The sequence below is a fragment of the Biomphalaria glabrata genome, chromosome 14 (assembly GCF_947242115.1).
Source record: "Biomphalaria glabrata chromosome 14, xgBioGlab47.1, whole genome shotgun sequence".
Lineage (NCBI taxonomy): Eukaryota > Metazoa > Mollusca > Gastropoda > Planorbidae > Biomphalaria > Biomphalaria glabrata.
Window position 1 is genome coordinate 22,459,613 of NC_074724.1, and position 144,179 is coordinate 22,603,791.

General features: G+C 35.5%; 4 protein-coding genes and 2 non-coding genes across 26 annotated transcripts; 2 read left to right on the plus strand and 4 right to left on the minus strand.

Annotated features, from left to right (window-relative positions):
- Positions 1–6,343: 6,343 nt before the first annotated feature.
- On the minus strand, positions 6,344–25,899 carry LOC106061975 (sodium-coupled monocarboxylate transporter 1-like). Its single transcript, XM_056011386.1, has 15 exons — positions 25,339–25,899; positions 25,031–25,099; positions 23,786–23,837; positions 23,230–23,378; positions 19,456–19,529; positions 18,751–18,891; positions 18,331–18,460; positions 16,186–16,274; positions 15,353–15,465; positions 14,228–14,298; positions 13,700–13,786; positions 11,842–12,032; positions 9,452–9,552; positions 8,801–8,901; positions 6,344–6,639 (listed from the first exon to the last, which is right to left on the minus strand). The coding sequence occupies exons 1-15, from the start codon at positions 25,681–25,683 to the stop codon at positions 6,559–6,561; spliced, it is 1,794 nt and encodes a 597-aa protein (XP_055867361.1). The 5' UTR covers positions 25,684–25,899; the 3' UTR covers positions 6,344–6,558.
- Positions 25,900–29,028: 3,129 nt separating this feature from the next.
- On the minus strand, positions 29,029–51,514 carry LOC106061973 (intraflagellar transport protein 46 homolog). 7 transcript variants are annotated; one of them, XM_013220217.2, is made up of 15 exons: positions 51,457–51,503; positions 48,412–48,453; positions 42,382–42,402; positions 37,272–37,377; positions 36,069–36,110; positions 34,574–34,740; positions 33,946–34,055; positions 33,450–33,524; positions 32,492–32,585; positions 31,969–32,103; positions 31,535–31,647; positions 31,041–31,107; positions 30,803–30,863; positions 30,238–30,341; positions 29,029–29,382 (listed from the first exon to the last, which is right to left on the minus strand). In XM_013220217.2, exons 1-15 carry the CDS (start codon positions 51,478–51,480, stop codon positions 29,305–29,307), a joined length of 1,239 nt encoding a protein of 412 aa, XP_013075671.1. In that variant the 5' UTR covers positions 51,481–51,503; the 3' UTR covers positions 29,029–29,304. The 7 variants fall into 7 exon arrangements, with proteins under 7 accessions (XP_013075671.1, XP_013075672.1, XP_013075673.1 ...); XM_013220218.2 differs by lacking the exon at positions 42,382–42,402; XM_013220219.2 differs by lacking the exon at positions 36,069–36,110.
- LOC106061972 (protein Aster-B-like) lies at positions 41,161–91,353 on the plus strand. 15 transcript variants are annotated; one of them, XM_056009405.1, is made up of 21 exons: positions 41,161–41,500; positions 44,414–44,497; positions 46,206–46,601; positions 56,755–56,853; positions 60,648–60,904; positions 63,659–63,813; positions 67,917–67,982; positions 73,397–73,481; positions 74,864–74,967; positions 75,272–75,448; positions 76,246–76,392; positions 76,910–77,099; positions 78,400–78,543; positions 79,030–79,154; positions 79,519–79,711; positions 80,418–80,471; positions 80,680–80,865; positions 81,943–82,009; positions 83,879–83,992; positions 84,133–84,253; positions 84,716–91,353. In XM_056009405.1, the coding sequence occupies exons 3-21, from the start codon at positions 46,492–46,494 to the stop codon at positions 84,776–84,778; spliced, it is 2,457 nt and encodes an 818-aa protein (XP_055865380.1). In that variant the 5' UTR covers positions 41,161–41,500; positions 44,414–44,497; positions 46,206–46,491; the 3' UTR covers positions 84,779–91,353. The 15 variants fall into 15 exon arrangements, with proteins under 15 accessions (XP_055865380.1, XP_013075670.2, XP_055865381.1 ...); XM_013220216.2 differs by having other exon boundaries at positions 56,758–56,853; XM_056009406.1 differs by lacking the exon at positions 41,161–41,500 and having other exon boundaries at positions 43,977–44,497.
- A 1,194-nt stretch (positions 91,354–92,547) lies between these two features.
- Positions 92,548–100,643, minus strand: LOC106073064 (uncharacterized). The gene is made up of 9 exons (XM_056011310.1): positions 100,516–100,643; positions 99,093–99,163; positions 98,772–98,894; positions 96,976–97,138; positions 96,372–96,468; positions 96,080–96,241; positions 95,496–95,677; positions 94,184–94,387; positions 92,548–92,843 (listed from the first exon to the last, which is right to left on the minus strand). Exons 2-9 carry the CDS (start codon positions 99,151–99,153, stop codon positions 92,771–92,773), a joined length of 1,065 nt encoding a protein of 354 aa, XP_055867285.1. The 5' UTR covers positions 99,154–99,163; positions 100,516–100,643; the 3' UTR covers positions 92,548–92,770.
- Positions 100,644–114,079: 13,436 nt separating this feature from the next.
- On the minus strand, positions 114,080–114,163 carry Trnal-cag (transfer RNA leucine (anticodon CAG)). Its single transcript has one exon. It is a non-coding gene; the product is annotated as a tRNA-Leu (tRNA).
- A 787-nt stretch (positions 114,164–114,950) lies between these two features.
- On the plus strand, positions 114,951–115,034 carry Trnal-cag (transfer RNA leucine (anticodon CAG)). Its single transcript has one exon. It is a non-coding gene; the product is annotated as a tRNA-Leu (tRNA).
- Positions 115,035–144,179: the final 29,145 nt, after the last annotated feature.

The following is a 144,179-nucleotide window of genomic DNA, read 5'->3' on the forward strand; positions in this document are numbered from 1 at the left end:
TTGTATTTCACTTTGCTTTTCATCTGTCGTTCGTTGAGTAATGTCTCTGCATTTTCAGCTACCGATGGTTTCAATAGTTTGTGATCAGTTGGAATAATTCCCCGAGTCTTCTACTCGTCAGCAGTTGTGATGGTGAATACGGCAGTCCGCTTATCGGAGTATTTGTATACTCGAGCATAACGAGATATGGATCTTTCCCACTTTTGTATGCTCTGAATCCTTTTGCTTGCGCAGAAAACATAAACAACCAACAATGACATAATACCATATAATATTAGCACAGAATCTTCTTCATGCAGTGGAAAATTAAGAATTTTTTGCCTATCTTGAATTCTGGTCAAAGCTCCTGCGCCCAATTAATATAGTTCGGAAGAAGCTACAAAAGTCTGGACTGCATATACGGGAAGCTGCTAAAGAAATGAGTACCCTTTCATGCTTTCTGCAAAATGATGAGAAACTGACAAAAACCCAATCCATCGAAAAAGCAAAAGAAGGTAGTGAATACTATGGATTCCCTGTAATCAAAACAACCAGAAGAAAGAAAAGACTTGATGGGGAGTTGAGTTCTGATGTAGGACTGTCAATAGAACTGCAATTCAAACGTTGCGACAGAAGTGCTGGACAGATTTCATATGGAGATGAAGGGCAGATTTCAAAGGCTGGAAAGAAAATGGATACCTTTGGGTTTCTTCTTGAACCAAGACACCTGTTAGATGAAGACCCGCTTATGACAAACTGTGCTACTTTTCCTGTTTGTATGATGAAATAAATGGCAAATCGCTTTTTCAATGATGTCATTGATGCACGAGCACTTTTCATCAACAAACCAGTAATACAATCACCAATAGACATATTGAGGAAACAGGCTTCATATGGTAATTACGTGTGCTCAAACTTTGCAACCTCCTCCGAATACTGCTAACTCAGGCCACTTCCATTACGTCATGTGAGAGATCATTCTCAAAGCTCAAGTTCATCAAAAGCTATCTTATCTTATCTTATATAATACAGACGTTACTTCAAAAAAGAAGATGATTACGTCCTACGCGTCATGCATTTAGTCATGCATATTAACCAATGACTTAAATTCTGCCAAGTCACTGGTTTTCCTGGCTAGCTCAGGCAACCCATTCCATGCTCTAATAGCACTAGGGAAGAAGGAGTATTTGTACAAATTTGTCCTAGCATATGGGACGAGGAATGTGCCTTTATCTTTGTGTCTTTCAGAGTATTTTATTAAATTTTGTTTTTGTATTTGAAGATTATGGTTCAGTGTTTTATGTATGATTGCTACTTTACTTTTGAGCCTTCTGTCCTGAAGGCTTTCTAAATTTAGTGATTTTACTAAAGGTGTTACTCTAGTCAAATGTGAATATTCGTTTGTTATGAATCTCACTGCTCTATTTTGTGTCTGTTCCAGTTTCTTAATGTTTTCTTGAGTTGAGGGGTCCCAAACGGAGGATGCATATTCTATTATTGGCCTAACCAAGGTTAAGTAACATTTTAGTTTTATGTTCTTATTTGATTTATAGAAATTTCTTTTAATAAATCCTAATGCTTTGTTTGATTTTTTTGTAGTTTCATCAATATGTGGATTCCATGATAGTTTTTCATTTATTATAACACCTAGGTATTTTGCGTTTTAGTCTGTGATACTGGTTTGCCATGAATAAGATAAGTGGAATTAATTTGTTTTAGTTTTTTTGTTACTCTTAACAACTGACATTTTTCTGGGTGGAAAGACATGCTCCAATTTGATTCCCATTTCTGTAATTCATCTAATTCTCTTTGTAAAATATCTGTGTCTTGTGTTGTTTTTATTGTTCTATATATTATGCAATCGTCTGCAAATAATCTGACTTTTGTTCCTGAACTAATGCAATTTAGTAAATCATTTATGTAAATTAAAAATAGTAGTGGACCCAAGACTGTACCTTGAGGTACACCTGAGTTTACTGTTATCGGTGTTGATTTAGAGCCATTTATTATTACAGTTTGTTCTTTCCCTATCAGAAAGTCTTTAATCCACTGATGCAGTGGACCATTAATGCCGAAATATTTTAATTTTTTAAGCAAACTATGGTGGTGAACTTTGTCAAAAGCCTTAGAAAAATCTAGTAAGATAGCATCTATTTGTTCACTATTATCTAAACCTTTTGAAAAATCATCAATTAGTCCTATTAGTTGTGTTTCACATGATCTATATTTCCTAAAGCCATGTTGGTATGGTGTGAGGACATTATGTTTGTCTAAGTGGTTTATGATGTCGCTACATATTATGTGTTCTAGGATTTTACATGTGATGCTGGTAAGTGATACTGGTCTGTAGTTCCCTGGGTCAGATTTTTCTCCTTTTTTAAATAGGGGGGTGACATTAGCTTCTTTCCAGTCCTTTGGTACTCTGCCCTGGTTAAGTGAAGCCTGAAAGAGTATTTTGAACACTGGGGCTAGCTCATTACTTAGTTCTTTGAGTAATCTAGCTGGAATACCATCAGGTCCAGAAGCTTTATTTGGTTTGGTGTTGGCTAATAGTTTTTGAATTCCATTTTCTTGTACTACTATATCTTCTATGTTGTCTACTTGGTTCAAATTCAGTAATATGTCTTTGTCTCCTGGGGCTGAGAATGCTGATGCAAAGTATTTGTTTAGAATGTTTGCTTTAGTTTCATTATCATTATGTATTATGTTATGTTCATCTTTTAATGGCGCTACGCCTGTTGTTTCCATTTTCTTAGACTTAATGTATGACCATAGGTTTTTGTTGTTATCTTTAGATATTACATTGTTTATGTATTCACTCTGCAGCTGTCTGCTTACTTTTTGGGTTAAGTGTTTAATTTTTATATACTTTTTGTAAACTCTTTCTGCATTAGTTTCTTTAAATTTTCTATAGAGGTTTTCCTTCTGTTTACAAAGCTTCTTTAGTCTATTATTAAACCAGCATTTATTTATTTTGTTTGATGTGTATTTAGTTGGTATATGATTTTCTATTATGCTTTTAAGATGGTTTTTAATGAAATTCCAGAGGTCATCGACTGGTTGGTTAATGTCTTTTTCTAATAAGAATGTTTGTTGAAAGTTTAGTGCAGCTTGGTGTAGTTGTGTTAGGTTACATTTATTCCAGAGTAAGATTTTTCTTTTGGGTTTTGTATTGGCTACTGCTTTTATCTGACTGTGTATTTTTATGATCTCATGGTCTGATAGACCAGGGATAATTTCATAATCAACTACTAATCCAGGTCTGTTGGTTAAGAAAAGATCTAATGTGTTGTTTAATCTAGTTGGCTTTTTAATGATTTGATCTAAACTTAGGTTGTGTAAAGTTTCTATGAAAAGCTCATTTATGTCCTTAAGGTTTTGGTGTTTATCTATGGTTAGTGTTTTCCAATTTATATCAGGTAGGTTGAAATCACCCATAATCCAAAAAACTGCATTTTTATTTGTCTCTTTAAGTGTAGTAATCTGATTACATAGTTCCTGCATGTATTCTAAACTAGAATTTGGTGGTCTGTAAATGCTGCCTATTATTAGGGATGTTGAGGTGGTATTAATTTTACAAAATGTTGATTCTACATTTTTTGAGTTAGGTAAGGTAATTTCTTCTGCTATAAGAGTGTTTTTTATTGCTAAAAGAACTCCTCCATGATTATCAGCCCTATCTTTTCTAAAAATTTCATAATTACTATTGAAAATTTCTGCATTATAAATTTCAGGATGCAGCCAAGTTTCTGTTCCTGCAATTATGTCTGGTTTCTCACATTCTAATAAAATTTCTAAGTCTGCTGTTTTGTTCCTAATGCTTTGAAAATTTATAACTAAGGTTTTAAGGTATTTTGGTATTACTTCTTTAGTAGGTTTGTTTAGTGAGGCTGTTGTATTAATTTTAGTAGATTTAGGTTTAACAGGAGTGGATCTGGCTAGTGGTTGGTGAGTTTGGTTCGGGATGGTGTTTAGGATGTTGTATGGGTTAGAAGTGTCCGCATCAAAGGAATCAAACAGTCCTGATGTAAACTGAGGTAACCCACACGGTACACAGTGCCATGATGCGTCTTTGTTGCCTAAGGCATAATACACAGGTGTATTCATATGGAGACATGATGCATGGTACCATTCATCTCAGGAGCACAATGACACAAGAAAGGCTTATCATGGCTTTAATGTCAGTGAAGTCACAAATACTAGAAAGTATCGATGTAGTTGATGTTATAGATGTCTTTGCTGCACAGAATGCACGACGTGAAGCGATATCAATTTAGATTTGTCACTTGTGCATTATTTAACTTATAAACAAAGGTATTATTCATTAAAAGAGTCTTGATTACTTTTTGTTAAGTTTACTGATATACTGAACCAATTTGATTTGGGGCTTATATATTTTTGCGTACATTATCCCATGTCATATGTCGAATGTCAAAATGCAAGGGGCCCCCAAAGAGGTCAATCCCCCCCGGGCCCCCAAATCCCTAGTTACGAACATTTCACTTGAATCCGATCATGGGAAGTAGGTGTAAAAGAATCCACCCAGACTACCAGACAAACAGAGTGAGTTACATAATATTTATAAAGAAAAAAAAAAGTTGTTTGTTATAAATATTTTTTTATGAAAGGTAACAAATTGTTAAATTCAAAAACTAATTTTGACCCTACGTCACAGCGCGATGTTTGGGGAATTCCCAATGACAGCATCTGCTAGGTCAATGTGTTCGTTGAGCACAGATTTTTTTTTGTTGTTTACTCAGAATGTGAGGGAGGGATGGGGGTAGGGAAAAGAAGCTATGGTTTTACAATCAGATTGGGATTTGTAATGCTCGAGAAGGTGGGGTACCGGAGGATGGAGGGAATTATTTCTAGCTTTTCCCTATGTTTAAAACACACAAGAAAGAGGAGGGGAAAAAAACGCATTCTATATTTAAGATTACAGGTAAAATCGGAGCTGTCAGAAACAGCAGATTTTAACATGTTTGGGGATCCCCCCCCCCTTTTTTCGAAAGGAAATCAGTTAAATGTATGAAGCGACTGGACATAAACTCTAAATATTGTAATGAACTGCAGGATAGTTGGCCCGAGAGTCAAAAGTACAAAGCAGTACCTACATTTCTATTAATATGTCAAAAGTTTAAATTGATTTCAATTTATCTGTTATGGAATGTCGCAAATGTTATATTTAAAATAAAATAATGGGTCAAACATATATGACTATGCACCAAACAGCTTTTATTACAAAGACAAGGCGTGTTAATAGAAATAGAAATGAAACATATCATTATAACTGCGCACTACAGACGTAACTGCAATGGCTTGCACATGTTTTTAATTTGTCTTGACCTTTGCGTGTGCGTTGACTACGTCATGCCAACCAGACGTCTGTCTACGGGTATATCTTCAGAGGTAGAGATGAACTACTCCCTCCCCCTTTTATCTGTTTAGTCCATCACATTGAGTTCATAGATTGACAGGTGACCCCATTAAGTCAGTTCATGCCAGCGTGTTGACACGGGGGGGGGGGAGACTGGGTTTGTTTACTTGGTAGTAAATTGTAATCAGGGGGCTGGACTTCAAGCCACAACTCTACACAGGTAGCCGTCACGCTGACCAGAGGTAGGGATGAACAACTCCCATCCCCTTTTGTTTGTTCATTCCATAACATTGAGCTCATAGTTCCTAGCCCAGTAAAGTCAACCATTAACTGATGATGTTGTAGGTAAAAGTACAAGGCTCAGAGTTGTCTATGTTAGCTTCAAGGAACTGACACTGACCATGGGCCATGGCTGTTAGGGGGAGAGCTAAACACCCCACACTCCTTATTTTAATTGTTTATGTTGATAACAAGGAAGATGTTTCTTGCATGCGTTCTTGCACAATCAAATAAAACAAAGATGTGCACGTGTGTGTATGTATTTTCGCCTTCTATTAAAACATTTAGAAAGAAAGCTACTTTCATATTTTAATTCGATTATTATATAAACGGAAAACTTTAAAATCACATCAAAGAAGTTGACCCAAACCACAGCATTTCCGTTTAGCAACCATATAAAAAAGGTGCAGTTGTAAGAAACACTTGACCTGTGTAACTAGTTTACGGGTATAATAGATCTACATACTTGACTGACCATGCAAAGTGCTTTTTTTTTTTGCCTGACCACCCAACACAATGGACCTCATTCACCAATCGTAAACAAACAACATTTTGCCACGTGGTTCTCTATATCTTCTATACAAATTATGCAATCCATAAAGGCTATCACGTGATACGTAATTTTCATTTTTTTTTTCAACTTTAAACACAATGTAAGAATTTTTAAAATGTACATTAAAAATGACAAATGAATAACAAACCAAGATGTATGAATGTTATTGTTTCATTAGGTTTAAAAAAAAACTTAATTTATACATTCATGCACGTGAGTGTTTGATATATATATATATATATGTATATTTATTTATTTATTTAATAAGTTGTTTCTTGCATTCTGTTTTGTTTTTTTCACTTCATATGTTTTGTATCCTGAACATCTTGATACAATGGGTTAATATAGTGATTAGTAAAGTCTGCCATCACTACAGCTTCGTGGATCCTTTGACTTGAAAACTTTCTTTTATATCTTTGATTGTGTTTCCATTCAGAGTGGAGCTCTCTTCCTGAAAGAGACATGAAAATGTATCTAATAAGAAAAATTAAATCTTGCTTAAGGTTGCATAAGACACACACTCAGTTAGTTATTACAGATAGCACTGATATATGCTAAGGAACTCCTCCTGAGATAAAGTATGAATACTGGCATTACCTACTGGCTATGCCCGTTGATTTGTTCACGTGCTTGCTATTAATAATTTTGGCTTGACCAACCTTTTTTTTTCTGGACATCCAATAAACTCCCATGAACTCATGTACATGTTACATTGAATTGGATCGGCCATCTTTATAACTTCCCTTCACAAAAACACATACTTTCGACCAGTGGCGTATCTAGTGATTAGGGGGACCTGAGAGGGAAGGCTTGACCTTTTAAGGGGCCCCTGCATTTTGACTTTCGACATCATTACATGAGATAATGTACTTAATAAATATATAAATCTAAATTCGAACGGGTACAGTATATCATTAAATTAAAAAAAAAACAAACACTTTTTAAATGAATAATGTTGTTGTTTATTCGGGAAATAATACACAAGTGACAAATTTCAATTCATATCGTGCTGTCATGTATTTTTGAGGTTTGAGCACACATCATAACCATATCAAGCCAGCTTCCTCAATATGTGAATTAGTGATTGTAGTACTAGTTTGTGCATTAATGGCATCATTGAACAAACGATTTGCCTGTAGCTAATCATACAAACAGGAAATAGTAACACAGTTTCTCATCAGCGTGGCATCATCCATAGACTCCCAGAGCAGTTCTATTGATATTCCTACATCAGAAATCAACTCTTCATCAAGTCTTTTTTCTTCTGGTTGTTTTGATTACAGGAAATCCATCGCATTTACTGCATTCTTTTTGCTTTTCCAATGGATTCGGTGATCAGTTTCGTCCGTTTCTCCTTGCTGAAAGCATGAAATATCTTTTCAGAAGCTTCCCGTATATGAAGTTTAAACTTTTGTTGTTTCTTCTGAACTACATTGATTGGGCGAAGGAGATTTGACCAGAACTCCAGCTAAACAAAAAATTCATAATATTCCTATACATGAAGAAGATTCTGTGCACTGCTTCTAATATTCCTTCTTTCAGTTGCTGATTCAGAAAGTTTCTCCAGCAACTTGATGATTTTGTCAAGAAGCAACGAAACTGCCGACACTTCTTCTCTTGAGGACCACTTTGTACGACTCGCCTTCTTTAGACTCCCGGCTCCAGCTTCTTTCAGTTTTGCACATTTCTGGAAAACAATTTGAACAATCGTAGTGACTTTACTAAATGAAAGTGACAATCGCTGGATCTATCTCAGCAGAATGAAGGGCTGCCAGATTGAGAGAGTGATTATCACAGTTCAGAAATGTTGCCTTTGAATTTATGTCTAAGAGACGTTTCTGCAGGCCAGACAGACGGACACTCATTGTGGCTGCGTTAGCATAGGTTTGACACGTGTCCAGTTTAATTTCTTTAAGAGTTTTCAGAACAAGTTCTTCATAATGTTGTGTCTGACTTTACAGTTTCAAAGTAACTAAGAAATGACTCTTTTATTTCGAAATTCTCGACATCCTAGTAACGAACTTCGGGATATTTGTAACAATTAACAACTTAAATTATACTGAAATAAACCCTTTATATCAAATTACTCCCTGAGAGTGACGCCGCACGGAGAGAGTTAATCTGATTGGAATACATGTATCAGTGTCATTAACTTATATAACAACGTGAATTGCAAGATTACAAGGCAGTGGCGTAAAATGTAATATTTAATGTAAAAAAACATTCGGACTCTCATTTGGGAAACCCTCAAGTGGGGGCCCGGGGGACTTTCGAATTTGGACCCCCCCTCCCTACCCTTGCTACGACACTGCTTTTGCTCGTGAATTTCATTATTATATTTCGATTTTGTAATTTGCTCTCTTCTGAATGTACAATCGTAATATTTATTAATACTAATTAAGCTCTATGTTGCATTGTGTGTTGTTCAAGTATGCTTCTGTGATGAGGACATCGTCTCACCAGTTTAAAAATTGCCTAGAGTGGTTGAAAGCAATGTAAATAAATATTTTTAAAATGTTCTATTGCTGCTTACAAAATTCATATTATAAATGTATATATTGATTCAACACGAACTCAATTACTTCCCCTTATCAGTCACGAAGTATCAGTACCTTGTGTGATAGAGTCATCGAGTCTTTGGCCTGTGAACAAAGGGACCTAACTTTCCTGAAGATTTCAAGCTGTAGGGATGGATCAACGTCTTTAGTTGGACCTTGAAGTGACAAAAAAAAAATGTTTTCTTAATTTGATGTAACAAAGATGACAGTACAATAAATAATCAAAGGACTATTTTGTTCTTGGAAGTTCGCCCAGCTTCTTCTTTGGATGATGCCAAACTGAGGCCTGGACTATAACGTGGTCGGTGGAAGACCAAAGTTGTACGGTAGTAGCTCACATTTAAAAACCTTTTCACTTCATCTAAATATTAAATGTCGGAAACGGTTTCTTTGCTTTTAATTTGCTTCACTTTAAACAAAATATTTTACATTGTTAGTGCTCTCGAATAAACGTTTTTAATATATATATATATATATATATATATATATATATATATATATATATATATATATATATATATATATATATTTGTTTATTTATTTCTATGTATTTTTTATTGCATTATAAAAAGAATATTGATAATATACAAATCTTCTGAAAGTACATTATTTTAAATGTATTTGAAAAGAAGATAAACTTTGAAGCGAGGACACAATGGCAAAGAAAATATCGAGAAACACTGTTATAAACCTTTCACATCTAACCTGTTATCCAACTGACAATAAGTCCGACAATGACACATGACACGATGCCAAGTGCAGAGAACCAGAGATATGACAGTCCGTAGAAGTTGTCTATGCCCTCCCTGAAACAGACCAGGATGACGTCAATAAAGAGTTATCTCTTTGAAACTCTCAAAAAGGTGAGCTCCGTGTAATTAAAGACTATTAGAAGCCCTACGCCAATTTAGAAGTAGTAAAATTATTTGATTGATAATTAATAAGAATCTAGAAATGATGTTTTGGGGTAGTCACCGGGAAGTCTATTTCTGCCTGGAAAAAGGATCATCTCTAGAGACGTACAATGCCACAGAGAGATGCACACTACCGCAATCAAGTTGGGAACTAAAGGTGCAAGATAAAAAAAAAAAAGGTTTTGTATTTTACATTGCTAAATTAATTTTTGCCAGTCAGTTTTGAAAGAAAACATTCCAACCGTGCCTTCGGTAGAATGATACTAAGATGTCAAATAGCCAGCTGATTCCAAGAAAAATCAACATCGTATATTTGTATCCCCCCCCCCTGTATTTATTATTGCGTTGTACTTTCCAGGGAAAAATGAAGCAAGAAAGAAAGGGTCAAATCAAATAAAAAAACCGAAACTCACAAATTAATTCTTAAATGTGCATCTTTTATGCTCTCCATTCACTCTCTCTCTTACTCTCTTTACCTCTCCCCTATTCCCCCCCTCTCTCTCTGAAGATGAACAGCTCCAAATAATAATAACAACAAAACAACAACCGCTCCCCTCCCTTCTTACTCTCATGTAGCTATAACTTGTCAATGTTACAAAACACACATCTAACCAATGAACGTATGCTCTACGTAGGCACTAAGTTGCTAGCGTTACAGTCATCAAGGCTTCCATTGTCTTACCTCCCCTCCCCCCCCCCCCTTTTTTTTCAGTCCTTCACATTTTCGATGGATGTATTCCGGGTATTAATTGTGAGAACACCGGAACTAGTCATTAGTACAGTATGGTTATTATTTCTAGCATTTAATAAAAGGCTAATGAGAATCAGTTGCACTTCAGACGGTGTATGTTAAATATTTCTCTGTTTATGTTGATGGAGTCACACACACACACACAGGGACAGGGACAGAGAGAGAGAGAGAGAGAGAGAGAGCAATTTAGTTTAAGTATGAAGCACTTAGTATTTCCATTGTTTTTGTTTCAACACTATTTAACCACAAGTTGAATGAGTATAACTTTTACATTACGTCGTTTAAATTCCTAAATTTTAAAAGTCCCTCTGTCGTGTTTAGATCTCAAGAACTGTAATCTCTTTCTAAAAATCTTAGTTCACTATTCATCTCATCATTTAAAAAAAAATTAGTAAAACGACTACTTGCGGTCTTTAAAAAAGTGCAGAACATTATGAAATGATAAATCAATAGTTCAAACAAGTTTTTAAACTCGGCTGCTCTTGCTTGGCACGAACTGTTGCTATAGAAACTATGTGATGATGTAAATCTGACTTTAAAATCTTCTTCAAAGCGTTAACATCATTTCGTAGATCAAATCTATTTGATCCTTCTATAATATCTGTTAACGATGATACCAGACTCTTTTTGGTGAAATCGATTTCACTGTTGTGAATACAGTTGGCATTGGGTTAGTGATTGACGCAACGTGTGAGTAGGTGTAGTAGCAGGGGCCGCCTACGAGTTTGCGTGTAAAACAAACGTTCTTTTCCTATTTTAGTTTTCTAAACACAACTCCAGGTCTCATAGATGTATGTCAAATGTGTGTGTGCGTCAGAAAGGCCACCTGTTAACCGTATCGCTTGGGTTAATTCTGCAAAGCTTCTAATTACGAAACTATTCAAAACATACTAGCCAGTGTATTATGGTATACATCCGTGCTACTGTGAATAAAATTGAATAAATATAAGTATTTGTTATTGTTTATGTTTTCTCCTATCGTTTGAATGCGTATAAACATTGATCAATTATTGATCAGCACATCCATTTCTAAGCGCTGTCAATTTTAGGTGTGTTAAAGATAAACAGATTGATTCAAATAGACCTAACCAAGGTTTGGTGGACCGGTCTTTTGGGGAAGGCATGTGGATCTTTTGATTGGTCTATAGGAACACACTTTAAGTATACGTTTATCAACATACCTAACCAAAACCTGTTCAATTGTAGGGAACGTGGGTAAAAAAAATTGTTCTATGAAGATGAATGAAGTAGCCTATAATACATTTTAAAAAAAGAAGAGGTGTGAGTGTGTGGGGGGGGGAGGAGAGTTTGAGCTTTTAGCTCCGCGGAAGGACTATTTATTATAACTTTAGATTTACGTTTACAAAAATTTGATGAGTGAGGGTCACAAAATGACAGAATCGAGAAATTCTGATTGCTGTGACACTTACAGTGTGTCCACACTGGTCCGAGTATAGTTAAGGTAGTCTTCGGTATGGTAGAAGTAAAAAGTTTCATTAGTGCTGATATTACAACCAGCCATAGTTACTGGGAGCCTGTTGGTGACTGGTTTAGACAGGTAGGCGCCAACGCTAAGCCACAGGGAGAACGTAAGTCCAAGCGCCCCGCCAACCAAAGCACCCTGAAAATGTGTGAATAAAAAAAAGTGAGTAGAAAAAAATATTTAAAAAAAAAGAGTATTTTATTTTTAAAAATGTAGATTCCGCAGATGAGAAAGGGAAATTTACTGTAGTGAGAAAGTGAAATCAACTGAACAAAACTGTATGTGTTCTAAAGAGAAAGTGGATACTCCTTCAAAAAAAAAAAAAGGAAGTAGTTGTCACCTAAGAGGAAATGAATGTAATGTTGTGAGAAAGTGGATGTCAATAAAAAGACTAAGCAAAATATAAAAATTCTTTAAAAAAAAAGGCTTATCTTACAACTATATCTCAATAATGTAGATTACCCTTTTGATATAAAAGTAATAATTAATTATCAATAATTAATTGACTAATTGGTTATTTTTACAAATGTATTCTTGTTCTGTTACACTTAATCCTCCAACGCCGTTCGGAGAATAAGGCGGCAAGCTGTCTCCACAAACCTCATGCAACGCTCTGTCACAACCTCACCAAGTGGTCGACTCCCAGTTCGGCATAGGATTTCTTTGTTTGAGACCCGATCTATATAACTGACTCCTAAAATCCATCTCAGCCATTTTTGTTGAGCCACATTTAGACTTCTCTGCAAATTTTTGACAGATGACTTCCATGTCTCACATACATATATTGCTGTTCAGATGACAATTGTGTTGAGAACGTGTATTTTTGTCTCGAGTCCAAAGGCTTGGCTAGTCCAAATAAGCTGCAGCCTTTGGAAAATGCTCCCTGCCTTTCTTATTCGGCACGCTACATCATGCTAGGCATATCCATCGTTTGTTATGATGCTGTCAAGGTATGTGAACTTGTCCAACTCTTCTTTGACTCGTCAAGTCTGACGGGGGCATCTTTGCCTTGTATCTCACTCGCAAAATTTTGGTCTTATCCAAGTTTATACAGAGGCGAAATATTGGTGCTTCTCTATCTAGGCTCTCCGTCATTTCTTGTATGTCTTTATTTGTAACCCTGAGTAGTGCAACATCACCAGCAAAGTCAAAGCCTGTCATTTGGTTTTGTTCACGCCATGGAATACCAAAGGCAGTCTGGTTCATTGCTCACCTCATTATGTAGTCGATGGCTAGGAGGAAAAGGAAGGGAGATAAGATGCACCCCTGTCTCACACTTGTCTCGATGCTAAAATACTCGGTTGTTCCTTCTTCTGTTTTAATGCAGCAACTAGACTGACTGTATAGGTGTCTTAGGATCTGGATGAATTTGTCTGGGATGCCGTATTCTCTAACTATTTTCCATAGTGATTCTCGGTGGACACTATCAAACGCTTTCTTAAAGTCTACGAAACTGATCATTAGCCGTTGTTGGTACTTTAGACTTTGTTCTATGATATTTAGTTGAACGAAGATCTGCTCTGCACATGATCTGCCTCTTCGAAAACCTGCTTGCTCTTATCTGAGCCTCTCCCCTACAGACTGTTAAAGCCATCTCAACAGAACATGTTTTGTTAGATACAATAAATAATTGTTTAAAAAATTCAACTTGATTCGAAAATGAGTGCGGGCGAAACATCTAAACAATCATCTAAAGGGATCAAACTCTACATATATAGTCATGTCTGTGAATAGTATCTGTAATTCTGCGAATACAAAAAAAATCTATTTGAGTTTTCTTGCTATTGTTTCAACAGAAGACTTACGATGGAGTTGGTACTTGAGAAACATGAACCAAGAATGAAGAGACCAACCAAAGGAGCACCAGCAGCACCGTTAAGAGTTAGAGATATCTGTCACGTAGAAAATGATGGCAATTATTACTAGCATGAAGTAGATCTTTATATGTAGTACATTAGGAATATGTTTATTATCCTTATGGATTATACAGACTATTATGATGATGATTATTATTGTTATAGTTAATCGTTGACTATATAATCAGCCTTATAGACAGGCTAACTATGAAAGACTAACTTTATTTGGTTTTTAAGTTGTTGTTTTTTTATTGCCTATCACCGCATAACCTATAGATTGTACGCATTGTAGGCGCTTTAGACACTAAATCGCACAATTTTAATTTTCTGCAACTGTAAGGTCAATTTGTTGGTCATTCTATATCTTACACTGACCACTCGGCCTTTGTTTTTAACAGAGGTTCTTTTCACAAAGGTCGTTTCAAACCTAGCCTAAAAAATAACCCTAGTAAAAACATTCTCCAAATAGTAACTTGCCTGTAAAACAGTGCCTCCTAATTCTTGGACCAAAAAGGCAACACCGATTCCAATAGCACCGTAAACGACAGCTGTGAAGTGCAAGCCAATTTGTTAATCAGTCAATCAACCAACCAATTAATCTATTTATTGATGTATATTTTATTTGTCTTTTTTCCCCTTCAATATATATAACATAAAATAGTTTCTCAAACTTTTACCAGTGCCTGATCAAAACGTGTCCAAAAATGGTTAAAGTAAAAAAGGGGGGAGGGGCTGACTGATATTGAAGTGGTTATTGCAATCACATCAGAGAAATGCATTATCCTGGCATCTAGTGGTCACACTTAAGTTTAATAAAGACGAACGCAGCACAGGTCACTGTGTGAGGGACATTGGACGTACCCACAGCGCAAGGCCGTTTTAATGGGTTTGATCGGCACAATAATTTGTTAAGTAAGACTTCTTGACGCAGACTTTCTTTTTTTGACACAAAGTCAACATTACGCTGTATGAGAGTCGGGAGTGTAGCCCGATGAGAAGGTACGCTTTAGTAGAGATGCCTTGACACGTCGTCTTCGAAAAACATTTGAATCGATAATGTCGCAAACCTCTCTTGTTAAACTGGTTAACATTTTAAAAGGTCCTACCTAGAATATGAAACGACGTCTCATAATTAAAATATTTTCATTTTTACACAATGTTAATTATCATTATATAAGCGATTTATTTCATTTCGTCAATATTCAAGCAAGAATTTATAACTACAATGAAAATTAATTTTTCTTCTCATGACCAATGTAAGTATGTATGTGTATAAATATAAATATATTTCCTACAGTCTCAACTTCATAATTAACATCCTTAACGTTTAACTAAGGAACGCAACACAAAACTTTTATATCTAAACATTAACATTTTTATATAAACTTTATATCTAAACATTAACATTTTTACATTGACACATTTTCATTCTTTCTTTTAGGGAGGGCTTGGAAAAAACAATTAGCTACAATAAATTTAATAAACTTGCAGAAGTTTAAATCCAACGTGTGGTTCTTGTTTCTTGCCTGTAGTAGTACGTGCTAAATAAACACGTATACAGATCTAACCGTAGACATAAATGTGCAATTAGTTGGCAATTACCTAAACATTTGGTAATGAGTGTAGCCCTGGCGTCTGTTGTGGACTTCATGTGAGGTTTCATAAAGTCTTCCCACGTGACTGCGGATAATGAATTCAGCATGGATGAGACAGAACTGAGAGAAGTAGACACGCAGGTTTAAAATACAAAGTCAGCTGGGGACTTCTCTGAGATAATACAAGAGATACACTTATAAGACATTGAACTTGGACACACATTGAACTGGGACACACATTGAACTGGGACACACATTGAACTGGGACACACATTGAACTGGGACACACATTTAACTGGGACACACATTCAACTGGGACACACATTCAACTGGGATACACATTGAACTGGGACACACATTGAACTGGGACACACATTGAACAGTACACATGATATTCTCAATGTAAGCGATTTGATACCTTCATTTTTGCAAGGGATGAGAAGGTGGGTAAAGAAAACAAGATGTAGGGACAATCTAATTGACGCATGCGCAAGATGTTATGAATGGGCGGACATGACGAAAACCCAGAAGATGAACGGAATTCAACCCAGTTAGACCAATCTTGACGAAAATTCCCAATGTATTTTGTGTAGTACAACATGATCATACGAAAAGTCTATTTTTTTTATTTGATAAACTTCTATCGAGCTCATGGCTAAAAGTAAAAATAAGAATAACAAGGTTGTAAAGAGAGTTCAAGTTATAACACAAACTCAGATGCTTCTGCAAAGTACAACATCTTAATTTCTTTATATCTTTAGTAGGCCTACTTGCGCAGCTTTCATAGATCTGTATTGTAAATTGTGTATAACCTCATATAAGTATTAGACCTTAACAAACCTTAAAGCTCCACTGAACAGACTGGAGACAAAGAGACCTGGAATTCCCGGAGCATTTCCAAGAATTTCCATAACATAATAAGGTAATAGCTGAAACAAGAAAAAAAAACGAGATAACAAAGAGAGTTTATTTTTTTACACGAACTCAGAGGTTTAGGTAAAAATGCACCCTTAGGCCACTGGTAAGCAATTCAGTGGAACTTACAGAGCATCAGAACATTGAAATGTCTAAAATATCATGATGTTTGATTTTCAATAACTTTTTAGTTTACGAGATTTAAACTGAACCGACGGACGGACGGACGGACAGACAGACCACACAAACTAATAGCGACCATTCCCCTTTCGGAAGCCGCTAAAAATTGATACCTATCTGGACACAGTAGTTGCTATAAAACATTTAAGTTATAGCTAGGTATCAATTAAAAAAATTATAGCGCAACGGTTTTGGCGCATTATTTTTTAATCACCTTGTATATTTAAGTTGCATTCTTCAAATCTTCCCTGACCCCACTGTCAGGGCGCTCCCCGAAATGCCCAGCTGGCCAAGAGAAGATGAAGCAAAAAACAATGATCTTATTGATGAAAAACAAAACCTACAGATAGATGTATTTAAGAAAATACTTTTACTTTTATTAGAAATGTTATAAAGAGCTGTTCTTAAACCAAAGAAAGACTCAAGGCGCTATGAGAAGATAGCAAACTTAAATACGAGAATTAAACTGGCAAAGCAATCTGAATAATTTATAAACAAGTATGTCTTCCTGTTCTTCATGAATGGAGTGATGTATCTTGTTTGTCCAAGCTCAATGAGCCGTGCGCTCCCTGTAATAAAAGGGCAGCCAACAGTAAAGTTTGGAAACAAAATGTAAACAGAATGAAACGCAGTATTGTACATAACTTCAAGTTTTTATTTCATGCTTTACAAGCTTTACAAGCTTTGTTGGGAAAACGCGCCACGTCTAGAAGAGACGCAAAGAACTTAGGGGAAAGTAAGGAGTAATTGGTACAGTGATGAATAACATAGTGTGGTCAGAATGAAGTTTCAATTATAAAGGTAGTCTATATGTTTCTATATGTTTGGTTCCATTGGCTGGTAAGTATTAAAATGTCTAGCTGAGATGGTATGAATGTATGGAAATGATGTAAGTGGTCACTCATTACGATTTCATTGAAAAAAATGTTCCAATTGTTATTTGTGAACTTAATGTTGAGTGTACTGTCATTTCGAAACCTTATTTTAAGGGGAGAAAACCCATGAATTTTCTAGGAAAGACTTGTATCATGGAAATCCCTTCCCCTTTTTTTTTCCTTATAAACTTGTAATGTTGTGGTCTAGTAGTTTTTGTAAGAGTGTTGACTTGTACAAAGTGAAGTGTGTAATGCACTCAGCGAGGCCAACGGTCAGAGTGTAATGACTAGTTAGTTCAATTAACATGGACAACTTCCCTCCCTTGGACTCTTCTACCACTGACTAGTTGTACCAATGACTAGTTGTACCACTGACTAGATGCACTCATCTGCTCAGCTTGTACTCATATACTTCATTACATTATGAAATCGAGACTTACTAGATTGGAATATTAATTACAGCGGAGTACCGAAGTTGCCGAGCGCAAGGAGCAGCAAGGCCTATAATCCCCACTATTTGCATAACTTTTATTTAATGTAAATATAGTGTAGATTGACAGTAGTGCGGAGTATAATGGAGTGTTATATTTCCCATTCGTGCTCAGGAGACGTCTGAAGAGGATGCCTCACATGCCCACCCCTCGCTACGCTATCGGTCAATTATTCCTTGCATAAGTCTTTTTTTTTTAATAGCTTTTTGAGTCACTGTAAAATTGATAAGAACTGAGAACCACACGAACCAAAATAACGTTTAAAACAAGAGTATCTTTAGTTTTTATGGCAATAAATAGTTGAAAGTATTATTTGCTCTTTATAGCGCACACAGATCTAGCTACTCTTCTTGTTCTTACTACACCAATTGATTTTAAAATAAATAGTAATAATAGCAACAAAAAAAAAACAACAAGTGAAAGATACCTGTGATAAATATATAATTTAAAATTGAATTACAACATTTTTTAAAAAAGGATATATAAAATGGTATGTTTTTTTCTGTCCTAGACCGAGTTCTCACCTGATTTGGGTTTCCAATCTTCTTCTGTTTCAGAGGATCACAATTAGCAAAGTGGGCAAAGAGCACCAGGCCAGTCAGTGAGCAGAGGCTGATCATTATAAACATTCCAGGGACATTAAGTAGCAGGGCTCTGAGGAAAGGTAAAGATATTAGGGCTAAACCAATGAGTTTTTAAACTGGGCTGGAATTATATATGGTGCAAGTATACGGGATTGATAAAGAACATTTTGAATGTAATATCTGTGGACTTTTTTCTCTTTTAGTACTGTACAATCAAATAAAAAAGAACAAAAAAATGTAAACAAACAAGTAACTTTGTAAAAACGTTCAGATGGATATTTTGATATTAATAGGAGATTTCCATCGATAAGAGTTAGTCCATTCTAAAGAGTTAGTGCCACATAATTTTTAGTGATTTACATTTTAGCGTCTCTGAGTGACCTGGCCGATGAAAACCTCTGCACCATCTGCTGGTCCACTGTGTACGGGGGTAGCCAGATGAAGAAAATACCGATGAGCAGCGCCCAGAACGTGTGTCTGACTCTGGGGTCAAAATCAAAACTGAAAAAAAAAAAAATTATTTTACAGCTTAGAAAAAAATAGACCAAATTAAATTAAAAAAAAAAATAATACCTACTAAAATAGTGACTAAAGTATAAACGGCTATTACTAATATTCAGTAATAATAAAAATGAAATAAAATCGTTATTTCCCCTGAGGCCCAGAATTTTACCACTAGACTTTCTTCTCTCCCTTACTTTTCACATTCTCGGGTCAAGTTAAAATGCTGCACAATTATTTTCCTAGTTGAAGAATATATATGTGGGGATAAACATTGCAGTATTGAGAGATATAGCAGTAATTGTGTGGGGCTTTCCTTAATATTAGCATAGTTTTTCTTTACGTATTTTTGATTGGCTCATTACGATCACTGTTCTCTTTTTGGTGCAAGGATGAGAGGTGTGAGAAACTATCGGGAAAAGAAGTGCCGACCTCTTCCAGTTTATACTTACATTGATTAACATTGTTTAACATAGTCTAAGCTAATCGCCAATCAGTAAATTTTGTCATTAGTGTTTGGATAACAACCTTGTGTGTGAAGGAAAAAGAAAAAAATTGGCATACTTAAAGAATTCGATCCTCATTCCTTGGTAGTTGATGTTCCAAACTGATTCACCTCCTCCAGAGACCATAAAACCCTGTGAATACACGTTGGACATTTAAAACCAAACGTTTAAACGCAATAGATTTATCGACCTGCATCAGGTAGATGTTAACATCAAACAAGATTACAACCATGCTGGTTCAAACCACAAGGAATAGCTTCAAATCTTGTTTTGAAAACATTGCTTGAATTTTTGCTTTGTTTTAAGAGGACATTTTTTAGCGGCCCCCGTAAGGGGAAAAAGCCGCTATTAGGTTTGTGCAAAATGTCCGTCTGTCCGTCTGTCCGTCTGTCACACTCAGATCTCGAAAACTAGAAGAGATATGAAAAATATTATTTCATCATTAAATGCGGCTTGAAAAGTTTAGGTGCAACGGCTACTTTTGGTTTTCTAAAAGCAAACCGTTTAATTTATAAAATTAATTATGCAAGCGATTTTTTCATAAAAATACACCAATTCTAAAACAATTACGTAAATGTAAGGGAGGCAATGTTACAATATGCTAACAAAGATGTACAATTTTTGTGTATTTTCAGTATCACTAAGTCAAATATATTTTTAAAATGTACAGGAAATGTTTACAACAAATATAAATAATAGTTAAAGATGTTTTTTCTGGTCAACTAGCTGCTAAAATTAAAAGAAAACATTTCTGTTTGTTTATAAAGGCTAATAATGCATTTTTTATGTACATATCACGCACATTTTTTTAATGGACTTTTTATGCAGCGATTTTCGTGCAGTAGCGTAACATTGCTACATGACCAGGTGCTTAACCAATTCCTTAAACTTTAAAAAAAAAACAGATTTTATTTATTTTTTGTTTAGTGCCGGCATCCGAATAAAAGAAGATTATTTTTGTGCGTTTTGTCTGTTGGTCGGTCTGTCCGTCACGATTAGATTAAAAAAACTAGAACTCTAAAAGCTATTGAAAATCTGATTTACACTTTAATGTTCCTCCCGTAACATCTCAATAGTTTTAAGTATCTAAAAATTGATTGTTCCGGAATTTTTTGTGCAAAACTAATCAACCCCAACAAATGTTTGTTTGCTCTTCTAATTTATATTACATTCAATTTCCATGCTTAAACGTTGCAAAAACACATTATCAATAATATGTTGTTCCGTTTTTTATGTTAATAGCATATTAATGCTAAATCAAAATCTCTATACTGACTTATATTTCATTAATTGTAAAAATGTTCCGGATATTGTTTTATAAAACATGAATTATGCCTAATGATTGTTTGAAATCGCATAATTTACTAATATTACACTTATATTATTTGACAATGCGTCACTATAATTTGGTTATCAATATCAAATTGTTCCGTATTTTCATCTTTAAACAAATTTTAAAAATATCGACAATATGTTGTTCAGGGCTTTAAAAAAAAGTAATTTACTAGAATTGATCACTGAAAATTACTTTTTAGACATTTAATTTTCTTGCTAAAACATAACATATAAGTTTTGTAATCGATAAAGAAAGTTCCGGATTTTGTTTCTTACAAATCGTCGCCAGAAATTTCCGAATTTATTTAAAAATCTACTAACGCCAAATAATTGTTTGAACTCCCTCTTCTAATTAATAAACAAATAATCTTCTCATTTACGAAATAATGTTTTTACGGATTTTTATGAAAAATATTTTAACTCACTACTCTCTTACAGTACATTTAACTTTCTACCTAAAACATTAAAAAATCTAATTATCGTTAATATTATGTTCCGAATCCAAACACCAAAGTAAGGTATGAAAATCTCTCCACATGGCTGTAGTACATCTAATTTTTATACGAGACCATCCAAAAAATTTAATTAACGGTATTTCATTTATCTGAAACTCTCTTTTTCTTTTACTATTTATACAAACATCCGGAACAATCTATTATATAAACTTTTCAATTGTGTTCATACCTAAAAATTATTGCGATGTTTTGAAACGTAGAATAAAGGTTAATCAATTTTTAATAACTTTTAGTAGTTGTTTTTTTTTATATCAAGATGACGGACAGACCGACTGACAGACAAAACGCAAAAACAATGCGGCTTTGATCCTTTTTAAATAGATTCTATTAGAACTCAGTGCACCAATGTCTATGAACCCTCGTTAAATATCTCGTGTAAATAAAGACATTTTTTTTATGGTACCGGTACTAGCCTATTGTGAGGTAATGGAATTTTTTTTCTTTGACGTCATATGAATGGACTCTTTAAATGTAATGTTAAAAGAACGCACTCGGTGCAAAAATGTCTATGAACACTCGAAAAATTGCTTGTATTAATGAAAACATATTTTAGTCTAACTAAGTCGTGTGACGTAGTATTTTTTTTCCTTTGACGTCATATGGAATGAATTCTTTAAAATAAATGCTAAAAGAACGCACTCGGTGCACCAATGTCTATGAACACTCGATAAATGGCTCGTAATGATGAAGGTGATTTTTATTCTAGCTAGGCCGTGTGACGTAGTGTTTTTTTTTCCTTTGACGTCATATGGAATGAATTCTTTAAAAGAAATGCTAAAAGAACGCACTCGGTGCACCAATGTCTATGAACACTCGATAAATGGCTCGTATCGATGAAGGCGATTTTTAGTCTAGCTAGGCCGTGTGACGTAGTGTTTTTTTTTCCTCTGACGTTATATGGAATTAATTCTTCAAATGAAATGAAAAAAGAACTCGGTATAGTAATGTTTATTAAGCCTCGTTATGTGACTCGCGTTTAAAAAAGGAATGATATCTTGATTTAGATCTAATCAAGATTTTTAAAACTAGATCTAGATTTTTATTACAGTATATCTAGATCTGGATTTATTTTCTAATTAAAATTATTTTAGAGTCTATATCTAGAATTTCTAGATCTAGTTTAGACTAAAATAGACTAGATTAAGATGTAGAATTTCAATTTCTAAACTTAAAGTGTAAAAAAAAGTGTAGATTTTCATTTCCAAACGTTTTGATCAATATTGTAATGTTTTAATATACTAAAACTAATCTACTATTTTTTATTTAATTTAAATTTACGGCAAATGAATCTTTGAAACATTATTACTTTTGACCATCGGATGGCTGCCTGGTCGTGCGGTTTGCGCGCTGGACTGTCGTTCAGATTTATGGATGGTCCAGAGTTCAAACCCTGCCCGCTCCCATCCCCCGTCGTCCTGCGGGAGGTTTGGACTAGGAAGTAATTATCTTTAACTCTGAAGGAACATCCGAAACATGTAAAACATTTTACATCAAAATTAAATCACCTCTTGAATATTATTTGCGAATATGCAGATCCGACAGGGATCCGACTTCGACGGGGGCCGCCTCTGAGTTTGTGTAACACAAACTCTCGTTGTAATCTTGTTTCAAATGCATTATTACAAAAAGCATTGCAAACAAATTTAGAGATAGAGACATATTTTATTATCGACCCTAGACTGCTAGCGATGAGCATGAGAACAAACAGATGTTGAAAATTGAGATGTTGCTTCGAACACGAGATCAACGCCCTACTCGTACCCATGTGTTAACTAGACGTACGCGCAAGTAAAATACAAACTCTAATAAATCTTTGAATGCTCTGATTAATTCAGAATCGTTCCAGACTAAACCGGCACTTGTAAAGATTTGGGAAGAATGAAATGCCAGAAATGCCCATCAAATTCACAACCAATATTAATGTTTGAACTAATTTTAGACTAATTTAGTCCCCGGTCATTTGTGTGAAATATTTTTTTTACCTTGATTAGAACAGCCATCATGCCAGCCAGCATGACCAGAGTCTGGAACACATCAGTCCAGATGACAGCCTTTAGTCCACCAATACTGGTGTAAAAAGTGCAGAGAACTCCTACGATGACAATCACAGCCCATGTTGGGAACTCGGTCACTGGGGAAGTGAAACTTGATCATCAGTGGCGGACGTAGCAAGTTCTGGGCAAGTAGCGTAACAAGACCCCGCATATTTGTATAAAGGGATGACTGTGACAAAAAAGCTTCCTATCCCGCCTTTTCCCTCGGGAGTCTGGGGCGTTTGTCCAACTCGTTACTTCAAAAGGCCGCCTCTAATAAAAACATATGGCAGGGTGGGGTAGAGATTACTGCAATACGAACTACACAATTACGTCATTTCAAATGACCTTGTTGAATGAGATCCTTTAAATCAACATGTTTTTAGTTTGCAATATGATTAGAAGATTATTGGCTTAGTGTAGATTAAGAGCTGATAGATAGGACTAGTCAGTAGATTAAGTAAAAGGTCTATAACTCCCTACAAACCTTAAACTAAATTCTAACCTGCACTTAGAGCTGTTGATGGGCCATACAGCACTATACCCATACCTATTGTCTGAAAAGAAAAGTACAAAAAATAGCAGATCTTCAAATATTTGTTTGATAAATTTTCATAAATCTAAAATATTTTCAAAGCATCCAGAGAGTATGTCTACTGGAAGAAGTCTACAAATCTATATATCTATCTTAACCCTAGCCCCAAAAGGGGAATAGCCGCTATTAGTTTTGTGTGGTATATCCGTCCTGTTTAGATCTCAAAAACTGGAAAAAATATTGAAAATCCGATAAAAGATATTTTAACTCTTTCAAAGTTCTGATGCAAAGGCTACATTTTGCTTTTCTGAAAGCAAAAACTTTTTATGTAAGAATTAATTCTGCAAGCAGTTTTTTCATAAATGTACACAATTTTTCTACTTCTCACTATTAATAATAAAAAACGGGGGAGACTAATAAGTGAGGTGGACGTTGGTACACTTGAAATTCATTTATGCGATAAAAAATATTATAGACAAAACTATTACTAAATTAAGTGTTTTCTGTCATACCAGCTACTTACATTTTAAATAAAATGTTTACTTTTGTTTTTAAAGAGAATATATTTACATCGAATAAAATACAAACAATAATTAATAAACAGAGTTTTATGTTATTCAAGTAAAGTGCAATGATCTAGATAAATAATTTTTACATTCGCACATTCAGAGTTTTCTCTGGAACATTTTGCCTATTTTCTGAGAGAGGCTAACTCACGTGCTGGCCTATTAGTAACATAATCCAGTAGTTCCAGTTCAAGCCTAGCGGAACACTAGTGTTAGGCGGAACGCATCTTAGGAAACAATGATCTAGACATATAGTGAAATTAAAGAATGAATCATAAAGAAAAGTTTTTTTTTTCATTTTAGCCTTGAATGAAATGTTGACCTTTCACAAAACAATGAAATCAATTAGATAAAACTTGTATAGTAGGCCTACTTCTAGAATATAGTATAATACACCTACTTGAATGATGCTTCTATAATAGGCTTACTTCTATAATACATGTTGTGCTCATCGTTTAGTAGGAGGCCTAGACCGTGTCTAGACGTATTATTTTAGCGATAGTTGACAAAATCAAACGTTTAGTACTGCAAAGTGTACGAGTTCATAAATAAAATATAAATCTACATAGGCTTAGGTCGTTATGTAAAAATTGAAAGAGAGAGAGAGAGAGAGAGAAATATAGGGGGGGGGGGAAGGAGTGCATCTTACCGCTCTGAGAAGAAATATGAAAGCTCCAAACAATCTGACTAACTTTGAGTGGAACCTCAGCTCTAAATACTAGAAACATAAATACAAAGATGTATATTATTGATATCAATGTTTTGCACCGTAAAAAGGAGGAAAAACATCTCAACTTCAAGCATTAAACATTGTAACTTTCAATAATTTTTATATTTTTTTTTTCGTAAGTCATTTCGTCATTGCAAGAAATCAATAAAACTTAATGTGCATCTACTTTAAGAGACATGTAAAGTAAGTATAAAGATTATTCTACAGTCGAATTTAAGTTTATTTACCTCAAAGACACTAACTACTTTAATACGAAAAAACATTGGCCCAAACAACAGCGCTCCTGCCAACGGCGCAAAAACGGCGCCAAACGCGGATATCCAATACATCGTTCCAAACTGGTAAATTTCTGCTGGAGTTCCGAGCAAAGTTGATGCTGAGAAAAACGAGGCCAGGACCGATAAGGAAATGGGCAGAAACCTCATGCTGTTGTCAGCCATAAGAAACTGTTTTGTACTCTGTTGCCTCCTGTCTTTGATGGCATAAAATATTCCAATAACGGCTGAGATGGCCAAAGTGGCAATAAATACAATATAGTCTGCAACGGAGAATGTCTTCTTGTCCTCAGACATCTTGTCAACTTTCTTCGAAACCAAAAATTGTAAGCAATAACAAAATGTACACGTTTTAATCACGATAAGAAGATGTTAAACTTGCGAACTCCATGTCAATGAAAAGAGCTTCCATTGTAAAAGCACACTGAAAAGTGAAAGAATGTCAGCTAATCAGCTAGATCTATCTCGCGTGATGTCCTATAGATAGAAGACAAAGACTATTACGAAAAGAAAAGAATGAATGATAAGAAACAGAAATGGGCCAGAAACGTGTCCATTACGTTATCAAACGTTTATGTCATTGTGTAGAGATGTGAAGTTTCACTACCAGTTAGAACTGATAACAAACCGATGTTGTTTTTACAAATCTTATATTAACTCACTCCGTCTGTCTGTCTATCTGTCTGTCTGGGTGGATCCTTTACATGTTTTTTTTCTCCCACTTCCTGTTCTGAATAATTATTCATCGTCGAAAACAATACACAAGTCCATAAAAAAATGAACCCATTAGTTTTAATCAATTAATGGTAATTAATTAATTAACTATTTTTGTGGGAAAACGAGAAATAAAGCTTGCAATATTGAGAGCTTATGCAGTCATTGTGCGGTGCTTTCATTTATATAAGTTTTGTTTTAGAAAAACATTTTTTTTTTATTGTTACACTTAGTGTTGATGTGATCTTACCCTAAACTCTAAACGTCCTTAAGTCAAAACCAATAATAATAAATAATAATAATAAACCAAAAAACAAAATCTCATAAAAACATAAACACCTACAATAACAAAAACACTACTTTTCGATATGTTAAAAAAAGTTATAGTCATTAGTTTCGAGTCTAAAATTTTAGGAAGATAGTAGCATTTTTTTCGCAGCTGCTACTTTGACTTAGCCTACCATTTACGCCACATCTGACGCAGATGTTCTTCGGGAAGTTAGCGGAAGTTTTTTTTTTTCCTTGTGACCGAAGCTTTGTTTGAATACCAACGTAGGCCTATGTGTCGCTGATTTGCTCTTTTTATAGTCTGTAGTTGCGAGCTAATACTACACCCTCTCTCTATTTCCTTTGCCTGGCATCAGCGCCCCCTTCCGATTTCCCGCGCTTTTATACCAGCGTAGCTCATTTCTTTTCTGGCTCGAAAGAGAACAACATCTGTCTGATACGTTAACTTAAGCCTATTTTGTGTTGTTTGTCTTTTTTCTTGTTGTTTGTTTTGTAGCTGATGAAGGGCTCGCGGTTCGATTGCACTTTGTTTTACTTGGTCCAACAGGGTCACCTATACGTATGTTGTTTTTTTTTTTGTATATTTCTATACAGTCGTTCACCCATGCAGCAGTAAATCTTTGTTTTGGAGTCTTTTAGTTTCACTTTAGTTTAGTTTAAGTATCCTCGTCAACAATGGCCTTACGGATTTTGAGCAAATAGAAAAGTTTAGCTTTTTTGTCAAGGCCGTTACGTCTAACATGGCGTCGGATCATGGGCTCCAGCTGTGAAGGTTGTCTTGACCTATCTCTGAGGAGAAAGCTTGCGTTCTATGCGCCGAACAGTGCGGGAGAGAACTCTTTTTTTACAACCAAAACTGTTAAGTTGGACAAATATCAGGTCTAGGGGAGCGTCGTAACTTCTTCCAGAGTAGTTTAGGACGATGATTTTGGGCGTTTTTCTGCATTTCTGAGCTTCAGAAACGTTATTATGGCGTCTACGACGCATCGCTTTTTCTCACGGTAGGAATTGGGATAGCAAGTCAAATAAAATTAAATTAAGAAGGGTTGGGACATGCTGATACTGAAGTGTGAGAGACATTCGAGCTTGGAATGATCTTGAGATCCTCGTATTCAGCAAGTCGTTTTATAGCGGGACAGTTCAGTTCACGCAAAAGACGCCAATAGAACCAAGGTACTTTACTCCAGAAATATTTTTTTTACTTCTGTCGATAGGTGGCAAACTCTAGATTACTTTGGGGAATACGCATTGAAATGTTTTCTCCAATAGAACTTTTGGAATCGACTAAGTTACTAATTAACTAACGTATTTCATGAAACAAAAAAGTTGTGTTTTACAAATAAAATCTCGTCACTTCATTGAAGTTCTTAAACATTGGTAAAAATATCATATATCGTTTTTACTTGATGAACAGACTACTCAAATATGGTGTTGCAAAAAAAAAAACAACAAAAAAACAACCCACTTTTTCCTTAAAAAGCCATCGCCCCTCCCTTTTTGTAATCATGTGACGTTTTTTTTTCATTGCGCCAAAATTAATATAGATAGTATATGCACTGATCGTGCATAAGCATGTTTGACTATTTAACTACAGTCACTTGTTTTTTAAAATGGTCTATCTATAATGTATTTTGTCACCCAGTGTTGCCCTCACCCTCCCACCCCAGTGACGCCACTGTAACACGGTGAGAGATTCAAACGCATATCCGAGACCATGCAAGGAAAAAAAACAGGTGAATTTTAGATCTTAGTGCGATTTAATTTTTATATGTAAACTAACTTCAACACTATAAAAAGAGAAGAATAAAACAACCTTCTAAAACTGTACGTCTAGCCCCCAAGTGGGTTTAACTGTGGCTTAGAATCGAGGTATGTCGGGTATGATGGAGAACCGCTGTGCGACATTTATGTTGACCAACTTTCAATGTGTCATCAAGATAAGGACTTAGATCTAGATCTATATAAATGGCTTGATTCTAATGCATTGAACGCGTGCAAGGTCTAGAGTATTAATGCACACAAATATTTAGGGCATCGCGTTTTACGTGGAAAAGATCAGAGGGCATTGTACGTTAATTTGGCTTTCATTTCCGGTATTTAAGATACCGTAATAAATAATTAGATCTACCTGTATACGTATAAAACAATAATTGTTCAACGTATTGAAATCTAGGCATTTTTTCATATAGAATATACATCTAGGCCTAATATTTAGTTTACCAGATATCTTTTTAACCATCTTCTTGTTTTTTTTTTTAAATAGGCCCAAAAGCCCAGTAAACTTATAAACTTAATGAGTCCAAGAAGTATATCAGTAATTAAATGCATAGTCAGGTGTAGTTTGTCTCTCTTAGGAATGGTCTACTTTTGCACCTTGCTAAACTAGTCAGTACAGAAACTGAGCTCCTTATTAAGAACATGTAGTGACATGGTAAAGCATTTGACTTCATTAAAATCTTAGAGTAAAATATGTGAATATACTGAGACCCTAGTGACCTACATTTTTTGGCAATGTTGAGGCAATTGAAGTGAAGTTAAAAGCCTTTGTGTCGAACTTTTTCCTTTTGTTTCACAAGAAAGTTACTTATCAAGTGTTTACAATCACTAATAATGAACCAAATGAATACAAACAACATAGGCCTAATTTAAACAAGATTTATTTCAAATAAAAAAATAAAATAACTGGATGAAATGGAAAAAAAAAATTGCTTCCAAAATAAAACAAAAATAAGACATGCATCAATTTCCTTCAAGGCAGTTCATAAAAAAAAATAATAATTAGTAACAAAAACATTAAGACAGCCAGAATGATTGGCTGTACATGTGTGGACGGAAATGTTGAGAGATTGATAACATCAACAGGTTTTCAGAAGGACAGAAGTACATGAGCACAGATACACTTGAATGTATTTCTATTCACAAGACAAATCTGTCAGCACCATCATCTTTCAAAGCATTGTCAAGTTTGTTCTCTTCTGCCAGTGCTTGGAAATGCTGAGTGGGGACAAATACAAATAAAAAAATACTTTAAAAAAAAACAAAGCTTATGTTAAGTGTATCAATTTCTAATAAGCCTTAGACGATAAATGGGACTAATTCTGTTTATACCATCACTACTTCAGTTAAGTACTATTTCTTTCCCTTGTTTGAGATTGGTTAATTTTGTTATTTATTTTTATTGATTCTTGTGTTGTCAGGTAAAAGAAATAATTGTGCAAAATTTCAGCTTGATCCGAGATCGGTTGTTAGAGAAATAATGTGTTCACACATTTGGCCAGACGGACAGACAGACAGAGTGAGTTGATATAAGTTTTGAAAAAAAAAAAGAGTGAATGGCAGAGTTTGTCAACAAAATACCAACTGCAAAAAACAAGCAACATACAAATGAAGATTATATTAAGTTGGTTTGTGTAAGAACAGAGCTGAAACAATTGGTAGTGAGGAAACATTTCAATGCAAAAGGCTAGGGTTAGAATACATATAAATATCACTTTGTATCTTTTGATAACAACAGTTAGAAAGTTAAAGTTAGAATTGAAAAGTCAAAATAAGTATTTTTACTTTGACAGTCTGAAGTATGAAATTTTGGGTTCCAAGTCTGGGATGGGATTGGGGAGTGAAGGCACTATTTGAATAATGAAAATAATTAAGTAGGGGAAACGTTTTAATTAAAAAAAAAATAAACTCTTGATTAGTAGCTTTCAAAGTCACCATGGAATACTGGAAAATTTCACAGAATAATTTCTTGAACAATGATTTACACCTAAAAATTTTGGGTCCCTATAAAATGATATGCATCAGATTTAAACAAAACGTAGACAAAATACTCAGTTTAAAAGTGAAACTTACTTGAGAGTTTTTAAACTCAGAATACAAAGTGAATAAAACATGTAGAGCCTGTATCCTTTCATTGTGATGAGGGGAGTTCTTGTAGATGGGAATGTCTAGTATAGCTGGAGAGGGCACAGAGATTGTGAGTTACATGGCACATTTATTGTTGGTTTAGTTTTTCTAGTTTCAATATTCATTAAAATACCCCCCCCCCCCCCAAAAAAAAATAAAAAAAATATTTAGACATAACAAATCAAATGCAGATAAAACTTCATATATCCATTTACATTTCTATTAACTACATATTTAATTGTATAGCCATTAAAAAAATAAAATAAAAAAACAAAAACAAGCATCTATGTCTCATAAGCTGAAGTTTTTTCAAATTAAATTTTTTCTCGTCAAATTTGGATTAGTCAGAGAATGTTGTAACTAATATGTTCATTATCCAGTTGGGTATCATCATGCATGAGTCAGTGAACTAAATAACACACAGCAAGAGACAGACTTGACCCCTTCTGAATAGCAGTTCAACTCAAATAATGATGGTGCAATTATATTTTATAAGGAACTTTCAACTTACAGGCAATGATATCAACATACTCTCCAAGATCACAGTCTAACTCAGCAGTTGGTAGGTTCACCTGTGCCAGAACATTGAAAAACATTGTGACTCAAAAAGACAAATTTGGATCTATTGCAAACAAATATATAGATAATATATTTCCTAAATAAATTCCCCAAAAAATACAAAAAACAACAACACACAAACACAAAAAAATACATTAAAATATAGAAGATAACTTTTGAGAAAGACTTACTTCTTTAAGTAACTGTTCAAATGCAGGTGGCCATTCTTGCATGAGTGTATCTATGTCTGGCATATTTCTAAACAAAGAAATACAAGTCAAAGCTTTTATTCACTTATGAAGCTATTAAACAGAATTTGTTACAAAGACTAGATTCACAAGTTGATGCTAAGTAATATAACTTCTAACATGCATGTTCACAGTTGTAGATTAGGAAATGGCCATTATTAGTTAAGTAAGCATTGAATTTTATTTGGACAGATAAGTCATTATAAATGGAAAACAATGCAAAGGAAAAAAAAAAGAAAGTGATTTAACCATTAAAAATGCTGATATATATTTGGAAATATTTTTTTTTTACAAGCTTAGTCGAATAAGTTATTAACTTCAAAGTTACTATTAAATTGTGTCCTTATAAATAACTTAAAAAAAATAACTACATCTAAATTATAGAAACCTAAATTTCAGAAATAATGAAGATATATTGGATAAAAAAAAAGTATTACTTGCTGTAGTGAACATTTGCTGGAGGTTTAGATCTATGAAGTTCTCTGATGTTCTGTATCCAACTTTCAATGTGTTTAGGATTTTTCTCTGCATTGTCTAAACTTTTCACAACCTTAAAATAAAATGGTGAGCATAGTTTAGTTAAAAAAACATAAACAATTCAGAAGTATAGTGAAAGTATTTTTAAAGCATTAAAAGACAATCAGTTTAAAAAAGATTTATAAACTAAAACCTGAAAACAAAAAAAAAATAATTTTCTCATCTATGCTGAGGATTTGTTATATTTTATGAAACAACAAAATAGCCTATAAATAAAAAAAAATTATCATCATACAGAGTTCAATATTTAAAAATTAAGTCTAAGGTAATATGTTCACACTAAAAACATTTATTAAAGTTTGTTTAGATCAAGTGTAGAAAAAAAACAACTGACCAACTGTTTTGCTGTGGTTTGTTTAGAAATGGCTCTCAGCTGTAGGTCCAAGACTGTGGGGTCACTTTGTTTGGCACAAGGTTCATCTAGCACTGTCAGGCCCAGTGTGTCTGGTTTCTTGTCTGGTCTGGGGATCTAGCACCAGAGAAACACTTCATAAGAACATCTAAAAGATTTGCATCTTTAAAAATAAAACAAAAACAAACAAAGCTAAACTGGTAGGTAAAAACAAGTAGTAATATTTGTTTCAATTAGTACTATGTGACTGAGTATCATAGCAGTAGTTCTCAAACTGAGCCATGTAGTTCTCTCAGGATCACTGCAATTCTATTTTTTTATTGATGACTCTATTAGGCCCACCAGCACTGCCAAATATTTAGATCCTATCACTTTAAACTGAAAACTATTTAGTGTATTAAAGGTCTAAAAAGAGATTGAAAGTGAAAAAAAAACAACAACAGAAAGTGACCTACAATAAAAAAAAAAAGCTATAAAAGCAAAATAGTGAATAAATTCCTCCAACCTTTATGAAAGCATCAATGTCTCCTACAGCTGGGATGTAGTCAGGTATGAACGGCTTCAGCTTGTGGTCCAGCTCTATAGCTTGAGGTGTGTACCTAGTGCATCAAAAGTTTAATTCAAATTTAAGTTTTCATCAATGATGCAGACATATTGGATACATGAAGGCACAGGACCAAATTTTTATGAGAGAAAATGTTGAACTTAATATATTGAAATAATGGAAAGTCCTGACAAGGGCATGAACAGTGGACCGTCAAATTTAACAACACTGCATAGCAGGAACACATGTGGAGTGCTGCCTTCAACTATGCAGCATCCTGAATTGTTTCAGCACTTAGCTTCATATTTGTATTTTCATTCAAGACATCTGTTTTATTGAACAACTTTCCTTCATTATTTGGTAGACAATCTTTAAGACAACTTTCCTAAAAGATAAGAGTTCATTTTCTATCAGCCGTACCCTTTTTTTTGCCCAAGAAAATAAAAGACTATTGCATTAAAAACCCAAAGAAAGACAAAAAAAATCGATTTAATTAAGGATGAGGAATGAGCAAAGGTACATATGTTCAAATCCTTAGCTTCATTGAAGAACACCCCCACCCCCTCCCAAAGCAAGCTCAGACAAGTGCAGAGAGGGGATTTTCATGAAACCAAGATAAAAATTGTGTCAACTAAATGAAACTCATTGGCTGAACAATAAGTACATAACAGAAGATTAAGATACTTGACAAAAATAAATAAATTGTGCAGGTTCAAACCTATTAAAATGTTATGTCTATTCTATATCTTTTGTTAATTTCTATATTTTGGCTAGTATTAAAGTAAAAGGCTTTATGCTAGGATGGTAAATGAGTGGTAGAGTTCCCTGCTATGGTCCTATGAATCTGTCCAATGCATCTTCTCAATGAACACAATGCTCACATTTTGTAATGTAAAAATGTTGAGATATTTGACTCTACCTTGTAATGTATTGGAACAGCTCTTTGATCTCAGCAGATACTGAAAGATTCTCATAGTCGGTCGGGTCATAAGCTCTGGAATAAAAAAAATATTAAAAAATTAGACATAAAAGAAATGTTAATAAAAATTTAAAAAAAGAGCAAAAATGTTATAATTTCAAACAAAGTTTAAACTAGCAAAAATTTACCCGTCTTATCAGTAGTTTAAAAAGTTATATGTCAACAAATTTTCAAAAGCAAAAAATCTTCAAGTTATACAATTTTGATTGCGCAAATGAAAATATTTAATTTATTAACCATTATATAAGTCATCATATAATTACCTTTTATACACAATGTAATTGCCATGTAGTCATTATAACCAGATAACCAATACATTACATTAAAATAAATATTTAGAAAAAGAAAACATGAAGTATTAAATTTTTTAATAAAAAGCATGTGTGAATCAAAATTGAGAGTTTTGCTATAATTAAAACAAAAATGAAACCCCTACCCTTCAATGTGTGGTCTATCTTCATCATCATCATCATCATCATCTTCATCCTCTTCATCATCCTCACTGTCATCCTCATCATCAGAGTGAAACTGTTGCCCCTGTTTTGACTACAGCCAGAAGAGAAAACAAAATGTAGATTAAGAAAAATGTTTTTTAAAACTTATTTCAATTTTTGATAACCTTAATCTAAATACTTTAAAAAAAATAAGCAAGAATCAATATTAAAAAAAAACAACTCTTTTTAAATCCATATGTGTATCATGGCTTACCCAAATGAAGCTCTCTTTGTTGTCTTTGTAACTACATTTTACAGGGAGAATTGTATGTATTATATAGTTGAAAAACAGCATCTTTATTGATATCATTATTCCCAAACATTGTATCAGAAGCTACTAGAACTTTGATACTTCCACCATGACTCCACAAGTCAATCAATAATACTTGCTACTAGAAATGACTAGTTCAATAAGCTTGAAAAGTCCTATGTAACTATCCTTTAAACTCAAATTAGATTGAACTTGTTTCAAGCAATAATACAAGGACTTTTTTTCTTTCAGTCCTTGTTCTAAAAATGTTTTAAACAACATAAATAAATAAATATTAAAGGAAATGAGTCTGGTATTACCTGTGGTGCTCCAGAAGATAGCTTTGCCCCAGATGGTCTTGGTGGAGGCTGCTGGGACTTCACAGCTTTTGGAGGCTTTGTAGTTTCTTCATACAGATCATCTGATTGATCAGATGGATCGCCATGGGAACCAGGAGGTGTGGTGCCTTTTCCCCTTTCATCTTTGCCTGGTCACAATCAGATCATAATGTGAGACCAATGAGTAAGACTGACAGACAGACTGAGATCAAACTTCTAAAATGCAAATTACAATAGAAAACTCATGGTCATTGTACACTAAAATCATAGTACAACTAAATGCTAGGCTAGAAGGCGACAAGGAAGAGTTAAGTTTTCTTGAAACTCAGTGCTACATGTAATGTGGGGAGAGAGAGAGAGAGAGGTAGACAAAAAAGGATCTAGATAAATGATATCCAGCATTGATACTATTTGAGATGACAGAAAAGATTGGGTTCTAGTACTAAAGACAGATTCACATCCAAACTACAGCAGAGGACAAAGACAAATCCTATGAGAATAAGAAAAAAACATTCACAGAGGAACCTAAAGGTGCTACACATTTGAATGGAACGTTCATGTCAAAAAAAAAATTCAAAGTATTTATAAAATTAATGCTTACACTACAATTGCTGTTAAAATATTGCCTTATTGAAAACTTATTTGAAGTTTATGTAACAACTAAGACTACTGGTGCATAATCTAAGTCTAAAAATAAAAAAAAAACAACTAAAAAGAATTATTGTGAAAATAGAAAGAAAGAAGTATTGTGAGGAAAATAGAAAATAAATAGCACTCAAGGTAACATCCCATCTAAAGGTTTTAATGCATAAGTAACAAGGCTACACTAATATCAGAATGGTAATTAAAATGCAGAGTTTTAATTTTTTCTACTAATTATTATTGCGTAAAATGGCTAGTAATTACAGAGCAATTTATTTGCATTAATCAGGGACTTTGTCTTACAGTAAGAGCTTTGCAAAAAATGCATCTATAGATTTGATAACAATCACGTATAATACACACAACACTCAGGGTTTAGCTTTGTAACAAAGAACTTGGATTTTTTACCTATCCTATCCACTTGTAATAATTTTAAAAAGCCAACTCTCTCTCTGTGAGAGCGTGTCTAGATAATCTACACATTTTTACTGGCTAAGCTTAATTAAACAATTAAATAATAATACATGCTGCCTACGTCTTCTTAAAAACAATTAAAATATTGCACACATATTGGGTTATCAGTTTCTCTGACCAAATTAAACTTGCAAAAACCTATTTCAAAATATATATTTGAGTATTAAGAAACACCTAGATAAAAATAAAATTATAAACTTGTGCAAAACATGGAAAAGAAATACTAAACTCAAAGTCATAATGAACACAAGAGGTGTGGCTTTTAGGTTGACACAATAAAGAAATACATGCCAGAGAACAGGCAACTAAAGGGAGACAGGTATGGGGTAAACTATAAAAACAAGGGGAGACTAGAAATCACCTTTGACTCCTTTCTTCACTTCCTGGTTCTCTCTAGATTTGACTGGAAAAGAACAGATTAAAGAAATAGAATGAATAAGACCACTTTTTGTGTTTTGACAGCATAAAATGGGGAGACCACTAAGAGAACTGTAAAACAGCAAAACCAAAAAAAAAAGTTATTTCCCCTGTAGAGGATGCACTAGTAACTAAATGTTATTAATAAACCAGGAAAAATTCATTCAATGTATTTATACCATCTAGGTCATCACCTTTTCCCTCTCTGTATGACATATAATATACTATTTCATTTATTTTTTTATGAAAATAAGATTTGTTTTATGTTTACCTTTTAGGGTGGGTGAATATGTACTTTTATATGTACTTTTGTAAAAAAAATGACACTTGTGGATAGTTTTGATCCTTTTTCAATTTTCTATGGATGTCACTGTGAGTTTTGGCAACATGATCATATGTATTTGAAATAGAACTTCATTATAGCACAAATGGAAAGTAAATATTTGACTCAGTAAAGAATTATTTCACAAAATTCACATTAGAGACTTTTATTTGTAACTGCAATGTTCAACCAAACAAAGCCCTAGGAAGTCATAATACAATTCTAATCAGTACGCAATAGTAATGCAGCTTGGAAAAAAAAGGTACCCCACCCACAAGAACATGTTCAGTTCTCTACTCAGCTTTTTTTTGTCTGCCCTTGCACTGGTCTACAACAAAATCACACCTCAATGTAAAACTTGCGGAGCAGCAATAATTGCTAATAATTCCAGTTAAGTCCATGATATAGTGCAAACATTTTTCTAGAACAAATTAGAAGAAAACAGACAAAATTGTCCAAACTAAATAAGTAACATCACAAATGCACATAAATATTATTGAAGTGACATTTTAAAGACATCATAGCAAATAATTCAGTGTAACAAAAGAAATAAGTTTCCATTCCAAACAATGCATGAGACGTATGACAGACATATAGTCTTACTATTTGGTGTTTAAATTCCTGCCTTTTATCACAATCTACAAACCACAGAAAGTTGGGTCTCCTAAAAAGAATGTCTAACACACACACACACACTATGCTAGTTCTGTCAATTATTTTGGCAATATGGTCTTCTTAGGTTTTCTTTTTTTTGTTCTTCTCTAGAGTTAGAAATGCAGACATTAAAAATGGTCTTAATGTTCAAGAGCTATCAAGGAAGCTTACCTCCTGGGTGTGGCATTCTAGGTGTTGGAGAATATGTGCTGGCTATTTCCTCCGAGTCTGGCACCTCTAGAGACTCATCGTATGGCTGGTTCTGGTGCAGACGAGCCTGTAGGAAAGAAACAGGAGAATCACAATGCAGCTTATTACATTCATAAATCTCTACGAAATTCATAAAAAAGAAACTTGGACCAAGGAATGATTTGCAGGAAACATTGTAAGAAAAAAAACAGTACACAATTGTAGAACCATACTAGAAAATATTCTAGAATTGTAAAAACGTTGAAGATTGCACTCACTTAATGACTGACATTTAATGTCATGCTGTTGTTGTATCGACACGTTTTTTGCTAACAATGAACATTGAAGATGTCAGGGGGGGGGATTCTCATCTAAGTAGTTTTGATTAGGTGTTGATTATGAAAGATTAATAAATCCTTTTTTCTTGATTTGATGCTCCTTTCGTGTTCGCAAAGAGAGGAAAGAGAATGAAAGAAAGAAAAGGTAAGATAGAAAAAGAAAGAGACGGACACAGAGAGAGGGAAAGAGAGAGACAGAGAGAGAGAGAGAGAGAGTCAATATACATACCATTCAATTGTTTTTTTGTTCCACAGTCACTCTATAAAGATAAACAAACTAGACAAAACCACTATTTTAAACTTGCTGTAAGAGAGTTCTTGTGATCCAAAACGTGAACTAATTGACTTCTGCATGTCTCGTAACACACGTTGATCGATTGAGGAAGAAATACAACCAAAAGTCAGACCTGACAAAAGTGTGTGTGTGTTGAAATGTGACTTGTTTTCATTTATTGATGCAGCCTGGGTCATTTGGAGGAGGGGTGAACCGGGGCGCTGTTGTGATTGAAACCAGTGTTTGCTTTAATTCACTTACACACACACACACATTCAATTTAGCAGTCATAATTTTTCTCGCAAGACTATATGGTGGATGGGCTTAACTTATGTGTTTAGCAAGGGTATGTGGGGTATCGTGTGTGTTTAGCATGGGTATGTGCGGTATCGTGTGTGTTTAGCAAGGGCATGTGGGGTATCGTGTGTGTTTAGCATGCGTATGTGGGGTATCGTGTGTTTAGCAAGGGTATGTGGGGTAAGGTGTGTGTTTAGCAAGAGTATGTGGGGTATCGTGTGCGCTTAGCATGGGTAAGTGGGGTAACGCATATTTAGCAAGGGTATGTGGGGTATTGTGTGTGTTTAGCAAGTTTTTTGGTATAACTTATGAGATCATTAAGGGTAAATGGTGCATTATGTGTATGTGTGTTTGTCGCAGGACGCTCTAAAATTGACAATGTAGGCCTACTTTGACTTAACAGCTTATGGATTCACGAGCCATTGACTAATACATGAAATGTCAAGTCAATAGCGACTGTAGAGCTTATCTTTTTAAAACTTGATTTTTTTTTAAATGCCAGCGCTGTTGTATGTTAACAAAGGAAATCCAGTTATCTTGACCAAGACTTTCTTTAGTTCTACAAACAGGGCAAGTCTATGCGCTACACGTCAGTGCAAAGTGTTCTTTGATCTCTTAACAGTCACCAGCGGTCAAATGGTGGAGAATCAATTAAGAAGGGTACGATTATCAGGTGTGTTGGTAAAACATCTAACTGTGGATTGTGTTGAGAACACATTGGCTTTGGTTGTTGCCGAACGTAAAGTCTATAGGGGACGAAATAAACTCCTACGTAACAAAATCAATGCATTGTTATGTCAGGCGGACAGCCTCAATTTATACTTTTTACTATTTATACTCCCTAACACCACGTGTCGCCCTTGGTTGTACCACGTGACAACAGTACCAGACAAGGTCATTAAACGTTGGGTATATTAGGTAAGCGATGGCGCGCTCAGCACATCGTCTTTGTATTGAAGTATTGCGACAACAGATGGCGCTGGCTCATTTGCATCCATCAGAGTGAGTGCACTGCTCACACTAGTCAGAGGCTCGACTATATCTAGTCGTGTCATTCAAATCCAAGGTCACACTATAGTGTAAATAGGGATATAGATCTGTTACTGAGGGCACATTTGTACTGGCGGCTAAGGAAGGCGTGGGATATAGTGTTAATTGTTAACCCTCCCCTTCCCCTCCCAATTACAATCTATTCACTCAGGTTAATGAGAAAAGATGAGGAATTTTAATGCCTACATATAAGAACTAAACATTATTAGGTCTAACAGTAGAAGAAAGATTTACGAAATCATCAGTTGTGCGTGCTCTTCAAAATAGTTGAGTAGGGAAAGTACAGCTGTACGTGTCAAATACGTTCTTGTCAATTAATTCTATTTTATTTCATAGTTTAAAAAAAGTCATTTGTTATAGGATTAGTCCAACAAATGTCTATTTTTTAATTTGATGAAGCAATCATCTACTTTATCTCAAACACTCATGTACATGTGGAGCCGGGTTCAAGAATAGGATGGTGGGGCCCTACCCTACATTGTTTAAAACGAAATATTTAACTCTCAAGTAGTATCAAGTAGGCATCAGTACATTTTTGTAAAAAGTCATTCTTTTGTTGGAACTACCTTTAGGAAGCAATGGAGCAATTACATTCACTTCACTTCTTCGACTTGCTTACTTAGACTTAGGTCCTCCGGCGCAGTTTGGCGCAGACATCAGTGTCAAGCAGACATCAGTGTCAAGCAGACATCGGTCTCAATGATAATCACCGCGTTTTATTGCTTTTTTTTAAATATCTAGATCTGCATGTTAAATATATAATAACAATTAGTAAATTATATAAGAATTGGATTGAGTTAAAGTGTCATTGTGGGCCCCTATTTCATCATGTCCTCGTCACAAGGTAGAGATGGCCAATTTATTCACGACATGGGTTCTGTTCACATTTTAGATTCATTTGTCATTTGAACTTTCGTGTTTCTATCCGTTCTGTTCTCCCAACGCGTACATTGTCTTTGTCAACAGCGTTCTAGAACTAACATCATCCTTTGTATTACTATGTGATATCTGTCTGACCTAACATTTCCTATACACAGAGCCTTACGTCGACTTGGTCATTCTATCCAATGAACATTCAAAGAGCAATCCTTCCAGAAACAAGTGGAATTCACATTATGTAAGCGATTACTTCTCTTTTCTGATAAAACCATTACACTTGATAGGCCTATGGTTAGACCAGGGCCGGCTTTATGCCAATGCAACCTATGCGGCTGCAGTGGGCCCCGCACTTTCATAGGCCCCGCGTTAATTCTAGATGTATATTTTTTAAATAAAATAAACACTGATATATAATAACAGGGTTTCCGCGTTCTCCTGATTTTTCAGGACCTCCTTGAAATCACCTGAAATTGCGAAATATACGAAAAAGTCCTGGAAATATGAAATTATTAAAATCTCCTGAAAAATGGACAAAATTGTCATTTAGGAGTGTCAATCCCACGCGATAAAAAAAAAGCATTGTCCGCTTTCTTTAAATAAAAATTTGTTGCAATTTCTAACACAAAATCTTAATTTTGACATTATGCTTATCCCCGCCAAGACTGAGCCCCGCGCAATCCGTATTGCATAGGGCCCCGCAATAGTTAGAACCGGCCCTAGTGAACCGCCAACATCCACACAGCTGGCAAACAATGAACCAGGACAATGACAATGTGCACGAAGAACTTAACTACCACTCGCACTGTTATGATCTTACATACACACACACACACTGTTGTAACCTTACATACACATACCCACACTATTGTAACCTTACATACACATACCCACACACGCGCACGTGCGCACATATACGGCTATAAGGAATGAGTAACAATAAAGAGATCTATAATGTCTCCATAAATGATCCCTTCTCCCCTACCACCCAAACCCTTTTTTTTTTTGCACTAGACTGGACATCAGCAGGGTAGCCTATATGTCAGATCAATTATTCAGTGTACTAGATCCATTTCACAAACTCATCGGCTAATAGTTGGCACACAACGAGTTAAGCTCCTATAATGGTGACTTGAGCAGGAAACATGAATACAACACGCTCCAATTGACAGCTATTTTCACCTACTTAACAAAGGAACATCACAGTCTGTTAGATCTCATTCAAGTGCTTTGCAAGTCAACGCGGCCTAAGTGTACTAGTAGGCCTATCAACTGGACCGCTGTATATTTGACCAAACTATATCAAAAGGGGAAGTGCACACCTAATTAGCAACTATTAGTTTTGTGGATGTTAGATTCAGTATTTGTAGGATAATGTAAGTAGTCCATTTTTTATTTGTCACTTTATAATGACGTATTATTTAAGAATTTAGCTTTGTCTAATTGAAAACAGCACAACTTGAAAATAATGAAACAGCAATTAAAATGCATAAATATTTAACAAGCTATCAACTCCCAAATTTAATTTCAGATAGAAAAAAAAAATTCTGTAAAATCAATTTCCGTGAACACACAAAAAAAGTAATAATAATACAAGGAGGCTATCCACATATGAAGCCCAATAAATATCGCCGTATCAGTAACCTTGTATATCATCGATTGCCTCCCTTTGAAAGACGACCATGAATAGCGGATATGATCCATCGTTAGGTCCAACTTCCCACTCTCGCGAAGAAAAAAGAAACTGTATAAAGATGTAGATAGATTATAGATCAACATAAGATACTAAATGAACGAGAGTGACTAATGCATGGTAGATGCTTTATGTTGGATAGATCCAACATACTTCTGCTGCTCAATGTTGTTCTATAGTTCAACAGAACTCTGATAAGCCAACTCATAAAACTGCTGTTAATAGCGACTAACAGAAAAAAAGTGAAAGTAAACATTCAAAAGATTTTAAGTAGATAGGAACTACACAATAAACTTGACATTGTTCTCAAGTTTAACCAGACTACAAGTACGAGTATTTCTAAGTAGAATCCTTTTTATACAAGAACAGTTCAAATAAAGCGGGAATAGTTAGAAAGAGACAAGCAGGAGAACCTGTTTTTTTTTGGGGGGTCTTGTTTTGAAATATCGCCATGTTTAAAAAAAAACAAGTTTGTCCAACGTTTTAATCGCACTGTGATGAGCTCATGTATGTATAGCCTCGTTTTAGAACGTCCAAAGAGAATCATGGGATACTTGCACTAACTTGAAGCTCTTCGAAACACGTCTGCAAAATAAGAACAGAACTGAGTCATTCGTGTGAGCAGGGTAGACAATGTTCGTCCATGAATACTAACTGTAGGCCTCATAATCATATGAAAAACAGATCTATAGTTTATAGATCTAGGTCTTTACATTTTTCGAGCCAAATTATACCTGCTTCACAGAAATGTCCCGATCTTTAAAAAAAAAAACAAACATCAAATAAGAGCCTTTTAAAAAACTTGCCACTCGGAAGTAAACGATGTGGGCAACTGATAAAATAACAAATGAACGAAAATAACATCAGGTTCCGTAAACATAGATCTTTATTCTGTCTCTTAAAACAAAATGTGCCACAAAGTTTGGTGCCCACAATGAACTACGGTACATATAGATCTACATGCTTCCGTAAAAAATTTGGAGGAAGTTCCAGTTTCCGTGGTCCTAAAACCCCGTGGGGAAGAAGCCCTTTCAGTATTGGCTTACCACCAGAACAAACAACTATATCTAGTGTCTATGTTTAGCGAGTATCGTTACTATACTAAGTTCTCCTTTAAAACAATAACACAGTGTCTTTGCAGTCCCTCACCTTTTGCTGTTTATTAGCTTACAAGATAAATATCCGTTTTTAAATTTGTAAATACTTGGTTTAGTCCAGCTGTTCTCAACTTTTTTTGCTCCTCGACCCCCTTTACATTTTTTTTTACCAAAGGGGTTGTGACCCACGGGTTGAGAACCCTTGGTTTAATCGGTAATTGGGAATTTTTAAAACCTATCTGTCAACTGAATTCAGCTGAAAGTTCTTTGACATTTAATTTGACTATCATTCTATCTACTTGTTATTAATCTATCCTACTATCTTTCTATCCACTTGTCATTCTATCCTACTATCTTTCTATCCACTTGTCAATCTATCCTACTATCTTTTTTATCCACTTGTCAATCTATCCTACTATCTTTCTATCTACTTGTCAATCTATCCTACTATCTTTTTTATCCACTTGTCAATCTATCCTACTATCTTTTTATCCACTTGTCAATCTATCCTACTATCTTTTTTATCCACTTGTCAATCTATCCTACTATCTTTCTATCTACTTGTCAATCTATCCTACTATCTTTTTTATCCACTTGTCAATCTATCCTACTATCTTTCTATCCACTTGTCAATCTATCCTACTATCTTTTTTATCCACTTGTCAATCTATCCTACTATCTTTCTATCTACTTGTCAGTCTATCCTACTATCTTTTTTATCCACTTGTCAATCTATCCTACTATCTTTCTATCCACTTGTCAATCTATCCTACTATCTTTCTATCCACTTGTCAATCTATCCTACTATCTTTCTATCCACTTGTCAATCTATCCTACTATCTTTTTATCCACTTGTTGTTGTTATCCTACTATCTTTTTATCCACTTGTTGTTGTCTATCCTACTATCTTTTTATCCACTTGTTGTTGTCTATCCTACTATCTTTTTATCCACTTGTTGTTGTCTATCCTACTATCTTTCTATCTACTTGTCAATCTATCATATCTTCTCTCACTTTTTGTCAATCTATCCTACTATCATTCTATCCAACTGTCCGTCATTCTGTCAAGCTGTCTGCCTTTATCTAAGTGTGTCTTATTCTGTCAAGTTGTCTATCTGCATTTTCTCCAGCCGTGTCTTTCTATCCGGCTATGTGTCTTGGCAAAGTGTGTGCAGTACAACCACTGTATTTCCTGCCCTGCCTAGACAACAAGTTCTAGTTTCTCAACTTGAAAACAATGACTACCAAACTTAAATATAGCAAACGCACAAGATCCAGTCCACTCTATTGCGCTTGTTTTATGTTATTTATTGCTGGACGACTAGCTGTCAGTGGAGTCAAGAAGGTACAACCGGGTAAGTCAACATTGGGTCAAGATAGCACAAGCCCCACTCCTTACAACACGCTGTTTTCATATTCAGGGAATAAAACGACTTTTGGTTTCACCGGCTTTCGATGTTGTTCCGAGATTCAGAAGTCATGTTTTCCCCTCTTTCCAGCATGGCACGTTTCTGATGTGACATATTCGCTGCACGGTTGTGAGAGCCTGTTTTGTTGTGTCCGACTTAGCATCCAGGGTCAAGGTAAGGTTAATAAATATTAGTCAGTGGGGGAACAAGTTAACACAGGAAGACATGATGTAACCCTATTACGTTAATAGTAGTGCGAATGGAAAAGTGGAAGTTTTTTTTAAATTTTTTTTTAGGTTCATCTACAAATGTTTACATTTTTTTTATTTACCATTACACTTATTAATACGTAGCCTACTAGTATCTCTCTTTTTTTTTTTGTAGAAGTTTTATCCCTTTTCTTTATATAGAAATATTGATCATTGTCTCTATATGTTTCTCCTTATATAAAATCTGTGATTCGAGTTGGTGGGCCATATTAGTCAACAGAAGACCACACGTTAGCATCTTTACATTAGGTTACATTATTTACAGTCCTTTTTGTCAACACTTGATCAGTATATAAGAAAAAATTATCCGCGATGGTGGCGCCTCTGTGTGACTCGATCATGGAACAAGATAGGCAGAAAATTGTCAAATAACAGGGGGAAAAAAAAGGAAACTTTTTAAACCAAGACAATCAACTAATAGGGAACTGAAGTATGCTCAGTCAACTATAAGGGTACAGGAAAATGTTCAGTCAGCTCTTCCGTTTGTGTATTGATGTTAGTCACAGTTCAAACATTAATAAACAACAAGGAAATATGTATTTATTGCGGCAATTTACTGTAACAGAGTTTTAACTTCCTTGGGTTTCTAAACATTAAAATCAAAGGATTAGTAATAAAACGAGGGCAGAATGCTTATATACAGACATACAACATAGGCCTTACTTAAACTCGTATATACAGACATACAACATAGGCCCACCTTAAAATCTTATAAACAGACATACAACACAGATCTTACGACCCGCGGCGTAGCATACGCCGCTATTTAGTGAGAAGATTACTTGCTCTCTCTACCCCCCCCCTTCTTTTTTTTTCTTAGCCGCGCTCTTCATCACCGCGAAAGTTAGGTGGGGTAACTCTAGTCCGACTTACAGAAATAAAAGAGTTATCTTTCCATGACTTTTTCCTCGAGGGTTGGAGAGTCGGCGCGCGTGCATGGTGTCCCGCATGGTTGGACGACGAAGAGAATTATATATATAAATATAGCTACTTAAGTTTGTGCCAAGTATGAAATAACCACCTGAACGTGCACGTTGTACACTGACTGAGAACATTTGGCTCACAACAGATACACATTACACATTAAATCTTTTGAACTGCCAAGTCCAGATGAATCTCCAAATCACGTTTTATCGACTCTGTTACTAAATGGTATATAAACAATATCTTTTAGTTTGTTCAAAGGTAACATGTCGCAAAAAATAAAGGCGCTTTAAAGACTGGGGGAGGGGGGGGGGCTCTGACAGTAGTGAAACAAAAAAAAAAACAATAATGGTCATGTGACGAAAAAACGAAGAACGTGATGACACTAACAATAAAGACATTATAAACTCATTCGAAATACCGAAAGCGTTTGAATTCAGTAGGTTTCATTGCAGAGTAGATCAAGTTTCTTATCCGGTCTCACCCTCGCATATAGCCTCGTAACCTTTTTATGGTGGTGGCGGGGAGGAACGTGGCGTCCTCTTTTTTCAAGAAAAGGTAGGGCTACAATCACCGCCATCTGAACGCTTGATTGGTCTGACATCCGCTTATGTCACTGGCATGTTTGTAAGTTTAATTTGTGTATAACGAGATTATCATTTGATGAGCTTTCCTCATTCTGTCTGCAGGCAGCCATGTCAGAAAGGTGCCCGCATTGACCGAGCAACATCCAAACATTTGGCAGTGTACAACTATCTCTCACGTTATGAGCCTACCACAGACAGAAGCAAACAAACACAACAGATTGATGTAAGGCAATCTTGAAATACCCAAAGGATAGGCCTGCACACTTGATTTACTCAAACAGAAAGGAATAGGAGAGTGCGTCACAGAAGCACTCATTCACCTCACCCTTACACAAGAGGCAGGATTTACAGAGTGAAACGTTGTTGTTTTTTTTTTGGTCACCATGCAATGACCTCTGTGGTGGTTGAAGTGAATGACCACAACAATGGGCGGCAGAAATCGTCCAGAACTGTATCGCGGAAGATGATTGCTCAGATTTTCGGATACGATAGTTTCAGGTAAAAACTGGGAATTTCCGCTACTGTTTCATGCTTCCGTATTGTTTCTGTTCGTTATGGGTTAAACTTAATAAGATCTAGAGAATCTAGCATTTTTTATTTCTTGCTCTTAAATTTCATGTCATTGTTTTGTTTTCCTAACAGACTAGATGTAAAACCCATTTTTTTTTTAACTTTTTATTTTTTTTATTAGTTTGTTGTTTTAGTTAGTTAAGTCTGTTGTCATGTACTTATTATAAATGACATTGCATTTGTCATGCGCGTGTCTCACTACATCATCAAGCATAAACGAGAGATGCGGGGCCATCGAGCACATCGGAACTATCGACTATTATCCATTTAACGTCATGGCCCGAGGGCTTAGGTAGATCTCATGTGAAATACTATCATCGCATTGTCCCGCGTTGACATTTCAATAGGTTAATATTGCTTCCGTCAATAATTTGCTTTTCTTCATTGAATTTTTGGGAAGACAAAGCGAGGAAACGCTGGCAAGAAAAATCAAAAGCAATCTGCAATACATATTTGTAAACTGAGACCTAGCTGAGGGCCGCATGGGTTCTCATTAGCGTTGACATGGGGTCTACAAAGTAAGATGCATACGTCATGCTTACAACTTTACTAACAACTTAAAATCTAAGTTTTGGTCTCTTTGATACATGTATGTAAGAAAATAAATTGAGAAACAAACTCTTTGGGATGAGGCAAACAAAAAGTTTGAACACAATTTGTAAAAACAGAATTACAGGAGATAAAACAAAAAAATGTTGATGTTCCTATGTAATTAAAGATGAATACATTTTTAAAGGGAAGCGATGGCTTCCGAACCTGGGGTTCTGGGTTCGAATCTCGATGAAGAGTGGGATTTTGAATTTCAGGATTTTTAGGGCCCCCCTGAGTCCACCCAACTCTAATGGGTCTCTGACTTTTGTTGGGGAAAGTAAAGGGGGTTGGTCATTGTGCTAGCCACATGACACCCTGCTCATTTAACCGTTGGCCATAGAAACAGATGACTTTAACATCATCTGCCCCATAGATGAAAGGGAAACTACATTTTAAAAAATTCACAAAGCTTAAAAAAAAAGATAATGTCACACCTTAATATGGAATTAAAACAAGATCATGCCTTATGTATTTAAAAATAAGGTCACACACCTTATGTAATTAAAAATAAGGTCACACCTGATATAATTTAAAATAAGGTCACACCTTATGTAATTTAAAATAAGGTCACACCTGATATAATTTAAAATAAGGTCACACCTTATGTAATTAAAGATAAGGTCACACTTGATATAATTTAAAATAAGGTCACACCTGATATAATTTAAAATAAGGTCACACACCTGATGTAATTAGAAAATAAGAAGGCATCAGAAAAGTTACTTTAGGCTTTACAACAGGATCGACAAATTGTATTCAATATTAAACTGATAGGAGACTGGGATATAAACCAATAGGAAATTATTTTGTTGAAAGAATGAGTTAAAACTAGGGATCTGAACCTAACCCATTTCTTAGGTAGCACATATTACAATAGATGACATTCAGCACCATTACAGACACACTTTTGAAAAGAATTAATTTAAAGATTATTGAAATTAAAAAGGTTTAAATGTGAAAGTGTAAATTGATAAAAAGAGTAGTGAATACTTTCAAATGAGAAGTATGTTCAATGGATAACAAAAGATGAGGGAGGCGGCTTTATTGTCTGACATAACAAACAGTTAGTGAAAAATAATCTTGATCATTTAAAAACATGAATCTCAAACAGTTTGAAGAAAAGAACTCAAAGTAACACTGCACTTACTCTGACAATATCAAGTGCAGTTTCAGTTCCAGAAACTTTACCCTGTACGCAACAATCAAGTGTTACCTAATTACAAAACTGTCAAAAAATTCTACAATTATAACTAAATTATTACATCTCCGAGGGGCGCAGTGGCTGAGTAGTTAAGTACTTGGCTTCCGAACCTGGGGTCCTGGGTTCGAAACTTTGTGAAGACAAGGCATTTAAAATTTTGGGATTTTTAGGGTGCCCCCAACATACCACATATCACCCTGCTCGTAAACTGTTGACCTTAATATCATCCGCCCTATAGATCACAAGGTCTGAAAGGGGAACTTTACTATTTTTATTTTATCTCCACCAGGGCCAGTACTTACATCTTCTAATAAACAACAGCCATTATTACCATGACTTATATATATATATATATATATATATATATATATCAAAAGATCAGATCTAGCTAATTAGAGCCAATGGTATCTTACCCCAATGAGTATAGATTTGATATTTTGGATTTTTTGGTACATCTGCACAATTTAAGCCATACAATTTTTATTCAGCATAAACATGATATATGTAACATATAATAATAGCAGCACTAAAGTACAAAGGTTTTTAAGAGAAGAAGGTGAAGAAAATTTAGTGAAACATAGATAAGTTCAGAGGAGGTTTTGAACCATGGACCTCCATACTGACCCAATCACTTTGCAGTGACCAAGATACCAGTCTAATTTCTGACTTCACTTGGTCCACAAAAAAGAACCTTTCAAGTAAGCAGTGTTGTTTGGACCTTCATAAATTGTACCATAATGCTGCTATTATATGTGGCATGCTGTGTTCATTCATTATATGTTTATTCACTGAAACCTTCAAGCTCTATTTAATTTTTATTCTGTTAACAAACACTCAAATCTGAGATTTTAAAAAAATCTGGAAGACTTCTAAGGTTTAATAAATATTAAAATACATAATTTTGTAACAGTGATTAAATTGTAATTATTATAGACTATTAGATTAAAAGATGAAGTTATCAAATAACTAATTAAAGATCTTGTATATTGATAGGTGAGAAGATCAGCTAATTTTTTTATCTATCTCTTTAATTTGCATCAGTATTAAATTATTTTGTACCTAATTTACAGCAAATTAATTATTTTTAAATCTAGCCTATATTTTTTTAGAATTACACTAGATCTGGCAGTAGATCTTCATTCTAATTATCTAGATCTAGTAGAAGAGCTACATTCTTATAACTAGATCTACATCAGTGTAAAATCAAGTATAATGACCAAAGATCAACTTCTAACTCTTGAATATGTGCTTTTATCTTTAATTAAAATTAGGTGTATACACTGAAGCAAACAGAAAGTGCTAATTTTGTATTCTGTTGTCATCCATTGCCTTTCAAAAACACTTTGGGTCAAATTAGCTTTATAAATTTTATTTTTGTATATTTAACCACTGGGGTTTTGATCATAAAAGGTGCTTAATTGTCACAAGAGAATTAGTGATTGGTGAATGAATCAGTCATTCAGGGCCCATTGGGTATATATAAAGATTAGTTGAGTTTCAAATTATCTATATTTCCTAAATTAATAAAGCCATGTTTGTACATAGTAAGAACATTATGTTTATCTTAGAAGTGATTTATAATGTTGCAACATATTATTTGGTCTAGTATTTAACATGTGATGCTGATCAGTAATACTGGAATGTAGTTTCCTGGATCAGATTTTTCATTTTATATGGGGGAGTGATGTTAACTTTCTAATCTCTCGGTACTGTACCCTGATAAAGGAAAGGTATTTTGAACACTCATGGCTTAGTTCTTTGAACAATCTAGTACCATCAGGTCCAGATGCTTTATTTGGTTTTATATTAGCTTTACTAATAGTTTTTTATCGCATTTTCTTGTACATCTTCAACCTATTATTTTTTTATTTGGTTTCAATTAAGCAAGATGTCTTTGTCTTCTAGGCAGAGATGCTGATGCAATTTTCATTATCACTATGTGTTAAATTATCTTCACCTTTTAATAGAGCTACATTTGTTGTTTACATTTTTTAAAGATACGACTATACATTTTTATTGTTATCCTTAGATATTAATTTATTTATGTATTCACTATGCAGCTGTCTGATAACTTTTTGGTTCTATTAGGTGTTTAATTTTAAGGTAATTTTTCTGCCTTGGTAGCTTTAAATTTTATAAATAGGTTCTCTTTCTGTTTGAGTAATCAGTTGGCATTAAACTTTCTATTATGTTTTAATTTTTAAGATTGCTTTTTTAGTTTTTATTTACTATATGGAGAGCTCCCTGATTTGGAAACCACTGCGCAGTTCATCTCATGTATTGGTCTAGTCATATGAACACTCCAACATAACAATGAGAACGATGAAGAAGAAGAAGAAGTTTTTATTTAATACAATTCCAGAGGTCATCAACTAGTTGGTTAAAGTTAATGATTATTGAAAGTTTAATTTTAATGCAGCTTGGTGTAATGGCTAGGTTAGATTTACTGATTTAGTCCAGAGTATGATTTTTTGTTGTTTTATATCAGATAGTTCAGGCATAATGTCATAATTTACCAATATTAAAATCTAATTATCTATATTCTATCCATACTAAATACTTATAAGTTAATAAGCATTATAATTATACTTATAGTAAAGTATACTAGATCTAGATACTAGTAAGTAGTCTAGAATTATATATAAGAATTAAATAGTCTAGAGTCTAAAGTTAGAGTCTAGAGTCGGACACTCTAGACTAGACACTAGACCTAAGAGTAGACTAAGACCACTGAATAAGACAGACTTATCTTAAGTCAAGACGACTTAACTTAAGACACTTAAGTCTAAAAAGAGTCTAAGTTAAGTCGACGTCTAAAATTATCTAGAAAAGACTAGATCATACTACATTCTTAATACACTATTATTCATTTAATATACATACACACTACATGTAGACCTAGAATGTACTTGCTTCTATAATTTATAACATTTTTACAACCCTATGTAAAAAGGGAAAATGGGGGGAAAAAGTGAAATAGTCAGTACTTACATCAGTTGAATCATCGTCGTCCATTTTTGTTTTCCTTAACACCAGGAATTTACTGTGCCAGACTTTTTGAACTAGCAGGTTTAGGGGATACTCGAGTTTTTTTTTTTTATCAATGCCTTAAACTAAAGAAAGCCCTAAATCATTACATATAGTCTAATCAAAAATAAATTCAAATTTATATTAAAAGAATGAATTAGTTTTATTAATAACAAAAATATTTATTAATTCAATTTTAATCACTCTTAATTTTAACTTCCATTTTTAATCCTAAAAACATTTCTGGCATAGCTAGTGGAAGTTTATTTTCGTACTTTTATTTGTTATTGTTGTCAAAGAATATGGGGTTGCTGAATAGTGAACGGTTCATTGAAAATTACTAATTAGCTAATAGATCTAGATCTAGAAAATAGATCTAGAGATATATTTGATTATTAGATTAGATCAAGAAGTCCAATTCTGATGTCTTTTGTTTGTTTTCTTTCGTAGAGTGGTCGAAGTTATATTTAATCTAGATCTCGAGTCTACTGTGACTGTCTTAGTGATTAGTGGAGTATCACTGAGTATACTAAATCAAATCTAGTATAGGCTAGACAGTCAAGAGTCTAGTACAGTCTAGTAATATTAAATTATTATTATAAAAATCTAGATTTATCATTTTAATTAATGATTTACCAATCTTTATCTTAAATCTTAGATTAAGCTACTTATGTTGACTGCTGTGCATGTTCATCGTAGACTGATGATACTGATCTAGATGATATACTCTCTATCACTATGACTTATTAATGACTAGAGATTCTATATAAGTATATATACTGTATTACTATAATCTATATTAGTATAATAATTAATAGGCCTAATATTATATAGATCTAAGAATATACTAATATAGGTCTAGAGTAATTTTTGTCTAGGGAACACCCCCTATTTTCTGACGAACACCCAACAATCTTTGTTAGAATGAGCCTCTATTTTGTTAGTTACAACGAAACTAGTCTTGAAATTGTTTTTATTTATATTCCATTTCTTTATAGTTCAGACACATTTAGTTTCGTTTACTCTGAAAAACAAGGGTTTTACACAGGTTTAAAGAGCACTGGTAGGACAATGCCATTTTATTTTCTAGGATAGAAGAAGGGTAGGTGCAGGCTGAAGGAGATTTTTTTTAGAAAATTTAAGTATCAGCTAAACATGAACTATCTAAAATGCTTGTAAATAGGCCTAAAAACACACACGTCATAGTCTTTGCGTAAATATGGGGTGTTCTATAATATTTCTTTGTCACAATCAATGACACTAACGAACGGTCTTTATCACTATCAATGACACTAACGAACGCTATTTTAATGTTGAAAATGCATATCAAAGGGATATAACTCAAGGCCGGGAAATGGTGATTTCTTTGATTTATTTTGTATAGGTCTAACATTTTCTTACTTAATTTTGCTTTTGTATTAGATGTGTGATGTGAATGAGTAAAAAGAAAGGGAATATCGCTAAACATAGTGCTAATGAGGAGTAGAGTTGGGTATAGTGTGAATGAAAAAAATAATGTTTTCATGAGTGGCACAATCCTGCTCTCTCTCTTTCTCTCTCTTTTTTCACTCCTTGTCGCTCTAATTATTGATTGACCAGCCTAGGTAGGTACCTAGCATGCTATTATCATCAACACAGTACGGTACCAGAAAAAAAAAGTAGCTGGAGGGACAATTATTGATCAAGCAGGTACCAAATAAGGTCACATTCACTGAGTGGAGTGAGCGGCCTAGATGCGCAGGGTCGCGCAGTTATTTTTTTTTTTTTGTGGGGTCAACTAGATCTAGCCTTATACACTGCCTCTTGTCCATAAAGGCTTCTGATCACATGACCATAACATGGGTCATATTCACATGCAAAGTTCACACCTGGACTGTCCCTTGTCCATTGATACAGCACGCTAAACTGTATTATTGGCCTATGTCACATGTCAGCTGATCATACACAGTTTACCCTATCGTGTTGCCAGTAGGGTTACAACAATATGTTACAGATGTTACTTCAAAAAAGAAGATAATTTCCTGCACATTTCATGACAGTGTACTAGACTATATAATATATTAAGTATAATATATAGCTAGGCGAAAAAACCCGGAAGTAAAAAACGATTGATAATTTAGAGATGTTTTGATGTGCCCTATGGAATGTTCAGTTTTTTAAAGAAATTTCTTAAAAAAACTTAAAACCAAATCAGGCCCTGTAAGGCCTAATATTCTGCATATATTCAAATAGTTTTTGTGTACTAAAAATATATGCGCATGAGTTTAAAAGCACGTTTAAAAAAAATTGTTTCAGACTATTTTGATCACAATTTTTTTTATATTTTGTTATTTTCTGCCATCACAACGCCGCCATTTTGTCCACACCACTCTGACATTTCTTGTAGCTCAGGACCTAATAATTTATTTATTTCATCAATATTTACATTCTAAACAAGTAAAGTTCATAAATATAAATGAAATCAGCTTTGTGAGCTAGAAATTTACTACTAATACTAGATCTACTATTAAATTTCTTATTTAATAAGTAGATCTTTCATCTACAAAACTCAAGTTTGAACTTTTGACCTGGGGGTGTGTTTTGCCCAGTCAATCCCATCTTAGCCAATGACAAGCTCTCCTCTCACTTGTTCCATTGTGCTCAATGTTAGGTCAAAATGCCACAACAAAAAAATCATAACTTTCTAACTGTTAAACATACAGTCATAATTTATACATCATTGAAAAGTTTAAATAAAGTATTTTAATGAAGTACTAACTAAAAAAATTTTTTTATGATTATGGCCTCCTTCAGTCGCAAAGCGACTATAAATCATCTCATTGAAATGAGACAAATGCCTTGGCATTAGCTGTGGTAGGAACTATGTCGCCCACACATTATTTCCCCCCTCTCCACGTAGCTGATGTATCCAAAAAACGGCAGTGCTGATACAGTTTGGGGTCAGCGGCGTCGCAGGTTTTCCCAGGGTGTAACTGCCTTAGGGTCGCCAAACCCTGATTTTTCCTCAGGAGTTGACTCCCGAAGCCTTTCCCATGATTGGGTATAGCTGCACGGCAACAGAGGTTTGAATTCAGAGTTTTCCTTCTCCTAGGTGGATAGCCAGCCATGGCTAATGAGCCCCTCCTGCACGAAGCTTACTGGCTTAGGCGCCAGTTACTCGCATTTGCCCTTTCTCCTGTTAGTGAGAACAGTTCCGCTGGACTCAATATCTGAGCCACACGTGAAGGCCAGGAGTTGGACTGGTTGTCAGAGGCTATTTTAGACGCTTGCCATTAGGAAGCATTTTATAGGTAGTGGAGTGCTTACATCCATTACCACTTATATATAATCTTTTTCTAAACTACTTGTGTAACTTCAAAATGTATTAACTATATGGCCTCCTACACCCGCAAAGCAACTATCTCATGGAAAGGAAATGAATGCCTGGGCATTAGCTGTGGTTGGAACAATGTCGCCTACATATCAGTTCCCCTCTCTCCATGCAGCTGATGTATCCAAAGGAACGGCAAGTGCTGATATAGTTTGGGGTCAACAGTGTTGCTGGCTCTGCCAGTTTGTAGCACTGAGTGCTGCAAACTACCTAAGGGTCGCTGACTTCAGATTTTTTCTCAGGGTTGACTCCCAAAGCCTTTCGCATGGCAGCAGAGGTTTGAATTCAGAGTTTTCCTTCTCATAGGTGGGTAGCCAGCAATTACTAATTAATGAGTCCCTACAGTCCGAAGCTTACTGGTTTAGGCACCAGCGACTCACCTTCTTCCAGTTTCGCTGGACTCAACAAGAGTTGGACTGGTCGTCAGAGGCTTTTTCAGACGCATCAATGCCAATAGGAAGCATTTTATATGTAGTGGAGTGCTTATTTCCATTACCACAAATAATCATAAATGTATCTTTAAAAAAAAGGAATTTTTGAACATTCCTTCAGAAATGAAGATTGTTACATCCTAGTCCAAACAGAAGATGGAAGTGGGCAGGATTCAAACTTGGGGCCATTATGAGGATTGCTGGAAGTGCATATCACATAACAAGGCAGCCATCTGATTTGAAAAATAAATGAATTTAATCATTACTTTTTAGATAAGATAGATCATTTTTATTGGTCCAATCAAATGGTAATTCAGTTTCACTACTATCGACCTTCTCAGCATAACTTCTGTTCAATAACAAAATAGATGCAAATACAAACATCATTCATACATGAAACACATACACACTAACACTAACGACCAGCGCTTTATGAATTAGACTTCTATGTGCTTCTCAATGCTGACAAATGACCCTGTAACACTCTGACCAAAAGTGGGATAAAGGAGTTTTTAATTCTTTCTGTTTTAGTCCTAATGGAAAGGAGATGACCTTTTTGTTCAGATCTGTTTTAACAGTGGTTTAATGGGTGCAGGTTGTCTTTAAGAATCATGAGTTTTTTGGGAAAGGCATCTTTCAAGAAAAAGCTCTTCTAGAGATGGTAGCTGTGTTTGAGTGATAAACCATGCTTTTTTAAACAATTACTAAGTGCCAACATAGCAACTTTGTGAAAAATGTATCTTGCATTCTACTAATAAATCTGAGGCTGTATTAAACATTTGAATGCCTTTTAAGAGACTCATTTAGATTCTTCAGTAAGAAAAAATACCACACATAATGAATATGACTGATGGAGATATCAGTTCTGTGAATATTGCCCGAAATGAACTAAATTTTTCCTTTGAGGGTGATACAAATTGTAATGTTATAAATTTCAAACCCAATAAAGACACATTGGAGATGCAGCGTGTTTCTCTTACTGTGGATCAAGTTGAGTACAAGCGTTTCAGTGGTGTGACACTAAGGGAAACTAAACAAAAACAAACAGATGCTGTTTCCTTTGATGTAAAAATGTCACCTAATTTAAGTGTTTATCATCGGTAAGTCTAACAAAGATAAACTTCTTCTTCTTTTTTTTTTTTTTTTTTTTTTTTTTTTTTTTTTGGGTTTGTTACAACAATTGAGGCTTTTTTTTCCCCATATATATAGGCCTACCTAAAATTATACTCGTATATAATGAGTCACAGAATTTTAAAACTAGACTTTAAATTTTCATATTTCTGACATTCGGGGGTTGTATAATCAGAGAATATGTGTAGGATCTGTTCTTTTATGATAAACTAATCTGTTAATGAAAGATGCAGCACTTGGTAGAGCAAAGCTTTTGTTTTATTTTGCTTTTACTAAGGAAATTAAATAAAATTAAAAAAAAATATTTTGTGTCATTTTTTCTCATTTTAGCAGACGATCAAAGGACCTTAATTCTAGCCAAGAATCTTTGTCCTCTCCAGGATTGCAGAGACCATCTTCTAGAGCTAGTTCTACTGATCTGCGAGAAAGGTAATTAAAATTAGACAGTGTCTGTATTGTTCACTTACATTAAAATCATCAGAAAGATTAGATTATTAAATAACATCCCCTTTATAACGATAAGTCAATTGCGCTACATCTAAAAATATGCCCAACAAGTTGGAACTTTCAAACAAAACACAACATTTAATTGACCAAATCCTTAATTAGTTCATGATCAACTTGATTAAATCTGATGAAACACTTCACACTCTCCTAGCCTTCTTGCGAACTCTATAAGTCTGAATATCATCCACATTATCCATTCTCTATACTCTTCATTGCAGAGGTAAATTGTCAATTAAAAAATCCTAAAAATGAAGTCTTGTTTTTTTTTGTTTTTGCTTTTTCGTAAAAAGGAAATATTCAAAGACAGAATGTATGACTAATGTAGCTTACTTTCTATTTTGAGTACAGACTTGGATCTTTGTTAATATTATATTGACCTACCAGGTCAAAACTAAAGCTATTTAGGCATAAAAAAATCGGTTGCAAGTTGAAATTAACCTCATTTTTGTTAGTAGCTTACAAGCTAGAACCTTAAACTAAAAGCATCATTTACAAGTCTATTTTTAAGCTGTGAAATTTTAATAAAAAGCAACAAATATCCATCCTGAATCAAATTAGTCCAAAATAGTTATAAAAAAAAATAACTTTTTGAAATGGAGAATGGGAAATATTTATTTGGAAGCCAGTTAAACTAAGAAAAATGATTTAGGATCTAGGAACTGTAATTAAGCAGTGATATTTTGGATTTTGCAATTTTAGAAAAAATGTTTAGGAGTAATTTAAGTACTACAAGACTAAAAGCTAAATATTTGAAAATAGACTTACTATTCTGAGAGGTTATTATTATTATATTTTTTATTAACATTAAGTCAGAACAGTGAGAACTTTAACAATAATTATTCCTTAGAGATTTAACTTAACATGATTTTTAAAAAAATATGAAGAAACAAGATAATAAAGGAACAGTTTCACTTTTTAATTAGGTTACTTAGAAATTATCTCGAGTCAGTAATGTTAAAACACCATATTACAATTTTAGAGACAATTATCTTTCTTTCTTTGTAGAGAGATTTTCTTAAATCATAACATTTGTGAAGATATATAGCACTGGTCTTCAACCTTTTTTGGCCTACGGCCTCCTTTTCGTATTTTTTTCCTTTAAAAATCCGCCAACGCCTCCCTGTAAGAAAAACACGTATAAAGAAGTGTGAGAAATCAAATTGGAACAAAATGTCTTTTATTTAAACATTTTTATGCTATCAATAACATTTATCCCCATGGGAGATGACTGCATGCCAAAGACGATTTTCTTTGGCGAGCTTAGAGGAGGACAGCGTTACAGAGGTGCCCCCCTTAAGAGCACAAAATTCGGGAAAATATGCAGGTCACAACTGGGTTTGCATAGTTATGTGAAACACTGCACTCAGCCTTATTCTTCGGAATCGAAGACATTGCCATTATTATCATTATACAAAAGCTATGTCAAATAACTTGCAGTGATTGCATACAAAAATTAATCGCATTGTCATGACTTTCTTTCAGGTGCTAAGAATATTTCCTTTTTAAATTACTGAATATTAGACGTTTTTTAGGTTTAATTGTAAATTTAGTTCTATTTTTAATATAAACATTATTATTGCTGAATTATTGCTGAATTCAGTACAAAATGAAATTAAGCTAATTGGAACCTTGTGCCTCCTGAAGTCTGACAATATTAAACATTTTGAGCTTTAAATTAGCCAAAGCAAGGCTAAATCTAGGTTAACCACGTATGTTGATGGAAAAGCTAATTAGTAATTCCATTTTCGAACACAGTTTTGAAATTTTACCGAAACATTTAAGTGCACCCATATCTCTGTTGTGCCTCCTATGTTAACATTCTTTTTACTGAGGAATAATTTTGTAAATCTATTTTTTCCTGCAACTCCATTTGAACATCAGTAACAAATGTTTAATAACTGTCATTTACATTTAATTTGTTTTATTTATTTACATCCTAGAAGCGAATCGTCATTTCTTCATAGAGCATTGTTAGGTGAATTACATAGATATTGATGTCCTTAAATAGTAATTTATTTGTCAACAAACAAGTTATGTGAGATTGTAAAACCCTGTAAAATAGATTTAATATCTCGATAAAAGAGAATGAAATAATCAATAAAAGTCAGTTTATTTCCTTGCATTCGGAACTTGGTTTCATTCATTTGTGTTAGATGCCTACTATCTAAAACAATTTTTTTAGCCTACTTAAGTTATCGCCAGCCGTTGAATCTTCCTGTTTCTCAAAAAAATTAATTAAAAAATCCAAAATTGTGTTTAAGAGCTTAGCAAAACGAGCAATAACAAATTCCTTTCGAAATCCAGCAAACCTCAGTTTACAATAAAAGTTTAACATGTTGCTTATCATTTGTTTCACAAAGAAAGATTAGCTTATTTTCGGCATTGGCTTGTATTTTATTTACAATTTTTATAATTAGATTCAAATAGAAATGAAATTGCAGGCTAAAATTGCCTATGTATCATAACTCACAAGGTGAATAGGGGATAGATATGTTTTTTATACTATAATACTTATGAAGCTATTGTAGTGTCCAACCACTGATGGTTACCATATATGTCGTCATAAGCTACATAACTAGACAATTTCCTTTTGAAATTAATATGTCATCATCAACCAAAAAAAAAAGTCTTTTTGTGTCACTGATAAGTTTCCAAAAATTTTTATTTTAGTTTTTATCAATTTTCAAACAATATCATAAGACTAAGAGGCCACTAAAACATATCCTGCTTTGCTGTTGTTTTTTTTTTTTAAATATTTTTTGAATAGTAAATTTTTCATAATTGTTGATGAATATTCTAACATTATTTTTGGATATTGCTATATGTTCGTAAAGCCGACATGGTTTCATAACCACATCTGCGAATGCCATCATTCAATGTAGAACATTGGAATACTTTTTATCTAGTGGCAATTCACTAAAACTTTGGAAAAATACTCCTTTACATACCATCGAATTTTCGTAACAACATTTTGTCAATGTTTTTTTGTTTAAAAAAAGGTTAAATTATTCTATTTGAATGTTAGCTTTAACGTTGTTGTTTTTTAAATTAACATTTACATATCAATACATTAACATATGTAGATAAAATTAACTACAATCTAAAAGGCTTATTACCTAGTTTGTTTATATAATCATAAACGTTTACGCGTGCAAGCTCTAAGGACACTAGATACCCTCCGATTACATAATTTAAAAATAGAAAATGGGATTCCTGAACTCAATTTTTAACATTGTTTCTGTTCTTAAATTAGAAGCAAGCTAACCATAATTTGTTTACATTTAGTTTGCCTGCTTTAATTTTGAAGAAATTTTTTATGTGTTTTGTGACATGCACCTTTAGTTTCTTCTTTCCACCTGTATGCCCAGCGCCCCCTTACCCCCAATTTCACGAAAATGCCCCCCAGAGGGGGCGATAGCGCCCCTGTTGAAGACCACTGATATATAGGTTTCAGTTGTGGTCCTTTTTGCATTATTTACATTAGGGAAGTGTTTGCTGGGTTGTTGGAGGGCTTGACTTCTAAACACATGATTAAGATTTAGTTTCTTAGCATATTTATGAAATTTTATTCCATATTTTAACAGGTGGGAAGTAAAGCAGTTGTTTACTGTGCTGAGCATTGGACTGTGGAAAATTAGTACTTAGGATCATTTGATGTACATATATGTCTATTCAGTTTTCAAATGAACAATATGTGTTTTTTTTTTCCTTACCAGTGATGAAGGAGCAAAAGAAGGGGGATCTCCTATACATAACTCAGCCAATTGCAGCCGCAGTGCTTCTCCTGATAAGCCGCATAACACTTATGAATCTCCACCAAGAATCAACACTATTTCAGAGGGCATGGATCGCAGCTTTACAGAAAATGGGAATGCCTTAGAGAGAAGACCTGGCTCAGCACAGGATCTGTATGAGATGAACAGCAGCAACAGGAGCTCATATTCTTTTGAGAGATCTCTGGATAATATACTGGGTAAGTTAGAACATCATTGTATGTTTAGCTCATCGACAGCCTCAGCTGGTCAGCCTTTGACACTTGTGACCATAGGCTAGAGATAAAGACAGTGAAGTATTGACATCACCAGCTGGAAGTAATTGCTGGGATGAAGAACACAGCAGATAAATTTAAAAAAAAACAAACATAAATTATACACATCAGCAAGTGTCGTTTATAACAGATTTTAAAAATTTGTCTAAAAAAATTCTACACCAAACTCCATAAATAGAGAATATATTCCAAATGGAATCTAAAAATGCCAAGGACATAAATAACTGGTTAACAGAATGGAGCCCTTCCCAAATTCTGGCAGAAATTAATAAAATTTATTATAAAAACACAAATAAATATTTATTATTTTTATTTTAGTTAGATCCATATTAGGAGAATACATTAACAAATTTTATATTGTTTCATATTAAAATTTGTAAACATGATTCAATTCCCAATTCTGTGAACTCAATCATTTTTTTTTTATATTTTTTTTTAAATATTATTGTTCTAGGGGCAAGGGGGGTTGTTTTCTTTGAGAATTGATATATGGAAATTTACTGTATATTTGAATACAACAGTAAGACACATGGATTTGTCAAGTTATACGCTGAAGTGAAACAGTTTTAATCCTTTTAAATTCAATCTACAGAGTAAAAGTTTACATCCAAATGTTGAAATAAATTAGAAATCACAGTTATAAATAAAAGATGTACAGACTTAATGCTAGTACTATTGACAAAAAGGAGATTAACTAACAGAAAGAATTGACTTGAACTTATCCTGAGATATGCCTTTACTCTTTCTTTTAGAATATTTTTAAAAGACCTTTTCAAAAATCATACTATTTCTCTGCCCTTCAAATTTTCTTTGTTTGACTTATTTATATAATGCCTAGTCAAGGGCCCAACTTGAAGAGGCGCTTGCAATCTAGAATGAAAATGTTTTGATTTACTTTGCTCAAACTTTCACTGTAGACCAAATGTGCAATTGAGTGTGACAGTCATATCTTCTGATCTGCAGCTTTTGTGGGATGTGTGGCTGAGAGGCTTGAACTGCTTGACCTCATATCAAAGGGGCTCAAGTTCAAGGCAGCACATAAACCTTTTCCTAGATAATCCCCCTTCCTCTCCCCCGGTCCAAAAAAGAGATTTGACAATAGTGCAGATAGCATGCTATAAGCATGAAAAATGCGCTGTAAAAAACAAATTTAAACAAGGTTACAAAAGACAGTTTGTGTGGAAACACAAACTCAATATCGGCCCCTGAAGTGGTCCACCCAGGCAGGCTTCAATATTTTCAGAAAGATCATTAGAATGAAATCATATCAAAGACAAATGAGAGATAAGATTGGAGAAAGAAGGTTAACAGATCTTGTGTAGTGAAGGTAAAGTTAGATGTGAACCTGGCCTAACTAGTTCCTCTTTCAGACCTTGTGGTCTATAGGGCAGATGATGTAAAGTTCATCTGTTTTTGTGGCCTATGGTTAACGAGGATGTCATGTAGCCAGCACAACGACCAACCGCCTTTACTTTTCCCCAACTAATGTCAGGTACCCATTAAAGCTGAGTGGACTCAGAGGCTTCAAAGATTCAAAAGTTGAAAATCCCAGGATTCGAACCCGGGACCCCCAGTTCGGAAGCCAAGCGCTCTACCGCTCAGCCACTGTGCCTCCCCTGGCCTAACTGATGTCTTATAATTGATCTAATTGTTTTGAAAAATTTAAATGTCTTATTCCAAAAAAAAAAAAAAATTTCCGCAATTAAAAAAAGTTCAGGAAAATGCAGTTTACAAGATTACTATTCGTTTTAAATTAGGTCTAACTTATAATGCATACTAATTAGCTTTTTCTCTTTAAAAAACTGCTTTGCATAACTGATTTAAAAAATTAGATTTTTCGCTTTCAGAAAAAAAAAGTAGCCGTTGCATCAGAACTTTGAATGGTCTAAAATATTGTGATGTTGGATTTTCAATATCTTTTCTAGTTTACGAGATCTAAACGGGTCGGACGGACAGACATTTCACACAAAACGAATAGCGTCTTTTCACCTTTCGGGGCCGCTAAAAATTACACTTTTTATCAAAATTTTTTTCAGCTTAAAATCCACTATTGACCAACTTTCTCTATGTAAACAATTACTTTAAGATTTCTATTTTTAAACAAAAATTCACCTATAGCTTCATTTCCTTTTTTACAATACCTCTTTTCAAGCTCTAAGGATTTTCCTAGAAATTTGACCATTGATGTATGTTTTTGAGAAAAGAATTACTAGCTAATTGGCCACACTTGACCTTTATAATTTTTCAAAGTATAACATAAAATTAATTGAAATTTTTGCTTGAGGTCTAGACAATCTTAAGCTTGAACAGACAACATTTAGCTGTTTTTCCTGATCGTTGACCTTATTACTTAAATAGTTACATAAATAGATGTTAATAAACATTTTGCGCACAGGTTCAGGAACATTTTATGCACTGTCTTATAGGTCTGGATCTATAGGCCTATCATAAGAATATAATATATACTCTGAGTAGATTTATACATTTGATTAACAAGAATTTTTGGGGAGTGGGGGGAGGTGGCAAAAAAATTTCCATTTTTGTTTAAATCTATCATTCATTAGTTATTAAGAGTAAAATAATCGCTCTTATAAAACAGTATTCAGCTTCATAAAGTAGGATTTGTCTTTTTTTTTTATTTTACTTGTTATTTCATTATTTTTTTTTGTTTTTGCTCAGATAAATGTTCAGAAAAGTCTCTTGACATCAGCCTCGCTGTTGATTCATGGAACTCTTCAGCTCAAGAAGGTGGCAAGTCTCCTGACCAGCAGTCTTCAGGCAGTATAGCTAAAAGTGGATCAAAGACAGAAAAGAAGAAGAATCGTTGGTACAATGTAAGATACCTATCTGTTATAGTTCCACTATTAATGTACAGTAGTACAGCTTGAACTTCTGGTCCGTAGTATTGTGTGTGTTCAAATGTGTTTATGGGGTCTTAATGCTAAATATGCTTAATATCTCTAAACATTGAGCTGGTATTTGTGTAAGGTGAAGCTGTTATATGACTGTAATAATTCAATATTTATTACTCGTGTATATCAGTTATCAAACAAATTTGTCTGGCTAGAGCAAGAACATCTTAAAATTAGGTAGGTGGAAATTTTTTTAAATTGTCACAGACGCGACATCTTTTTATTAACTTGGTATTTGTGTCATGAAAATTGTCTTTTATCAGATTTATTGAAAGAAATAATCATTGACCTTTTGCTGCACATCAGCAAGACCAATTATAATAATAATAAGTCTTGTCTTCGAGTCCAAAGATTAGTGAGTAATGCAGTATTTCCAGTGGCTACGTAGCCCCAATTATATAGCTATTGTAAAACAAAAAAAAAGGCTGGATATTTGGTGTTAAGGAGACGGATGTGTCAAGATCAACAGCATTCTACTAAACCCTTCTTTTTTAATCTATAAGTGTCATAATTGTAAACTTTCTAATATAAGCATATTAAAAAAAAGAAAGAAGACATGATTTTTTAAATTTTCATCTGTTTTCAATACTAAGAAAGAATTTCAAAATCTGTCTTCTGTCACTTTTAAACTAAAAGCATTATTGAAAATCTGATTATATATACATATATTAAAGTGCGATAAAATGAGGTGCAGCGAATACTTTTGTCTTCTGAAAACCAACTGATTCATTTTTAAAATTAAATATGCAAACTTCTTTTTCCTCAAATACTATATATTTTAAAGAAGTTTAACTCTTTCTCTCCTAATCGTTGATTTGACCTCATTAAATTAAATAAATGTTTAATTGTATAAATTTTACTTTGTGTTCTATAAAAAGAGCATGCATTCCCCTTTAACTCTATATCAAATAAAACATTTTCTGATAACAAACGACAAAGCTATTGAAGCTTAATCGTAACAGGGGAGTGAAAAAGCAATGAGCAAAATTAAGAATCCAGTCGAAACGTGGAAAAATAATTACGGAGAGAAAGAGTTAAAGTCCTATGTTGTATATATAAAGAGTAGTACTTAAAGGGAAATAATAATTATTAATTTTTTATTTCATAGTTTTTTATAGAAAACTTTTTATTCTGTGTTTCCAGATCAATAATTATATGATCAATTTCAAAAGATTAATTTGAACTGTGTATATCTATTTAATCATCATTGTTATGTGTGTCTTTAGGCATTCAACTTTTTTACAACTTTTATTTCAAACTAAAATCTTTCCTTTACATAAAAAGTACATAGAAGCACATTAAAGAAGACCTAAGGTATTTCGCAATTTGAATAACCGTGAATGTATGCTACACAAATTTGTGAGATTTACAAGATCATTTAAAAATAATTTTTCAATAAATTAAAAAAAAATTTGACTAATTATAATTTAAACTACTTAATCATTAAAACTAAAAAAATGTTGATGCAGACTTAATCCAGATGGGCAGCTTGTGTGTTTAAAACATCATCATTTCTTTGTTTCTAAGGTATCCCTCCTTCTTCAACTCAATAGAAAACAAAATTTATTTTGAAAAATGCAAAAGTTTTTTTAGGTTGGAAGAGTGTAGCAGGTAAATTATTATTCTGAAGAGTTAAAGATGTTGAAAGATGAAGTTTTTATTTTTAACCCTTGACATCACACGACCTTTTATATTTAGTCATGTTAAATTAGAGTTCTTTGATGATTAAAATTCAATTTTTAAGACTTGAGTTTTAGACGATAGCTGAAAAAAAAAAATGCTGCGTACAAATTTTGTAATGTCTCTCTTCATTTGAAGCCCATGAAAAAGATTTATTTAAAATTGTATCTGCAATAAAACATTGCTTAAATTCTTTATTGACTTGACTCTTCCTGGTGACTGTGATTGAACAATTGCTAAGTATTTATCATGTGGTTCACTTAATCACTATTTGTTTACCATTACATCTCACATGTCATTCAAGAGCTTTTTTTAATTCCTTTATTTACTTATGTGTACATACTGCGGAGGATGTCATAATAAAGCTTTAAAAGATTAACTGGCACATCTGCTGCATGTGTGTCCCCTATCGCTTGGTCAATAGTAGATCTCTTTTGAGAATGTTGCATGCCCCTAAGTAATGTTTGCATTAGACTGTATCACATGGTAGTAGCCTTTGGGGAAAAAAATGTCTGTATTTCTGATGTGGATATATACTGGGATGGTGTGAATAGATTAAATGATTTATGTGTTGGCTGTTTGTTACATATGCATGGTTGACACATTTAATAGCAACACATGTAACCTACCTGGTGTCTATTGCACTACTTAGCTCTTTATTCATTACAATAGGATAAATGTTTAAATTGTTGATAAAAGCATTGGGATGCAGAGATCATTGCTTTGCTGGGACTGTCCTATGAAACTATGGCCTCTAATTGGAGTTTAGCACTTTCTTTTTTGATATGGCTGTGTTTGACTGCGTTTGGGTTTTCAAAATATGCACAAATTGCAGCATTGATGCTTTGAAAAAATGACCTTTTTCCTGGTTAGTTGATGAATTGATTAATTAAAGTAAAGTAATTCATGAGATATACATTCAGTTTGACACTATTTGTCAATTTATATATATATTTTTTACCTACAGTAATCAGTTCTATGGTCCACTTTTATAGATTTAATCAGACTTACACATGTATTTTATATTTTTAAAAAATGCACATAACTCAGTGATAAAGATCAGATTTGTAGTATTTTGTATTTAGAGTATGTGAGGCTCTTTCTGCTGGATGTACAATGTGTAAGTTTTGTAAATTAAAAAAATTTTGCCTGATAAAGTAATAGAGAAACATTGAGCTTCAGTTGCTCAGACTTTTAGACAATTACATCAGCCCTTCTAAACCTTTCTAGCTTAAATGACTTTTATAAGTTGAATTATTCTTCTGGACCAGGGCTTGACTGTTTGCATTTGAGCTATTATAATCAAGAGCATCATTATTATGTACATAATTTATTAGGTTATGCATGACACTTTAAAAGTCAACCATCAATGAAACCAGATAAACACGAAGTCACTAAGTTGTGGGAGCTGACACTTTTTAGAACTAAATGAAATGTTCAAACTACAGATCATTTGACTAACTACACCTTTGATAAAAGAAGAAAAATAGATAAATCTCTGAAGTAATACAGAATAAATTGTAGTTGTTTGTTGTTGTTTTTTTAGTTAAAAATACAGTGTTATAAAGCAAGTAATTTTTTTAAAAATCCAAGTCATTGACTGTACTCTAAAAAGATGATATTATAAGAACTATTGACATATCACAGGTCAAAATTTAAGTCATTGACTGTACTCTAAAAAGATGATATTATAAGAACTATTGACATCACAGGTCAAAATTTAAGTCATTGACTGTACTCTAAAAAGATGATATTATAAGAACTATTGACATATCACAGGTCAAAATTTAAGTCATTGACTGTACTCTAAAAAGATGATATTATAAGAACTATTGACATATCACAGGTCAAAATTTAAGTCATTGACTGTACTCTAAAAAGATGATATTATAAGAACTATTGACATATCACAGGTCAAAATTTAAGTCATTGACTGTACTCTAAAAAGATGATATTATAAGAACTATTGACATATCACAGGTCAAAATTTAAGTCATTGACTGTACTCTAAAAAGATGATATTATAAGAACTATTGATATATCACAGGTTAAAATTTAAGTTATTGACTGTACTCTAAAAAGATGATATTATAAAAACTATCAAAATTTAAGTCATTGACTGTACTCTAAAAAGATGATATTATAAGAACTATTGATATATGGCAGGTTAAAATTTAAGTCATTGACTGTACTCTAAAAAAGATGATATTTTAAGAACTATTGACATATCACAGGTCAAAATTTAAGTCATTGACTGTACTCTAAAAAGATGATAATTTAAGAACTATTGACATATCACAGGTTAAACTAATTGAAAATACTTTGACCTAATTGTTTGAAAACAGAGTGAAATGGACAAAAGAAAGTCACAAATGGGATTCAGCAAAAAATCAATAAAACGCAAAAAGCAGGTAAACTAGTAGCAAACATCAAAGGCTTCTGGAAAGGTTCAAAGTAGTTATCCTTATGCTTTTTATTTTCATAGTAGCTAACGAATGCCAGCCACTTATAATCTATTTATTTATCCAGTAGATGCTTGAAACTAAAAGAGTACATAAATGCATTTAAATTTTACATACTTTTCATTTCATCAGTATTAAATAAAATTAGTTTATTAATGCTATGGTACTAATTAAATGTAAACATTGTGTAACTTATGAATTAAGATTCAAAAAATCAAGTATGAAATATTTTCTTTTGAAAAGTATTTAATCTTTGAAACTGAAATATCAAAGGAGCATTATTATAAAAGCACATTCTTATTTGAGCACTATTGTTGTGTATCACAAAAGTATTCATTTAAAAGTTATTTCCATTGCTCCCTCTATTAGAAGGAAATTTTGACATTTCTGGATGATATGATCCAATACAAAAATACAATGCGTCAATGTGTGTCTTACTAATGAACTGTAAAAGGTTAATTATTTTATCCTAGCTGTATGTTTTTATATTATTTTCCCCTGTGATTCAAGCATCACTGTCTCTAATAGCTGTTGTATAATATTGAAATGTGTAAAATTCCTCATATAATAGCTTGGAGAAGAAATACATTATTTATTTATATATCTGTATCCTTTTCATTTTCGCTTCAATGTATCTTGCTTATTTCTGCTTTGCTTAGTGTGTTGTAGTAATCTCCCTTAATTAACCGAACAAAATTGGAATAAAATTGACTTTGTAATGTTGGTATATTTTTATCTCAGCATAATTTAGCAATATCAAGTGTGTTTCTTGTTGATCATAAATAATACATTCTCTCTAATTGTCAACTCTCATTTACATTTGTGTGACTTTCTAAACCAGAAACTATTTTGCAGTAAACATTGATCAAACGTGACTGCTTCATACAGTTGAAATGTTGATAGTTTCAATTCTATGATGGTATTCATTGGTCATTGGCACTCTACTTCAACTTCAGACTGGCCACTGTTAGGCTCATAACAGTATTTAGAATTTGGACTCAGTGGGTATCAACAATATGAGTCCCAGACCTCAGCATAAGATAGTCTCCCAAAAGCATTATGGAATTATTGTCTGTTCTGGTAGATTTGAAACTACATATTAAAATATGCATGCATAATAAATGTATTGGTTATGACTGAATTAATGACATACTGCATTGAACTTTGCCCTAAGTTCATGACCTGCTCACTCTAGCTAGCCACCACAGAAATAACACAATGGGTGTAAGGCCACACGTTGAACCTACTTAACATGGATCTTAGTTGATGTGTTTATAAAACACCTGTCACACTGACAAAGTATCATCTTCTTCACAAAGTCAACCAAATGATGTTTTAATTTCTAGCAGATGGTAGCGACGGCCACCTGTGAGTGTTTGTTTGTGTGAACAGCGTTCTCACTTTATTTAGACATTTTGTCAGAGTGGCATAAATGATTAAGTCTAATTTCTTATGTGTATTCCAATTTCAAAGTCCAGTTTCTTATGTGTATTCCAATTTCAAAGTCCAGTTTCTTATGTGCATTATTTCTAATTATTTGAACTGCATTGGGCTCAGTATTGATTTATTGTTTATTACGTTGTGAACTTTTTATTTGTATTCAGTCATTCGAATAAGTTACCACAATTTCAAACCATCTACTTCTATGAATGTATTTCAGTTGTAAATAAAACTTGAGGAATATCTCATTACAATTCAAACAAAGCTAAACATTTTCATTTTAAGTGCTGAGCTGTAAACTGTTGTTTTAAAAGCATGCATGAACTACAGAGTGTGACTGTTTAGCTTTGAAAGGCTTCCTGCATCAATGGTTTTATGTCAAAGATCTAATAAGAAAAGTGAATTTCTGGACTATTGGTTGATTCTCACTCGTTAGATTGTGACACCTCTTTGTATTGTGTTGAAATAAAGGATGATATTTGATGCAAAGCAACAGTTGACTGGTTACTTTATGACAGTAAGTAAATTATGATCAGCATCAATATGTAGTCACCACTCTGACAGAAAGGATACACTTTCTTTAGGAAACACAATGAAAAATGTTAACTCTTTCTCTCCATAATTATTTTCCTCATTTCGATAGTATTATTCATTTTGCTCATTTGTATTTCACTGTCCTGTTATGATTAAATTTCAATAGCTTTATTGTTTGTTATCAGGAAATGTTATATTTGGTATTGAATTATTGGAGAATCCATGCTCTTTTTACATAACACAAATTAAAGTTTATAAATCCAAAATCAAATTATTTTAATGGGAGTCAAATCAATGTTGGCATCATCAATTAGGAGAGAAAGAGTTAACACTGGTATAGCATTTGTCCAGGTTCCTAGTTTGGTGGAGACTGCTAAATTCTATTTGTAGGGTGTTGACTGGCTTGGTACAAGCTGAAAAGGATCATGTCATGTCATTCTAGAAACTTGTGCCTTGACTTCTTCTGTCCAACAAAAGTGTTACATATAAGTAAATAGGCTCTGACTGTGGAATGCTATCTGAGCAGAATGATCCTAAAATCTAGGCAACCCATCCTATTTCTAACCAAACCAAAATGTGCACACACTCATGTCTGAGTATTTGTTCCTCCAACCTCCCATCACCAATTCTTTTTTATTGTAATTCTATCTTACTAACCACTGTTGTAGATGATAATAATAACTGAAGATGATAATGACTGAAAATTACATATACTGAAACTTATAGGAGTAATGCTGATATCTAGTGTCCAGACTGTGTTTTATAACTAAGATCTCTAGTGTCCAGGCTGTTTTCTATAACTAAGATATCTAGTGTCCAGGCTGTGTTGTATAGCTAGGATATCTTGTGTCCAGACTGTTTTCTATAACTAAGATATCTAGTGTCTAGGCTGTGTTCTATAAATAAGATCTCTAGTGTCCAGGCTGTTTTCTATAACTAAGATATCTAGTGTCTAGGCTGTGTTCTATAACTAAGATATCTAGTATCCAGACTGTGTTCTATAACTAAGATATCTAGTGTCTAGGCTGTGTTCTATAACTAAGATCTCTAGTGTCCAGGCTGTTTTCTATAACTAAGATATCTAGTGTCCAGGCTGTGTTCTATAACTAAGATATCTAGTGTCCAGACTGTGTTCTATAACTAAGATATCTAGTGTCCAGGCTGTGTTCTATAATTAAGATATCTAGTGTCCAGGCTGTGTTCTATAACTAAGATATCTAGTGTCCAGACTGTGTTTTATAACTAAGATATCTAGTGTCCGGCTGTGTTCTATAACTAAGATATCTAGTGTCCAGACTGTGTTCTATAACTAAGATATCTAGTGTCCAGACCTTTCTATGGCTGTAATGACCAATGTCCAAGTTTTCTTTAAATTAGTTATTTATTGTCTATGTTATGTTCTCTACTCAAGTTGTTTAGGATCAACATCTTTGAGCTTGCCCCACTAAATATCATTATATTCTGTCACCACACTAGCATTGCAAGTGTCTTTAAAGGTTTTCACAATGTATTCTAGCATGTTCTATCTTGTTCAGTTTACTTTGTCTTGAGTGTATGAGTATGCCAAGTAGAAATATAGTTTGGGATATTCTTGACAAGGTTACAGGAAGCGTGGTCGAGAGGCCAAGTGCGCTTGAACTTGGCTTGGCTTGGCTACCTAGAAGGGGGCTCAAGGTTTGACACCCGACTCGGGCAGAGTTGTGTTTACTGAGCGCCTAAAGGCAGCATGGAAGACCAACTCCTAGATACCCCCTTCCCCCCACTGGTCCACAAATGAGATTGGATCAAAAGCACACTGAGCATACTATAAGCATGAATGTAGCGCTATATAAAAGCTATAATAATAATACAATGCTCAATATTTTTTGGGAAGAACACTTCAATTTATTTTGTTTTACATGTTTCTGATATTCCTTCAGACTTGAAGATTATTGCATCCTAGCCCAGTATGTTTGGGGAGGGGGGGGGGCTGCAAGGTTAGAACCTGGGACCATCTAGATGAATTTACCACACAATCAGGCAATCACATGTAAATCAAGACTCTTCTTCATACAGAATAGATTAGTACTGTGTATTTATAGTTGAGTTGAAAGAAATATAATCATGTTTTTGAGGTCAGGAGTTTTTTTTTGTTTTTGTTTTTCTTACATTCATCAAACATTTATCTACACATTTGTAAACCTTTTTTTTTTCTTTGATTTTGTATGTAGTCCTTCTATTACATATTATTTCTGATGCTTAGAATTCAAACATAAACCTGGATTTTAAACAATATACTACTTTTGGCTTCATGACTTTTAACATGTTTTCTGTGTGAGTTATCTAACTTTTAAACTTTTAATTTGATCTATGTAAAATTAGATGTTATTTTTAGCATTATTGCTCTATTTTATAGATTGACACTGTGTAGTTAATAAAAGAGGTGACTTCTCTATTTGTTGTAAGGCCATCTAGGTTAAATACTTCTTAGAGACATATTTTAAAATAAGTATGGAGAATTTTCATATTTGTTAATAGTGATAAAAATCAAAATATCTATTGTTCTATTTCCTTTTCTTGCCTTTCCTATAGAAATATATACACACACTGGTAAATATATACTTAAGAGGTCAAATCGTGTACTATCTGTAAATGGAATGGAACTCAAACAAAAAAATCATGTTGCTTGACTTTACTTTAAGATGAACTACTTTTTGCTTTCCTAGTATTTGAAGAATCTTCCCTGACACAATGATTTTAGTCATATAAATTTCTCATTGATTTAAAAGTATTATACTGGTAAAAACATTTATTATAAAATGTATATTTCTTCATATGATTAACGATCAGTGAACTACAGATGTTTACAACTTTGTAGACTAGCCAGGTTTAAATGCTCATTAGTGAATCCCATAGTGCTTGGAACATATTGATGATTAACAGAGAATCTATGTATTTTGAAACCTGTCTTCTAAGTTTTACAATGTTACTTTCTCTATGTTAGTTTAACCTTTTTGTTTTAATTTAAGAAGTATTATTTTTATTGAGACATTGCTGTCTAGCTCTGGTCACCTTTTTTTTCTATTTTCCACTAGTGGCCCAGTAGTAATCTTAAAAAAAAAAATACTGGGCAGTGTAATAGGCAATACTATTGTACCAGTGAACTTTTAATTATTTTAATTATCAGGAGATATAATTTTAAAGAAAAATGATCTCATTTTGTTTTCTTGTGTTCATGTGTGACTGTGTGTGATGCCCTAACCACATCTTACCTTTACCCAATTTTTCCTTTAATGTGTTTTTGAGTTTAAAAAAAATCTTGGCAGGAAAAAATTGCTATGGGCAGCATGCCTTCATGAATTTCACCATTGAGTTTCATCTTTAGAACATTTGTTATTTGTTTTGTTTAGATCATGAGTACAACATACAAGTCAAGAAGTGAGGACTACAAAAGAATGTTCAAAGATGTTCCTAAAGATGAAAGGTTAATAGTTGGTAAGATTTTAGAATAATAGTATCTTTATTATTCTGGAGGAAATTAGTTTTACACTAGAGCATTGCACATAACAAAATATTACACTGAGGCAAATTTAATGTTGTCTAAAACTCTACATGACGAGTTTATATTAGAAAGTTGACTTTCAGGGAAAGTTCTTGTGATGGTAAAAGGTAAAATTGTGCCCCAAAGGGTGTTTATTTTTTAATTTAGCTTTCTTGAAAATGTTTTTCTGCAACAGGTGTCTATCTTCTTATCTTATATAATACAGACCTTACTTCAAAAAGAAGATGATTACATCCTCTGTGTCATGCATTTAGTCATGACCAATAACCAATGACCCAAATTCTGCCAAGTCACTGGTTTTTCTGGCTAGCTCAGGCAACACATTCCATGCTCTAATAGCGCTAGGGAAGAAGGAGTATTTGTACCAATTTGTCCTAGTATATGGAATGAGAAATGTGCTTTTATCTTTGTGTCTTTCTGAGTATTTTATAAAATTTTGTATTTGAAGATTATGGTTCAGTGTCTTATGTATAATGGCTACTTTACTTTTCTATCTTGAAGGCTTTCTAATTTTAGTGATTTTACTAAAGGTGAATTAAATGTGAATATTCATTTGTTATGAATCTCACTGCTCTATTTTGTGTCTGTTCCAGTTTTTTAATGTTTTCTTGAGTTGAGGGGTCCCAAACAGAGTATGCATATTCTATTATTGGCCTAACCAAGGTTAAATAACATTTTAGTTTTATGTTCTTATTTGATTTATAGAAATTTCTTTTAATAGACCCTAATGCTTTGTTTGATTTTTTTATAGTTTCATCAATGTGGGGATTCCATGACAGTTTTTCATTTATTAAAACACCTAGGTATTTTGCGTTTTTAGTCTGTGTTACTGGTTTACCATGAATAAGATAAGTGGTATTAATTTGTTTTGTTATTTTTTTTGTTACTCTTAATAACTGACATTTTCCTGGGTGGAAAGACATGCTCCAATTTGATTCTCATTTCTTTTAATCATCTAATTCTCTTTGTAAAATTTCTGTATCTTGTGTTGTTTTTATTGTTCTATATATTATGCAATTGTCTTCAAATACTCTGACTTTTGTTCCTGAACCGATGCAATTTGGTAAATCGTTTATGTAAATTAAAATAGTAGTGGACCTAAGACTGTTCCTTGAGGTACTCTTGAGTTTAGTTGGAGTTTGTTGCCAATGATTTTTCTTTCTAATGTTTCAGGTGTCATTGCTGCAATGACTATGCATTTTAACCTTGAAAGTAGATTATTGTTTGTTATAACATTTAATTTTTTTCCCCATAACTTTTGTTCTTATGTTTCAACTATGTTTCTTGACAAAACTTCTTTTGTCTTATGTAACAGACTACTCTTGTGCGCTTCAAAAAGATATCTTGGTGCAAGGTCGAATGTACATATCTCAGAAGTGGATTTGTTTTTATGCCAAAATTTTCAACTGGGAGACCATGGTAATATTTTAAGATTTACTTGGTCATTTATTTTTAAGAAGCAAACTTCCCGGAATGTTGTTTTGATTTGTTTCAAACTTTTTGGCCCCAAAATTTTTTGCAATGATAGAATAAATTCACATTTTCTGATATATTACTTGAAAAAGAGATTTGATGAATACAACTTTCTCAAGTGTTAATGCTTAGTGGAATTTTAAAAAGCATTTTAATACTATATAACTCTTAATAATCTTAATAAATGTGAATGTTTTTGAGACATTTAACATCAATAATCTCATGCTGTGAAAATGATATATTTGTGTAGCTGATGATTCCATGCAAGGAGATAACTGCCATCACTAAGGAGAAAACTGCCAGAGTTATCCCCAATGCCATTCAAATCACTACAGAAAAAGAAAGATTCTTCTTCACATCCTTTGGCACTAGGGACAAAACTTACATGATGCTGTTCAGAATATGGCAGAATGCTTTATTAGATCAGGTACAAGTGAGTTGTTAGATTCTGCAATTATAAAAGCTAAGAAAGTTCCCCATGCTGTCTATAGTGCAGATGATGTTAAGGTTATCTGTTTCTTTGGTCAATGGTTGACGAGCAGGGTGTTATGTGGCCAGCACAACGACTAACCGCTTTTACTTGTCCCAACTAAACTCAGGTACCCTTTAGAGTTGGGTAGACTCAGGGGGCACCCTAAGAATCCCAAAATTCAAAATCCCAGTCTTCGCTAAGATTTGAACCCAGGACCCCAGGTTCAGAAGCCAAGCGCTTAACCACTCAGCCACTGCACCCATCCCATGCAAAGGTTTTAGTATAATCTAATCATCAAGCCCTCTGCTCTTGTTTCTAAATTTATCTGTTACTTTGTCCTGGACTGATTTTGTCATGATTATCATTTGTTACTAAAAGTTACTCTGGCCAGAGCTAGCCCTTTCAATGACTAATTCTGTGAACTGCTCAACTGTAAGTCACTGTGCATGTTCTTGGCACTTCTACTGTTACAGATGAGAACAAAGAAGACAATATTATTGGAGCTGTGCTTAATTTTACTTTTATCTATTTATCTTTAGTCATGTTCATACTTTTTGCAGTAATATCCCTTCATTTATGAGATATCCCACCTTATCCTATAAGACAACTAACCAGTAGAACTTCCTCTTCTATTAGTTATTAGGGCTATTTCCACCAGGAGTCATGGGAAAATATAGTCTACTTGGTAGCTGTTTTTTTAAATGAGCATATTTTATTTGATGGGTTTAACTTAAAATGATTTTAATTCCCAGCCAATGTCAGCCAAAGAACTTTGGACTTGGATACACTACAACTATGGGGATGACCTTGGTCTGACCACTGATGATGAAGATTATGTTCCACCTCAAAGTTTTGAGGAGTTGACAGAGAAGTTGAAAGAGGAGATACCTGCTATCAAAGTAAGTCAGTCTGGAATTTTAAAGATAGAGTTAAAGATACCTGCTATCAAAGTCAGTCAGTCTTGAATTTTAAAGATGAGTTGAAGATACCTGCTATCAAAAAGTAAGTCAGTCTTGAATTTTAAATATGTTGGAGACACCTGCTATCAAAAAGTAAGTCAGTCTTGAATTTTAAAGATAGTTGTTTTTTTTTCTCACATACATTATAGAAGAAAAGCTACTAAATGTTAAGAGAGTGAAAAAACTCTTGGTTGTCAAACGCAAAGGTGTTAAGTTTAAGCTCATTATGAAGTCTAGGGTTTTACATTCAATACTTGGTCTCTTACTTCTTGCTCAAACTTGTTCTAAAATTTCAGCCAAACATTTAGCTAGTTACCAGATACTCTGCATTTAGGCAAAAAAGTTGTGAAGCTTCTTCCTACCATCAGTTCATTAATCGATCAAATCATTACATAAACCATTTCTCATTATAGAACAAAAATTTTTTTTAAATATACATGTCTGTTATTTTCTCTAGGAACTCAACACAGACTCTGAAGTTCTGACTACAACAGCAGAAAACCTTCAAACAGCAAGCAATGAGGACACAGATGCATTTGTGACTGATGAAGTCTTTAACAATGTGACTGATAGCATCCCTCTATCTCAAATTCCTTCCCTCCCTTCCATGCCAGTTGACTTTCTGAATAGCAGTGATGATAGTGAAGGTAAGCTAGAATGGATTGACCTGTAACTCTGTTAGTTTTGTAAAACAATCTGGTTTGAGAGTTACATAAAGAGAAGTCAAAGAGGAAAGTATCTTGATAACAAGAGATCAAGCTGGAAGTATTTATTCTCATTATAATTAATTTCAGTCCATTATGTCTACTAAAATCAAAAAATCAAGTGTTAGCAAATATTGGTTATAGACTGATGAACTGCCCACACTATGGGAAAGGGAATGTTCATGTGTCAGGTACTACACTGGAGCGCCACAAGGGTGGGTTCTGTATACTATCTACACCAATGACATTCAAAGTTGATATTCCTATCATCAAATTTGCTGATGACGCAGCCATCATTGACAAAAGTTTGTACTGTTCAACATTGGACACCTTTTATTGTACAGACAACTTTCTAATTGTAAATGTTTTTTAACACTAAAGAAATGATTGTAGATTTTAGGAAACTTAAAGACCATTTTGCAGAAATTTAGACCAACAACCAAACCATAGACCAAATGCAAGAATATAAAAACTTAGCAATAACTATAAACAAACAAGCTAAAATGGTGTAATGCCAAAATCTTTATTTCAAAGTGCATCAGCAGCTTTTCTTTCTCAGGAAGTTGGCCAAATTTAAAATTGACAAAACAATAATAAAACTTTTTGATACTGCAACCATTGGTTGTCCGATTACTTTGCTGGTATGGTAATACTTTACTGGCACAAAGATGACTAAATAGACAAATAAAAAATGCATCCTATATCATTCGAACATGGCTACTACCATCCACAAACAAAATCCTTAAAGACAATTTCAACCCAATCAACTACAGTTACATCAGATCTGTCCCACTTTCATTGGTCAAGGTCACTTGTTGTCAGTGAGAATGTAAATAGAAGCTTAATTCATAAAGCACTGGTTGTATGTGAATGTTGTATTCGTGTTGAAATCTATATTGTTATTGTATTAATGCTGAGGTGGACTGTACTCAAACTGAATATCCATTAGTTTGGACCAATAAAATTATCTTATCTTATATTAGCAGATTTTCTTATACTTCCTTAAGCTAATTGTGCCATGAATTTAGTTTCATGTTGTTGTTTTTTTCACTATTAGTAGTAAAATGTCTTTCCAAAAAAAGGTGAGCTAGATTTCACAGATCTGTATAAACATCTAGTCTTGAGGATAAATTTTAATTTTGCTTCAACAATTTACATATTTCTTTAAAGTACGTCCTTGGCTATGTCCTAGTTCCAGAAAACTAGCCATGAAGACATGAAACAATGTATTCTACTCTTGCAGGTGAATATTTCTGTGCTGGCCATGACCACCTGGAGAAGATGTACCTTGATGAGGTGTTCAACATTAACATTGACATAGTGTTTGCCTGTCTGTTCACTGACTCTCCTTTCTTTAGGAGTTTTGTGGGATCCAGGAAAACTTTTGGTGAGTTTGGAACTCTCCTTTTGTGGGATCTAAAAAAACTTCTGAGGAGTTTGGTGGATATCTTTTTGGAAGAAAAAATGTTTACATTTTCTAATCATATATAAAATCTGTTTTCCTTTTATTTTATTTTATTTTTGTTTTTATATCTCTTTGTATGTTTTATATTTGTATTGTTTTGTATATCTCTAATTTGACAAAACATTGATTTGGCTAAAGAAAAAATAATTTTAGGTTTTGATCCACAATTCATTTACCCTAACAAAAATGTTCAAGTTCATCTATTGCACTTCTTCACATTATTTGCATCCTGATAAAATTATGGATTATAAAAAAAAGCTCATAAAATCTGATAGAGTAAAATGTTTCTTTGTTGTTTTTTTGTACTAAAAAGAAAATAAACAAGGGAGTATTAAAGCTGGTAGTTTGTAAAGATAGATAAGTGTCCTAGGTGAAAGACTTTAGGTCAAATGTTTTCTCTTCTGCTAGAACTCAATTTACCCAACTGGGAAGAAGAACCAGATGAGAATGGAAATAAAGTAAGAAACATTACCTACACTCTGACTTTGAACAACTCTATAGGACCCAGGACATCACCCTCCACAGAGAGACAGGTGACACAAGTTTTTTCTCTTTTCAGTCAGATTGTGAAGCATTTGTTAATTATATATTATATTGTTAATTATTATTATAAGACATTTGTTTTCAAGTTTAATCATTAAAGAAGATACAAATTATTCCTTCTACTGAGGGTGACAGAATTTGCTGCCATCAGATGATTTTGTACAGGCTTTTTACAATGGGATCACACAGATCTTTGCAAAGTAGCAGTTTCTTCCAACTATCTGTTTCTTCTCATTTCTTCAATTCACTGTTCATTTCTTTGCCTCATTTCTCCACCTCTTAAATGTTTATAAAGCTGATATTGTCGGAGAACCCAACTTTTGTTCAGTTCCCATGTTTGTTGGTATCCTGCAGATTTGTTACACAATGAGTAAACCTGGCAAGATCTACCATGTGGATTGTGAGTGTTGCAATGGGGGGATTCCATACGCTGACTCTTTCTACATGCTGCTGCGGTACTGCCTGACTCGGGTTTCACCCACCAAGTGTAGGATTGTGGTCACTGGTGAACTCAAATACAGGAAACATGTTATGGGGATGTTTAGAGGTAAAGGCCATTCACTCAAGGTCACTTCCACAATGTAATAATCAATAATTTATTGATCTAAATTTCCCATAGCAATATTTAAGTAAAAAAAGTCTGAGTAAACTTAATGTAAAATAACATTGAACTATATTCTAAAGATAAATAAGTTTAATAATTATTTTTTTAAAAGTTTTTTTTTTCAATGTTTTTCATCTCCTGTTCTGACGGAACGTTTAGAACAAAATAAAGTTGACAGTAATATTTCTTATTGTATGCCAATCTCTTAATTAAAGGGAGGGAAGTTTAGGTTAAAAATATGAAAGACTATAAAAGAATTTGTTCATTTGTTTCTGTATCTAATCTATAATTTATTTTAATTTTTTTTTGTATAAGGGCGATTAGGCTAACAAATTTTAGGATTTGCATTCTAGTCCTGGGTAGATATTTTAATTTTTCTCAAAGTTCAGCAAATTTCAGTTCCATTATTTTTAGCTATTTGGAAATGTAATCATTGATGGTCATAGCTTTGGTTAGCTGGCTTCAGTTGTAAAATAACTTTGATGCATATCCTAGTGATAGGATGCAAACCTGGACATGGATGGAACATTGTAATACCATTTAGTAAGCATGTACTCTTCACCTGTTCTAGAGGAAACACCTTTTTTTTTTGTTCATAGTGACCTTTTTTTTTTAGTTTCTAATGTTGTATTCACATTTTTTTTTTAAGCTATGATAGAGAAAAGTGCTGTGAATGGATTGACAGATTACTATAGACAATTATGTAAGTAAAACAAACTTCTCATTTTGTAATACATTTAGTGTTATAGTTCTACATAGAGATAGAATTGTTAATGATTTATTGTTACTAACTCTAAACACTATGTTCACATAGTTAAATCATTATCAAGTATTTATACATTTCTTGGTTTTTAATCTATACATTTCTTTTTTTTTTATCAAATTTTTTATTTTAAAAAACTTGATGACAGCTGCCCACTTGAGACGAGAAGCAGAAAGACAGGAAGCCATTATTTTAGGCAACCAGACAGCACTACCAAAGAAGAAACTACGTAGGAAAAGGGTCAAACTTCATCCCACAGCCTCGGACACTGGATGTTCCACACGCCAACAATTTTCTGAAAGGCAAACGTCAACACCACCATCTCCAACTAAGAGTAAGCAATTTATCTTTCTGGACTGTCTAGAATTAAATGTTAGTAAGTTCTATGAATGATATGAAATTGGAGAGTTTGGTTTCTTTAAACTAAGATGAAGTTTGACATTTAATCCTTTAAACCATTATACATGAACCAGATTTCTAACAATTTAATAACTTTGATAAACATTTACTTTGATGTAACAGCATTTGTGAAACTTTGTAAACAAATAAAAGTAAAATGTAAACCATTTAAAAATGTGAGTATTAATTATAATAAGTTAGTAAGACAATCCAATTCTTTACTGACTATTTCCAACTCCTTTTAAAGGGATTCTTGCATCCCTGAGGCACAACTGCCCCTAATTGGCCATGATCTTGTTGAATACATTTTTCCATTCCGATCTCTTAAGGGCTTTTTCTTCTCTATGCCTAAACCTTTTGAGTAGTTTTCCTTTTTTGGGTATAGATTGTTTTTCATTCTGATGAGTCCAGTTTATTGTATATGTTATAGTTTTCATAACAAAATTATGATAGGGTTGTTAGTGAAATCAATCATTGTAGAAAGCCTGAATGCTGACCTGCAGCATCACAAACTGTGGGCAGTTTAGACCAATACCTTATTATCACATCATACAGACCTGTGACATGCCAACGAGCTAGTGGTCTAAACTGCCCGCAGGTTGTGATGCTGCAGGTCAGTGTTCAGGCCTTCGATAACAATGGTTCTGGGCTGTTAGCCATTCAGACCAGCATCTGACACCTTGCATCTCTTGGAGTAGCTACCTTTACTTTTGGGTAATGTGTCTTAGTCTTTGCAAATCCTTCCATTTCCTGCCAGGCAGCACATATAAATTTTGGTCCAGCTGGGTATTTTATTTCACTGGTTCTCACTATATCTGGAAGGAAATATGTAAATCAACATTCAACACTTGCCTATTAAAGGATCAGCTAAACTAACTTGAATGTATGCTTATGTCATAATCATATGTTTTTTAATCAACTTCTGAAGCTTGGGGCATATTTTAGTTAAATTTGATATGTCTAGTGTTATTCATAAAACAATTTTGACAATTTCTTCATGAACTCCACACAGCTGGTTACAGAGAAGACAAACTGATTGAACTAAATGCTCACACGCTGGTCCGCATAATTATTGTTATGTAAGTACATTTATATAAACCTGTCTCTGCCCACCTCTCTGCTTAATTTGTAGATTATCAGACAGTGTTGTAAACACTTCTTAAAACAAAGGGCACTGTTGTAAACACTTCTTAAAACAGGGCAGTGTTGTGTTTTCTACTAGTTATAATGGACAGAGCTCTATGGTAGAGGAAACCCACTGGTCACTTCATCCCATTATTTCATCCCCTGTCATTTCATTCCTTGGTCATTTTATCCTGTGACCTTTTTGTCCAACAAATAATAATTGTAAAATGAATAAATCAGCAATATCTAAAATATGCATTTTTATTTACATGACAAAAAGTGTGACATTAAAAAAAGAATAAAATTAAAAATTATACATTTTTAACACCTTTAGATATTTATTTCTAATGTAACAATTGTTTTTGTGTGTTAGTGTAAATCAGTAAGATATGTAGGTTATTGATAGTAAGTGCTTTAATGTTTAAATGGGATTGAAACAAACCTTATATAGATGATATGAATCTGCTACATAGGAAGTGTGAAGTCAGTATTTATTGGAATAAATAAAACATTAAAACATTATCTCAAGGTTCTTAAGAAAGAGTTTGACAAATAAAGGGAAAGATGACTGCCGGGAGATAAGTTATTAGTGGCATGATTATAAGTATTCTTATCATTCTTATCATATCTTGCAAAAGAATTCCACTACTTCCATCACACCTTGGCCTTTGATGATAAGTTATCAGAGCTATGATCATAATTATCCTAATTATTATTTATCAAAAGATTTTCGCTACTTCCACCACACCTTGACCTATGATGATGATATCTTGCAGTATGCGCAGCATTGTCCTCCCCTGTCATCGAATAGAAGCAATATGACTGAACACATGCCCAACATTACGACCTATCTGGTCAAAACTTTTTGAGATTAGGTTGTCATTTTAACTCTCATGTTTATGTTTGTAACATTATTACAGAGCCTTGAGCCTACATCATGTTTGTAAACAGTGTTCTATAGAATTAATTATTATTATTATTACTATGTACTACTAATTAACAAATATTATTAGATTTCTCCACAAGAATGAAAAGAGAAAGGAGAACACTATAAGAGCATGTTAAAAATATCAACAAGCTTTATAAATAAAACATATTTTTATATTAGATGAAATGAGGGCTTAAAGTTTTAACAGCACCATTACACAATGGATGAGAAAAAAAAATTTGATTGGGGATGAATTGACCAGGGGATGAAATGACTTGGGTTGAAGTGACAAGAGATGAAATGACCTGACACCAGCGTATTTATGAAGTCAAAGTTCAAGTGTAAAGAAGATACAAAGATGAGAGTTTAAGTCAGATGGTCATTCCAATTGGGTAATCTGTTTCAGTTTTAGAAAAGATAAAAGGCAGATAGAGGGGGGATGGCATGGGAGAGTCTGAACTTCTCCTGCAGACAATGTGGCAGTGGCGACACCCATTCTTGGATACTAAGTGACATTGGCAGTCTACTAAAGACTGTGTGGCAGAGATTTTTCTATGCCTGAGAACTTCTGTAGAATTAGTCCTCAGTGGTAGCAATTCCAGACACCATTGAAAACCTGTACAATTGTTAGTGTAGCAATGTTCAATTATAATATTGAACATTATTTAAATACATCTTTATTACAATAAGCAATATTGTGGCAATAAGTCTTTTTTTCTTTTTTTTTATTACATATCTTGATAGTGGAATTAATTACTGTATATTCTGTTTTAATGAACCCATTTTATGGGTCAATTCATATATTTAGAGAAAGAATTCATTACTTTATTTATAACTAGGGCTCCTAATTGTATAAATACTTGTGTTCCTGAAGAAGATCCTTGTTCCTCCACAGACTTGTTCTGCTACTGTTATTTAATGCTGTTCTGTTCTATAAGCTGTGGTCCCTAGAGAGTTATGCCAGTACACTTTATGGTCTACCATCACAGGAGTTCTTAGAGAATATAGCGTAAGTTGTTTATTTTTTTTAATCAGACAAGCTTTTGGACTATTGGTAGAAAGATGTTTTCCTTTATGCCCATGTGGCACAGTGTTTAGTGTTGATTCCATTGCTATCCAGAGACTAATGTCTGTCTTGTGTGTAACCAGGAAGCAGCCTCGCAGCCAAGAGGAGTGGAGTAATTTACTACAGCAGCAGAAAATGTTGCACGAAAATGAAATTACCAAATGGGAAGAAGTTTTGACAACATCAATACATATAGTGGAACAAGTGAGTCCTACTATGTCCCTTTATTTAAGGACATTTAGATAAGACAAAATTATAAGCTTATCTAATGAGGTATATCTAAGAAGGTATATCTAATTTAGATAAGACAAAATTATAAGCTTATCTAATGAGGTATATCTAAGAAAGTGTATCTAATTTAGATAAGACAAAATTATAAGCTTATCTAATGAGGTATATCTAAGAAGGTATATCTAATGTTACTTGGTCCATTTTAAAAATAAAATCTCAAAAATGTCTAAATTTTAAATGTTTTCTTTTTTAGGAGACTTGTAGGACATTTAGCATAAATTTGACAAATACAAATAAACTTTTTAATTACTTATAATAAAAATATTTCAAATAATTTTTGATCTTTGGTTTTGTGGTAGCTAATCTGATAAAAAAAAATGTTGTTTACTATTGTGTGGAGGAACTTTAAAGCATTCAACACGATTGTTTTCTCAGATGAAGAATTCCTTAGTCAACCTTCAAGCAACACTACGAGTTGGGTCCCATAAGGAGTCATGACATCTAGATTCTGTGTTTGTTTCCTGTTGGGTAAACATCTTCAACGTTCCATGTCACTCTTCATGTGATTTATTTATTGTCCACACGAGAGACTTCCATTACTTCCCCATTTATTCATTTCATGAGACTTGAGTGTCTTATGCTGAGACAGCTGTAGGGAGTCTTAGGTTGAGACAGATCAGCTGCATGTTTGCAGCTGGTGAAAGGAGACCTGGCTTTGGTCAAGTTACTTGTTGGTTTGTCAAACTACTGTGATGTTTTTTTTTTAATTCATTTTGTTTGCATATTTAAATCTCAAAATGTTAATACATTTAACTTATGCTCAGTTTTCTTGTATTTTATATTTATCTTTTCTATGCCATTAGGCTCAAGTACATTTCTATTATTGATTTAGAGGTGAAGAACTAATCCTTCTAGAGCTTAGACATAATGTTTAGATTTGAAATATTTTACAAATCAATCGCAGTTTTTATGTTTCTATAATCTGATAAAATTTTCTGTATAATTCTGTGATTTATCACCAGATCCATATTTTGTTTTACCCATTGGATTGAGGTGAAATAATAAACAGGTATCTGCACAAATAGATTAATATATAATTGTAACTTTATGATAAAAGGCAATACTTTACTAAAAAAAAAACTAATGAATATTGAACAAGTATCAATGGAATTGTTTTGTTATTACTTTTTTTTTTAAAGAAATCTAATTTTTTTTCTTTCGTTGTTGTTCTTGAGATTTGTTATCATATGATGTAAGAAAAGAAAATATTTGCTTGTTCACTATCAGAAATATTTTATCAAAATGTGATGTTTGTATTGCACTCATCAGACTACCTAGGTCTACATGTATTTAGTCACATGAATGATGACCAGAATAGAAACATGAAATATAGGCAAGTATTGAGCATTCTAAGGGCTAAATGTGACATCCCACAACCATGTCAACTTTTTGTCTGAGCAAATGTTGAGTCTGTACATGAACATTCCAAAGTAGAATTATTAGAGACTTATCTATGGTGTGTCTACAAAGTTTGCTACACTCTCTACTGCTTGCAGTCTGATGAACTTGTTGGGTCTAGGCTCAAAGAGGCTATTGCTTACATCTCCTAAACAAGAACCTGTGAGGGTAAGATGGTGAACCTAGCAGCAAGTCTCTTCACTACTCACTTTTGGACAGAATTATCTGCAGTGTGATTTGTGGCTCAGTGCTTTGGGCCCAGGCTATTAAACTGTTTTCTGTTCCTCCATCTGTCTAGATTCATTTGCTTTTATCTGTCCCCCCCCCCCCCCTCCGTCTGCAGTCTTATTGTGACACATGCTTCCTGGATGTAGCTATTTACCTCAGCCTCTAGGCTTATGGTTCAGTTCTGTGCATGTATATAGGTCAAAATTTATTTGATAAGAATCTGCTGTTGCTTTATCTCCCCTTGTATGTCTCTGTTTGTGAATGGTATTGTTTGTTTCTTTAGTGTTAAACATGTAGTCACTTGTAGTGTACTACCATAAGTTAGACTGTTTTGAAAATAATTTGAAATTGTAGTTACTTTATAGTTTAGAGATGCAAAATCAGTTCAATTACAGCAAGTCTAATGATGGAGAAATCCATCATTTTATTTCAATGTATACAAAGGTCATTTAAAGATGTGGATAGAACACTTATCCAAAACGTCTTCTACATTGTTTATAGATCTGTTGCAATGACTTTGAGAGTAATCAGCAAGAAGAAATGAACACCAGCACTCATTGTTGATATCTACAAGAATGTTTTCAGACATCTTTCTGCAGTTTTCATTTAAGTTGCTGACAAACAAATTTACTACGTAGCTACATATTGGACTTTTCTTTCTTACGACTATTTAGAATGTCAGAGTGTTTCCAGTCCATGCTTAAGAAACTGATTGACTAGTTTCAAAACAAATATGTTATTTTGTCTAGTGAACCAACTAAGGTGTGAAGATCCACTGTGTCCTCTCTAGCATTGGAACAGAAATACAAATATCTGTCAACATGTTCCCTTTTTATTGTATATATAACCTGATGGTTCAAGTTTTCTTCTATGTGTTTCATTTCTAGTCTTTTGGTTCTTAGACTGTCCTGACCTCAATGATTCACTATTTGTTGCCTATTTTGTGTTTTTTTTTGGGGTATTTATATTAAACACATTTGTGCAATGGCAACTATATTAGTATCTTTAGAAATGTTTTGGATTGTCATGGTTTTTTTTTGTTTGCTTGTTGTCTGCAATGTTTGAGTGCAAAACATCTGCCCTATTTATACTTTCTCAATGAGCTTATATCTGCATTTTGCTTTTTTCAGAATGTTTTCAAGAAACTTTTCTGCTTCAAACTTTGTTTTTATCTGGAACCTAAAGAGTCACTTTTTTTTATCTGTAACCTAAAGAGTCACTTTGTTTCTATCTGGAACCTAAAGAGTCACTTTGTTTCTATCTGGAACCTAAAGAGTCACTTTGTTTTTATCTGGAACCTAAAGAGTCACTTTGTTTCTATCTGGAACCTAAAGAGTCACTTTGTTTTTATCTGGAACCTAAAGAGTCGTTTTGTTTTTATCTGGAACCTAAAGAGTCACTTTGTTTCTATCTGGAACCTAAAGAGTCACTTTGTTTTTATCTGGAACCTAAAGAGTCACTTTGTTTTTATCTGGAACCTAAAGAGTCACTTTGTTTTTATCTGGAACCTAAAGAGTCACTTTGTTTTTATCTGGAACCTAAAGAGTCACTTTGTTTCTATCTGGAACCTAAAGAGTCACTTTGTTTCTATCTGGAACCTAAAGAGTCACTTTGTTTTTATCTGGAACCTAAAGAGTCACTTTGTTTTTATCTGGAATCTAAAGAGTCACTTTGTTTCTATCTGGAACCTAAAGAGTCACTTTGTTTCTATCTGGAACCTAAAGAGTCACTTTGTTTCTATCTGGAACCTAAAGAGTCACTTTGTTTTTATCTGGAACCTAAAGAGTCACTTTGTTTCTATCTGGAACCTAAAGAGTCACTTTGTTTTTATCTGGAACCTAAAGAGTCACTTTGTTTCTATCTGGAACCTAAAGAGTCACTTTGTTTTTATCTGGAACCTAAAGAGTCACTTTGTTTATATTTCTGTCCCCAACTTTCTGTCACACTTCCAAGATCTGGTCATTAGTAGCCATGAAATTGTGTGTTGATGCTCTGAAATCAATTAGAATTGACATCACAAAGTGTTCTAACATTTGAAGTGTTTTCATTGACACATTTTAATCCCCTTCAGTTTGGGACAACAAATTAAACTTTGACCTTAAATACCATTACAGCAATATCAAATGTTTTTTTTTTGTTAGAAAAATGAATGTTAACAAAACTTTAGTTTTATCAAGTAAATTTACAAAATAAAAAAAAATTGTGATGACTCCAGATGAAAATACTTCAAAGAAAGTAACAAAAAATATTTGCCAATTAGACTTAAAAACAAATTATTTTTTTGCACCATTTCTTGACCATCTTCACATTTTGACTTTGAAGACTGTGTGCTTTCCTGTCAACTTATTTTCTGCACTGTTTCTTCTTTCGTCAGTCTGTGCCATTTTCTAAACAAGTCAGATGCTTCTTTACATAGCTGTGTACTGAAGTCCTGTCTTCTCAAATTTCATCTCCTGAAATGGCTTGAAAATAAGTCACAGAGTGAAATTATGGGCAGTAACAACTTTGTGAACTGTGTGTCAATCAGTGAATTGGGCAATGTAATACTTGAGCCTCTCAAGTAGGTCATTACCAATGCTCAAGATTGATACCTACTTAATTTTTTTTTTACCCTTCTACTGAAAAGGTGTCAGTTGGAGATGTTGAGCTTGTTGTCATGTCAAAATGAAGTGTTTGACCTGTTTCTCAGAGTCCACTATTTTCTTGGTCCTCTCCTTGACATTTCCCCACAAGTTGCTGAGTTGATATAACTTTGGTAAGTTAAATATAAGAAAAAAAACAACATTGAGCTTTTATATCATTTTGTAAACCTTAATCTTTCAAGTCCTTTTATCTTTTGATGTAATTATTATTTAGAATAGAATTGTTTCTTTGTGACACTCTAAGGCACAGGCCTTGTTTTATCCTGTTTGTTGAATCAACAATGTGTTGATGTGGGAATGTCAACCAGGTATGTTTCATATTTCTGTCCTGTTCCAGTATTTAGAAGTCTAATATGACTTTGTTGTACTATGTGATTGAATAACTCTGCCTGCTTTAGACTTCTGGCAAACATCTGATAACCTAATGCTACAAGTTCTATGTTATGTGACAAAAGATTAATGCATGCCTCATGCCAAGTCATTTCCATTTCACTTACACATTTAGCTGCACTACACAGAACAACTAGTTAACTCTTTAACCACAAGATAGTCATAATGTTTGAATGTGTCACGCCTGGCCAAAGTTTTCACTGTCTTGATGATGTGTTTGAATTTTTGAATGTGTCATGCCTGGCCAAGTTTTCACTCTCTTGGTGTGGTGTTTAAATGTGTCATGCCTGGCCAAGTTTTCACTCTCTTGGTAATGTGTTTAAATGTGTCATGCCTGGCCAAGTTTTCACTCTCCTGGTAATGTGTTTAAATGTGTCATGCCTGGCCAAGTTTTCACTCTCCTGGTAATGTGTTTGAATGTGTCATGTCTGGCCAAGTTTTCATCATTGTTAGCTTGACTCTGAACCACATAATGGTGAACACATTCAATTCTCAATAAGAAATTTGTTTGATCAATATATGAAATCCATTTCTGGTTTGTTTTGTAACTTAAACTAATGTCCTATGATTGTCCTAAGAATGTCCTAATGGTTGTCCAATTGATGTGTTTTGGTATAGAAGGAATGAGACAATACACACACTGTTGAGGGATGTTTGGTTCAATGTGTTGGAGGAGTCAGACTAAACCAGTCAGGGGGGACAACTGAGTTACCACACTGGTGAAAAAGGACAATTTTTTTTCCCCTAGCAAGCTATTGTGACTAATCAGTTATTTTTACTGGAGAATTTCACTCCTGGGAGGATAACTTGAAAAATGTACCCCTGGAAGGTTGTTTAGTGTCTGACCCTCAGTGTCTAAGAGACAGTGTCTTGAAGACTTAGTCAAAGCCAATGTTACAGTTTGTCACAGTCAATGTTACAGTTTATGTCAATGTAAGTCAATGTTACAGTTAATGTCAGTGTCTTCATATTCTCATGGATGTAAGTGTCTGTGTGTGCCTGAGTAACATCTATGTGATACTCCAAATAGAATCTCGTCAAGCTGTTTACTCCCTATTACTCTACTTGATGGTTTTCCTCTAATGTTCGTCCATGTTCTATTCTGCTTTTTATTTCAAGAGGTCCATAATTTAGCTCTAAACTTTGTTGACATTGGTTTTATTATTGATTTTATTGTTGTTATTTGACACTTATTTATGATTCCATCACATTTTCTTGTACATGCCATTATTGTCTGTGAATACAAAGTAGCCACTGTTTTGAAAAGAATTTGATTCAAATCGTAGTTACTTTATAGTTCAGAGATGCAAATGTTAGGAAAATATGACACAACTTAAATAACAATAGAGAACGAACTTATTTTTTGTTCGAGTCTATAGTTTTTCTATTACGCAAAAGTATTTGAACGAAGAAAAAATGAGATTGTCATATTACATATCTCAAGCTGACTAGATTTCTTTAGTTTACTCTTTGTCAGCTGAGCTGTAGTCAACATTCCTAGAGATGATTACTCTCTGTTGTTTCAAGTCTTATTTGTATTCACTCGTTCGCTAATCTGATGGCATCGCCTTGTTTTTAATGATACATTGCCTTGATTTGTTTTAATGCTTTGAAATTTATACATCTTGCTTGGATGATGTTAAACTCACCTGTTCATCAGCTGTATTATTAGAGGACATAACATGAAATGGCATGTCATCAGCTGTATTATTAAAGGACTTAACATGAAATGGCATGTCATCAGCTGTATTCTTAAAGGACTTAACATGAAATGGCATGTCATCAGCTGTATTCTTAAAGGACTTAACATGAAATGGCATGTCATCAGCTGTATTATTAAAGGACATAACATGAAATGGCATGTCACCAGCTGTATTATTAAAGGACATAACATGAAATGGCATGTCATCAGCTGTCCCATCACTTTATTTCCTGACCTTTGAGTAGCAGGCTGTTATCATCAGGTAGTGTGTTAGGTTGTAGGCAAGTTGAACATTTGTAACTTTTGTGTGTGTGTGCTCCTTTTTAATACGTTGTAAAATCGCTCAGGTCATTATGACATTCTAGACCTACATGTTATATGTCGCTATGAGGGTATGTTGTATGATTAGTATTAGCTGTACCAAATAGTGATAGCTATTTATGTCAAGGTCACAAAGTCCTAAGCCTGCGGCTATTGTATTCCACCTTGTCCATCCCACTTCATAATATTTGTGTATAGAACTTTTTTTGTTTTGTTTTGACTATGTCCTTGAATAGAACATTTCATGAATGTTCTGTGTAGAACAATGGGACTTGCGCTTTGTTGATCCAAACTAAATTAGACGATGATCTAGAATAAAACCATGAAATCAAGTTTCTTTTTTTTGTTTTGTTTGTTGCGATATCTGTGGGCGGGAGTGTCTCTCCAAATTAGGGCTTCCGCAGCCACATGAAAAAGTGTTCGAGATGCACCATAGTCGTTCTGAAGGGGGCCAACACACTTTTGTGACCAGGTCTTGGCGTACATCTTTCTACAGCACTTATAGAAAAGGTGTTCCCTGGACTAACATTTGTTGTCCATTTTCATTATTATTTTATTTGTACAATGGTCCAATCACTTCTCAATAGAGACTTTTTTCTCAAAATGAAGGCGAATTCCTAAAGACCTAACTGTTTGGTGTATCCGGTACGCAGAACGTTGCGATGCATTTTGTGTTCACTTTTTGGAACTGAGAAGCAAATTGAAAATGGATTGTGTAAAGAAAGAAAAGAAATGATGTGCCTAACTTTTAATTGGAACAGTTTCTATTGGGAGTCTCTTCAGCAATCCTCTGGTCTAGTTTTTGTTTTGGAGACACATCTAGTCGTAGATTGAAAACATTGCCGGACATAAATTTATCGTAGATGCCTTCATGAGACCCTGGTCGTGCGGTATGCGCGCTGGAATGTCGTTCTGTTGTCTCGATGGTACAGGGTTCACACCCTGCTAGCTGCTACCCCCGGTCGTCCTGTGTAAGATTTGAACTAGGACGTAAAAATCTCAAACTCTGAAGGAACATCCGAAACATTTCACATTTTGACCCGCTGTTAACAAGTCATGTCGACCTGACAGATTGACCATTTGAGACTTTGATACAGATAGAATGTCGGAATAGTTATGAATATTAGAACCAAAGGATTTGTCTATTCACGTGAAGACATCACAAGGAAGGATGAGTTCATTGTGGACAGAGACAAAGATTATTGTTGGACAGTTGTACTTGATGTGAAACCTATTTCCTAGGGGAATGACCGCAAGCTTTTTTTTTTTTTTTTTTGGGGGGGGGGGGGGGTAGGAGTCGAACGAGCAAGCAGAAGTTTTGGTCCTTGGCTCTTTTCTTTTCAACGCACCACTACATGAGCCGTAAAGGAAGTGGGAATTTAGTTCTGCATTATGTTTCTACCATGGTACCCTGTGGCTAGCACAATGAATGATGGAATGTATTTTCGTAAAGAAATGTTTACCCTATTTTTATCATTCATTCATACAAACATATAAATAACTTACTTAATGCGCAACACGGAATGTGTAGAGAAGGTAACTTTATTTCGTTATCGGTGTGATTAGTAAATAATCAGGTCAACAGGTCAGAATGGATATAAATAAAGTACATAAAACTGAAAACAAATCGATCTTGATAGAACAGGATTAAAATTCAAAATAAAGTTTCACTTCTGGTAGTAGATAAATTCTTAAGCCTCTAATCCAGTGTGTCATGTCTTGAGTAGTCAGTAGGCAGGGCTGTTCAACTTAGATCCTGTCACAGAGGGCGGCCTTGAAGTGGCATTTGTCCACTGCTGGGCTCTCTTTCAGACGACGGCAGCTGAAAAAAAAAATCAGGCCATTGTTGTTGTTTTATTTTATGTATAGATGTCACGTGCTTCAACAACAATAATGATGACGTCATCGCGGTGTCAAACTTTAAATATAACGGGACTCGCGAATAGTTGAATATTCGATTGATACGTAACCGAATATTCTTATTTAGATCTGTTGATTACTTTGATTGGACTTTGTATGATGTGTTTTCAAAGACATTTTGTGTCGAGAATGGTTGATGCCATTAAAATCTATGTAGTGTCACTTAGTGTTTGAAAATGTCATAATTGAAACAAGTTGTATTCAAACAAATAGTCAACTTCAGAAAACACGCCCACTTCTGGAGTAGGTAAAACTTTAGTGCAGAGGTTCACGATAATGTCAAGGACGCTAAAATTTGTTCAGTGTTACCAACTAAGTCAAAGCTACAAATGAAAGAAATAAGATAACAAGATTCTAAAAGGTCCACAAAAATAATCCTTTAACTTTATTAAAAAAAAACACCTAGCTTATCAGCACTTTATGTTTCGTACACCGGATAGGCCAAAAAGTTTTGCTGTTTGTGGATTGGCCTCGCTATCTAAAAATGTCCAGTTAGAAATGTGTGTTTCAAATACAAAAGTTTCCCTTTCAGACCTTCCGATCTATGGAGCAGATGATGTTAAGGTCATCTGTTTATGTGGCCAACGGTTAACGAGCAGGGTGTCATGTGGCCATCACAACGACCAACTGCCTTTACTTTCCCCAACTAAAGTCAGGTACCCATTAGAGTTGGGTGGACTCAGGGGCGACCTAAAAATCCCGAAATTCAAAATCGCAGTTTTCACCGAGATTGGAACCCAGGATCCCAGGTTCGGAAGCCGAGCGCTTAACCACTCGCGCCCCCTGTGTTTCAAATAGAGATAAAACAAAACTGTAACTAAAAGAATGTCAGTTTCAGATTTATAAAATACAATGAAAAAATGTTCTCATGTTTGTTTAATTTGCGTAATGTAATGCAGTGAAAAACTAATTCGCACTTCGACCCTGAATGCTGAATATGTGATATTGGTATATATTTTCGTTTAAAGCACAGATAATGTTTTTAAACAATAGCTATCAATTCAATTTGATAGGTGAGATGACTATCAGAACTGAGTTAAATCTACGAGGATGTAAGTTGGTTAGTTCAATGAAAATCTTCCTGATTCTGTAAATTAATTTTAATTACAATTTAAATAGAAGGAGAAGAAAATGGTGAAGCAAGGGACTTAATCGTGTCAAAATTGTGTTTTCAGTGCTTTCAATTAGATTGTCTTTCTTGCATTTCTTAAAAAAGAGGTTCCCATCTTTATGTTTACTTACGCCTCCTGATCCTTGTCACAATAAGCCTGAACGCAATCCTTGAAGGTTGTCACTATGTTCACGTTGTTGGCCGCGAAGCAGTGTTTGACAGGGCTTCTGGTCAGAATAGGGCCGCATGTCTTAATGGCATCCACTTTCTCAGCATTTCTGCACTTGGCAAAGCTGATGGAGATGTCGTCGCACTCGTCTTTGATAGGTTCAGGGCTGTGGGTCAGATCAAACTTAGGCTACAAATCTTGATAAATATAAAGCATAATATTGTTAGGCTTATGATTTGAATATGTAAATTTAAAATATCTCAGCACAGGAATGTCTCTTGCATGTGCCGTGAAAACCATTCTAAGTACTAGGGGAAAAAAGTTGTGCTAAAGTGCCACCAGTGGGGAAGGAAGACAAGACTAATTAAAATACCAGCTAATGGTTAAAATAAATAAATGATGATATATTTTAATAAGTAAAACTATATTGCTATAGGCTAGTGAATGACTTAGACACATGTTAAAATTAAATCTAAATGCTAATGACGTTACATAATTCGAATAAAGCCTATAAACCAAAAAATAACACACACACACACACAAAATATCAGGTTAATCATTGATCCGTTTGATTGTCAAAAGAGCTGAGCCTAAGGCTCTTCGAACTCTAGGCGTGTAAGCCTGCTTGAACAAAACCGTTCTGTCTGGAAGAGGTCCAAGTCAATGTCTATGTAAAGCATTGCTATTTCTGATATACCCGGCACTCCGGGCGCATGGACTAGAATGCATGGCCGAAGACCGAGTACACCGGGAATCCCCGCCATTTTCCTATGTTTTATCAAGGTAACCGTGCAGGACTCACCATTAGTGTAATGGTCTCTTGAGGAACGGCGCATGGAGTATCGACAGGGACGTGGAAGCTCTCTTTCAACTCCAGACACATTTGTAGTTTTTTTAAATTGTGGGCATTGTAATGATTGCAACCTCAAAAAAATATCTTAAATTGTCTTCTACCTTTTATCTTCACATCTGTTAATAAGGCAAGTCTGTAGCACTACTATAGTGTCATTGATACAATACATCTTTAGTAGGAAGTGTTGTTTTTTTTTGTAATATCTAGGTTTATGTTTATTAGCTTAACCAATTTCTAAATGTAAAAGCGTTGCCACTTAATTCTTCTTTATAGTAATGACCCAACAATCGACAGTGAAGGCCACCCGAAAATGCACGTACTTATAGCAATGACCTAACTGGTGGAGACGCCCTTGAAAGTACACGTACTTATAGCAATGACCCAACTGATGGAGACGCCATGGAAAGTGCTTTTTACTTACTCAACTCTGAGTACGTTACTGATATCTTTGTGTCCAGCCACCATGACAGACAACAGCTTCAGCTCGATGGAGTTGTAAGGAGTGTTTTTGTAGTTCACATTCAGATTGCAGATGTTGCCTGAAGCGACTGTGCCGACGATCTGGTTCTTTGGGGCTATGACACAGATACCAGGTGTGTAGGACTACATTGGGAAGACCAACAAAAAATACTCGTGAAAAGATAATACTTAATTAATATCGACACAGGAAATATTGTCAATGTTTTGTTCATCAATAAAGTTCATATTTTCGGCTTTTTTTGTTGATATACCCATCTAAGGGGGATAACTAGAGAAATATTTTCATCTTGGTGTTACTGGCGTAGAGAAATGAAGAAGTTTTTTAGGCTACGTAATTTATAAGGATACGATCATTTTAGCATTATTCAATTAAATGTACTACAAGATCTTTGGCTTGTAGCACAGGATAATTTGTGTTATTTAGTAGCAGCATCGATCTATACATATTACATATAGCGTGCTGCCTGGGTATTGTTTAGTTTATGTAGTGATTCAAAAATTTTTACAAATCACGTTTAACTTTACCTGAAGAACTGTGCTGTTGACTGGAGATCTGAAAATAATTTGTCCACCGCAGCCTGAAATGGACCATCTCTTCTGGAAGAAATCATAGCCCATGTTGAACTCTTGATTGGCCATAAATACTTGAGAGCTTTTACCTTGTCCCATATCAGTGTAGGTTCTGGTCTAAAAACACCAAGAAAAAAAATGTAATTTTAAAACACATATATAAATATCAAAAGCTATAAAATTGAGACTAAGTAACGAAACATGTGTGAAGTTGTGAACTAGCTCAAAAGATCCAAAACAGACTGACCTGTGGGTCATAGACTTTAGTACTGATGAGTTTCAAAACTTTCTCTTCTGTGCCGATTTTGATCCTAATACCAAGATGGTCATTATACTGAGCATATCTGTGAGGTAGCAGTTCAAATCATTGTAGGTTTCAATCAAAGCAATTAACCTTACAGGGAACGTGAAAGCTAAGGAATGCAATGTCTAAGTTAGGCGGTTGATGTCGAAGTGAAAAGCCTAACCCTAGAGAGTTTTGAAGAAAATCTCATTGGGTCTAGACAGAGGGTGTGAGATTGTGAAAGAGTTATCAGTGAGGTACCGATGATTGAAACAGAAAAGAGGGATTGTGTGACAAGTAATTTCAATATCTTTAACATTAGTCTATAAAGAGCCCATGTAACTTGCTGTTGTAAATTTCCCATGTAATGTTACGGAGAAACTGGGGTATGAGCGTCTATTTCGTGTGTTATCGTACAGATTGGTTTCTCTTATAATGTATTGTTTTTTGTAATGCACAATTGTAAAACAAATTTTCTCACGGATAATAAAGATTATTATTATTATTATTATTATTATGTTAGCCCCCTGTTAGAAGCAGACACCCATCTTAACAGATGATTACATACTCAATAAAGTTTCCAGCGGCGAAAATTTCCAGCTCGCAAGCTAAGTTCCCAACCGGGCTGCTAACTTTAGCCACGCTGTAGGTACATGGGAAGTTGATCCAGGCTGTCATGTGTCTGGCGGATTTCAGTTCTGGATCATCTCTCAGGATGCACAGACCAGATGCTGTTAATAACAAGAAAAAGGCGTCAAAAACCATAATAATAATAATAATAACCTTAAGCCATACCATAATTGTACTGCCACATCACTGCTACACTTTCGACAGTTTTGTGTTACTTTTGTTACAGATTCTATACGTTGAACTAGAAGACTGTTCGTCGGATCCAAGACATGCTGCAGGACAGCTGGAGATGTTTGCGGTTAGGATTTGAATTAGAGACAAGACTTCTCGAAGTGTACACCTTATGTCAAGGCCGTACTGTACATTTGGTTGATATAGCATTACCCGAGTACGCTATTCTGCCTCAACGTAGCACTCGGGTGGAAACGATCGCTAGAGGAAGTGATTAGGCTAAATTAATAGCAGAACAAAACTTCTGTGGGAGTGTCCAAGGGAATGCGAGAGCTTTCCCATTGCACGGTGCGGAGTTGAAAGAGAGCTTCCACGTCCCTGTCGATAATCCAGGCGCCGTTCCTCAAGGGACCGTTACATTAATGGCGAGTTCTGCACGGTTAGCTTGGTACAACATAGGAAAATGGGGAGGTTCCCGGTGTGTTCGGCCTTCGCCATGCATTCTAGTCCATGTGCCCGGAGTGCCGGGAATATCGGAAATAGCAATGTTTTACATAGACATTGACTTGGACCTCTTCCAGACAGAACGGTTTGTTCAAGCTGGCCTACACGCCTAGAGCTCGAAGAGCCTTCGGCTCAGCTCTTTTGACATTAACACGATATATTATTACCACACAACTTACAGGTGTCCTTGAACTGCTCTCACTATTACCACACAACTTACAGGTGTCCTTGAACTTGTCTCACTATTACCACACAACTTACATGTGTCCTTGAACTGCTCTCACTATATGTCTATTTATTGTAAAGTAAGATTGTTATAAAGCAAATTATGATTATTAAAATTGCAATAAAATTGTACGAACTGTCTCTTGTGGTAGCAAGATGCTAGTAGATCATCATAAGGGACCAGGAGGCAGAAGAAGAGTCATTAAATTTTGAAATTTAGTTAAATTCTGAAGCAAGATTGAGAATGTTCTACAAATGTTAGATTTCAGAAATTTATATTTGTATTTTATTATGAATTTTAAAAACTTTTTTTTTTTAATGAGCTTCCATTTGGAGACTTGCACGATCAATTGAACAATGTCAAGGACGCTAACCCAAACTTCACTATTATCAACTAAAAAAAAAGCTAAACGCAGAAAAGTGCTTGGAAAATTTGACTCCTTACAATGCTAAAAAGTGCAAAAATTATTCTTTATCAAAACTTTCTTTAGTTCTAACACCGGATACACCAAATAGGTTGCTATTTACAGTTTTTCCACCATATATGAAATTCTCCGGTAAAGGGTTACTAGGATGGAGTTAGAATATATTGTTCTAAGACCTTGGACCCTGACGAAACCACAGAACAAAAGATGTAAGATCAAATAGATCGCTTGTACGTTTAAAGAAGTTCTTTTAGATCATTACGTCATAGACCAAACCTCCTTCCGGATGGCAGCAGGTAGGGGTGGAACCGGGGACCTTTGTGTCAACACTCTTGAGCAAAGTCTATACGACAAGGCAGAGATACACATATCTAAAGACGACTGTAAATAAAAGAGCAGAGGTACTTACTTTGCTGTGTACAGCACAGGTCACCATCTCCCTTGAAACCATCAATGCAGTGACATCTTTGAGTCGTTGCGTTCAGAGAGGCTTCTCTTACGCATTTACCTCGTGGATTGTCACCCTTGGGAGCTAAAAAAAAAAACAAACACAATCTTTAAAAGCTTAATTGCTGTCTTTAAGTGTAACATTTATTTTTAATACTTGATTAAAAAACATCTTCACTATTGACCACCTTGCCAACATTAACAACTACTGCACCAACATTGTCAACACCAGAGCAACGTTTGAGTTCGTGGCTTGCTAAATGGATCACTAAATTTTACTTACGTGCAGCAAGGGAGGTAAACGCTACTGCGAAGAAAACGGTTGCACAAAGTAAGACTTGCATGATGCTTTCCCTTGATACAAAATTCAATAGAAAATGGTAAAAATAAATGTGAAAATAATTAAGAAAAATAAATGTACTATTCAAATGAAAAACAGTGAACTGTTCCATTATGGGACTATCAGACATTTTCACTCAAGGAAAAAAATTACATTTATCTTCATCTATATCTCAATTCATAAATTAAACTATTTATTACTTTAATAGAACTATAAAATTGTTTCATCATCTATTAATTGTTCACATTTCTTATGACCATTTGCAATCATATAGCAGATCAGAATTAGGTTCATTAAGATCTAAGCCTATTTGGAAAGCACAGTGTAATTATGACACTACGTTGCGTTTTACTTTGACCCTAACATTTATAATTTCAGAATGTTCATATATCATAGTGCTCATTCATCAGAATGTTCATTTATATATCAGAATGTTTAATAGATTGAATGTTTATGTTTTTAAATAGCAATTTTAATTTATAAAATTTTTCACTTGAATTTCTTTTGATCCACCAAGCATTTAAACAGATGTAAGATGTAAGATGTGAGATGCGAGATGTAAGCTGTGAGATGTATGATGTGATATGTAAGATGAGATATGTAAGATGTGACATGTAAGATGTGAGAGGTAAGATGTAAGATGTAAGGTGTGAGATGTAAGATGTGAGATGTGAGATGTATGATGTGATATGTAAGATTTAAGATGTGATATGTAAGATGTAAAATGTGAGAGGTAAGATGTAAGATATGAGATGTAAGGTGTGAGATGTAAGATGTGAGATAAATTGAGTTCATTTCTAATTAAAATTATTTAAAGAGTCAACCAAAACAAACGACGGGAAAACAGAATCAAAGAATCAACGGGACCTACACTGGAGAGACTTTAAGAGCGAAAAGTTGTCAACTGACAGCATGTCTTGCCATTAGGATACAATAGGATACATAAATATACAATAAGATACATTAGGATACAATAGGATACAATAGGATACAGTAGGATACATTAGACTAGAAGAACTAGTGAGATTTCCACGACTTACATTGACGCTTACACACAGACGAAGCCAACACATACAGAAAATAATGTATAAAATAATTGGAAAGTAATGTGCCAAAAGAATGTAATTACTCCTTGTAATATGAAGTTAGCTTAGTCATGGTAAATAACTCTTACTGCTGTAAATAGAAACAATGCAAAAAGAAAGTAATCTAATAGAAATTTTTCTAGAAAAGATTGCCTTAACAAATGGGACATACTTGCAGAGCCAAATCATGAAATGTAATTTAATGATATATTTTTTAAATAATGCTAATATTTATAGCATTTTTTTTCCAAGGCTAAATATCAACGATTAAAGAAACTCACCAAAGTAACTCTGGATGTAGAAGCCTGAGCTGGGTCTGAAAGTGATGCAGTGACTGAGCCAGGCAAGATACTTTTATAGTGTAAGATGTGACGTCATCTTTGACTTACATCCCGGAAATCAAACTCCCACAAAATCTCCCTCTTCCAAAAGATAAGAAGAGGGGAGGCTTAGCTAGAGACATCATCTCCTTAATCCAGACTTAAATCTTTAATCCTAAGATCTGAATCTAAGGATGTTAAAAGTTAGGATTGTAGATTAAAAACAAAATTTGCTTGGGTCAGCACTTTTGTTTTCTATTCTTTCCTCTGGAAAATGTTAAAACCCTTTCTTCTGTTGAAATGATGACGTCACTAGTGAATAATCGCATAGGGCTACATACATTGAATAGTGAAAGTCTTGTGTGGGTGTACTGTGTCCCTCGGTTCAATAATGATGAAATATCAAATAGATAAAAAAAAACAACAACATTGGGGGATGCTGAGTTGCATAAGTCCCCCTTGCTACCTAACACATGGCTTGAATCCGAACTCGAGCTGTGTTTGCTAAACGCAGAAGTGAAACCTAACAGATACCCCTTACCCCTACATATATCACAAAAGAGATTTGGTCAGAGCGAACTTGGTATTTTAAAGCATGAAAGATGCGCTTACAAAAGAAAAAAAATGGGTACTAAAGCAATCAAATATATATTTTTATGGCAGGCCCTAGTTAATAGCTAGCTGTTTTTTGCAATGATTGCAAACTAAATCAAAGATAAGGCTAAAATATTTCTTATATACCTAAAGAAATCAATGTATAGTGCATTGTATCGCGATATATCGCATCGTTATTTAGAAGATTTAGGCTTATGTGTGGTTTTTTAAAACTTAATAACTTTGTGTTATTGTTTCTTTTTTTTAATTATTATTTTGATTATCGATGAGACATCTCTTTCTATTTCAATGTGACGCAACGCTAACGCCATCTTTGTCCGACAGCTTTGTCTTATGAAGCCACGTGTTACCATGGCCAGAGATTAATCAGGTCAGAGTCTATTTAGCGGTAACCCAGTTCTAGTTTGACTACACCTCTACCTGGATCAGGGCGCTGGATCCAAACAGCAGTTCAGATCATCAAACTTAATGCTTGTGGATTATCCTCGGCTTAGTTTCTGTTCCGTGACGTAGTTCACCCAGTACAGTATAGATCTCTGGGGCAGCCAAAACAATAGCGCCGATAGGGACAATGTTAGTTCAATTTTAGTTCAGTCCATTTGAAATTGCTGCTACGAATTTCAGTTCACATCCAGATATTTTACATAAAGGTATGTTTTATAAAAATGTAATATTTAATTGGAATAATTAGTCCTATATTTAAATTTTTTAATGGTAATGTTTCTAGATCTTTTTTTTTTAAACCGTGTTGAAAAAAGGTTATACTTTAGGTTTAGGAGAATTGTTATTTTGACCATTGTGGATTGATCTGAAAACTTGTTCTAGTGTCTAACTATAAACATGTTCGTTTCAAGTCAACTAAACTGAAATGGATGCTCCCAAATATACTCATCCATTTTTACATTCCGCATGTACACAATTGTTCACTTCTTGTTTGTACACAATTGTTCACTTCTTATTTGTACACAATTGTTCACTTCTTGTTTGTAAAAGTCAAAGATAAATTTAGAGAATAAGAAAAAAGTGAAACTACAAAATTTCCAATTTTTTTAACCTTCATCCAAATTAAACAGTCTCGTGAAAAGTTGATAAAATTTTGGAAACACTTCAAGTAGATTTGTGTCATTGTTTTAATTAATCTTGTTATGGGAATTTTGTCTGAAGGGAAAGCCTTGGAAGATTAATTGTGCGAATTCAAAAGTTTAACAAAAATCCAAGAAAAAGGTCACGTATATAATTTTAGTATTTTATCTCACGTTCTTTATTAAAATTATTATCACTATTGAAGATTGTGAAATGATTCTACACTCGAGACGCTCTTAAGACGATTACGCTTCCAGAACCCTTCGGCTCAACGTATCAGTGATTCTATTCTTCTAGGACAAGCAGCAAGACGAAACCAAGCAACTCTTTGGAACACGATCTAGTGTAAGCGTTTCTTCTCCCAGGACGTCATGGCAATAAAGTACGTATCTTACCTAACCTAATAAGAGTAAGTGTTCTTTATAAAGCTTATATCAACTCACTCCGTCCGTCTGTCTGTCTGTCTGGTAAAAAGCTTGTGCTTGTTATTTGACACCCAGTCTCGGATTGAACAGAAATTTTGCAGTTATTTATTCTACATGGCAACGATAGGATCAATTTAAAAAGTTAACAACCATTTTATTAATTAACTATTGGTGATAAATTATTTAGTTTGGTACCTTGAACAAGGGAAAGAAATCGTACTTGACAGATGTGGTGGTATAAGCTGACTAAGTCCCCTTAAGGACTCGAGCCCTGAGTGAACATTTTTTTAATGCATTTAAAAAACGATCATGTAAAAATTCACCAAGATGTCCCCATTCTTCCTTCCCCCATTTACAACTGGTCCAGACAAGTGATAGAATCATAGAGCATTTAGAAAGTGAAAGGCTAAACAAAAACAATATTTCTAATCACACAGATTTATTATGTCTTGGAAAATCACACATACACTTATGACTGATCCAAACTAATTGATGTAATCACACTTAATATAAGCTTTTATTTTATTTATTTTTTTAGAGAATTTTTTATGTTTTTCTTTTATTTTTTTTTTATGAAAAAGATAATATATGAGTACTTCCTCTAGTCAGTAACAATCTGATGACAAATTAGAAATTGACCTTTTAGCTGATTTTGCACGTAGAAGCAGATCGCGTTATTGTGAAACAATTCTCTAACCAGTCGATTGTAATTAGTTTAATATCACGTTAATGTCTTCTGTATAGTGATTCTAATGAAGTTTTCTTTACAAGAACAAGGGCTAAAGTGAACGATTCATTGACAATACTACTTCAGATTAATTAATGGTCCTCACTGAGTGGTCCTCAAGCAGACCGTGGTCCTACTTGGCAGTGACGAGCTTCTGGTAATAGGGTAGAAACTGAGCAGCTGGGGGAATGGGGGAAAGGGGGGCGGTGAAGATTTCTAACATTCACCAGGTATCAGCCCTTAGATCTGCAGCCAAGCGCTATCTTTCCGTTGGCCAGCACGGCACATGACGTTTACAGAATTTCATCTCCATACCGAGCGATGCCCTTGAATAAGTCTGGAAGCGCTCTAGAAACATTTAAAAAATCAGCCAGGCGGGGTCTCCTGTATAGTCTGCGTTCATTGGATATGACTTCAGGAGTATGTTTCTTGGTTTCCAAAGGAAACTTTACCTGACTTAGCAGCAATGCTAGAACACCCTGGTTATTAAAGCCCAGGTAACCATGCGCACGGCCAGCAGGTGTCTACATATAGACCATTAACTCTCCGACAGTATGTTTACTTTGACTAAACGAGTAGCCGTGTTTAATGAACCGTGACCACGCTACAAATGACGCACTAAAAAAGAAGACGAGGTTAACCAAGGGAGGTCATCAACCATTTCCGGAAATGAAATTTCAAACCAATAGTTGGTTAACGGGGAAAAATATTGAAAGAGAAACGGAACAGTCTATCTATCTCTTCGCATCTTCCAAAAACAAATACACATGTATATATATGTGCAAGTGTGTATATTTCAAATGGTATTGTATTTTTATAGTATTTGAAATTTAATTTACTTCAAATTGCCGAAATGTTAATGTGTTTCTTGCTCTATTTGTTTAAAATTTTTTTTTTTAAATAATGGAAAGAACAATTAGAAGCATGTGTTGTCATGTAAAATACCTTTCTTCTTCCACCTTCGGACTCGGAGACCAGCCTTATAGAATAGAATGTTAGAACCTGAGTAGATGACAAGCTCAAGAGTGATAGGGGCGTAAGTAAGATTAACTGCAAATATATAGCTCCTCCTTCGTGATCGAGGATGAGCACATTTCTCATATTCTATGGATTCGAAGATGTCTGTAAAGTCCAATCCTCGCTTTTAAAAGCCGGCCGCATACGTGGCATGGGTGGGTTTGGTCAGTTGCAGACAGGCCTGCTTCTTCTCTCAGCTTTTTGTTGGTTCGTTCTTTCACCCTGGTCACTCAGCTTGCTTTATAACTGCAAAAATACATATTTATCTAAGACTAAGAATGTTTTATTGATCCTAAAGGAAACTTGTTGTTATAAGAAGGACTCTTTTCTCCAATAAAAACAACAAAAACATTAACAAAAATAGAACAGACACAACAGAAAGAAGTTCGTTCAGTGACTACACACACAGATGTCTTCATCTTATTAAACCTTTCCTTGTCAACGAGTAACGCTCGTACAGTCTGAGCGAGTAAGGAACGAACGAATTGTATTGCTCTGTTCTAGTTTTGATAGACACAAGTCACCCACTTCGCGACCACGTAGTTATAATGGAGCGGCTGGCCTTGGTCTTCTAAGATATTTCCGATTTCTCTAAGACATTTTGTTTCAAACGTTCGTTTAAATATGGTAGTGTCGTGCGTGTGGTATGGTAGTGTCGTGCGTGTGGTATGGTAGTGTCGTGCGTGTGGTATGGTAGTGTCGTGCGTGTGGTATGGTAGTGTCGTGCGTGTGGTATGGTAGTGTCGTGCGTGTGGTATGGTAGTGTCGTGCGTGTGGTATGGTAGTGTCGTGCGTGTGGTATGGTAGTGTCGTGCGTGTGGTATGGTAGTGTCGTGCGTGTGGTATGGTAGTGTCGTGAGTGTGGTATGGTAGAGTCGTGCGTCTGGTATGATAGTGTCGTGCGTGTGGTATGGTAGTGTCGTGAGTGTGGTATGGTAGTGTCGTGAGTGTGGTATGGTAGTGTCGTGAGTGTGGTATGGTAGTGTCGTGCGTCTGGTATGATAGTGTCGTGCGTGTGGTATGGTAGTGTCGTGCGTGTGGTATGGTAATGTCGTGCGTGTGGTATGGTAATGTCGTGCGTGTGGTATGGTAATGTCGTGCGTGTGGTATGGTAGTGTCGTGCGTGTGGTATGGTAGTGTCGTGCGTGTGGTATGGTAGTGTCGTGCGTGTGGTATGGTAGTGTCGTGCGTGTGGTATGGTAGTGTCGTGAGTGTGGTATGGTAATGTCGTGCGTGTGGTATGATAGTGTCGTGCGTGTGGTATGGTAGTGTCGTGAGTGTGGTATGGTAATGTCGTGCGTGTGGTATGATAGTGTCGTGCGTGTGGTATGGTAATGTCGTGCGTGTGGTATGGTAGTGTCGTGCGTGTGGTATGATAGTGTCGTGCGTGTGGTATGGTAATGTCGTGCGTGTGGTATGGTAATGTCGTGCGTGTGGTATGGTAGTGTCGTGCGTGTGGTATGGTAGTGTCGTGCGTGTGGTATGGTAGTGTCGTGCGTGTGGTATGGTAGTGTCGTGCGTGTGGTATGGTAGTGTCGTGAGTGTGGTATGGTAATGTCGTGCGTGTGGTATGATAGTGTCGTGCGTGTGGTATGGTAGTGTCGTGAGTGTGGTATGGTAGTGTCGTGCGTGTGGTATGATAGTGTCGTGCTTGTGGTATGGTAGTGTCGTGCGTGTGGTATGGTAGTGTCGTGCGTGTGGTATGGTAGTGTCGTGAGTGTGGTATGGTAGTGTCGTGCGTGTGGTATGGTAGTGTCGTGCGTGTGGTATGGTAGTGTCGTGAGTGTGGTATGGTAGTGTCGTGAGTGTGGTATGGTAGTGTCGTGCGTGTGGTATGGTAGTGTCGTGAGTGTGGTATGGTAGTGTCGTGAGTGTGGTATGGTAGTGTCGTGCGTGTGGTATGGTAGTGTCGTGAGTGTGGTATGGTAGTGTCGTGCGTGTGGTATGGTAGTGTCGTGCGTGTGGTATGATAGTGTCGTGCGTGTGGTATGGTAGTGTCGTGAGTGTGGTATGGTAATGTCGTGCGTGTGGTATGGTAGTGTCGTGCGTGTGGTATGGTAGTGTCGTGCGTGTGGTATGATAGTGTCGTGCGTGTGGTATGGTAGTGTCGTGAGTGTGGTATGGTAATGTCGTGCGTGTGGTATGGTAGTGTCGTGCGTGTGGTATGGTAGTGTCGTGCGTGTGGTATGGTAGTGTCGTGCTTGTGGTATGGTAGTGTCGTGCGTGTGGTATGGTAGTGTCGTGCGTGTGGTATGGTAGTGTCGTGCGTGTGGTATGGTAGTGTCGTGCGTGTGGTATGGTAGTGTCGTGCGTGTGGTATGGTAGTGTCGTGCGTGTGGTATGGTAGTGTCGTGCGTGTGGTATGGTAGTGTCGTGAGTGTGGTATGGTAGTGTCGTGCGTCTGGTATGATAGTGTCGTGCGTGTGGTATGGTAGTGTCGTGAGTGTGGTATGGTAGTGTCGTGAGTGTGGTATGGTAGTGTCGTGAGTGTGGTATGGTAGTGTCGTGCGTCTGGTATGATAGTGTCGTGCGTGTGGTATGGTAGTGTCGTGCGTGTGGTATGGTAATGTCGTGCGTGTGGTATGGTAATGTCGTGCGTGTGGTATGGTAATGTCGTGCGTGTGGTATGGTAGTGTCGTGCGTGTGGTATGGTAGTGTCGTGCGTGTGGTATGGTAGTGTCGTGCGTGTGGTATGGTAGTGTCGTGCGTGTGGTATGGTAGTGTCGTGAGTGTGGTATGGTAATGTCGTGCGTGTGGTATGATAGTGTCGTGCGTGTGGTATGGTAGTGTCGTGAGTGTGGTATGGTAATGTCGTGCGTGTGGTATGATAGTGTCGTGCGTGTGGTATGGTAATGTCGTGCGTGTGGTATGGTAGTGTCGTGCGTGTGGTATGATAGTGTCGTGCGTGTGGTATGGTAATGTCGTGCGTGTGGTATGGTAATGTCGTGCGTGTGGTATGGTAGTGTCGTGCGTGTGGTATGGTAGTGTCGTGCGTGTGGTATGGTAGTGTCGTGCGTGTGGTATGGTAGTGTCGTGCGTGTGGTATGGTAGTGTCGTGAGTGTGGTATGGTAATGTCGTGCGTGTGGTATGATAGTGTCGTGCGTGTGGTATGGTAGTGTCGTGAGTGTGGTATGGTAGTGTCGTGCGTGTGGTATGATAGTGTCGTGCTTGTGGTATGGTAGTGTCGTGCGTGTGGTATGGTAGTGTCGTGCGTGTGGTATGGTAGTGTCGTGAGTGTGGTATGGTAGTGTCGTGCGTGTGGTATGGTAGTGTCGTGCGTGTGGTATGGTAGTGTCGTGAGTGTGGTATGGTAGTGTCGTGAGTGTGGTATGGTAGTGTCGTGCGTGTGGTATGGTAGTGTCGTGAGTGTGGTATGGTAGTGTCGTGAGTGTGGTATGGTAGTGTCGTGCGTGTGGTATGGTAGTGTCGTGAGTGTGGTATGGTAGTGTCGTGCGTGTGGTATGGTAGTGTCGTGCGTGTGGTATGATAGTGTCGTGCGTGTGGTATGGTAGTGTCGTGAGTGTGGTATGGTAATGTCGTGCGTGTGGTATGGTAGTGTCGTGCGTGTGGTATGGTAGTGTCGTGCGTGTGGTATGATAGTGTCGTGCGTGTGGTATGGTAGTGTCGTGAGTGTGGTATGGTAATGTCGTGCGTGTGGTATGGTAGTGTCGTGCGTGTGGTATGGTAGTGTCGTGCGTGTGGTATGGTAGTGTCGTGCTTGTGGTATGGTAGTGTCGTGCGTGTGGTATGGTAGTGTCGTGCGTGTGGTATGGTAGTGTCGTGCGTGTGGTATGGTAGTGTCGTGCTTGTGGTATGGTAGTGTCGTGCGTGTGGTATGGTAGTGTCGTGCGTGTGGTATGGTAGTGTCGTGCGTGTGGTATGGTAGTGTCGTGCGTGTGGTATGGTAGTGTCGTGCTTGTGGTATGGTAGTGTCGTGCGTGTGGTATGGTAATGTCGTGCGTGTGGTATGGTAGTGTCGTGCGTGTGGTATGGTAGTGTCGTGCGTGTGGTATGGTAGTGTCGTGCGTGTGGTATGGTAGTGTCGTGCGTCTGGTTTTTGATGTTCTTTTCAATGAAGCGATGTTTTGCCAACAATTTGATTCCCTGCAAAAGATTTGTCTTGCCAACTAACTCTTTTCAGTCTGGACAACAGTGTTCAGTCTAAGATTAATGCGCGTGTTTCCAAGCTAGAGACTTTGTGACAAGTGTGAATGTATCAACATGGTCTGTGATTGTCACAATAACACAGGTCTCCACAAAGAGGAATGAATGAAGTACTTCAGGTACATAAATACTATTGCAACTGAATTTAACTTTATTTCATTATTTCGTTCTGATTTTGTGTATAAGTATTCAAGTAGGTTTTAAAATAACTAATTCATATTTTTAACAAACGTGACAAATTAAGAAAGTTGTACAAGAATCATCACATTAAAAAAAATAAAGTTAAAATAATCTATTTCTCACTCTTTATACATTTGTCTGTCTGTTTGTCTGTCTCTCTTTGTTCTCTGTATTTTTAGCCTGATGTCAGGCATTGTATTTGCAATTATCGCCGGCGTCCTGCTTGCGTCCACTTCTCAAGTTAGATAACGATTATCTGTTGTTTGTTGTTTGTCCCCCCATAAACTTTCTTGTTTTCTTTTTTTTTTAAATCTGCACAACAAAAGGGCGAGAACCTTCATCACCTCCCCAGGGTGGACGCCGCTGCATATTGTTCTGGTTCACGTCCCTCATCCACCGGTGATGAGGAAAAGGCGACGATGTGTATTTGATGATGATGGACGATGACACCGTCTGCTGATGATGCGTTTGACGTCTGCTGGACAATGGACCAACAGAAATGATAGTGTGCGTCACGTGACCGAAGAGACGCGAGATAAAAACCTTTGTCATAGCCAAGAGCGACAATAGGCGACCTTTGACGTTTGCAGGATGAATAAATTTTGATGGAAACTTTTCCCACAAAGTTGACGGCCTAGAAATGTAATTTTTGTTGGCTGTCATAATGAACAAATAAAAAAAAATATCATGATACAAAGTTTTGACAAAACGGCCATTGTATTACTCTGATCATTAGGTTTCTCTACACGTGCGCTATGAATTCTCAATTTTTTGGACAACGCTGGATTCTTACTTGTTCTATTATTGCAGGTCCATTGACTCTTGTCATAAAATAAAAAGATAATCATTTTTCATTGTTGAGACTCGCATTCTTTTATCCTTGTTTGTATCAGTTCAATAATTTGGGAAAATGTTATTTTCATATTCAAATATTTTGTTATTTTAATAAAAACAAAAACGTGTTGTAATACAAACTATATAAAAACAAACAAACATAAAAACCACGTTACAAAGACAGTTTGTGTGGAAACAAACTCATAATCGGTCTCCGAAGTTGTCCACATAGAGTCTTCACTAGGATTCGAATACGGGACTTCCAGTTCCAAGTGCTTTACCCCTCAGCTACTGCATCTCAATATATTCATTTAGTGTACACTTATATTTTTGTAAATGATAATTATTAACCTTATCAATACATTCAACATTAAAAACATGTAACATATAACATAGAGAAACTAAAAAAGATTTATTCTTCTTACAAAATTAGATAAATTGGCAACACAAACAAATTCTTGACCTATTTAGGTTCGGTAATGAGCTAGCTAGAAATGACTTGAAGACTTGGAATACTTGGACCAGACATTCTCCATTGCCATTTGTCCTACAAACTAGATCTCGATCTAGCTAGATTTAGACATTGTTCTAGAAATAGATCTAAGTCATTCTAAGTCTAGATCAAGGAAACAGATCGAAATCTAGAAGTCTAGATCTAGAACTAGATCTAGAATCTTGATGTAGAATCTAGATCTAGACTAGAATTCGTATGACTTTACAGATTTAATCTTAAAATTACTATACCTAGGCCAATGTTATGATCAGTAATAGTAGGCCTTTTGGTACCGGATAATGGTGTAGGCCTACAATGCTGTCCATATCCGATTCACTTCTTAATGTGATAATACTGTTTATATTATTAATAAATATGCACCCCTAAGATGCCAGAAAATAAATTATTGCCTTAATAATTACAATATTTTGTTCAAATTATTAATACATTTAATATATATATATATATATATATATATATATATATATATATATATATATATATATATATATATATATATATATATATATATATATATATATATATATATATATATATATATATATATATATATATATATATATATTATCTATCTATTAAATATAGCCTATCTAGATCTGGACTCTATTTAGTTTTATTTAGACTGACAAGTGTATAAAACTGCACGCTATAAAAGTAGTTAGTTGTTTTTTTTAACTTGTAATTAAAAAGAAGTTCGTATCAAACTTTTTTATAAACAACATTTCCATCAGTATTCCATTCAATAAGTTAATTAGTAAATGGAAAATATGTTTTATAATGATCCGTGCACACTTTTTCCCATTGTGACCTTAGATGCAAATCTTTTGTAGGCCTACCAATGCGCGAATTCTAACTGACGATAGGCTATTACCAAATGATTTGTCACAAATATTAATAAAACTAATAACTTTTTTTTTACTGCCTTGAAGGATTTCTAAGTAGATATGAGGTATTGTTTTTTTTTTTAAATTTGGTTTCTAGAAAAATCAGCTTCTAGAAGAAAAGATCTGTATTTCCAAGTCTACTTTTATAATGTTTTCGTATGCTACTAAGTTTACTCTTCTTATTAACCCTGCACATTTATTACACAATATTATAGAGATGAATATCTGGACTGAGAAACTGGGTGTCGCCTAGAGAGAAATGCTTTGAGTAAATAATGTTACAAACATATTTTATGTGTCCGTATGAGCATAAAACGTGTGTGTGTGTTTTGTTTATGAGAGAAAATGCGAGAGAAAGGGGTGGGAGGCGGTAGGGAGTGTCAAAATTCTAATTACTGAGACAGTGGAGTTCATTCTGCCTGTAACAAAGACTTGGCCAGCCCTCCACTTCTCAAAGAGAGGCAATCAAGACATGAATCAAGCCAACGTTTCCCATCCTTCAGTCCCCTTAAAACAGCTACGAATTTGTCAGCGATTGGGCAGAATGGGAAAAAAAATGTATTTTTGAGTTGTATTATTTCGTGCTCTCTCAGTGGACAGCAAACACATTTATACTCATTAACGTTAGAACACAGTTTCCAAACAAAAACTTTTGGTGACAAAAAAATTGGGCAAACAAAAAATCTTAGCCAGCGATTTGCATCATGTCACGTGACTTGTGATGAATGGAATTCAAATTAGCGTGAAAAAGGTTCGATTTTTTCCGATCTTTGGTTCAGTCGTCCATGGACCTTGCTAAATGCATTTGAAATTTATAAATTAGAGAGAATCTAAATAGCAAACTTTTTAAATTCTTTTTGAGCCTGATTTATTTGATTTTCAACGTTTTCTTTTAAGTTTTTTAATGTGCAAATAAAAACTTTAAAAGTGAATTTTTTTGTAAATGTTAATGCTAATTAATAATTGTTACAAAAATAAACATCTGGGACATGATTGATTTTTAGAGGCCCCCGAATGTGGAAAATCCACTTTAAGTTTTGTGTAGTCTGACCGTCCGTCTGTCCTTCCATCCGCCGCGTTAAGAGCTCAAAAACTAGAAGAAAGAAAAAAAAAACACGAAAATCCAGTATCCTGATATTTTAGATGTTGCAAAGTTCTCATGCAACGACTTTTTTTTGTTTTCTAAAAGTAAATCTTTTAGTTTTTAAACTTAACGATTCAAGCAGGTTTATTGTCTTCAAAAAATATATACACCATTTGTACAACAATTCACTATGAATAGCAAATAACTAGAGTAGACTAATAATGGAGATGGGGTGATGACATAGTTTTTAAAATGAAAAACAGTTTTGTGCTTTTCCAAACAAGTTTTATAAAAAAATATTTGTCTTACTAAATTAAGTATTTTCTGTTACACAAGCTACTTAAATTTCGAATAAATTGTTTTGTTTTAAAAAAGAAATAATGTATACAAGTCAAATATACTGTTAAACCTCAATTAATTAGCAGCGTTTCATATAATACACTTGGAGTTGAATATAATATTCATTAAAAGAGGTTTTAAACAAGGCAAAAGACAGGAATGAATGGAGAAAGACGGTCGACCAGTCTTGCTTGGTGCCCCAACGGTCCAACAGACTAAGGGATATGTAAAGGTAATAAATATATATGTATCTATGTTCTGAGACTAGTCTTAGACATTGAACCAAGTTACACGTTACTGTCTTGAGGCCTTGAATAAGACATTGGCCCTTCAGAAAATCATACAAGTCGGATACTCAGAACGTAACATTAGTTTGGCCAGAGGTTCACATGAAACCATATCTTTACAACTCTCAGTTCACTGAATGCATGTGAATATCAACAATAAAATAATAATAATTTATAAACCTCCGTATCCTGTGTTATCATTGCGACAGTCGGTCTAACATTACACTATCTGCAATACATCTCTTCTTTTGACATTGGCAGAGTTAGTGTTGTGATTGTTAGTATTTAGCAGTTCAACGTTTCTAATATTCTTGCTGAAAATATTGAAACCTGCCTTTTTACTAGTATGAGTGGACTACTTAAGGGGTCCGATTTTGAGTTTGTGTCCTTTGTTTTTTTTTTATAACTATTTCACTGTTATAAGATCAAAACTACAAATAGTTGAATGTAATACCTTTTTTTTTTTTTATCTTAAGCACGTTGTCTGAATCAAACACACACACAACCACTCTAACACGCATATACACCACTCTGGAGAGTCTTTGTGACTTCTATCACAATCTAGATGACCTATGCTTAGTAGTTCATTGGATTTGGGGGGGGGGGGTCTATGTTTATTCCAGTGACCACTTGACTGGTCAAGAGCGTCCACTTGTCCGCACGCGCATAAATAGGGGGACATCTGCTAGTTTTTGTTTGCCCGCGCCCAGGCCCAAGTGATAGGGCGTCCCACATGGAATGAAGTTCGGAAATAGTGATTGGACAGGGGGAGATGCGGGTGCTTGGAGTTAAGGTTCAAAAGTATCCTGAGTGACCAAGATGGACTCCGGTCAATGCATTATAATTCTGAACGAGGTGAAGGTCGATGGTTGCCAAATATGGTACAGAACTGACCAATGCATGATTCTCTTTTTGATTTAAGACTTAAGATAAAATGAAATCAAAGAATGGAGACAATAACAAGAGTATAATAGACTCCATTGTGTTACGGTCTGTTACGATTCACATAGACAGATTAATTGTAAAAGTAACAATAAACATTTTATCACAATGAAATCGACTTTGCATTTATAAATCTAGAATTTCTCATTCTGTTTATTATTTGCAATGTTTAAATATAGCAAAGAGTGTTTCCAATAAACAAGCCAGCCAATGATTTCTGCTTCAGAGACTTTGAGCGTACTATTCCTATACGTCTTTGTAGTCACTGAACTCTATACTCACTACAAGGAAACCTTGGAGTTGATTGCGGCTATTCACAATGAAGCCGCGTTAAAAAAAGAACTAAACAAAGTTAATTTTAAGATGATTCTAAACTTAACACCATATATGATATGACGAATTACTTGGTAAAGGAGGAAAAAAAAGTCCTGTCAGAAGTGGGATCTGAACCCACGCCTACAAGAGTAGACTGCGACCTGAACGCAGCACCTTAGACCACTCGGCCATCCTGACTTTGCACGTAGATTTGTTCCCAAAATATATATAGGCCCTACGTCTTACTTTCTGCTTTATATAGTCAATAAGTTCTAGAGTGAAAGTTGAATGTGCTATGTTGGGAAGAGCTTAGACTCGGTGGAGCTGAAAAGTGCAACGAAATGATGAAAGAATTGTATCTTAAACAAATACAACGTAATCATCTTATTTTTGTGTCATATAAGAATATAAGAAAGAACACCACTACCCTTTTTTATACACCGAATACACTAAAAGCTAGCTTTCTTTTTGTAGGCCTATAGTTTTTTCACCATGTATAAAGATTGTCAAAAATGTAAAGCCTTTCCTTCAGAAATAAAGATATTGAGACCTCGCGTGAACCTTCTCTACAGAACAGCAAGTAATGGAACCGGCAGGATTCAAACTTAGGACTATCTTGATGAAAGTTCGAAGCGCATATCACATGAATAGGCCGACAGGCGGCATAGTTCCGAATCGGATTCGTAAAATAAAACTAATTTAATCAAGATATCTCATTTTTGTAAAATGGTGAATTCACTTATCAGCATTGACTTTAGGTAGGAAATGTTAACCTGCCTTGCGGTTTGTAGAATTCCTATTAGCTTGTAATCTCTTTATGGGTTCAAAAAGTAAAAAAACTGGCTGGAAACTAACTGGACCGGTACCTCGACAGAGTCTCTAAAGAAGTCGTTCTTGAAATTTGAGTTTAGTATATTAAATTAGTTTTTTTTAAATCCATTATAATTATATCTAAATAAATTATAGGAACACATGTCCTAACGAGGTCAGGATGGCCGAGTGGTCTAAGGCGCTGCGTTCAGGTCGCAGTCTACTCTTGTAGGCGTGGGTTCAAATCCCACTTCTGACATTTTTTTTTTCTGATTATTTTAGGCAATCGACATAGTGGCATATAATGTGATAACTTTAGTATCATTTAAAAAAATATTAAAGCTGAAAATAATATAATTAGTAAGATAACCTGACTGCATTCACCAAAAACCTTCGATGTGATAAAATATTTCCACATTTTATATTTTCAAAACCTAACTTATCTTATAAAATACAGACGTAAGTTAGAAGAAAAGAAAGATGATTACATCCCATGCATGCCCCTAGGTTCGTTTCATGCATTGACTTAAACTCAGCCAAGTCACTGTAATTGAACAGCCTTGCGTTGACCAAAGTTGACTTTTTTTTAGCGTACAGTGTATCATTATTTCCCCCTATCTCTCGTCAATGAAGACAAAATAACAGACATTAATATAAACTAACAGAATGAATCGACCAATCAGAGCTAAACATTACTTGCCCAGAAACCAACTGGTTCTAACACTAACTTTTGTTTCTGCCTCAAGTCACAGTACGTGTGAAAAATGTTTCGGATAGAACCAGGAGTACTCTCCCTTTGTCAGGTGCTCTTGAAGCGTGGAAATAATGAACCTTACCAAAACAGCTTTGTCTTTTTAATCCGCTTGACCAGCTGACCATAAAATCTGACCGCATCAATTCTCGGTCCCATGAAGCAAGTGACAACTTTGGCAACAATGAAACCTCCCTGTGGGTCCTTGCATTGTCCACGTTTTTGGAGGACTCTTTGCAAAATGGCGACGATTTATTGATGGCTTGGGAAGAAGGGAGTGATGCCGGGATGTGAAAATGAATTTGTAATTTAATTAGTTTAATAAATGAACTGGCTTGATTAGAAACGTGAAGAGAAGGCGATAGCCAAAGTCTCAGGAAATTGAACTTCGACTCTATCAAATATCTAGTTGGATGTTATCCAAGTCAGGTCTTCGTTGAGATTTCAGTTCAAGTGTGCATGTAATGGAATATTGGAGGGTCTTATTTATAGAAGCGATAAACAGCAAGCGTTTTGGCGTATTGGTTTAAAATTGATGGAAGTATGATAAACGAAGTCGTTCAATAAACCATTTTAACCACTTAACAATGTCCTTTTTCCAGCTCTGTAGACTTTAGTTTTATAAGTAATTTACCTTTCGTTTGTAGCACAAATCAATTTGCAGGGGCGTCGCTAGGAATTTTCCATCGTTTGCGGGCCCGGGGGTTTGACTCCTGCATTTTACTTAATTTTTAATTTATAATGTAAAAAAACACTCATTTGGGCCCCCCTCAAGTGGGGACCCGGTTGGATTTTCAAATTTTCCCTATCTCCCCCACCCCTTAGCTACGCCACTGCTAATTTGTAGTATTTAGTTGTCAACAGTAATCTACCAATTTGGCGTCCCTTTCATTGTTGTGTTCATTAATTGTTCAGTTGCTTATGGTACTTCTTTTTTTTTTTAATTGTTTTTTGCTTCCATTTTCTCACCACCATATTTTTTCCTATCTTTTGTCTTCTTTTCCCTCTCACTGACTTATAGTGCAGACCAGAACCTGGATCTCAAACATCAGATTGTAATCGAAGTAACCGTTAGAATAAAATCTACATTTTGTTTTGTTGACAACTTCTCCTAATAGCTTGCAAACTCTTCATAGGCTCAAACTGAAAACCGGAAATGATTTTCCTAGAAATTTTTCCAATATCTATTTGCTTAAAATCTAATAATCTTATAAGAAGAAACATACAAATGCTTTAAAAAGAAAAACGAAGCTGATATAGAGTGCTGTTGTATCACGTAGTTTGGATTAGTCATGTAATAGAATTGGTAATAGATTTAGACTAACAATAACAAATCTGTGCGATTTTAAATATTTTACCAATAGTTTTTGTGTAACAAAGTCTCATGCTTTTAGCTTTTTAAAAACGCTATGATCCTATCTTTTGTCTGGACCATTTGGAAAAGGGTGGGGAAGGGGTATGTGGTTGATCGCTTTTTAAATGTATATTGTAAAGAAAACTTAGCGACACAAATTCGAACTAAGGCATTTTAAGCATAGTACGGATCTGCTTATGAAAATAGGTTTTATAGCTATTTACATACTTTTATTTCTACAAACAATAAAGGGGGATAATTCAACGTTAACCACCTTATCAGTCAAGTACAATTTATTACCCTTGTACTTGATAAATACATTTAAAAAGCGATCACCCAAATTGATGTGTAATGTATTGATGGGTTAGGATTAGGGTTAGGGTTGATGTGTACTGTATTGATGTTTTATGTATTGATGTATACTGTATTGATGTGTACTGTATTGATGTGTAATGTATTGATGTGTACTGTATTGATGTGTTATGATTTCATGTGTAGGCCTATTATATTGATGTGTTTATATTGATGTGTTATGTATTCATGTGTTATGTATTAATGTATAATACATTGATGTGTTATGTATTGATGTATTATGTATTGATGTGTTATGTTTGATGTGTTATGTATTGGTGTGTTATGTATTGGTGTGTTATGTATTGATGTGTAATGTATTGATATGTACTGTTTAGTAGTGTTATGTATTGATGTGTTATGTATTGATATGTACTGTTTTGTAGTGTTATGTATTGATGTGTTATGTATTGATATGTACTGTTTTGTAGTGTTATGTATTGATGTGTTATGTATTGATGTGTAATGTATTGATGTGTTATGTATTGATGTGTAATGTATTGATGTGTAATGTATTGATGTGTTATGTATTGATGTGTAATGTATTGATGTGTAATGTATTGATGTGTTATGTATTGATGTGTAATGTATTGATGTGTAATGTATTGATGTGTTATGTATTGATGTATACTGTATTGATGTGTACTTTATTGATGTGTAATGTATTGATGTGTACTGTATTGATGTGTTATGATTTCATGTGTAGGCCTATTATATTGATGTGTTTATATTGATGTGTTATGTATTCATGTGTTATGTATTAATGTATAATACATTGATGTGTTATGTATTGATGTATTATGTATTGATGTGTTATGTTTGATGTGTTATGTATTGGTGTGTTATGTATTGGTGTGTTATGTATTGATGTGTAATGTATTGATATGTACTGTTTAGTAGTGTTATGTATTGATGTGTTATGTATTGATATGTACTGTTTTGTAGTGTTATGTATTGATGTGTTATGTATTGATATGTACTGTTTTGTAGTGTTATGTATTGATGTGTTATGTATTGATGTGTAATGTATTGATGTGTTATGTATTGATGTGTAATGTATTGATGTGTAATGTATTGATGTGTTATGTATTGATGTGTAATGTATTGATGTGTAATGTATTGATGTGTTATGTATTGATGTGTAATGTATTGATGTGTAATGTATTGATGTGTTATGTATTGATGTGTAATGTATTGATGTGTTATGTATCTTACATTTTGATGAAAACGACGCAGAGCCTCATTGCGAGAGCCTTATAGGCTAATACAGTGGCGTAGCTAGGGTGGGGGGAGGGCTGTGCAAATTCGAAAGTTTTCTGGGCCCCCTAATCCTTAGCTACGCCACTGGGCTAATACAGAGAAGATCGACTTACGCGATGGTATAAATAATCAGATGGTTTATTCTCAATAAATATCTTGTCAATGGAGGAGGGCACGGTGGTTAAGAACTTGGCTTCTGAATTTGGGGTCCTGGGTTTGAATCTTGGTGAAGACTGGGATTTTGAATTTCTGGATTTTTAGGGCTCCCCAGAGTCCACCCAACTCTAATGGGGGCCTGGGAAATGTTTGGGAAATTAAAGGAGGTTGGTCGTTGCTCTGGTTACATGACACCCTGCTCGTTAACCGTCGGCCACTGAAACAGGTGACCTTAACGGCATCTGACCTACAGATCGCTAATACAAAGCCGTTCTGGTAGGGTACATTATTTCTTTCAGCAACACCTGATGGAAAAAGAGAACTTGGTCCTTATACAGTTCTAACAGTAAATGTTGCTCATTGAAGTCTTATAGCCAACGTCCACTATTCTATCTCGTTCCTATCTTCCTCTATTGACACGTCATAAATCATGTCGTGCTCATCATCTGTCTTCAGTGTCGCGTAGTTCAACTTGAGTTCTAAGACACATTTCTGGAATGTATACATAGTTCATTTTACATTGTTTCGAACAAAATAACCCAACACCCAGAAGGATTGTTTATTTTGTGTGTGACTTGAATTCGGTTTACCAACAGCTGCATACGATTATCTGTCCAGGTGTTTTATAGTTCAACTAGTACAATAAACTTATTCATGTAATCTTAATGAAGTCAACTGCCAAAAAAAAAAAAAAGGTAATTATTTTCAAAGCTACATGGAGCCTTTTGGGAATGAGAAAAAAGGCTGGGGGGGGGGGGTAAAGTCACGGAGGGATGGTGTTGTAAAAGGCACTAGTTACAGCCCTAAAGGCGTGATGGCGGGTAGAGGGAGGTGGCTGCAATGATCGTTCGTCTGATGGTCAGTGACTTGGAATATTTCATTATTTTTGGAATGCATGGGAGAGCACTGCAGTTGCCGCAAATTTGACGCAAATTATGAAAGGCCCGTGTGGATTGGTCATAAATTATACCTAGTGGCATTGTCATAGGACAGCATCAATTTGTGTGTGTGTGTGTGCACGTGTGTGCGTGTGTGCCTGTGTTAAGTCGATTGAAAAAAAAAGTTTAAAATAGAGAAAATGGTAAGATAAGGCAAATGTTTGTAGCAATAAGTATAATACACTCACACAATCACTCAATCAATCAATCTATCTATCTATATGTCTGTCTGTCTGTCTGTTTGTGTGTCTGTATTTCAAACTATCTCCTTTCATTATTTTTTAAATTCACCATCACCATAACCCATTCATTTATTAAGTTCTCAATATCTTAGAATGCCTTGGTACCAGGAGATATGACAGACAGATCAGAACGTAATCTACAGTGAATATAATGTTAATACCGAAGATGTTGTAACCATTAAGTTGTCATTCCAAATACTTACAAAACCAGCTTTGAGAATTGACATGACATTCAAAACTTCCCAATTATCTTCTCTAAATATTAAACACCCAAACTTTGTAAGCCTTGACTAAAGATCTAAACTCCGCTGCCCTACAGTACATTGTGCGAACAAATTAAAAGATAAAAGGTCTCCAGCTTTCTTTCTTAAAGCCTCATCTAGAAACAAAATCATAATTCCAAGAATTGCACTTCCATGTAGATGTAACATTTATTCAACATTTTGTTTTACAACCCATTGAACAAAACGTACAGAAAATTGTTCATTTCATTCCAATCAATCGACAATCAAGCAACCCAGCATAACTCTAAGCTTCAGCTATGATGTGTGTTTTTTCTCCTTCATTCATTCGAATTTGCTACATAGCTCTTCAGAGTAATAGAAAAACTCAACGGAATCATAGAAATAAAAATGAGCTACAGAGGTGAAGAGAATGGACGAAATAACATTTCTGGATGGACAATATTTGGATTCTATTTTACTGCCCCTCCAAGCCTCCCCTCCCCCTTCAGAACTCGTGTATCCACTTAACATCCATCTCCTGGACACAGCTCTGGAATTTCCTGACCGCATCCGGTCCAGAGAAATAGATCGTCATGGTTAAGTTGGATGTCATTTTCCTTCATTTTTAGATCCGGGCAGAGGGAAGAGCGAAGGGAGGTGAAGTGGGTCAGCTTGGGGCTTTCAAATGGTATTTACAATCATCACCCGTCATTGGACTCGCTCTCCCCTCTCCCTCAACAAAAATAATCGCCAGCCAGCCATTAATATTTTCCACTTATCATACAATAGATTCGCAACAGTTTAAAAGCTTGAATCGTCAGAAAGAAAATGTCCACTTTCTATTTCGCTTGTGATTTTATTATGTCTTTCTCGAGATGAATATTAAAGCACGAGACAACTTTCTCCCATCAGTACAAGAAGACGTTCATAGCTCATTAACTTTTTAAAGCGAGCTCGATAAGCTGGGCATGTTACATTCGTACGTATGTACGCCAAGCCATGTACTGTACGAAATGTTGATTTTACCAAAGTTATCTTTTGTTCTTTTAAAAGTTTTGGCAGAGAAAAGATTTTCTTGATTAAAAAATGATTGATTTGTTTTCTAGTTGTTTTTTATCTATTTGCTGTTCCTAATTACTTGTGTAACAAGTGTTAAGGCACGATTAGGGATGAGTTTTTTTTGTTTGTTTCATAGAAAGGGAAAGTTGGACTTAGAGACAATGACGCGACTAGTAAGAACAAGACTAGGTTTTCAGAAAGAATAGCGTAATGTAGGCAGAATACTTCTGAAGGCTTTAGAGAGATACACATTTTATAAACATAAAGATTGAGTTTGATGACATTTGACAGTCTCCTACGTCATTATTAAACTACTTATTCGACATTTGCTATCAGCGTCGACTAGCTTATATATTGCTGGCCTTTCGCCTGTGTTCTTGGATTTCGTTATTTAAGAGTTACCTAGTTTGACTCATCTATATAAGAAAGTGTGGAAGCGCCTAACACAACAGAATCATTTAGATTTACATGAGTAGATATCTTAGAGATGTCAGGATTTTTTTCCAAGATTGTCTTTCTTTCAAAGCATTTCAATCCTCGCACCCCACCATTGACGCCACTGTTTTTAGTGTCTGATTTGTGATGATTTTATATTTATGATTGTATTTAACTTACAATCCAATGCTTATTACAAAGCTTAGATCAACTGACTTCATCTGTCTGTTCAAAATTGTTTTCTCCTTTACCCAATTTCGGATCAAGTTGAAACTTTGCACAATTATTCATTGGCGTAGACAACACATGAATCAATTTTTAAAAATTAACTGATGAGTCTAATAATTACTGACGATTTATAATGTCGCTCGACAACGACAAGAGAAATTAATCCTTAATATTATCAGATACGGCTAAAATTGTAGGGTTTAGTCACCTTAAATAATTGTTAAAGCTATTTCTCCCACACGCATTCTCTAATCAAGTTGATACTTTATACAATTATTTATTATACTTATCAAAACATGAATTAATTTTAAAAAATATCCAATTAGTCTATTGGTAATCAATTATTTTGTTTGAAATTGAATAAAGGAAAAAAACTTCTACTATAGTTGTAAGGGCGTGGTTTATTTCCCCTTAGATAATTGTTTTTAATTTTTTTTTAATGATTTTTATATTTTGTTTGTTTTTCGTTTGTGTATATCTTTAAGGGTCTAAACAGAATCTCTTGCCGGGGAAATATAAAAAGACTAAAACACACTGAAGAAACTTCTAGACTTCTTTTTCTTTTTTAATGGGCTCCTTCCAAACATGAATTTAACAATTCATAATACACTTCATGAAATATATTCTTACAAAACCACTGAAATAATAAATCCACATCGTAATAGCCCGTAAACATACTGAGACAACACACATGAGCTTTTCTTGCTTTCTAACTTCAACTTTACTTTCATTAATAATGGACTTGAAAGATATACATTACTCAAACACTCATTACGACTTATGAACCTGAAACAACTCAAGGACCTGCGACAACTCAAGGACCTGCGACAACTCAAGGACCTGCGACAACTCAAGGACCTGCGACAACTCAAGTTCCCCGACAAACTCATTTTACCCCAATTTATACATTTTTAAAAGTCTTGTCTAGAATTGTAGAAACTTTTAATCTAAATATTTCTATTAGCTGCCCCCTTCGAGAAACTGACGTCTGTGACTTTTATCTCTGACCTTTTAGTCTGATAAGTTAATTGTAATTCACACGTTATTACTTTGTGAACTTCTTTTGACCTAGCCCTTACTATCGCGTTCTGGAAAGGACTATCACCTTCGTGAGTTTCCGAATGTAAGACATTATTCATTGAAGAGTTTAATAAATTAAAGTACAGGATCATTCTGCACATCGTCTTGGAAGTTTGGATCTAAAGGCCTATTATTGGGATGTTATAAGGTCTAGTGGATCTATATATTCGTTTGACCAGTACTTTTTCTATGGGGAAGATGGGGTAGGTAAAATATGGAGTTTATGCCAATGTTTTTAAATTTAATTTCAATTGTAATATTAAAAAAATCGCTATTTAATTGTATAAAGGAGATATTGTTTTGTGACTTTTTTTTTTAAATTATTTTTATGTTAGTCTCTATTTTTCAGCTCAGTCTATTTATATCTTACAGGAGGGCTTCAGCATGGCCTACACGTTTTTTTATTTTTTTTAAATTAAGTTAATCAAAAGATTTTAGACAACACATTCTCAAAACTGTTTAATGGGTTATTTCCCTTTCACTGTCGCAACTCTGTCGGAAGAAGATATAAACAAGAAATAGTATATTGAGGTAAAATTTTATTATCTAAACAGTTCCTTATGTGTTTACTTCCAAAGTCACACGTGAGCACTTCGAACACACAGTCATATGTGTTCACTTCGAACACACAGTCATATTAATTCATTTAGAAAAACAGTCATATTTGCTCACTTAGAAACAGTCACAATTGCTCACTTTGAACTTATAACCACAGCCATACTTGTTCAATTACACAGCCATACTTGTTTAATTACTCGGTCATTCTTTACACAGCCATACTTGTTCAATTACACAGCCATACTTGTTCAATTACACAGCCATACTTGTTCAATTACACAGCCATACTTGTTTAATTACTCGGTCATTCTTTACACAGCCATACTTGTTCAATTACACAGCCATACTTGTTTAATTACACAGCCATACTTGTTCAATTACACAGCCATACTTGTTCAATTACACAGCCATACTTGTTCAACATACTTGTTCAATTACACAGCCATACTTGTTTAATTACTCGGTCATTCTTTACACAGCCATACTTGTTCAATTACACAGCCATACTTGTTCAATCACACAACCATGCTTGTTCAATTACACAGCCATACTTGTTTAATTACTCGGTCATTCTTTACACAGCCATACTTGTTCAATTACACAGCCATACTTGTTTAATTACACAGCCATACTTGTTTAATTACACAGCCATACTTGTTCAATTACACAGCCATACTTGTTCAATTACACAGCCATACTTGTTCAATTACACAGCCATACTTGTTCAATTACACAGCCATACTTGTTCACCTAGAAGCCGTGTCTCAACTTCTGTCCGACTGACCTCCAGAGTTTCAGGTCACGATGACATGTTATTGTAACTATTCACCCCAGACATTATATATTATTCAGATGTTTCGTAGACAAAATAGAAATTAATTGCCGTGAATAGCAGCCTAATAACTAAGTTAGAACTCTCAGAGAAATGAGGGCCACTGATTGCACGTTTATGCCCCTTAGTTTCAACTTACAAATGCATGGAAAGAAAACAAAAAAAAAACAGTTTAGAGTCTCTATGATAATCATTAGACTGATTTGTCCTGGCCAAAGGAATAAGAAATGGATTTTTTTTACTAGCTGAAATACCCGGCGTTGCGCCAATTAAATCTAAAAAGAAAAGCAAAGATTATTTTTAAAAATATTTTTAGATCTTCCAATAGTTCACTTTTATTTATTTATATGTAGGAATGAATTATATAAATATATATCTTTATATATAATTCTCTTCTTCCTTAATCAGGTCAGACGAGAAGTAAATGGGAAGATCACTCTCTTATTTCTGCGGATAGTCACCCCACGAAAAAAACAAGAGGGAGGGGGAGAGAACATGTTTTCACAGCTCGCTACGGATGGCTGCGCGCTATACTGTCAAACCCTGCCCGCTCCCATCCAATGCGGGAGGTTTCGACTAGGAAGTAAACTATCGTCAACTCTGAAGGAACAACCGAAACATGTAAAACAACACTAAATAGCAGGGCCGGAAAAACCATTTTGGGGCCCTATGCGAAACGGATTTCGCGTGGCCAAGTTTGGGTAGGGATACAAATAATAAGTGAAATTTAAGAGTTTGTATTAGAAAATAAATTCGTCTATGCATTTTATTCATTCTTTACTACGTACAGAATTACTTTACGAGCCTTGCGTGTAGCAAAGTAATACAGTATATCATAATAATTCCCACATAGATCCCGCTCAATAGCAAGAATTACCAAATGTTTCAATCTATCTTTGACAATTGTTGACCTCAAGTAATTCTTCATTAGTTTGAGGTGCGAGAAGCTTCTTTCACCTGATTACACAATTACGGCTAATGCATAATGCCGTTTTTATTAATAGCGCGTAGCATTGACGTTTTCCATATTGAATGACACTCCAAAATGACAATTTTTTTCTATGTATTTCCGTATATTTTTAAGGACTTTTGGTATATTTTGCAATTTCGGGAGATTTCCAGGAGTTCTAGGTAAATTGACTGGAGGGCGCGGGAAATCTGTTTTAAGTTATAAAATGGTTTAATTGAATAATGTATACACCTTGAATTAGCGCGGGTTCCGTGAAAGTGCGGATCCTTCTGTCACATAGGTTGCAGTGGCCTAAGACCGGCCCTGCAATATAGCGGCGTATGCTATGCCGCCGGTCGACTAGTATATATATAAGCCACATATTCTTATGGTACTTGGTCTGAAATCTAGTAGTTTGCATTCGATTTGTAGAACTTCGAGGGATCAAAAATAGGACTATTTTGTTTTAAGCTAGGTCACTCATGTTGGGTCGATGGTTCTAATGTATGGTAGGCCTACGACCTACTCTAAGGAATATTGTCACAAGATATTTACATGAAATAAAAAGTTGAAATTTTTTAGACCTAATGATAAGGTTATATAGAAAATGTATACATCAATATCTCTTGATATCGAAACATAGACAAAGTTAACCTTGCTGAACACAGACTGACATACTGTACAGAATACACCAGCATCTCGCAGCCCCTGGCCTCCCCTTAAGGCTTCAGGCTGAACTTCCAATCTACTAGACCTCTTGGCACACAAGAGAACTAATTTATTTTCAGGTCTGTGTCAAGACAAGGGCAGATAATGCCTAAAAGACAGAGGACATACTAAAGTTAAGACCATCTTGGCGGGAAAGGTTGCAATCTCTCCTCCTCCTCCTCCTACTTCTAATAAGTAGCCATATTGGGGCTGTGGAAGAAGGGCGAGGGGCGCTCATTTCACACCCGTATGAATCTAATGACAGTCTTAGCTTCAGAAGATGACAACGTCAGTCTACTTGCCTGTGGCTATTTATCACCCTTTTTTTTTTCTTAGTCAGATATTCCCAGACTAAATTACTTGTAGTAATACAATATATAAACCTAATGCTAGATAACACGCTGGAAAATATAGTAGAGAGATGACAACTAAAAAAATATTTTTACAACTAGATATTCATCCAACACACCTTTGATTCATATTGAACAGCACGAGGGTGGTGGGGGTGGTAGTGTCCTAAACTTGTTCCTTTACGGAACACTTCGCACATTCTGAGTATTTAGCAGAACACTTTGCTTATTTGTGGCCTAATAGCTACTATTCCAGTAGTCTGTCTGTCTGGTAAAAGTTTGAACATGTTTTTTCTCCCATTTCCCATTTTCGGATCAAGTTAAAACTTTGCACAATTTTTCATTAAACCTGACAAGTCATGAATCAATAAAAAAAAAAATAATTAGTTAATTGTTGGTGATTAGTTATTTTTGTTTGATATCGAAATAAGGGGAATAAATGTTACTTCATGAGAGATGGATGAATATATGGATTTAATCCCCTCATTAATTTTTTCTTTCACTGCCTATTCTTGAATAAAATTGAATTTTTTTATAATTATTAATAGTCGATGACAGAACACGAATCAATCCGAAAATTAACCAATTAGTTTATTATTTATTACTAAAACAGGTAATTTACATATAAGTCTCCTTTTCAGACCTTACGATCCATGGGGCAGATGATGTTAAGGTCATCTATTTCTTTGACCAACGGTTAATGACCAGGGTGTCATGTGGCCAACACAACGACCAACAGCCTTTATTTTCCACAACTAAAGTCAGGTACCCATTAGAGTTGGGTGGACTCAGGGGCGCCCTAAAAATCCCGAAATTAATCATCTTAGTCTTCACGGAGATTCGAACCCAGGACCCCAGGTTCGGAAGCCGAGTGCTTAACCCCTCAGCCACCGCACCCCCTAATTTACATATAAATGGCAGCAATGAGCGCTTCTTTCCCTTAGATTAGATTTGTTTTTCAAAATAATTTTTTTTTCTTTGTCCTTGTTTCAACAGTCCTGTGTTTTGTACTCCTCTATAAGGCTTGGTCTTACTCTCTATTCTAGTTTGAGAATGCAGCCATCAGGTAACAATATGCTTGATATCTAATAAGGAAAATAACATCTTCATTGTTAAGTGATATATTCTTAAGTGCTGAGTTGTTTCCCTTAGATAAGTTTTTTTTTTTTTTTTTTTTTTTTTTTTTTAAATGGATTTTTCTTTACTTTGCTTGTTCTGTCTTGTAAATGGATTCAAGTTGACAAATGTTTAGGTATTATTTGCATGAGTTTTAGTTTGGAAGTAAAAGTCGGACATTCTTACATGTTTAATCGTTGCCTACCAATCAGAGTACATGGCCTCAAAAAAAAAACAACAAAAAAAAACAAGGGCTTGTCCTGCTTTCGACGGGTGTTTGATAACCTGATGTGTGTGTGGTAATATAAACGTAAAACTTCATTGCCGATCTCATTATTCACATTCTAGGTGTCTTGGTTTATCTAAGTGTCAGCTAGCACTTGGTCGCCGAACTGATGGTTTCAAGATCAACTCCTAGTGACGATTAATATTTACCAAAAAATAAAAGGTCTTAGTGTGTCGGTCAACTGGAAGTACTCGACATTTGATATGAAAGACAAAGGTGTTGGTCATCACACTGACCACATGACATCCTTATTAAAATTCGTCTTAACTATATGCCTATCACTAATGCCTTGAATAAAATATCCATACAATAACCATTCATCAATTAGTCATTCCTCTAATTATCTAAATTGTCGTTGTTATTTCTAATGTGTCCGAATAGTGTGAATCAAGTGTCGGTGAACCAGTTATCTAACATTTGTTTGTCATTCAGGTGTCTGTCAATGAGGTGTGTGTCAATGAGGTGTCTGTCAATGAGGTGTCTGTCAATGAGGTGTGTGTCAATGAGGTGTCTGTCAATGAGGTGTCTGTCAATGAGGTGTCTGTCATTCAGGTGTCTGTCAATGAGGTGTCTGTCAATGAGGTGTGTGTCAATTAGGTGTCTGTCATTCAGGTGTCTGTCAATGAGGTGTCTGTCAATGAGGTGTGTGTCAATAAGGTGTCTGTCATTCAGGTGTCTGTCAATGAGGTGTCAGTCATTCAGGTGTCTGTCATTCAGGTGTCTGTCATTCAGGTGTCTGTCAATTAGGTGTCTGTCATTCAGGTGTCTGTCAACCAGTTATTTTTTAGCCTATTTGTCGTGACACCTTGTCATTGGAAAGTTTTCTCTCTCACCTGATTCTCTCTATCTCTCTTTCCCTCTTTCTCTCTCTCCCTCTCTCTCCCTTTCTCTCTCTTTCTCTCTCTATATATATATATCTTCACCATCTCTCTCTCTTTCTATTTCCTTCTCTCTCTCTCTCTTTCCCTCTTTCTCTCTAGCTCCTTTTCTCTTTCCCTCTTTCTCTCTCTATCTCTCTGTTTCTCTCTTTCTCTCACTCTGCTACAACTTTCTTTATCCAGCATTTTGTTTTGCTCATCCTCTCTCCCACGTTCTCTCATTCTCCCTCTCTCTCTCCACCTACACTCCCACTGTTTCTCTCTCTCTTTTTGTCACGTTCTGTCTTCAAGCTCCTTCTCTCCCCCCTGTTTCTGTCTTGTCCACTCTATTTCTGTTCCTTGTCTGACTCGCTTCCTCTTTCTCTCTATCTCTTTCTCTTCTTTTTCTACCTGTGTCTCTGTTTCTAACTCAAGTGTCAAACATGAAAAAGAGTAGCCTAAAGATCGTCGTGAGCGCTGAAAGCAGTACTCACCAGTTGACTAATGTAACACTCTGCAGTGGTCATGTGACCCAATTCACCACTCGGATCGAAGGAGAAGATTTTCCGCTTGGTTGATCCTTGTTTGAATGTCTTCTCAACACTCTCCCTCCCCCCTCTTCTTTTCACATTGCCCTCTCCTCTCCCACTTTGTTTGAAGCAAAGGTCAGATTACTTTCAGAATCAATATCCACAGGGAATGGGGGGAATGGTAACTTGATTAAAAAGAGAGTTTGTACCTCACTACTTCTCTTTATAATTCTCTCACTCACTTTTCTTTCTTTCTGTCTGTCTCTTTCTTTCACTCATTCTCTCTCATTCTAATTTTTGATCTCTCACTCACTACACGCAGATATTTAAGTCTTTTTTTAAAAATCTTTTGTATTAAATGTTCTTCTTTCAAACTTCGTCTTTCTTTCGTTCATTTTATTATTCATCCTCTCTCTCTCCCTCTCTTCCCTCCCTCTCTCTCCCTCCCTCTCCCTTCCTCTCCCCCTCTCTCTCCCTCTCTCTCTATCTCTCTCCCTCTCTCCATCTCTCTATATCTTTCTCTACCTCTCTATCCCTCTCTCTCTCCCTCTCCCCCCTCTCTCTATCTCTCTCCCTCTCTCCATCTCTCTATATCTTTCCCTACCTCTCTATCCCTCTCTCTCTCCCTCTCCCCCTCTCTCTATCTCTCTCCCTCCCTCTCTCTATCTCTCTCCCTACCTCTCTATCCCTCCCTCTCTCTCCATCTCTCTCTCTCTCCCTCTCTCTCCCTCTCTCTCTATCTCACTCCCTCTCTCTCTCTCTCCCTCCCACTCCTCGCTCGTTCTATTTCTCATTTTGTTTCACTCCAAAGATTCTGACTCATTATCTAACAATACACCTCCATCATAATTTTAAAATGAAAGTGATTATCTTCTCTTATAGTCTGCACACTCTGTCGTCTGAAAAATAGTTGCATGTATCGATACTCACGGTAATGATTGTCTCACCGAGCATCGATCCTTGGATCGAACACATCACAGTTGTACTCTCGCCAAGAAGATAATGAATACAAGAGACAAGAATAACTCGACACTTAACTAGGCATCGATTATGACTCTACAACACAGGTCTGATACAGCAGACCAGGTTTCTTGAAAGTTTATTGTAATCGAACCATCATGTCATTAGTATGTTGTCTCACTTCTAGCAAGTCCACCAAGTTAGTCTCAATAAAAGTGATAACATACTAATGCGTTGGTGTGGTAGTCCCAAACTTTGTCTCTTCAAGAAAAAAAATTTGGCAAATACCAATTCAAATATAGAAGTGAAGCTAGGTGCTGAAACAATTTATTCATGTTTAATATGTATGTATTACCAATTGAAATATAGAAGTGAAGCTAGGTGCTGAAACAATTTATTCATGTTTAATATGTATGTATCACCAATTCAAATACAGAAGTGAAGCTAGGTGCTGAACCAATTTATTTCTGTTTAATATGTATATATTACCAATTCAAATACAGAAGTGAAGCTAGGTGCTGAAACTATTTATTTCTGTTTAATATGTATGTATCACCAATTCAAATAATGTGATAAAGGTTGTAGGTCAACGCTGGTTCTTCTTGGTGGCAATAAAATAATGTCCACTTCCTAATACTTCCAAATCAAAGACTCAAATATACTTTAACATCTCTCCCTTTCTCTTTCTCTCTCTCTCTTTCTCTCGCTCTCCCTTTTTCTCTCTCTTTCTCTTACTCTCTCTCTTTCTCTTTCTATTTCTCTCCCTTTCTCTTTCTCTCTCTTTTTTTTTCTCTCTCTCTCTCTCTCTTTCTCTCTCTTTCTCTTTCTCTCTCTCTTTCTCTCTCTCTATCTCTTTCTATTTCTCTCCCTTTCTCTTTCTCTCTCTTTTTCTCTCTCTCTCTCTCTCTTTTTCTCTCTCTTTCTCTCCCTTTCTCTTTCTCTCTCTCTTTCTCTTTCTATTTCTCTCCCTTTCTCTTTCTCTCTTTCTTTTTCTCTCTTCTCTCTCTTTCTCTCCCTTTCTCTTTCTCTCTATTTCACTCCCCTTTTCTTTCTCTCTCTCTCTATCTATCTCTCTCACTTTCTCTTTCTTCCTCTCTTTTTCCATCTCCCTCTCTTTCTCTCTCTCCTGCTCTCTCTCTGTCTTTCTCTCTCCCTCTTTCTCTCTGTCTTTCCCTCTCCGGTTCTCCCAATCTCTCTATTTCTCACCCACACTTTGGTACACTTTCAGCTTCTCAACTTCTCTTTCCCTTTGTCTTTTCCTTTTTTATTTCTTCTTTTTCACTTTCTTTCTTGCGTTCTCTTCCCCATTCTCTCTGTTTCTCTCTCTCTCTGTTTCTCTCTCTCTCTCTTTCTCTCTCTCTCTCTCTTTCACTCTCTCTCTCTCTCTCTCTTTCTCTCTCGTCCTCTTTACACTTCCAACTCATCGGCTTGAAGCTACAGAAACTGTAATCGCCCTAACTGATACAATCATTTTGCATTAAAACCGGATCGAACACTCTACTAGCGATACTTAAACTGACACGGCAGGGGGTACCGATTTTATGATTACATTGATGTAATCGATTTCTTTTTCCTCTTCCAGATAGACTCTTCAGTCCAAGAGAAGTAAAAAGATGTGATTTCAAGCATTAAAACCGGAAGCTGATTTCTACCGCATGATCGCAAATGAAAATGGCGGGCATTACAGAATGTGAAAAAAATATATTGTGAATAGCAGGAACCCTACCGAAGACGACGCCGTGATTTCTAAACACATTTTTGAATTAATACCAATCAACTGCAATTTTAAAGCCCTAATTTGTTTTTATAGGCTTTTAAGAGTCGGGAATTGTCGCGGGATGTCGGGGCAGTGATGACGCGGCTTGTTTTCGCAGCGGAGTTATTTCATTGGGAAACCGGAACGAGACAACATCCGGTAGGAAGTGGAATCTTTATCTAATTATAAAGTGTAACATTTCTAGATCGGACGAAGGCAATTATCTCGTCTTCTAAGTGGTCAGGAAAACAGCGGTAGCGCTTCTGTAGTGAATCAAGATTTGAAGGCTTTTTTTTTCTATTCCCTCAATCTTTCTCTGTGTCCTTCTCTCTGTCTCTCTATCCCTTTCTCTCTCTCTCTCTCTCTCTCTCTCTCTTCTGTCGTTCTCATGCTTCTAGCACATGTTGAAGTAGAGACTCTCACTATTACAATGATGGACAGGTAACTCGAATTCATTTCAAGCTAAAAAATGAAATGCACTAGATTGATCTCGAAAAATCGAGTAAAGAGTCGAGTTTTTACGGTTATTTAATCACGAGATTGGTGTCAAACCTTCCTATTTGAGAATCTTGCTATTGTTAGGTAAATTAAAAAGAATTATGCTATCATTAGAGCAGAATCTCAATGTATTATTATTATTATTATTATTACAACTAGTTAGCTGCCGATTTAAAAAAAAATGAAAGTAGTAGTGTGAAAGTGAACTCATGTTTTCATACCAACAAAAGAGTTTTAGGAAATAGAGTTTGTACACTGGAGACACCACACGCCAAGATTGCTCGAGTTCCCTGATCATAAGTTGTGTCCTGGTTTGAGGTTTAGTTGGTGCATTTCTCAAAGGTTTTTGGTTTTTATTTGTTTTCGCATTGTATGCTACGTTAGGGGCATGTCTATCAGTCGGGAGTGGCACTGTGTCTTTCAGTCGGGCGTGGCACTGTGTCAGTCGGCAGTGGCACTATGTCTTTCATTCGGGAGTGGCACTATGTCTATCAGTCGGGAGTGACACTATGTCTTTCAGTCGGGAGTGGCACTATGTCTTTCAGTCGGGAGTGGCACTATGTCTTTCATTCGGGAGTGGCACTGTGTCAGTCGGCAGTGGCACTATGTCTTTCAGTCGGGAGTGGCACTGTGTCTTTCAGTAGGGAGTGGCACTATGTCTTTCAGTCGGGAGTGGCACTATGTCTTTTAGTCGGGAGTGGCACTGTGCCTTTCAGTAGGGAGTGGCACTATGTCTTTCAGTCGGGAGTGGCACTATGTCTTTCAGTCGGGAGTGGCACTATGTCTTTCAGTCGAGAGTGGCACTATGTCTTTCAGTCGGCAGTGGCACTATGTATTTCAGTTGGCAGTGGCACTATGTCTTTCAGTTGGCAGTGGCACTATGTCTTTCAGTCGGGAATGGCACTATGTCTTTCAGTCGGGAGTGGCACTGTGTCTTTCAGTCGGGAGTGGCACTATGTCTTTCAGTTGGCAGTGGCACTATGTCTTTCAGTCGGGAGTGGCACTATGTCTTTCACTCGGGAGTGGCACTGTGTCTTTCAGTCGGGAGTGGCACTATGTCTCTTCCTACGTCTGACACAATGACCTGAGGTCCTGCCATCCAATGTGACAAAGTTTCCCTACGTCTGACACAATGACCTGGGGTCCTGCCATCCAATGTGACAAAGTTTCCCTACGTCTGACACAATGACCTTGGGTCCTGCCATCAAATGCGACAAGTTTCCCAACGCGTCACTTTACCGGAAGTAGTTGTGATCTTCCGTATCAACCAGACTCAAACCTTGGACACACCTTGCTTCAGGCAAACGCTCTACCCTTTCCCACTCCTTGGACTCAACATTCCCTCCCTCACGACTGTACCTGTCGACCAGTACAACTATTATGAGATGGAAACTTAATACGTAACTGGCAGACATTCCTCGGAAGAACCTTATGTGAGTCTACACAAGCGAACTTAAAACTGTTACTTCTGCTTCAAAGCTCGCACAATGAGAAAAACCAAAACACCTCACAAACATAAAGTGTAACGTTATGGCTGCTTGTCATTAGTTTTGTACCCTACAGAGCAGAAAATTTGGTGGCAGAAGACTTTTTTTTTCAAATACGATGTGGTTGAGATCATGTGGTTTATAGTTGTGAATGGTTTTCTTGAAAAGATCCAGTAGGGAAACAAATTGAAATGATCTCGACATTGTCTTTAGGTTCTAAAAGTTGAAAACGATGTCACAATGTTACAAATTATAAGATCAAACGTGCCGGCAATAAATCTCAAGCTCATTTGTTCCAACGGTCAAATGGTCTGATTCAGTCAGGTCAATGTTTATACGTTGTTCCACCGGTCAAATGGTCTGATTCAGTCAGGTCAATGTTTATACGTTGTTCCACCGGTCAAATGGTCTGATTTAGTCAGGTCAATGTTTATACGTTGTTCCACCGGTCAAATGGTCTGATTTAGTCAGGTCAATGTTTATACGTTGTTCCACCGGTCAAATGGTCTGATTCAGTCAGGTCAATGTTTATACGTTGTTCCACCGGTCAAATGGTCTGATTTAGTCAGGTCAATGTTTATACGTTGTTCCACCGGTCAAATGGTCTGATTCAGTCAGGTCAATGTTTATACGTTGTTCCACCGGTCAAATGGTCTGATTCAGTCAGGTCAATGTTTATACGTTGTTCCACCGGTCAAATGGTCTGATTTAGTCAGGTCAATGTTTATACGTTGTTCCACCGGTCAAATGGTCTGATTCAGTCAGGTCAATGTTTATACGTTGTTCCACCGGTCAAATGGTCTGATTCAGTCAGGTCAATGTTTATACGTTGTTCCACCGGTCAAATGGTCTGATTCAGTCAGGTCAATGTTTATACGTTGTTCCACCGGTCAAATGGTCTGATTCAGTCAGGTCAATGTTTATACGTTGTTCCACCGGTCAAATGGTCTGATTCAGTCAGGTCAATGTTTATACGTTGTTCCACCGGTCAAATGGTCTGATTCAGTCAGGTCAATGTTTATACGTTGTTCCAACGGTCAAATGGTCTGATTCAGTCAGGTCAATGTTTATACGTTGTTCCACCGGTCAAATGGTCTGATTCAGTCAGGTCAATGTTTATACGTTGTTCCACCGGTCAAATGGTCTGATTCAGTCAGGTCAATGTTTATACGTTGTTCCACCGGTCAAATGGTCTGATTCAGTCAGGTCAATGTTTATACGTTGTTCCACCGGTCAAATGGTCTGATTCAGTCAGGTCAATGTTTATACGTTGTTCCACCGGTCAAATGGTCTGATTCAGTCAGGTCAATGTTTATACGTTGTTCCACCGGTCAAATGGTCTGATTCAGTCAGGTCAATGTTTATACGTTGTTCCACCGGTCAAATGGTCTGATTCAGTCAGGTCAATGTTTATACGTTGTTCCACCGGTCAAATGGTCAGATTCAGTCAGGTCCATGTTTATACGTTGTTCCACCGGTCAAATGGTCAGATTCAGTCAGGTCCATGTTTATACGTTGTTCCACCGGTCAAATGGTCTGATTCAGTCAGGTCCATGTTTATACGTTGTTCCACCGGTCAAATGGTCAGATTCAGTCAGGTCCATGTTTATACGTTGTTCCACCGGTCAAATGGTCTGATTCAGTCAGGTCAATGTTTATACGTTGTTCCACCGGTCAAATGGTCAGATTCAGTCAGGTCAATGTTTATACGTTGTTCCACCGGTCAAATGGTCTGATTCAGTCAGGTCCATGTTTATACGTTGTTCCACCGGTCAAATGGTCTGATTCAGTCAGGTCCATGTTTATACGTTGTTCCACCGGTCAAATGGTCTGATTCAGTCAGGTCAATGTTTATACGTTGTTCCACCGGTCAAATGGTCTGATTCAGTCAGGTCAATGTTTATACGTTGTTCCACCGGTCAAATGGTCTGATTCAGTCAGGTCAATGTTTATACGTTGTTCCACCGGTCAAATGGTCTGATTCAGTCAGGTCAATGTTTATACGTTGTTCCACCGGTCAAATGGTCTGATTCAGTCAGGTCAATGTTTATACGTTGTTCCACCGGTCAAATGGTCTGATTCAGTCAGGTCAATGTTTATACGTTGTTCCACCGGTCAAATGGTCAGATTCAGTCAGGTCCATGTTTATACGTTGTTCCACCGGTCAAATGATCTGATTCAGTCAGGTCAATGTTTATACGTTGCGTTCCTTTTCGGCTAGCAAAATCCCTTGCTTCTTAAATTTGGCGGTGCAGGCAGGGCCGGTCTTAGGCCACTGCAGCCTATGCGGTCGCAGTGGGCCCCGCGCTTTCATAGGCCCGCGCTAATTCAATGTGTAATTATTAAATTGCAAAATATATACGAAAAACTCCAGGAACTCTCCTGAATTTATTAAAATCTCCCGAAAGCTCTTTAAAATCCCCCGAAAGCTCTTTAAAATCTCCAGAAAAATAGACAAAATTGTCATTTGTTGGAGTAATTAATTTCGGAAAACGCCAATCCTCTGTGTGATAAAAGGAAAAAAGGCATTGTCAGCTTTCACCTAATAATCGGACGAATTTATACCTTAATTGGAAGTTCCAATACTTTATTTACTTTTATAGTCACTAGTATATAAATATGGCATTGGTTACAAGGTTCGTAAAGTATAGATCGCAATTTTTTAACTTAGTAAATTTGAATTTTTTTTCTTATACAAAATCTTAATTTTCACTTATTATCCTTATTCCCACACAGACAAGGCCCCGAGCAATCAGTTTGGCATAGGGCCCCGCGATTGCTAGGACCGGCCCTGGGTGCAGGGAACCTTTTCGGAATCCATTGTCTACCAGGTTTTCATGCCTCTTCAAGAAATGTCTGGGCTCTCTTCGATATTCTACTGGTAAGCGCCAGAACGAAAACATGGGCTTTCAATTCACCCGAAAAGATTTAGCTTTTGGCATGCGTCCTCTGACAGCCAGTCTAACTCATAGGCCTTCACGTGTGGATCTGATTCTAAGCCCGAGGGCAATGGTATCTCTGACAGCTAGTCTAACTCATAGGCCTTCACGTGTGGATCTGATTCTAAGCCCGAGGGCAATGGTATCTCTGACAGCTAGTCTAATAGACAGTCACGTGTGGATCTGATTCTAAGCCCGAGGGCAATGGTATCTCTGACAGCTAGTCTAACTCATAGGCCTTCACGTGTGGATCTGATTCTAAGCCCGAGGGCAATGGTATCTCTGACAGCTAGTCTAATAGACAGTCACGTGTGGATCTGATTCTAAGCCCGAGGGCAATGGTATCTCTGACAGCTAGTCTAATAGACAGTCACGTGTGGATCTGATTCTAAGCCCGAGGGCAATGGTATCTCTGACAGAAGGAGCAAAAGCAGGAATTAGACTTCTAAGTAGTTCTCGGTGGTGAACAATGACCCTGTAACACCCTGACTGAAGGTGGAATTTAAGTTGTTTTTTTTAGCCTTGGTTTGGCTACTCACCCGGGAGAAGGAAAACTCTGAATTCAAACCTCTGCTGATTTCGGCTATATTCAAACATGGGTAAGGTTTTGAGAGTCGACCCCGAGAAAAAAAAATCATGAACTAGTGACTTTTAGGCAGCTTGTAGAACTCAGTGCTACTTTCTGGCAGAACTCAGTGCTACATTCTGGCAGAACTCAGTGCTACTTTCTGGTAGAACTCAGTGCTACTTTCTGGCAGAACTCAGTGCTACTTTCTGGCAGAACTCAGTGCTACTTTCTGGCAGATCTCAGTGCTACTTTCTGGCAGAACTCAGTGCTACTTTCTGGCAGAACTCAGTGCTACTTTCTGGCAGAACTCAGTGCTACTTTCTGGCAGAACTCAGTGCTACTTTCTGGCAGAACTCAGTGCTACTTTCTGGCAGAACCAGAGATGCCACAGATCCCAAACTGTATCGGGTAATTGTCTCCCTTTGGACACATCGGCTGCACGGAGACGTGGAGACTGTTTTGTGGGGCACATCGTGCTGACCAGAGCCAATGTCTAGGCTTTCATAGTTTTAGTGTCCTTCAGATGAACCATAGTCATTGTATGATATAGATCTATAACTCTTCCTTCGTGGTCAATGATGAGCACATTTCTCATTTCCTGTGAACTCCAAGATCACTATAAAGTCCAAATCTCGCTTTAGAAAGCCGGCTGCATGCATGACATGGGTAAGCTGGGTCTACTGCAGATGTCAGCCGCACACACGACATGGGTAAGCTGGGTCTACTGCAGATGTCAGCCGCACACACGACATGGGTAAGCTGGGTCTACTGCAGATGTCAGCCGCACACATGACATGGGTAAGCTGGGTCTACTGCGGATGTCAGCCGCACACAGGACATGGGTAAGCTGGGTCTACTGCGGATGTCAGCCCCCACACATGACGTGGGTAAGCTGGGTCTACTGCGGATGTCAGCCGCACACACGATACTGCTACTGCAGATAAGTCTGCTTCTCTCCTCATCCTTTCATTGGCTCTTCTCTCATGCTGACCACTCTTGTGACCTCGTACCTTATGGTAGCCAAGAGATAAAACATAACAATGACCGGAGTCGCGACACTTACCTGATTCTGTAATATACGTATACAAAAAGTAATAGTTTCTTTGTTCTGGTATGACAATCTCTCTGTTGACCTGGCTCATAGGGGAAAGAAATTCTACTTTGTTCAAACTCACTCACTTAAGAGGCTGTGAAGTGCAAAACCAATTACACTGGAAGCTGCCTCCTCCTTGAAGACCTCATTCCAAAAGGAAAATATTTTTGGCACACATGACAACTCATTAAAACAAAGAAAACAATAATAAATGTTTAGACAAACGCGTAAAATAAACATTTAGAGTTGATGTCTGAGAAGCAGTGCTAGAGAATTGACAAGTCGCAGAAATAAGAAAAAGAATGCCAAGTAGACTCTGACGTCTATTTCTGAATTCCTTCATATTTTTCATGGCAAATTCATTTTTTTAAGCATTTTTTCCCCGACGTGTTGCATGCTGCGTAAAAAGTGTCATAGAAATAGAAAAAAAAAATTAAGATGGGCAGGAAAAAAAATGATAAAAGAAACTAGGAGAGAGACGGGGCTAATGGTTTGTCAAAATGGGGTTTGGGCGAGGGGTATTGAGAGTTAATGAAGTATCTTGGAGTAATTATCTCCCTTTTACTGGCTGACGAAGTCATAAATACAGTTTGTTTACACTTGGAGACGTCAGAGATCTGGAGTTGAGGTTCTTGTTGTTTTTTTTCTTCTAGACGTAGTTCTGTGATGTTGACTTAGCGTCGTCTGCTCACTGGAAAACGACTTAAGGACTAAAGTTTGGTTGATACTTTCTATCATTGATGTGTTGGTCCATTATGTGTGTCCGTGAATGGTCCATTCACTTTTGAAGACGCGTGATACCAAATCCAAAGGGACAAAAGGACAGCTGATGTTACATTAAAAAAAATATATAAAAAAGTATTATCTCAATACACTGATATACTCCAGGACAAAATATTCTTGTCAGTGTCATCTGCTGTGTTGTTTTTTTCTTGTATCTAAAAAGCTTATATTAACTCTGTCTGTCTGGTACACATTCTGGACGCGTTATTTCTCCCACTTCTCTCATTCTCTAATCATGCTGAAGGTTTGTGGTAAGTTTCACTGCCCCTAGTAGAACATAAATCAATTTTAAAAAATTAATAAACTATGTGGTGGTAGGCCTAATTGATGCATTTTGTTTGGTATAGAAAAAGGGAAATAGATCTTATATAAGCTTTGTCTTTTGTTGTTTTTTTGTAAAGTATTTTGTTTACTTTCTGAAAAGATTCAGAAAGAAAATGTTTATGTGTCAGAAGGATTTAATATAATGAAAGACAGAGTGAACTGCGATTGTATCCATTTAGTTGTGCAAACATTAGTCTGTCCCGAACATGGTGGACGCTTTGGGTTGCACAAGTGCTCCAATGACCTGTTCCCTTCATTCCTTTCTGTTTTCTGTTCTCCCATAATTCTCACCCAGCCATTCTTTACTGTCTTCTGCCAAATGTTTTATTTCGGCCTCATTTTGTCCGTTCCTTATGTGATGGCAAGTCTTTATAGGCATTACAATCTTGTGACTACGCCGCACCAACTGAGCTCTTGTCTTTAAAGGCATTACAATCTTGTGACTACGCCGCACCAACTGAGCTCTTGTCTTTAAAGGCATAACAATCTTGTGACTACGCCGTATCAACTGAGCTCTTGTCTTTAAAGGCATTACAATCTTGTGACTACGCCGCAGCAACTGAGCTCTTGTCTTTAAAGGCATTACAATCTTGTGACTACGCCGCACCAACTGAGCTCTTGTCTTGAAAGGCATTACAATCTTGTGACTACGCCGCAGCAACTGAGCTCTTGTCTTGAAAGGCATTACAATCTTGTGACTACGCCGCAGCAACTGAGCTCTTGTCTTGAAAGGCATAACAATCTTGGGACTACGCCGTATCAACAGAGCTCTTGTCTTTAAAGGCATTACAATCTTGTGACTAAGCCTCACCAACTGAGCTCTTGTCTTGACATATTGTACCCGAAGCCTTCATGAAATCCGTTGGACTGTCCGTCTTGCCAACTTTTCCTTGGTTACAGATTCAGTCTTCGTTGGTGATGTTATGTAACTGAGAAAGCACTTTCCGAGAACTTTGCCCCCAGATATCTACGACATGTAAGTAAGAAAGGGTTAATGTTGAACCGGAGTCGCCTGGAAAGTAAAGTTCTCCTTCCAGACCTTACAATCTATAGGGCAGTGTGACAGGTGGGGAAATGTGACGTGTGTTTGGCACGTTTTATGTCTAGGGGATGATTATTTTTAAAGCTATCACACACCAACCTATCAGCATATGAATCGGGAGCAGACACGCAACGAGACGAAGCAATGAAAGATAGATACAAAAGTTAAAATAAAGAATATTTATTTACAGAAATATACACATAAGAATAAAAAGGGGGAGGGTTTGCATCTATCTCTAGTGAATAATATGTTTAATCATCACTCTTGCACCTAATAAGAGAGTATGTCACTTTGTCCTCTGACTTAGCTGGTATTCCTGTTGATGTCGCAGCTGGCTGTGTCCTGACTTGAGGTTCTGCAGCTGGAGGTGGCGCTCTAGCGGATAGAGGGACGCCGGTGATATAGTTCTTGTGGAGTCTCAATCCCCAAAATCTAATATCTGTAGTGGGCACAGTAGGGCGGGTGGCCGGCTACCGTGGGCACAAGGTTACTGCGGGCAGAGCGGATCTGCCGTGGGCAGCGTAGTTGACAGGATATGTCCAGTGAGTTGCAGAGGGTTGGCGTAGCTATGACGTCTCACACAGATCTGGTCTATAGGGACGTCGCACCTAATAGCATGACAGGTGGGCTGTCGAATAGGCGGGCAATGCCGATAGCGCCAAGTGGTAGAGTTGAGTAGATCTCTGTAGGCAAGTGCAGTGCTGAATAGCATTAAGCACATAAATAGTAGGTGATTCTTGATATCAAACAAATAGGCAGGTAAATAGATCGTTGATCCAATAAATAGGCAGGTAAAAGGCAGACACCTGAGGGAGGCTGCGGATAAATAAAGACAAGTTAGGACATGTCTCTCATGCATCTTATCGACGCCCTCGACTGAGGTGCATTCGTCAGATTGGTGAAATTGCTTTAGAGCACAATAGGGAGATGATGACAAATGGGATTTGGAAAATAGATGGCAGATAGCAGCAATATAAAAAGGTACATAAAAGGGGAAATAATAATATAAAAATGTACATAGAAGGGGAAACAATAATCTCGAATAAACAACAGAGGTGGATAGAGAAAGAGAGAGGGGGGGGGGAAATGGACGGTGGTCAGCGACCCAGACGATTTGTTTACATATGACCGTGGGTCGAGAACAATGGAGCGCGCTTGAATGGTGTGTCCGTTCAAGCGGCGCAACTCTCATAAGAGTAAAATGAGTAAAGGGGAGATAATTCAATACAGGGGAGATAACTCATATCTCCTTTCTAAGCGCAGTATTAGTGCGATAGTAAAATCATCAAGGCGATCAACCGAGATAAAGGAAATAAAATAAGGTGTACAAATATATACATGGTTGCATCAATGATCAATTGAGCAACGTAGCATTAATAGATTAATGCAATACTAAAATATATACATAGCACATGTTTATGTTTTCTACTTACGCCAGTGAGAAATACACAATGCACTAATTAAATATAAATGAAATAAGCAAAATACACATGATAATATCCAGTGGAAATAGCACAAAAGTAATTAAGATGGAACTTGTGATTAAGTTCGGCTTACCACCAGGTATTCCTCTAGGAGGGAGAATAAATGATATAGTCCAGACTCGATCGACAGCGATAGAGGAGTGAAAGGGTCTGGCTTGATTTGAATCTAATTATATACAGGCCTGGAGAATGTGGGCGGACACAGGAAATGTCCTAGGCTAAGATTTATCTTACACGTGGGTGGATTTGACTCGAGGTGGGAGTCGCACCTTGGAATATCACGCGGTGTGTTGACCAGGGTAATCTCTTAGATCAAAGAGAGACGTGAGAGAAGGGGGGGGGGGAGGATTAGCTTGCATTCAAACCAAGGTGGTGTCAACCGCGACCGTTAGTCAGACATCCGGCGGATAAGACAAAGGAGATAGTGTGATTATCTTTCCCCGATCAAGGGCAGATAATGAAAGGACGCGCCTTAGCTATCTCCAATGTGGTCAACTAAGTCTAGCCTGGAGCGGAAAAGGTGGTGCGGGTGGAGAATTTAGGGGTAGGATGGGGAAATAATTAAAATAAAATAAATAAATAATGAAAAATAATAATTAATGCTGTGATAAATTTGAGTGACTCTGACAGCGAGTTTTTGACTTGTCACAGGCAGATGATGTCAAGGCCATCTGTTTCTGTGGCCCGTGGTTATCGATGGTGTCATGTGACCAGCACAACGACCAACCGCCTTTACTTTGCTTAACTAATGTCAGATACCCATTAGGGCTAGGTGGACTCAGAGGCGCCCAAAGATCCCAGTCTTTACCAGGATTCAAATCTGGGACTTACAGTTCGGCAGCCAAGCGCTTTACTGCTCAGCCATCGCGCCTCTATTTGCCTGGAAATTAGAGCAAAAAAAAAAAGGACAATACCTGTCTCTGTTCGAAATGTATTGTCTTTGAAAACCAGACGTCAAGAAACACAAAACTGAAAATACAGGACATTTATTAACGAAACAAACTCATGTATGAAGCAAATTAAAATACGAGGCATTAATTATACAAAGTTACAAAATATTTATTACACACTATAAAGACAAAGATATCTATCAAACGAACAAAGATAAAAACATGAAGTACTGAAAAAAAGGTTGTAATATCATTATAGACCATTCATTTATTTATATTGAATTATTTAACTTCCACCCTGTCTTGAAAAATCTTGATTCTGAAATGTATGACTTTGAAAATTATGACTTTCATGACATTTATATGTATGACATTGAACTGTATTACTTTGAAATGTATGACTTTGAAACTTATGATTTTGAAACTTATGGCTTTAATATGATTGACTTCAAAATATATAACATTGAAATAAATGGTTTTGACATACATGACTTTTAAATTTATGACTTTGAAATAGACTGAGAAATGCTTGACTGGAATATTCAATGGATGTATCTCATGTCTTCATGTATTTCAACTTTTGATTGTACATCCTATTGTCGAACTGTTCTTTGAAATGCTTTATTGTAACTTCCATTCGTGGTAATACAATAGAGCATTATTGTTCTTCTTCCCATCAGCACCATCGCTCCCAGTTTGTTTATTGGCTACATCTGCTCAAGACTTGCTTTATATCTGGTTCCCAGGTTATGAATGTTATACGTTTCACAGCCTAATGCTTGTATCAGGAGAGCATTGACTGTGGTCACACCCTCATGGGTGTTAGAAATAGCCCGCTGCGATACAGACGTCAAGATAGCTGTGAACTTTTGCCAGGGTCTATCGCTTGACATGACAAGCACATGACGTCATGGCATTGATATCTGCAGTCAGAAAACACCTATGATCTAACAGAGGGGAGACAATATAGAACATGTCTACATCTCTGTTGTCAAAAACACAGCGTGTTCTTTCAATAAAATTAGACCAGTGATGTTCAAAGTACGACCCGCGGGTTAATTCCAGCCCCTCGAAACTTCTTGCTTCAATGCATACAGAAACCAGAAGAAGACTGATTAGCCCCTAGAGATCTGTGACGGAAATAAATATGGCCCAAAGACTGAGAAATGTCGGACACCACTGTATTAGACCGAATGCCACCCCCCCCCCCCAAAAAAAAAAAAAAAAAAAAAAACTTGCAATCTATAAGGCAGATCTAAAGGCTATATATTTCGATGACCAAGGGTTAACGAGAGTGCAATATGGCCAGCCCAACG

What these genes read in the sequence shown, in the direction of transcription:
- LOC106073064 (XM_056011310.1), bottom strand. Translation starts at nt 99,153, where the DNA reads ATGCAAGTCTTACTTTGTGCAACCGTTTTCTTCGCAGTAGCGTTTACC. An exon ending in AGTAACGTACTCAGAGTTGA is followed by an intron (nt 94,388 to 95,495) that starts GTAAGTAAAAAG and finishes TCTGACCCACAG; the next exon opens with CCCTGAACCTATCAAAGACG. An exon ending in TGTGACAAGGATCAGGAGGC is followed by an intron (nt 92,844 to 94,183) that starts GTAAGTAAACAT and finishes TTTTTTTTTCAG; the next exon opens with CTGCCGTCGTCTGAAAGAGA.
- LOC106061973 (XM_013220217.2), bottom strand. Translation starts at nt 51,480, where the DNA reads ATGGACGACGATGATTCAACTGAT. An exon ending in CTGTTCCAATACATTACAAG is followed by an intron (nt 32,586 to 33,449) that starts GTAGAGTCAAAT and finishes TTGATGCACTAG; the next exon opens with GTACACACCTCAAGCTATAG. An exon ending in TTGAACAGTTACTTAAAGAA is followed by an intron (nt 30,864 to 31,040) that starts GTAAGTCTTTCT and finishes GTTCTGGCACAG; the next exon opens with GTGAACCTACCAACTGCTGA.
- LOC106061975 (XM_056011386.1), bottom strand. Translation starts at nt 25,683, where the DNA reads ATGTCTGAGGACAAGAAGACATTCTCCGTTGCAGACTATATTGTATTT. An exon ending in ATCAACAGCTCTAAGTGCAG is followed by an intron (nt 23,379 to 23,785) that starts GTTAGAATTTAG and finishes TCACTTCCCCAG; the next exon opens with TGACCGAGTTCCCAACATGG. An exon ending in AGATTGGAAACCCAAATCAG is followed by an intron (nt 16,275 to 18,330) that starts GTGAGAACTCGG and finishes TTCTTGTTTCAG; the next exon opens with CTATTACCTTATTATGTTAT.
- LOC106061972 (XM_013220212.2), top strand. Translation starts at nt 56,131, where the DNA reads ATGAATATGACTGATGGAGATATCAGTTCTGTGAATATTGCCCGAAAT. An exon ending in AGATGAAAGGTTAATAGTTG is followed by an intron (nt 73,482 to 74,863) that starts GTAAGATTTTAG and finishes CTTATGTAACAG; the next exon opens with ACTACTCTTGTGCGCTTCAA. An exon ending in GGGATCCAGGAAAACTTTTG is followed by an intron (nt 78,544 to 79,029) that starts GTGAGTTTGGAA and finishes CTCTTCTGCTAG; the next exon opens with AACTCAATTTACCCAACTGG.